Source organism: Pararge aegeria, chromosome 2, assembly GCF_905163445.1.
Source record: "Pararge aegeria chromosome 2, ilParAegt1.1, whole genome shotgun sequence".
Lineage (NCBI taxonomy): Eukaryota > Metazoa > Arthropoda > Insecta > Lepidoptera > Nymphalidae > Pararge > Pararge aegeria.
In genome coordinates this window covers 21,104,691-21,226,586 of record NC_053181.1, presented here as the reverse complement: position 1 = coordinate 21,226,586, position 121,896 = coordinate 21,104,691, and the positions used below count along the sequence as shown (strand labels likewise).

At 36.4% G+C, this 121,896-nt stretch overlaps 1 protein-coding gene across 1 annotated transcript; it reads right to left on the bottom strand.

The window, feature by feature from the left end:
• Positions 1–758: 758 nt before the first annotated feature.
• Positions 759–116,131, bottom strand: LOC120634593 (atrial natriuretic peptide-converting enzyme). Its single transcript, XM_039905324.1, has 16 exons — positions 116,047–116,131; positions 72,452–72,539; positions 63,417–63,621; positions 59,495–60,160; positions 50,140–50,280; positions 42,619–42,813; positions 38,546–38,678; positions 37,733–37,885; positions 36,807–37,025; positions 34,915–35,056; positions 34,231–34,451; positions 7,573–7,753; positions 6,723–6,876; positions 4,695–4,818; positions 3,169–3,317; positions 759–1,281 (listed from the first exon to the last, which is right to left on the bottom strand). The coding sequence occupies exons 1-16, from the start codon at positions 116,063–116,065 to the stop codon at positions 1,078–1,080; spliced, it is 2,994 nt and encodes a 997-aa protein (XP_039761258.1). The 5' UTR covers positions 116,066–116,131; the 3' UTR covers positions 759–1,077.
• Positions 116,132–121,896: the final 5,765 nt, after the last annotated feature.

The window sequence follows — 121,896 nt, the reverse complement described above, 5'->3', positions numbered from 1 at the left end:
TGGCCGTAGGAAGCTCCATGACATTAAACTTGTCAAACTTGACAACTCTTAAAACGCTCCCAAACTGGATGTTACAAGATTTCAATGTCACAGAGAATCAAGGCCCAGTTATAAGTAAATGCATTTTTTTTATATAATATAGAAATATTTATCGTCAGTAAAAGATTTTATTTTATTGTCCCTAGTAGAATAGAATCGTTATTTATTGTCACTATATTATATTATTTATTGTCGATAATATTTTTTATTGTCGATTTTACAAATTTATTGTCGCTATTTTCTATCGTCCTTATTATAATATTGTATTGTCACTAGTCATTTCTGCAACAAACTTCACAAAGTACTGTTCTACTAATAGTTTTTACCCACGTAACCACTTGAGAATCATTTCATAACCACGTAATGCTCTAAAAGTTAAACAATATTTTTCTGAAATATTTAAATTTCCCTCTTTTCGATCAAAATATTTCATATTTGCCCTACTAACTGATAATTATACGTATCTAACTATTATCATTAAAAATATTATTTTGAAGTAAATCTTAAATATAATTCTATATAATTGGTATAACGTTCGTTAATCGGCCGAATTATATGAATAAAACTCCTACCTATGGCATCGGCTGTCAAACGGAGAAGTACAGCGACGAGCCTTGTCGAAGTATTCTTCAAATACAAAAGTTGTATTAAAATAGCGATTTGTTTTGAAAGTTAACAAAATAAATTAATATTATATTTTAAAAATGCACAGATTACTATGTCCGATGTCGATAAAAATGTATATTCGCGCAAGAGCTAGTATATAATTATATAATTTTCTAAAACCTCACTTTAGGTTTTACCCTACTTTGTAAGAGGTAAATAATGTTCATCAAAATACTGTGGAATCAGGCCTTGTCCTTTTCTTCCCCAAATGAATACAAGTGGTTACGTTGGTACTTCCCTGCTATACACAGTCCTGCTACCCTACAGGTCGTCGGCCGGTGCCATGCACACCAACAGTGTGCTAGTAAAGTCCGTGAGTGGCGAGTACTTCCCCGTAGTACACAGTTCAGCTAGCCTTCAGAACGTCAGCGCTCACGCGTCTGCGTCCGATTTGGCATCCTCGTCGTTGTAGAGGCGGATCTGGCGTAGGATCCACGGCACGTAGCGCGGCACGTACGCGTACACGCCGGGCAGGCGCGGGTGCGCGCACTTGATGCCCCACGACACGATGCCGCCCACGTACCAGCGCGACGCGTCGTCCGGGTCCTTGCATAGCAGCGGCCCGCCGGAGTCACCCTGTAATGTTGACTTTACAATCACAGTTCCCATTTTCAAGCCACGCAGTTAAATGCTAAAAGCTGTGACGCGCGTTCTTTGCCCGCGTTTTTAGAAATCTCTTGGGAACCGTTTGTTTCCCTGGGATAAAATATAGCCTATACTACTCTCCGCCCTTTCAGTTAATTCTATGACAGCAATCATGTTGATTGGCAGCTTATTTAGGGCGTAAAGAAAGGACAAACAAACAAACTTTCGCATTTATAATATTGGTAATGTTTTAACTATTACGTAAGTTACAACTGCGGCAGCTGGGAATATTTCCAAAGGAAACAAAGATTGAAGTAATAAAATAAAAATAAGTCTTTTATTTCTTCATACATTTTGAAATTTACTATGAAAATATAATTTAATATTTATCCGTAATGTTAAGTATATAAAGTAATAAACAACTATAACAATAATTAAATAAAAACTGAGTTATGAAAACCCTTTTTCAAGGTCAAGGCCTCCTCCAAAGACAGTCAGCGTTGCCTGTATTTTGATCAAATTTGCCAAGTTTTTGATAACGTCATCCCACCGATAACGCGATCTGATTTTAGCGTATAGGCGTGGGCATCGGTTATTTTGGATTTTTTATGGATTGTTCTAATGTTCATAATACTTCGGTCTATTGCTCTATGACATAATATTATCACATAGGCAAAATTGGGCGGGTTGCCTGCAAAAACTGCATTTTAAATTAGTAAACAAATAAGGTATAACAACCGGGACAGACGGCTCAACATGCTCTCAGAGGCACGGATTGTAACCGTCAATTTACTATTTTAGCAATACGATATCAAAACTGTGGTGTTTGATATTAATGAACAGGTGTTAATGCAACTTTCTGCTGCGCAAAACAGTACAGACATACGCGTACAGTCGCTATGACTACTTAGTTGAAAACCGAGATTATTCTGTGACTTGCGGCTGATTCTGTAATGGCCGATCAGCGAAAAGAAATAAAGTAATAATTCTTGTGTAACAAATGAAATACGGACGTAGCGTTTTCCCAATACTTACAGGGGGCCAGTCGCATAACAATGGCTTGGCTGAATCGACTAAACGTCTCAAGAGGTCCCCGACTCCCGCGGCAGGATTTTAATCTTGTTTTAAAGAAATAATGGGACGATAAAAAGAAAAAAAGTAAAATGTAAAGGCATAGATGGATGCAAAATAAATAAATAAATAAAACATTGAAATATTCAAAATCCGAAATTTTGTTTGTTTCTTAAAACTTTGCAGGCGTAGTGGTGAGCGATGTTCTAAGTTAGATATCTCAGGTTGGGAATTCATAATTTCTGAATTTTATCTAGTTTGATCTTCTCGGAAGCTTCAGCCGTGGCTAGTTACCACAAAGCCGTGCCGCTAGCAATGTAGCGTTGTAGTTCGAAGTCGAGTAAAAACCGATTAGGTTTATGGGTTTATTGGGCGGTTATTTTTAACTGCCATATCAAAATACTACCAGGTTAGCCTGTTACCATCTTAGACTGCATCATAACTTTCTACCAGTTGATATTGTAGTCCAGGGATAAACTTGTATGCCAACAATGAGAAGGGGTTAAAACCGCAGCCCACCACGCTGGCCCAGTGCTTGGTGAACTCCACACGTCTTTGAGAACATTATGGACAACTCTCAGGCATGCCGGTTTCCTCACGATGTTTTTCTTCACCGTTAAAGCAAGTGATATTTTAATTACTTTAAGCACACGTAAGTTTTGGAAAGTTAAAAGTACGTGCTGCGATTCGAACTCGGCGTCCCGAAAATTAAGACGAACTCCCACCCGCTGGGCTATCACCGCTACAAGGCCTACACATATTACAGCCCAATCTAATGGAAATGAGATTGGGTAAACGGGAGCTCACCTGACAAGCGTCCTTGCCACCTTCCGGGTAGCCAGCGCAGAGCATGCCCTCTGTGACGTTCAGCTCGCGATGTTCGAGCCACTGGTTGCACAGATCTCGGTTCAGCACTGGTACCTCCACTTCGTTCACCGCCGGCTCGTATTCTGACACTGAGAATACCAAAAATGTAAAGAAACTTTGCTTCATGGACATAACTAGATATTAATATTGGAGGAAACTCCATGGTTTGTAAAATTGGAACGAGCACGACACAGGAAAGGCCAATACACATAATCCATTTTTTCTATACTGTCATAAGTTTCTAGGAAAAATCGTTTTGTAATTTTTAGTGTAATTTAGGCAAGTAACATTTTCTAAAAATGTAAAAGATACACAAAGAAAATTGCTTTTTATTTTATTTATATAAACACACAATCTTTTTCTATTTTGAAGACCTACTCTGCATTAGAAATTTGTTAAAATATTGTTTAAATTATGACACAGGTTTGAATGGTCCTGATTCTCTATAGAATTCTCAATCGGATTGCAGACTTGTAGCGCAAAAAAATGTTTTTGTGTCGAAAATGTTAAAATTTCTTATTAAATCTCCGTTAATTTTTACAAATTATATTATTTTTGTAGTGTAGTATATTGCAATTAGAATAAAAATAAAGAAAGCAGGTCATTTATACCGCACCGCTCCCGTGCAGCATCCGGTTGCGCCTCAAATAGCACTGATATGCTGTCCTTGCGTCATTTGCTATGCAACCATTTTAAAGTCCACAACATCCACAGAAAAAGAGCGTAAGATATTATTTGCATGCTAATTTTTTTCTGTGCGGGAGCGGTGTATTAAGTTTAAATAAAGTACTACCGCGTTGGTGGTCTCTGCAGTCAAGAAGCGTTGCTTTATAGAGGTGTTAAGGACGTGGTTGCCGATGTAATTACAGACACATGAAGCTGAACACCTCAGGTTGATGAACACAAGGCAGCACTATATAAGACCTGATCCTGGCATGCCCTGCGAAGTGTTGCTCTGTTTATAAGTGATGGTATTCTGCTTCTAGTGCACCGATTAAAAAAAAAACTGTTATTGCCATAGCTTTGCACCCCTTCCAATTAGTGTGTTGTGTAAGTATGTCCGTTTCTTGTCGTTTATCCACCAGAGTGCGGCTAGCGGCGTGCCATCAGCGGCGCGGCTAAGCAAATCGTGTGCGGCGTGGAGGCCTCACTGGGTAGACTGGCCCTTGTCTAGAGTCTTCCTCGGAGTCCCTAGTGGGGCTCGGGGTAACCGTTCAGGGCAATGGCCCTTTTCGGTGGTTGCAGCGCCGTCTGCAACTACAGACGGGTCACTGGGTGGGATCGTTGGGTCCGTGGTGTCGTATCCGGGTAGAGCCGCGGCAACGCGATCAAGCCTGCGATGTGTCGCGGCGATCAGCGGTGTTGCGGCTACTTGGTATGTCCGAGGCTTAGGCTTACGCCCGCCGCTTAGCGAGGTCGGCCCTTCGCCATACTGGCCTACCTTAAAGACAATCAAGGGTACATACTGTCCTTGTCGTCTCGCTTCCCCCAGCCTATGACAGTGCACAGGGTCCCGGGGGCGAGGGCACGCTGCGGGGGCGGCAGGCACACGGGGGACAGCTGCTCGTGGTAGCGCACGCGCACTGCCAGCTATGAAGAAATTAAGTAATTAATCATTGTACACCAAATTAATGATTTAATTTATTCAAAGCACCACCAGCAGAATCACATGTAACACATTGTTAAATGATAATAGCCCAAGGTACTCGATACACACACGATTCAATTTATAGGTAGCTGCAACAGAATAACTGTTCAAGTCACCGCTAAATAAAGATGGAAACTTTAATAACACACAAAAAGACAACGAATAAAATTAAAGAATTATACAAAAGGAAAAGAATTAAAATCAATAAAATATTAATATTCTTCAATAGCTTAATAATAATAATTAAATATAATAAAACAAGTAGTGCAGGAACGCTTCTTTAGCCGCCTGAAAAAAGTACTAAAGAGTCTTTTATCAGGTGGTAATAAGGTGCGTGCCTTTAATAGCTGGGTCATGCCCTTACTCATATACACTTTTGGCATTCTAAAGTGGACTCAAACTGAACTGGACACCCTGGACTGTAAAGTTCACAAACTGTTGACGGCTTACCGTATGCATCACCCACGTTCCTCTGTAATGAGGTTGTACATCCCACGCAAGTGTGGAGGACGTGGTCTTCTGAATGCCAAGAACCTTCATAATCGTGAGGTGTGCAATCTTAGAGATCATTTTCTTAGAATGAATATGGGTATGTGTAAGGATGTCGTCGCAGTAGATAAGGGTCTTACTCCACTATTCCTTGGCAAAGAGAACTGGCGCAAGCCAAAAGTACTTAGCAACTCAGATCGTGTGGCGGTATGGAAGAGTAAGGAGTTGCATGGCAGATTCTACAAGGCCCTGTTGGGACCAGATGTAGATCAAATCGCATCTGTATCCTGGTTACAGTTTGGTGACCTATTTGGGGAAACCGAGGGTTTTGTCTGTGCAATTATGGACGAAGTCATCAAGACGAGAAACTACCGGAAACACATTATGAAAGATGGCACTCTAGACATATGTCGAGCGTGTCATCGTCCTGGGGAGTCCCTCAGGCATATAGTTTCCGGGTGTTCTCATCTTGCTAACGGCGAATACTTGCACAGACATAATCAAGTAGCCAGGATAGTTCATCAACAACTTGCTCTTCAGTTTGGCCTTATCGATTTTGAGATGCCTTACTATAGGTACGACCCAGCGTCAGTTCTTGAAAATAGCAGTGCATTGCTCTACTGGGATCGAACGATTATCACTGACAGGTATATTACAGCTAATAGACCTGATATAGTGCTAGTCGATCGATCAGTGCGCCGTGCAATAATTGTTGACATAACTATTCCACATGACGATAATCTGGTGAAAGCTGAAAAGGAAAAAGTATCTAAATACTTGGACCTTGCTCACGAGATTACCGCCATGTGGAATGTTGAGTCGACCGTTGTTGTTCCGATAGTCGTTTCAGTCAATGGTCTTCTCGCGAAAAGCTTCGACCAACATCTCAAGAAGCTTTCGCTTGGTTGTTGGATCAAGGGTCGGATACAGAAGGCAGTAGTCCTTGAAACGGCGCGTATTGTGAGGAGGTTTCTCACTCTGGAGCCCGGTTGCTTGGGCATTCAAAAGCCCCGCAAGCGGAGGGTGGAAGTTTTTTTTTTTTTTTTTTTTTAAATTTTTAATAGTGTTTTTTAATTTATTCTTAAGCATTGTTAATAATTTAAAAAAAAAATAATAATAATTTAATAAATGATAGACAAGTAATAATTAATATCTCATCATGCTAACGGACTTCATGCTCGAAATGTAGAAGTTACAACTATGTAACTTGTGAACTGTATCGTGGAGATATTTGATTAATATTTAAATTTATTTTTAGTTCATAATAAAGTGTTTATGACGAAGGATAAAATCGTCAGAAAACCTTAGGTTTTACAAACCAAAAATAATTCAATAAAATAACAGTAGGTATACGTACTTGGAAAAGCGCGATGTCGTTGTCGTGCGCCACGCCCACGTTGTACAGCGGGTGTGGTACCACTCGCCGCACTTTCACCTTCTGGCCGTAGTAGGCGTGCGAGCGGCGCCGCGTGATGCCCAGCTGGATCGTCCAGCCGTTCACGTCCGAGTGGCTGCGAGGCAAAAGCTGTTAGCACTCGCTGGACGGGTGTGATGCAAGCCACACGCTTGGTTCATACGTCAATGGGAATAGACACAGACAGACAGACACACTCTCTAGCCCAAGTGACATAATATTTTAATAAAAATAAAATCATAACAAATCCTTATTAATACTATTAATGCAAAATTAAGTAACTAAGTAAGTAAGTAATAAATCCACTTGATTTTTGGCATGGAGTTAGTTAAGAGGAGGGAGAGTAGCTTTGACTACTTTTTATTACAGAAAAGCAAACGGCTAAAAAACAGTTTCTAAAAACAGCCACTCATTAATAAATTTAATGATAATTAGAAATAAAATACATTTTTGAATGAATCTGGCTTTAATACTATGTGTTTATGTATATACTAGTAGCTTTCAGTCGCAATAAAAATTAATACTGTTAAACCTGCCGAGTGTACACGCTGATGTTATGTTGTGCATTGTTGTGATTTGCTGACGTTTTTTAATAACTTATTTTCGTTAATAATTCATGAACAATATATTTTTATACTTATAATATGAAGATAAACAACCGTGACTGAAAAACATTGATCACACAAACGTTTTCCAGCCTTGACCGCAAAAAGCAGGGTCACCGCCCACTGCGCCAATTGGCTGTTAAACTAAACCACGCATCTCCAATGGACGTGCAAGCTGGTAGACTCACTTCCCCACGCAGTGCGAGGCGGTCAGCACCCACTGGTCTGCCACCAGCACGCCCGCGCAGTAGAACACCTCTTCGGGCCCGCCCAGGATGGCGGCGAGGAAGGGCCAGTCGCCCGGCGAAGCCTCCACTCCACCCACGATCCGTTTCGTCGCGCCGCCTATGGTACGCCGCTTGCCGCACTCTGGGAGACAAACTCATCACTTAACACTTACCTAACAGAATTGGAAGGGGCACAAAACTATTATAGTGTCTTTCTGCTTTGTGTTATTAATAAATAAATAAATAAATACTTATAATGTATAGATAAACACCCAGACACTGAAAAACATTCATGTTTTTTCACACAAATATTGTCCAGTTGTGGGAATCTCACCCACGAACTTGCGACTCAGAAAGCAGGGTCGCTGCCCACTGCGCCAATCGGCCGTCAAATATTGTTTACAGTTATAATTGACGGTCCAAGTAGATGGCCCACCGTCCAACCATCGCCTTTAAACAGAGCAAAACTTCGCAGGGCATGCAAGTAACACGTACAACGTGCCGTCCAATGTCCATAAACCTGTGGCGTAGGTATTAAGCCTCATGTGTCGTCCCTCAGACCGGAATACAGCATTGGGACAATGGTGTAAAAAATAAACCTTTGCACAGCGTGTTCGCCGGCGAAGACGAGGTCTCAGACTTCTGACGTCATTCGGTTGGTGGCTCGCACCACGGTCTTAGAGCCAGACTTATCGTCGCCTAAGCTAAGGTTCTCTTTTTCGAGCCCTAGGGATCAAAATATTTCTGGCAGAGCCTATTTCCGAAGCTTACGTTAAGCTGTTAAAACATTACGGTTAAAAAGCTACACACAATACGAAAAAAAGAACTTGGAGCCGAAATAAGCATGGTGGTACGTCTTCCCTGGAATAAAATAGAAAAACCTGCGACTACCCTTTTATACGATTTATATAAAAACTGTAGGTCGGACAGTGCTTTTGTGTATGTATGAAGTGCTTGCCGTCTGCAACTAACTCCTCATTGAGACCAATTTAATGGTCCAAAATACAGCATCCAATATGTATATTATTAGAATTTATTAGTAAGTAAGTAGTTAATTATATATATATATATATATATATATTTTAAACTTAAATTGCTGCACCAACCTGTTCGTCGTTCCTAACATCAAAGGTTGTCTGGAAGAGACTTGATGAAGAGATTGCTTTAGTGAAGAGACCGCTTTTCTTTACCAAGTTTCTTCTGTATATGTGTTTACTTTGTATATCATGTGTGTGTGCTTTCAAATAAACAAACAAACAAAGTTTTGGATTAAAATATTATTATATAGTAATAAATAATCTTCATTTTATACTAATCGATTATTCTAATTTTTACTTTAATTTTGTCGTATAAATTTGGATGAGCATCATAGGAAAACTCGCTGAAAATATTGTAAGTAATATAATAGTTAACATGAAAAATGGTGTACCTAATAAAATATTACAACGATCCATTTAATATTTTTCATAAACCATTTTATATTTCCCTTACAAGTGGGGAGCTACATTTAGCACTCAGTTGCCTGTCGGTCGACTTGAAAGTTGAAAGGCTTTTACAGAAACCCAAAACAAAAAACATGACTGGCGCACTCATTATGAAGCGAAAAAAAAGTTCGTTAAAGGGAACTTCTCCAAAAGTATTCCACTCAAAAGCGGTCGCCAAAACATAATTAATCCTTGCTGTTAGTCCGAAAGCTGGTGGAAGATATCAAAGACTTACATTGTATAAAACAATGTCGTTTTCCCCGTTTGCGTTTCTTTTCTAGCTCCTAATGCGGTGCGGTTTCTACCATCGTTTAGATAACTTTTTACAGATGGTTTATGTATATTATAAAAACTAATTAAGTTTTTTGGTAAGTAGAGAAAAATAATGATAACGACCAAGACAGACACCAGGATGTATCCATACGGCGTCTGCGTTTTTCATTAGGCAGAAATACCTATATTGCTAATGCTATTTAAACGGAATACTTTCTTGACACTGCCCACAACTTGTCAATAAATATTCGTGGTGAGTCAAATATTATCTAAATAATTTAAATTAGAATTACTATCGCATATTTCGCTTATCATTTTAGTTTAAGTATATAAGTTTGATTACCCACTTTACAAATAAAGGAATACTTCTACTCGTATTTCAACCAAGTCGCCATAATGTAAAACTTCCTTTTAGAGAGAAAGTCTGTGCCCAGTAGTATAACCTTAAAGGGTCAACCTTAAAGGGATGATACTGATTGATAGTGTAGCTTTTACTCAATAAAAACAGTTTTTCATCAGTTCTGTAATACTATAGGTTTCCAATACTTATGTAGGGTATATATAAACAAATTCTGCATATAGGCTCAGGTATTTTCTTAAAAGAGAAGAGGAATTTTAAACTTAGACCACCACGCTACTTGCTTAGCGAGCTTCAACGAATAATCTATACTTATAATAAATCTGTAACTGGAAGATTTCTGTACATTTAATATATTTTGAAAATTTTGACCGGGGGATGCTTTATAATCGATACTGAGTCCAAAACAGATTTTTATTGAACTTTTGCCTGTCTGTCTGTCTGTCTGTCCCGTGTCCGGGCATCACGTGAAAACTAATAAACGGATTTAAATAAAATTTTGTATAGTTGTTGCTGATATTCCGGATCAACATATAGGATACTTTTTATCCCGATAAACAGTAAGTTTCCTCAGGGAAATGGGATGAAATTTTTTATAAATTTTACTTCATATCTCCGTTAAATTTGAATCAATTTTAATAATTCTTTTTTATTTGAAAGTGTATACTATCAAGTATGTACTGTCTTATTTTAATAAGGATCTGATAAATACTGTCGGAGATAAAGGACATAACTCTTCACATATAACAGCATGTCGCAAGGCATATGTGACAACGATCGAATGCATGCGTACCATCCTGGAATAGCTCATAGGCTTCTGTTTAACCCGGAAAAGCCAACAGCTCCTACAGGCTAACATCGCTTTTTTTCCGCATTTGTCTTTCAAATTCCGCGCAACGGAGTTTTAGGTTGACGTGGTTTTTTTTAGATGGGCATAGTTGAAATATTATCAAGCTTTTGTGTTTGTTTGGTTGAACGCGCTAATCTCATAAAATGCTGTTTCGATTTCAATTTTATTTTGCATTGGTAGTATTAATTAAGGCTATAAAACATCACGCTACTAGTATAATACTGTATTGAGGGTGCCTGTTAAGCATTTAACAATACATACTACAACGGTTACTCGATTTTCACTGAAAAAACAACATCAAAAATTAAGAAATAAATAATTTTTGCATTTTGCATTTCTCAATAATTAATACAGTTTCCCTTACGCTATTTTTGTCATAATTTTATGAAGCGAGTCAGGAAATATTTCTTGTTTGCCTTCACAAGTTGACAGTACCAGGTTTCGGAAGTCCGGATTGGTGCTGGTACTTTCGGGGGACCAAGTGCGATCCCCGTCATGCACCTTTTACTTTTCGGAGTTATGTGCGCTTTAAGATATAAAATATCATGCTTTAACGGTAAAGGAAAACATCGTGACGTGCATACCTCAGGGTTTTCTACAATTTTCACAATGGCGTATGAAGTCCACCAGTCCGCACTCCAATAAGTTGGACTGGGGATCAAACTGGAAGCTGAAGTATTACAAAAACATAGTCTTGCATGTTTTTTACGGACACTTAAAATGTGTTGATCATAATTTTATTTTAGATGCGATTTCCCATTGCCGTTGTACCTATTAATTAATTATGCAAAATATTCCGCGAGCTCCCGGGCTAATTCCTTACGCTGCTGAGTAAGCACATTTTTACGAGGGTTGGAAATTAAAATCAGGCCATAATAACTTCTTTGTTTGTCTCACCTTGACGGGTGGTGGCCGGGCGGGTCCTAAATTGAAATTTAAGCAAAACCCTTTTCTCTGCAGAATAAACAAATATTATAATCGGTGGTACAAAGCAGAATAGTTTAGCGTTTAGCGAAAAGCATTGTGTTAGAAATTGCTTATTGACGTCCACAGCTGGGCATAGGTCTTTTGTAGAGTGTTTTGACGTCCACTGCTGGAAACGACCTTTCTTTTGTTAGCATTAACGATCATTTCAAAAGCATGAACGGGTTCGAATCTCTGGGTGATGGTTCCGGATGGTTCCGAAAGTAAATCCAGATCCTCGAGTTCAATGAGAAAGTGTGTCTCGACCGAAATTGCCTTGAGATAGCATAGCATCCTAATTATTTATTTCAAGATTGAAACCAGAAGCGGTGATAGCCCAGTGGACAGGACTTCGACTTCACTTTCGGGGGGCCGAGTTTAAAACTCAGCACGCACGCCTCTAACTTTTTTAAGTTATTTATGGTTCAAGGAATTAAAATATCGTGACGAAACCTGCATGCCTGAGAGTTCTCCATAACATTCTCAAAAGGTGTGTGGAGTTCACCAATCCGCACTGGGCCAGCGTGGTTGACCTTAACCCCTTCTCATTGTGGGAGGAGATGCGTGCCCGATAATGAGTTAATATGATAATGTAATGACATACTTTACACTTAAACACAGTCTGCCAATATGAATTACAGTTTTTCGGCAGTTAGCTAGCTTGTACTTAATTAGTTAGTTGGTTAATTCGAATCCCAGTAAAACGGATGGTTCCCATGGAATTTATTGTACGAACAAAGTCGTGGGTGAACAGCAAGTGGACTATTTACCTGTTGCTCCCCCAGTACCATTTCCATAAATAATAATGAAACAGACATTACACTGGCAGACAGCAATAATTAAAGAACGCCATTGCTTGCACCACGCGGGCACCACCTGGCGTACATTACGAGGGATAATTAAAGTTTTTGCAGGACCGCCCGCCGGCCCCGCCCGGGACAATAATTAAGAAAAACTGATTGCGACGCACAGCTGCCTTCATTCCTTGCCCCTGTCAGTCATCTTGATCTGGTTCTTTGAAGTTTTCATGTAAACTTCACATCCCCTTAACTATCGTAAATCTGTCATATTTGTGAAGCGTTCATACATTTAACATGCATTTGCATTCGTTAACTTAAAACTAAAGCTAGGGGGGTTCCAAGCGCGCCCTGGTCTAAGAAGAGCCCACAAAAAAACTTAGCCAGGTTTTTTTTTGTTATCACCATCTCACAGTCTTGTTAATGTTGAGCTATGAAGTTAGAGCAATTCATACACAAGCTTTTATCATACTAGTTTTTGTAATCCTTTATATTATAATAGGATTTTTCTATAAGCCTTTAAAGTTTTATATATAAACTCTGAACTTATTGAGAGACATCAGACAATATTGTTTCAGTATTTTATAATTGCCCTATTTTGAAGCACTGGATACATACACAAGTATGTAATGCTTCAGTATGCAAAGTCGAGTGTTTAAATGGGTTAGTTCTGGGTTATGTTAAAACTAGCTGTTATCTGCTTCGACCGCGTTTATAACGTTTTTTTTACAAATCTTGTGGTTTATTACAAATTTTCAGAATCAAAAGAAGTAAATAGAGTTACGTAGCCTACGTTACTCTTCGACCTTTTAACTAACTCTGCCCCATTCTGAGCCTCTGGATACACAACTATTTATGTATTATACCTAATATAACTGAGGCTTCATAAAATTATCAATATTTATTTAATTCAGGCTTAACCCCTAGGACTAGAAACATAATGTCTAAAATGGCAACGACGTAATAATCGATGCCAGGCGTTAGATCACCCTAGTGGACTCCTTGACGTTAAATCGTAAGTTAGACTTGCAACGGTGTTGGAACTGGAATCTGGATTGAGCTGATAAATGAGCGAGAGCCTTTACTTTACTCCAAAGCTAATTTCGTTTGATTAGTTAGACAAGGGGCTTTCAGCACTTCCGTGACAGTCTCTGTCATATGACAACTTGTCTATGCTCAATTTTTTCTGACCTGTGCTTTAACGTAAGCCATCCCATAAATTTCTTCCTCTTTCTTCTAGTTCTTCTTCGTAAATTATGGGACGAAAGGTAGTTATAGTCGAATAGTTTAAAACCAAGCATACTTTGATAAGATGACAACAAAAAAGTTACCGACCATGTTCCTAGTCGTAGAAGCGTTTGGCCTTTCGTAGCTTGAGTTTTAATTTTCATAACTCACTGGTATACCATTTATTAATCATTCCTTTACAACAACAGAAGCCATAATATTATTGCTTTTGAGCCTTTCTTAATATTGTAATTAATTTACAGATTCATTGGGTTCCAGGGACTTACGAATTTAAGATACCTATATTTATTAATTGGACGAATAAATATAACTTATTACGTAAATTGTTATTCGTTGCCTAGCCCATTAAAGGCAAAGGCGTGGAAAGGATCGATATATAGCGATCTTTTCCAGACAAAATGAATTTTCTGTGTGTGGTGTACACAACAAAAGTGTATTAATTCGTTCGTTCATATTTGCAGGTTTCCTCACGATGTTCTACTTCACCGAAGAAGCAAGTGGTATTTGAATTGGTTAAAACGCACATAACTTAGAAAAGTTAGAGCTGCATGCTGGGATTCGAACTTGGCCCCCTGAAAGTAAATATGAAGTCCTACCTACTGGGCTATCACCGCTTCGCTTTATTATTCAACATATTAATCATTTACGCGTAAGATTCCTATATATTACTCCACTGAACGCTTGCAATAAATAAGACAGTTGTTTATAATAATTAATCAACAGACAGTTGACCACCTGAGTCAGATAATCTGCATAATTGCGTCGCCACAAACTGTAACCGCATATGCCTACGTTACACGACACTAATGTACCATTGCAATACAATTGATATGTTACAGCCTCTAGACTCCAGAGGAATGATATACACAAAGAATTATAAGGATGTATATGTAGGAACAAGAAAAATCTTGCCGAACTTATGAAAAAGTTTTCATTATTAATCTCATCTCTTGTTTCAATATTGTTTTATTGTAAAATAGGCCGATGCCGAATTTAGTATTATGCCTATGTTTATGTTTTATATCAGTCTTATAGCGACTGTAGCGCGTAGAAGGAAAAATTTTAGATTCTATCATCTACTTTTCAAAGGCCCATATTACAATGAAACACTTTTGAAAGAATAGATGTGATTTTTGATGAAAACTTTTTAATAAGTTTGTCAACATTTTGCTTGTTGTTCATATTAATGCAACGCATTCATCAGAAAATGTTCTCCGTAGTTGTGTGTAATCTGCAAACCGTGCAATAGTTTAGTTAGCAATATTCGACCCCATATTATGCTCACACCAGGTGGATTGAAGCACTTATTTATTTTATCAAATGAAAGGAGTTCCTTACATTTGATAGAATTAATAACTGAGCAATTTAACTTGTCAGCAAGTCTTAACTAACCAGCAAGTTGGAAACTTTAGAGCATCGTACCGGTAAGACTTTAGTTCGCTTTTTGTTTAGTCTCTACAATGGGGAGCATTCTATGATCTTGTGGCCAAAAGTTAAGGGCTTCGAGGGGACTGTCTAATACCTGGCACGAACCTGCTTTTCGGATTTAGTTATTTAATCTAAGCAATTATAATAAGTATCACTTGAATTATGACAATTATGCTTAATTTGCTGTACTCCGCGAAAAGCAAGAGAATCTGGGTGGTGTAATAAATAATTTCTTCAATCTATTTACTTGGCACCGAACAGATCAACGGCAACGGCAATCCTCAGGAGATTGTCTTTACAATGAATAATAGTTAAGTGAAAAATTCAGTGACATTTATTCATTGTAAAGTCAACATCTCCTGAGGATGCTGCGGTTTCGGAGCGAAACGTGCTAAGTCGAAGATCTGTTTTTATGTGGAGTATAAAGATTGAAGGAATTATAAATAACACCGTACCGAATGATACCAGCATGGTGGAAAGCGATGTACACCCTTCTTATTCACAGTGGGCGCTGCTTTCTGAGTCGATTCCCACAACAGAAAAAGTTTGTATTTGTATACATGTTCAGTCATAATATATGACATGCAAATCTAAATTTAAACAAATTCATTTATGAAATATCTAAAAAAAACATCAAAATAAACAAAATCAAAATAGTCGGCTGAATATAATAAAATTTTATGCATATTATGGATAAAAATATTTATCAGTCATCTTGGTACGCATAACAGAAGCTACGCTAACTTTGGGGCTAAATTGCGATGTGTGTATTTTCTTATTTGATGTAGAATATCTATTTAGTAAATTCTCAGAGGAGATACTTTTAACCCTACTACATATTACCTATTCCAGATATTAATCTTCTGCATTCATATGCAAATTATGGAAACATATGTGTTTAAGTATTGGATTTTTTATATGTGCCTAGTTGCCTAAATAATATTAATAATATTTACTGTAGATTGTACGTTCGCCCGTTATTACATGACAAGTCAAAGTTAATAAAAACTTAAGTTCACATTGCGTAATCAAATTTATCATTAATTGTGAATAAAGGCGGCATACCTACGCATACAAGAAGATCGAGATATTAATTTGAATTTTATTTTCCGCCCAATAAAATTTAATTATTAAACGTATCTAATTACATTCCCGCTGTAGGTACTTTCTTGTCAAAAAATGTAACAAACTTTGGCAATAAGTTAAATTTGGATAATACCGGCGTACGAGAGTAAAAGCTCATATAGACGTGCAAACGTTCGATTTCAATTATTTGGACCGACTTTATCATAGTTTCTATGAATTAAAGTAGAACCTCTTTGTGTTTGGCAAATGCCCTGATTTCTCGAATTAACTACTAATTAGGAATAATGATTAGTTAATTTTCGTCAAATAAAGCACTATGCATTCTTAGGTTGGTTAGCTTGGTGATACTTAGCTTTTAAAAAATTTAAGAGGCATTTGTTCTCTCAACAGAAATGAGGAATTCGGACCAAAGGATGATAAGACCTGCGCTATGCTGATAGCCGTTGAGCAAGAAAGCTGAATTTTATTTGTTCTGTTATTTTTATTCGTCCTCCTTTTAAGCAACGTATAATAATTGAGCCGGAGATATAGGCTACATTTAATTTCAGAAAAATTTAAAGAAAGTTCTAAAGAGATAAACTATATATATCATATATAAGTATATATTTTACATATTATAAGTATATTCTATTATATTTTAATATTATATGTGTATCCCATATGAAGCAAGTATATTATTTAATTTATTATTATTTTTCGAATTATGTTTATTATTTGAATATTATTTTGTGTTCACCCTAACCCTTCTTCTTAACTTCATGTACTTTAATAGGTTGCCTGGTTGATATCGCATATAAGCGATAAGGCCGCCTATTGTACCTTTTCTTTCTTTCAATTGTGTTATTTTTATTTCTTTGTCTTTGGTGTATTCGATTTAAGATTTAAAAAAAATCTTCATTGGTTGTATAGGATTTAATTTAAGCATTAAGGTAGTAAATATCAACATAAAATAAGCATCTTAGTTTTAAGGATGATTTGAAAACCGATATATGAACCGTTGAACGGTAAATCTTAGTAAAGATCCCCACGCCGTTACAAGTGATAAAACCACGCCTAAAATGGCTTATATTTATTGTCAGAACCCTTTAAAAAATGATTGAAAAATGTTCATGCCGATTTAAAAAATGATTGAATGGTTCAAACGAGTCCGTTAGTTGGCATATCTGGAGATGCTTTACCACTAGGGGCGGCAGAGGTACGTGAGGCGGGGGGTGAGGTGAAACTCGCATAATTTATCTGGTAATTGAAACGGCAACGTCCAATTAATTTAGCCCTCAACTTTCTTGTAATGTTAAATTGAAAACTAAGTGTTTCTGGAAAACCACCAAGTAATTATTAATTTATGGAGACTACCCAATTAGTCCTTACGTGCGTCATAGAGCACGTTAAGCTGTCACTCCCGGTTATTATCACTAACATCATTATTCCAATAGGGCACGGGTCTGCTCTTAGAATGAGAAGAGTGTACGCAGTAGTCCACAACGCTGGCCAAGTGCGGGTTGATGCAGTTTTCCTCACGATGTTCTCCTTCATCGATAAAGCTTTATATTTAATTGGTTATAAAACACATAACACTTGAAAACTAGAGTGGCTTGCCAGGATAAAACTAGGCGACGAAGAGATACTCTTTACAACTCAATAGATATAATTTAATGGGAATTTTGTGCTTTATTTCAGTAAAGTTTTTGATAGTGATCGATTCGATCGCTCAATATCCTACTATCCTACTAATATCCTACTATATTCCTACTAAAATTATAAATGTGAAAGTGTGGATGTTTGTTACTCAATCACGCAAAAACGGCTGAACGGATTGGGATGAAATTTCGCATGCATGTAGCGTTTGACATGGAAAAAAACATAGGCTACCTTTTATCCGGATTTCTTATAAAGTTCCCGAGGGAAGATTTGAAAATTGTTTATGAGCTAAAACTCGGGCAGACAGATTTTGTATGCATGTCATCTATGCTATGGAATAGGACATGTACTTTGTTACAAAGATAGATTGTAGTCTGGTATAGCACAAATACTACTTTTTAGTCCGCCAGCACTTTCTTAGTAGAAATAAGAGAGTTCCCGCGGAAATAAAAAACCTTAATCCACGCGAACGAAGTCGCGGGTATCAGCTAGATAATAATAAATAATCAATGAAATCAAACCAAACTAGTACCACGACACTACTACAAAAATACCATATTAAATACCAATTCTTATTATGTGTTACAAATAGTATATCGTACCCTAGTGTAGATACTTTATGTCTATCTGTAACAACACTCCGCATTTCAATACAGTTGCATATGCCGTACATTAAAAATGCAAACAATACGTTGCATCCGAGTCTCAAGTGACGTTACGGTTGAAACAACTAAGAAAGAAAATCCAGCAAAATTAATTTTAGTGAATTTCGGCAATAAGAATGTACAACAGAGTTCTCAATAAGGTACACAAAATTTATTAATTAAACTAACAAATACAAAATTAATATACAGGGAATGCAATTTGCGCTAAAATTAATAAATTATTATTTAATCAATATGCTAAAAGCCTGGCACGGTTGATAATAGAATTTAATTTGCTTTCAGAAAGTAATGGCATTTCCTAAATAAATAAAATTAGACATTTCATTACCAATTCTAAGCGATAACTTTATCGTTATTCAGTAGAAAAACTTTTACATGCTTCTTATCTGCCTACATACTTTCAACGTGTCAAAGAAAAACTTCGCGGTAAAAGTAATCCCTTAAGCAAATACCCCCAAGCCTCAAAGCTGTTAAATAAATTCATACCTGATTCTTACGTTTGAAGTCTCCCACAAGGTAGAGAAATGTAAGGATATGACTTTTTTCTCAATTATCCCTTCACTTTCGTGGGGCCGAGTTCGAATCTCAACACGCAACTCTTACTTTTAAATAGTTATGTTTTAAGTAATTAGAATATCACCATTGAGTTAAAGGAAAACATCGTAAGAGAGTTCTCGATAATGTTCTCAAAGGTTTGTGGAATCCGCACTGGGCCATCGTGATGGACTACGGCCTTAACCCTTCTCACTGTGGGAGGAGACCCTTGCCCTGTACTGGGCCGGTTTATATGACGATGTAAAATCAGCAAAGTGAATGTAGCTGGTGCATACCACATTGTTTACGCGCTTTTCGGAAAAAATCTTGATTCTTGAAAAATAAACTAAACCTTACCTCACATTAAGCTGTCAGTTCAGCTTAAATGATAGTGAATTTCACATCGGCTCACATTAAGCTGTCCGTTCAGCTTAAATGATAGTGAATTTCACATCGGCTCACATTAAGCTGTCCGTTCAGCTTAAATGATAGTGAATTTCACATCGGCTCACATTAAGCTGTCCGTTCAGCTTAAATGATAGTGAATTTCACATCGGCTCACATTAAGCTGTCCGTTCAGCTTAAATGATAGTGAATTTCACATCGGCTCACATTAAGCTGTCCGTTCAGCTTAAATGATAGTGAATTTCACATCGGCTCACATTAAGCTGTCCGTTCAGCTTAAATGAAAGTGAATTTCTCATCGCGCCATAAAAATTCGGTTCGTTCAGACATCTCAATTCATTCAGTTATTTACTCAACCGATGCTGCGATCAGTTGTGCCATTGCTATACGTCATGTGATCTACTATATCTCATCTGACTTGACTGGCTTACGGCACTCTTTATTGGCAGTTTTTCTCCTAAGTCAATGATGTATTTGCAGCCCAGTAAGCTGTTTTATGCGGAGCGGTGATAGCCCAGTGGGTAGGACTTCGAATTATTTTTAGGTCGAGTCCGAATCCTAGCATCTCTAACTTTTCTCGGTTATTTGCGTTTCTAAGTAATTAAAACGTTTGGGACGTAGTTTTCAATGATCCTTCGCTGGATGAAAAGATCTCTATTTTCAATTGTCTTCTTATTGAACTCTTTGATACCCATGCACCTTTTCGACCGATTAAACTAAAGCATCTGCCTGCACCGTGGCTTACTCATGATATAAAGCTTGCCATGTCTAAGCGTAACGCGGCGAAATCAAGGTATAAGATCCAACCCTCTGATGCCAACTTGCTTAAGTATAAGCGGCTGCGGAATCGGTGTAACAAGATGTGCAGAGACGCTCAGCGCAATTATATCCACTCTTCAGTTGATGGAAAGAGTACCCTTAAGGTGTGGAAATTTTTGGAAACTTTGGGCATTGGTCGCCGGCAAAAAAGTGTTCCTGATAGTGTGGATATAGATGCTTTGAATCGTCATTTCAGTAATGTGACAACTAGTATTAGTCGCAAAACTGAAACTCTGGCTTCGATAAGCTCGCGTTCAAGGCCTCATTTTCCATTGTTCCAATTTAGCGTGGTCAGTCCTGGCGAAATAATAAAGCACATAAATGCAGTTAAATCAGATGCTTTGGGAAATGACGGTATCAGCCGTAAGATGATATTGTTAAGTTTAGATTACATCTTACACGTTCTGTGCTACTTATTTAATCTATCTCTCTCATCTAGTACCTTTCCTAGTGCCTGGCGTATAGCTGAGGTCATACCTATTCCTAAAAATTCTAACCCGTCTTTGTTTTCTCATTTCCGTCCTATTTCTATTCTTCCGTTCTTATCTAAAGTCCTGGAACGTATTGTTAATTCTCAATTATCTTTATTTCTAAAAATAATATCCTTAGCACTTTTCAATCTGGCTTTCGTCGTGGGCACAGCACTGTCACGGCTTTAACCAATGTCTGTGACGATATTCGTTTAGGTATTGATAATAAGCAGGTGACCATTTTGGCTTTGCTTGATTTCTCCAATGCATTCAACACTGTGGATTTTGAGATTCTCTTGGCCATACTAGATTCCATTAATATTTCTTCACCTGTAGTTAGATGGGTCCATTCTTATTTACATGATCGTACGCAATGTATCAGAGTCAAAGATTAATTCTCTTCTTACTGCCGCCTCCTTGCTGGTGTTCCACAGGGTGGTGTACTATCTCCTCTTCTATTCTCCATTTTCATAAATACCATGACTGATCTCCTTTCTTTACCTTATCATCTTTATGCGGATGATTTTCAAATATATGTGTCTGCTCTGGTTTCTGATATTCCTGAGGCTGTAAATAGACTCAACGCTGACCTTAGTGCTATCTGTGACTGGAGCAGATCTCATGGGTTATTGGTTAATGCCAGCAAGTCTCAGTCAATTATTTTGGGTAATTCTAGGCAAATTGCGAAAGTGAATTTTTCTGGTATTCCGCAAGTCACTTCTGATGGGTCTCTGCTGCCTTATAGCAAAACTGTGAAAAACCTAGGCATTCTCATGGACAGCAGTTTATCTTGGAGGCCGCAAGTAGCCCATGTAAGCCAGAAAGTTTTTAGTGCCTTTGGGTCCTTAAAAAGATGGAAAAATCTCTTGCCTATCAAGACTAAGATTTTATTAGCCAATACCCTTCTTCTTCCTATTTTAGATTATGCCGATGCCTGTTATTTAGACTTGACTGAGGACCTTCTGGATAAGCTGGAGCGACTACAAAACTTATGCATAAGATTCATATTTGGTCTCAGGAAATATGATCACATCTCTGAGTATCGCAAAAAATTGAAGTGGCTTCCTATTAGGCATCGGCGTAATCTGCATGTCCTTTCAATCCTGTATTCTACTCTTTTTCATCCTTGGACACCACTCTACCTTAAACAACGCTTTCATTTCCTTTGCCCGTGTCCATCTCAAGGATCTCAGCGTTCTGCTAGGGAGAATATTCTCCGAATGATGAAATGTAAGTCTCAAAGTTACTCGGAATCCTTCACAATAAAAGCTGCAACGCTGTGGAATGCACTCCCTGACGATATTCGTCGCTCTAAATCCCTAGCTATTTTCAAAAGCCGTGTTAGACATCACTATTTGTTATTATAATTTTGTTGTTCGTATATGTGTACTTATGTATCTATAGTAAATATATATAAATATTTGTTATATCTTATTTTATTTATATCTTTTAATAATTTATTATATTAGTTATTACTAGTATGTACTTAAGTGTGTAAATTTATGTATTGTTTATTTTAATTGCGATTTCCCGTCTCTCATGTTTTGTTGTGTACTATCGGTAAGGTTACCTGGCAGAGATCACTTTTAGTGATAAGGAAGCCTTTTGCTTTTAATTTTTTGTTTAACTATATTTGTAATTTCTCCTTTATTTCGCAATAAAGATGTTTAAATAAATAAATAAAATAAAATATCACTTTTTCCAACGGTAAAGGAAAACATCGTGAGGAAACCTGCATGCCTGAGAAGCGTCAATAATGTTCTCAAAGGTGTGTGGAGTCTATTAGCCCGCGCTGGGCCAGCGTAGTGGACTACGGCCTTAACCCTTTCTCATTCTGGGAGGAGACCAGTGCCTTGTATTGGGTAGGTAATTGGTTGATATCATGAAGCCGTTTTAAAATAACAGCATTCAGCTTGAATCCCATGATCTCAATTACAGACTTGACTTCTGTCTCGTTTGTATAGTGTTTAAGGGATCATAGGTTAATTTTCCGAGTAATGTCACAAATTGTTACGTTGGAAATTCGTAGTTTCCAACCCGGAGTCAACAAGTTGATTCCCCCATGATTCGCAGTATACGCTTATCCGTCAGTTCTAGTAATCTATCTCTACGACATCTCTATCCCATCTCTTACGAGATCTCTATCCTATCTCTTACGAGATCTCTATCCTATTTGCTTCGAGAGAAGACACCTATGCCCAGCCGTGGGGCAATGATAGGCTGACTTAGTAGAAGAGCGACTTGCCTAACTATTCATATAATCTCATACAAATATATAGGAGTTTGTTTACTTGAACGCGATGATTTCAGAGCAATTCCTGAGATCCTATTTAGCAAATGATTTCAGTGCAGGATAGCCCATTTACCGAATAAGCTATATATCATTCTACAAAGGCCAAGCATAGCACTAATGAAGAATGATACAAAATCGGGGGTTTTCCTTTTTTTTCTGAAACTTTCACTTCGTTGCAAAAACGGCTAAAGTTCCGATAAAATCATGTAGGTCAAAGTTGTTTCAACTTTAAAAGTTCTAAAAAAGTCCGAGAGCATATGTCTATCTTTTAAGGTTGACTTGTAAATAAATATAAATATAAATATAAATATACTACGACAATACACACATCGCCATCTAGTCCCAAAGTAAGCGTAGCTTGTGTTATGGGTACTAAGGTGACTGATGAATATTTTTATGAATAACATACATAAATACTTATTATATACATATAAACACCCAGAAACTGAAAAACATTCATGCTCAATCACACGGCCTTGGACTCAGAAAGCAGGGTCGCTGCCCACTGCGCCAATCGGCCGTCGAACTCATACGCGGACAAAGTCGCGAGGAAACGCAAGTTTTTAATAAATCTGGCACAGTTCTTATGTTTTGAGTTTGTCAGTGTAGCGAAAGTTAACTCGCGCCATGAATTTAAAAAAATTGTTGAAATACTTTTCCCAATTATAATATCCGTTGCTTACGCGAAAAATACTTCCACAAAGAAAGCTAATTAGACATTCCACTCAAACTTACTGCATCACTTAAATTTCTAAGGGCCTATAAATATTGAGGGCTGGTAGATCGTAACAAAAAGGACTCTGCGTCTCGGTAATAGGATTTTGTTTTGTTCGACGCGCTTATACCATTACCTGTAATGGCCGCCCTAAGGAGCAGTGATTCGATTTGATCGCCGCATCGGTCACGCGGACACTCGTAATTTTTACGAGCACCAGTAAAAAGTATTACAAAAATTGTATTTTGTATATAGGTCTGATTCTAAGTACCTTCTGAATACTATAATCTCTATATTAAAAAATATCTGTGTTTTAAAAACCTGCCACATAATACTCGTACCTGCTATTTCATAGATAGCATAATCCGAAAACATATTTAATACAGTTTTGATTGTCAACGTGCTGGAGCGTCGACCACGCACCCGAAAGTTCAGTGTTGGTAAACCCCCCAAGAGGTTAAGGGTATGGATTATTTTCTTTTTCTTTGTTGAGATGAAGCCTGTGAGAAACTTTTCTTTTGCAACATCAACATTATTTAAAGTAAAAACATCTTCAGGCGCGTCAAGCACTTTTTGGGGTAACAAAAACCATAGAACACACTATGCTATATGTATACTTTGTATATATGTACATAGAAATAGTTTTCACTTCTCACGGTCTACCACGCATGTTTTTTTTTTATAAGGAGCAAACTTCTGATTAAGAAGCTCAGTCTTAAATATCAGAGAAATAACATTGGCAAATCCTGACACTTTGCCTTATACGTACCTACGCGTTGAGTTTTACCACTCGGGTAAGAGGCAATCAAATTGAGTGCAATGTATTTGATGCCGTAGTGACTTAGTTTTCAGACTTAGTAACCAGATTTTATGTAAAACGCAATTGAATGAATACACTGAATTGAATGCTTCGGTCAGATCAGAAAAACCCACCCATGGCATTCTTTGAACGTTCTGCATCCGTTGCACTTCAGCGAAGCCGTATTGCTCCGGGTGAAGTAAGTTATTAGACATCAAGTGTAAGATTTTCAGACAATAAAGAGCATTTTGCATAATTAAAAATTATAAAAACCCCGAATTTCAATACATTATTCTAATGAATCCCTTTGATTTGATACCCATATTAAGGCAGTATTGAAAGAATATGTAATACGCCATTTTAATATGGCGGCCATCTTGGATTTGAAAATTTGTAATAGTGTAACCAAGCCCATTGATTTAATAACCATACTGCCCCCAGTAGTTGTGAAAAAAACATATGATTCTCCATTTTGTTTTGGCTGCCATCTTGGATTTGAAATTGTATAATATTATACTAGTAAGGCCCTTCCATTTGGTACATATATTTATCCCCGACTTCCTGAATATATAAGGTAGTGGTTGAAAAATATATAATCCGCCATTTTGTAGTTCCGGCCATCTTGGACCGATTTTCATCAAATATCTAAGAACACTCCCGACTTATTCGCCTCTCAAATAATAAAAAGTATATATAAATCGCTTCATCACACACACACGCAGCCACGTCAAACTTAAATTACACTATTACAAATTTTCAAATCCAAGATGGCCGCCATATTAAAATGGCGTATTACATATTCTTTCAATACTGCCTTAATATGGGTATCAAATCAAAGGGATTCATTAGAATAATGTATTGAAATTCGGGGTTTTTATAAGTTTTAATATTAGTTTTAATGTAATTAGTAATTAGTTTTCATTAGTTTACTTATGTGTGGAAGCTGAATAAAGTTTATTATTATTATTATTATTATAGCACCCTGTCGTTTTTGTGTTGGGAGTTAATAAACCAAAGTTTGGATAGAGTAGTTTGGTATAAAACAAGCCAAATTAGGGTGACCTCGGCTCACGAGTCACCTTTTATAGAGCTTTGAACTTTGAAAAAAAAAAATTTTAACAAATTGAAAACAAAAGTTTAATAAATAACTTTTATCATCTTGTGGACTGTTTGACAGACTGTACTGAAAGAGTCACCAATCGTAATTGTACAACTGGAAAGTTTTACTAATACTGAGCAATAATTGTACTAGCACAATATTGTCCCCACATGGGTTTGCCAGGCTTAGTTAGGACGACACAAATCAATCGATTAAGCCAATTGAGCCCTATTGATTCCAGTAGGGTAACTTGATGGAGGATTGACTTCGAAGATTCAAATTTGGCATGATAATATTTATTAACTAGAGTCGAACCATATCGTTGGCGTAGTGTTGACATGTTCAACTAAGGATCACAAGGTTACCTGACAAAATTTGCAGATAGGTGGGTTTTTTTCTGTTATTAATTCTTAGGTACCCTAACTTGGGAAGTCGGCGGTTGCTTATTAATCTTTCCGTGCCTCTAAGAGCACTAACATATGATTGTTATCGTTAAAGTACACCGGTTCCGATTGGTGCAGCATAGTGGGGCTATGCTCTAATTCCTACAACTCTAAAACATGCCTTCTTTCTGATACAAGCTACGTAAGCAGACATGACTTTTTTTTATTCCACTACAAGTTAATAAAAAATACAAGGTACCAAGTAGCCTCTTGGTTAACACTTCGACTTCACGTGCGTCACGTTATGTGCGTTTTAAGCAATTAAATATCACTTGCTTCAACGGTGAAGGAAAACATCGTGAGGTAGGGTTTCCTGAATGCCTATGAGTTCGCCATAATGTCCTAAAAGGTGTGTGAAGTCCGCCAATCCGCACAGGGCCAACGTGGTGAACTACGGCCTTAGCCCCTTCTCATTGTGGAAGAAGACCGGTGCTCTGTAGTGGGCCGGTATTGGGTTCACACGATGATGACAAGTTAGCCCTAGACTGTAATCTCAGCTGCCGTGAGGTTACCATTACTGTATTCTGATCGCCATCACCACGCGGCACCAAACTCATAAACATGTAAACATACTGTACAATTATAAATCGAAAGCGCAGTAAAAACAGCTAGTCAGTTCCTTCAATCGACGTACAAGTCTTTTAAATCCTGTACTCGAGCAAAGGATTAGTGATGTATCCAGTATCGTAGGCATTAGGGCGTTGAATGATGGCAAGCTGTGGGCTGCAGTAGCGATAACAATGGCCAGCTCCCGGGAACCGTCGCGCTCTCAGGTGGACAATAAGAGATTACCTCACAATGCTGACGCAATAATCTCTCTGAGCTCCCCCGTACGAGCCTTTCAATAGCCACGATACGACTGTAGGAAGACTCATTTTGGAGACCACCTGCGCCCCACGGTTTCACTCGCGTGAGTTGCTCGCGTGGGAATATCGGCAAAAAAGTGACAGCTATGAACCTATCAAGTTTCATCGCAATGTCTAATTCATTTTCTACTAGCTGTGCCCTGTAGACGGCCGCATTACCTACGGGACGCAACATTCAGTTTAAAAGTCTACAACAAGCTAACGCACGTAACGTACGCACGCACGAAACGTTTGTTATCCACGTTCCTGAATGCCCTCCCGGCAACTGTGTTTCCTGCCACGTATAACTTGAGTACCTTCAAGGCAAGAGTGAAGAGGCTTTTTGTAGGCAAGCGTGCTCAAACCTAGACCTCGTCATTGCTTTTTAACGGGCACGCTGGCCTATCGTTGATAAAAAAAACATAAAGTTGCTTAACAGATACATTAGTACAGATTTAGGCGGGTTGATCGAACGATCATCAATTTTAAATAATAACCAGTGACTTGAAAATAAATATAAATAAATATACTACGACAATACACACATCGCTATCTAGCCCCAAAGTAAGCGTTGCTTGTATTATGGGTACTAAGGTGACTGATGAATATTTTTATGAATAACATACATAAATACTTATTATATACATATAAACACCCAGGCACTGAAAAACATTCATGCTCATCACACAAACATTTTCCAGTTGTGGGAATCGAACCCACGGCCTTGGACTCAGAAAGCAGGGTCGCTGCCCACTGCGCCAATCGGCCGTCTAAAAACCATACACATCATAATAGAGTCAAAGTCAAAGTCAAAAATATATTTATGCCCACAGGTGGCACTTTTGATGCGTACAAAAGAATTACGCGGTAGTGAGATGATGGCGATAACCACATTCGTAAACTTAAAAGTAAAGCTACGAGGGTTCGAAACGCGTCCTGGTCTAAGAAGAAGCCCACAACAAACTTAGCCGGGTGTTTTTTTTTTGTTATCACCATCTCACAATGTCATTTAATATTATTAGAAGAGCTACCTGGTTAGAGCAATAATTCACACCCAAGCATTTTTATCGATTACGTAGTCCTTTATACTATAATAGGACTTTTCTATACTATTAATATTCTATTAAGACAGTCATTAGCAGTTTCTAGTAGTAGAGCTTTTTGTGTAAGAGCTATTTCTGTAAGAGCTACCGCCTTGCTTATTTCTGCCGCTAAGCGGCATTGTTGTCTATCAGCATCACCATCATGTGCTGTGTTATCGGCACAGCACATGAGGGTTAACACCCACCCCCCAGGTGGTTTCTTGCTTGCACTGCGAAGTGTTGCTTTGTGTGCCGATAGTTTTTCCAGAATTTATTCAAAGAGTTTTGATACTTTTGAGCTTTTCAATTGTACAGCTACAGTAGCTGTACAATCCGGTGATTTAATATAATGCAATGACCTTTGCGGTGTGAGGATTTCTTTTGGAGTCTTTAGTTCTTTGTGTACTTAAATGTAATTTTTGTAACGAAAAATCTGAGTGTCTAAGCGACTTTAATCGTATACAAAAAATAGCAGCGTCTTCGAGTTCGGTAATTTATACGCTGTCAAAACGTAACCCTCGCGGGGAATTTTAATAAAACTGTACATTAATCACGGCTAAGTAGTACACATTATTTGATATCCTTTGTCCCTCGTTTAATATGCTACAGGAATGTCGAAGGCAGACGATGTTTCAAATTTAATTGACAATAAAGCATTAAACGCACAGGAGACGGTCGGCGGCGAGAATAGGACGGGGTCAGGAATTTGCGTAGGTAAAGATTTTGTATGGAACATCGCACACAGAATAATATTGCTTATACTTACATACACATAAAATACCTTTATATATTTTGTTTAGTATTTGTTCACGGGCCGACGCCCCAACTTTCGTAAAGTAACCTAACCTAAAAGTAAGGAAAACCAGCGCCTGTAACCAAAGCAAATTGCTCGGCCCTGCGTCTTTGAAAACATCTTGAGGAAACCTGCATACCTGAGAGTTCCCCGTAATGTTCTCAAGGGTGTGTGGAGTCCACCAATCCGCACTGGGCCAGCGAGGTGGACTAAGGCCTTAACCCGTTCTCATTGTGGGAGGAGACCCGTGCCCTGTAGTTTGTCAATATGATGGAAACTAGCCAAACTAAAGAAAGTTAAGAAATTATAAATTGAGATTTTTCAAATCATTCAAATTTAAAATTTAGTATCCTAAAGATTTATGTGTACACAGTAGCATGAGTAGAATAAGAATAATAATAATTATTATTATTATTGTCTTTATTGTGTCTCATTTACAACGGATTCTTATAATCTAAGGAACGTTAAAAACTGTGTTAGTTAAAACTATGTTACAGCTCTTAACGCCCACCTCCGAGTTTGCTTAAATACAAAGAGACTAAAACAAGGAAAAATTCAAATATTACAACTAAAACAATAAAATTTTCAATTTTATAATGTACGTGTTCGTGTATGCGTACGTGTGCGACAGTGTGTTTGTGTATGTGTGTGTGTGAGTGTGCGTGTGTGTCTGTGTGTGTGCGTGCGTGCGTGCGTAAGTGCGTGTGAGTTGTGTGTACGAGTGTTCGTGCGTGTATGTACGTGTTAGTGCCTTTAATTTAAAGGGACGATATTTTCCGTATCAGTATAGGACAGCGGCTTAAGCCACTTAGTAGTTTAGTATTTACAATTGAATGTTATTGGATACAAAGTTGCCAAGAACCCATAACTTCGCAGTATGTAGTCCTCGGGAGTTAGAAAGAACTTTTTAACAACTTTTATAAATGACTTCCTGAATTAGCAAGTTGTTCGCAACCAAATTAGATTTTTGGTTATTTATCTGTGAGTAAGATATACATATGTATATATGTAGATAGTACTATGTAGACGTTACAACCTTTTAATCTAAAAGAGAAACATCTACCACCAACTTAAACAAAACCTGTTCAGGTATTTCAGCATGACATTAGGTATATAATTAAGGTTTTTAATCCCCTTTTTTCTGGAATAAAAATCTTTGTTACATTCCGCCCCGTAAGCTGTATCTGCTTAAAAAGGTTAAGACTTTTGCCTGTCTTAAGGGGCCATGGTGATGTGCTTCTTAAGCATTGAAATATTACTTGCTGAACTTAACGGTCAGTAGAAATCTTAATAACATTATTAAGAACGTATCACGGTGAATGAAAACATTGTGACGGAAACTTATGGTAACTCAACAGTCCTCCATAATATACTTTTTTACGGTGTAGTGTACTAATCAGCGGAGCGTGGTTGACTACGGCCTAAACCTTATCATTTTGAAGAAATCCCCGTGCCTAATAGTGGATAATGGTTGATGATGATACAAAAATCACGTCAATTTGTTGCTCTTGTTGCGTGAAATAAGGACAAGCCAATAAGAAAACATTTGGAATATGTGAACAGTCGCCAAACTACTGAATCTTGACGTTGTATAAGTACGTATGTCTGTATGCTGTAGGTATGCAATATAGGCGCGCTACGCTCTACCCTCGCTTCGGTAACGTGGCGGAAGTAACGACCTTCCTCTCACTCTGACTAGCAAATATCCGCGCGTCAAATAACCCCGGATTGTATTTTACCATAAAAGCCATAAACATAGACACTGAGCTTGTTCAAAACTACGTGATGACATTAATTTATACCTACATAGGTATGATTTTTTTGAAGTAAAACTTCTTTAGGCGCGACTAGGGAGTACCTCAGATTTGGGACTAGATGGCGATGTGTGTATTGTCGTAGTATATTAATATTTATTTATTTAAAATAAGAAAGGCTAACTTTTATCTCAATTCCTTAAGTAGTTCCCGAGGGAAAAAAGCTTGAGACCTGAAGACCCTGAAGAGATTCTGAAGTCCACGCAGACGAAGTCGCGGGCCGGAGCTAGTGAGTTCATAAGTTTTATCATCAGTAGCCATTACAGTCCACTGGTATACTAAAGGCCTCTCCGGGAGGGTTTACCCATAATCGCCACGTTGGGTAGACGGATTGCTGACAGCAGGTGGTAGTAGTAGCACAGAGGAGGCTGCTGCCCGTTATATTCCCTTAGTCGCCTCGTACGACACCCGCAGGAGGAGTGGGAATGGTGACAACTGTATTCTGATCAGCCGCATAAAAGGCTAAACAAGAGATATAATAAACTTGCCGAGATTATTCGAAATACCTACATAGTATCAGATGAATTAGCCAAAATTGGCGGCGAACAACTTGCTAATTGAGGAAGTCATTTATAAAAGTTGTTAAAAAGTTCTTTCTAAATCCCAAGGACTACATTCAGCGAAGTTGTGGGTTCTTGGCAACTTTTTATCCAATAACTTTCTAACCATGCTACTGTGTAAATATACATCTTTTGGATATAGAGGTCTTATGAGAGGCCGCTTGAAAATCAGTGCTGTACAGCATAACGCTGAGGCGATACTCTGTAGTGTAACAACACCACAGATATGTTAACGTAACATAGTATTATTTCACTTCCAAAATAGCATTTTATTTATTCGTTTTTAGTTTATATAATTTTATTTATTTACCTAATTTTAAAAGATTTTCTTTTTTTTTTTGCTTATGTTCTCATTGATATTTCTTTGTGTAGCGTGTATTTGATATGTTGTTTTTTGTGTTGTTTTTTTCTCAAATAAAAGATTTATTATCATTATTATTATTAATATGGAAAATCGATTGAATTCCAAGCGTTGAGTTTTTAACTTTGGTTGAGTACGTTTTTAAATTAGCTCCAAATATTTCTTGACTACAGTCACAACAGCATTACAGGCACAAACTTTTTAAGATCGTAGCTTATAAGTGTATTTCTCTGTTGATCCGATGTGTGTATTTATATTGATTCGATGTGAGCTTTATTATTACACATGTATGATAATTATCGGAAACGTTATATATCTTGGCATGCATTTCAAGGTACAGAGACGTGCAGCCAAGCGATTAAGTTTACAGTGCGATGCTGCGTAGAAACCAATTAGGTGTATTGCTTAAATTTAACTGCCTTACCCCTATAAGGTTAGCCAGCGTGTAGCTTCAACATTATACTCGTAAGTTACCACCACATTCAATAAATCGTTGTTACTTTACGATTGATGATTTTTTTAAGGACAAGGGTGTTTGGACGCCGGCTGCGCTCTCTTCTCACACAAGATTGCAAATAGTAAAATGATTTTGAATAAGAGCAATTTACTGAGTTTCTTGCCGGCTCTTCTCGGTGGAATCTGCCTACCGAACCGGTGGTAGTGTCACTACAAACAGACTGAATTGACTTTTCAAAAGTGCTTACATTTGGGCGTACTTGAAATTTTAATTTTGAATTTTGGTGCAAATTGCAGTCAAAAACTAAATCATAGTGGAATAAAAAACCCTTAATCTAATACTTAACAATGACAACAATGTTTTTCTACTCTAACTTTAAGATAAATTTGGTTTGTGATTATTTTTGCACGTTTTCTGACCAATTATGAATAAAATCGTGCAACGCTCCTGGAATAAAGGACATCGCAAAACATCTGGAAGCGCGGACGTCGTGGAGTATTTAGTTAGACCGCAAAACGGACGGCTGTGTGAAGATCCACTAGATAACAGGTATTAAGTAAAGTGTAATAATTCACGCGGACGCTTGAAAAATCTCATCAGCCATTTAGATACCTCGCCGAGCCTCGAGCGGCACGCCGCAATAAAATGCAAAGAATCTGCACAATGCGAAACAAAACCGCACGTAAACAAACCGTTGCTCTACTCATATCCGCGCCAAACATTCCGGCGAGATTGGACGGAAAATGGGGATGCAATTAAAAAGTATGAGCGGTCGTTGACCTCACTGCTTTATGAAAGTGTTTTTTTTACGATGTGCCAATGCCACCTCTACGCGCATTCTGACCAGCGTTTTTTCAACTCTTTTAGCTCGAATTAGAAAATATTCCGTTGTCAATTTTTCAACTATTATTTCTTATAATGTATTTTTAGTTACTCAATGTTGGTCTTCTAACGTATATACTATTCCAAAAACCCTTAACTTCTATTCCCATGTGAGCGTTTCTATTCTTTTTATTTATGTTCTATTTCTGAAAACTTGTACTCTACTACTTCTGTATTAACTATAAGTTTTCGTAACTAATAAAAAAGTACAGACATAGAACTAAAAGAGCAGGCATGATACTCGACGACGGTATCTGAACAAGACATGTTCAGCTGGATTTACCGTGGATTTATTCATCGTCTATTCACTTAACCAGTAGTCGAAGAGCTTTTTTTGGCAGAAATCCTCCGAAAAAGTACTACCGCCGTGCTTATTTAAGGGCTATCCTAAAAGTGATGACTAATAGACCTTTTCGGTATTCCACTACAGAATTATACAGAGATTATAAAGTTCTATCAGTTCGCCAACTTTTTATTCTTCAAACTATTATTCGTAAACATAATTCTACTACTTACGTAAAAAGCCAACATAAAAGAAGAGGGGACATAATCTTTCAAACAGAAAGGCACAAAAGTAAACTAGCTGGGAGGCAGTACTACATCATTAGCTCTAGAATTTACAATAAAATTAATAGAGATATAAATATATACCCCCTAAATAAAATTAACTGTAAAAAATGTGTAAAAAAGTGGCTACTGACAAAATCATATGCTAAAACTGAAATTCTTCTGGTAGTCTTAGGATCGAATTAATATATAAAACTCTAACTCACATATACACACACACACACACACACACACACGCACATACAAACACACACAAATATAAATACATACATACATACAAACACACACATACACCTGCAAAACAAATTTATATATGTATATATAACTTAATATAATAACTAACTTGTATAAGCAAACATATACGCGAGCACAATTACCTACGCGACGCAAACTCACATACGCACAATCATACACTCAATCATCGAAACAACAATTTAAGGAGAGCACTGTCGCCTGTAATACAGGTTTTTACTTAAATCAGGGACAGTAAATTTTAAATGGCACCATTACATACATTTATGACATACACACCAATATAATTTGTGAGGCACGCATTTGTTTGTATAAATATTATAATAACTACTTTACATTTTAAAAACTGTATGTACCTACATTCTTGTGAATAAATTATTATTATATTTTTTTATTTCGGCCGCAAGCAACATTGCAAGGTTCAGGTCTGAAGGGTACTCCGTTATATCCCTTTAGTCTCTAGTACTTTTGCTCGTCTCAGACACCCGCGGGAAGAAGAGCGGTGATGACAACTGTATTCTAATCCCTCATCAACACAGCACACAATACATAATTTTAATTAAAATATATATTATAGATATAATATACACCTCTTATTGTAATAATCATTATATTTTGAGAGGTCGCAAGTGTACTCACCGTAGTTGTTGCACACGAGGTGAACGCGCGAGGAGTCGTGCCGGCAGTCCTTGAGCTCCCGCAGCAGACCGCCCTCGCTGCGCACGAAGGCGCGGTACGACTGCGCCACGCCGAGCACGCGCTGCGCGTGCGCCGCCGCGCCCGCGTGCGCCAGTGCGGGCTTGTGCGTGCTGCCCGCGCGTGCGCCCGCGCCGCCCACCGCCGCGCTATGGTTCACCCAGCTGCGCGATTAAATGTATCTATTATATTATATTACTCGTTTTAGAGCTCCAAATCTCGTAATTTAGATTCTTGTTTAACAAACATTCAGTAGCATTTGTACATTATTTGCTCGCTCACAATCGAGGAGACGTTTTCAAGTATGGAATACTTCAATATCGAATTGAAATGGATATTATTTGCATTGTGTTAAAGCTCAAACTTATGTCAGTTTTTAGATTCGGCTAATTCAAATAAAATTTTAAATTAATATTTATAAAATTTAGTAGATAGTCGCAAAACAGATTTTATATTTAAAAAATAATTAGGTTACCACAATGTACGTTGGCGAGTTTACAACAAGTATCTCATATTAGTGATAATAGCCGGAACCGATAATAAAAATTACTCTCTACTTAGACTCTTTAAAGTACAGGGTAAGCAGAGGATTGTGTTGATTAATTTTAAATAATGAGTAAAACTAACGAGTATCCGAGCATGGAGCAGAGCTTGAGGGAGGTGGAGTCCTCCAGGGTGCTGATGCAGGCGGGGAACCACGACTGGTTGGCTGCTCGGTAGACTTGCAGCTCGCCTCGCCCGATGTCGCCGTTCGCCTCGCTCAGGCGCACTAAACAAACGTTCTGTTACATCCCTAAATACTAGCATACCTACTATTATTGATTTGCGCAACAATAAAGTCGAATCAGCAATGGGTATGTGTCTTTATAAAGCAGTCTAATTTCGATTACAAGTTAGTCGTTCTGGTATTAACCGCATCGCTGTACAATAACGGACCTGGTTTCCTGGCTCAACAATAAAACAACCTCCTCAGCATTGATTGCTAAAATAACTCTGGTCCGCGTCCAAACAACAGTATGGTTGAAGTGAAGTCAAAGTCATTGGGAATTGTTACAAAACAATAAAAAAATAAAACATTTCTTAGTGCTTTTTTATCTTAACCAAGTACTAGAGTTTAACAGTTTGTTTCAATTGCGGATGCTCATAACATGATCAGGTCTTACCATTGTCATACCTAGATGCTTTTGATTAAGAGCTAAATAAACTTGCTTGATGTAGCTTTAGGTTTAAGTTGGCGAATAAAGTTATCACCATCCTCTTATAATTATGTAAACATATATGTATGAACGCTTCATAAGTGTGATAGGCCTACATGAATAAAGTTTTGAATTTTAATTTGAATTTGAATGTTTCTATAGATAATCGCCTCTTTAAGACTTAAATTCTGGTATGTTATTTTTTTGATTATTACTACTTCGGCTAGAAATTCACGGTGATATTAGATGTAAGGAGATTCGTTAAAACTAGAGTTACTGATATACGATGCTACGCTCAAAGCGAAACGAAACTAAAGTGACTATTGTACAGCTAAAAGCTTGTAGAATCAAGCTTTTATTGTAGAAGGTGGCGAGAACTATTAAAGTCACCCTAAATATCGTTCAACGAAAGAATAAAATGTTATTTATACTGTGACAAGCTGAAGCTTGCAGAAAATCGGAAGTTTTTAAATCGCTCTATATTTACACAGTGATTTTTTCATCCAATCTACAGTAACTTTAAGCATTATAAATAAAAAGAAGACCAGTAATAAAAAATTAAAACATTAAATTCTGCATTTCGAAATATGGGGCAGCAAATCATATTAAATACCATTCGATTATCTTTGTCTGCTGTATGAAACGACCGCAGTTGATTGAATTAATACCCCGCTGCACCGCGCCGCTGACACTCAATATAGCATAATCATAATAAACTTGTCAATTTTTATTTTGTTCATTATAATTAGACATTTTTAAGATAAACTGGATCAATTTTGAAAGACGAAAATGTCACCACGCTCCGAAAAATTGTCTCGGCCAAGTCCAAACAATCCGGATCCATAAGATAGAACTGATGGACAGTCGGGGATAGACAATCCAACCCCGCAATTTCCCGAACCCTGAATGTCACAAATGAAAAACAAAAGTTCCCTAAATCTGGTTCAAGCGACAGCCACACGAATTGTTCAATCAAACCACCACCATTTTCTATTCAATCTTTGCAAGAATATTGAAGAAAACGTTCCCAAACCATACGGGGTACCAAGTTTAAAAAGTTGGTACCCAAACTGAAATACAAGCGCAGTGTATGCCGCGTACATATATGTTAACATACCCATGCAACCAACCAACAACCGTTGATGCGTTATTTACCCTGCGGTCACACAGAACGCGTTTCTCAAGCAAAGCACAGAGCCTATAGAAAAAAACGGGTCAGAGTATTGAATTGTGGGGTGTAGCCGTCATAAATGATATAGATTGATAGAGATTGATAAGTGGACTGTATTTTTAATGATAATAATAATAACGATAGTCACTCACAGCAGTTCCTCTCGTCTTGTCCCCAGGGGCAGTCGATCTTGCCGTCGCACAGGTGTGCTTGTGAGATGCAGCGCTGGTTGCCGCAGTGGACGTCACCGCTCCTCTTGCAGACGCGGCAGTTGAGCTCGTCGGAGCGGTCCGCGCAGTCCACGTGGCCATCGCAGCGCCAGTCGTGCGGAATGCATCGGTTCATATCGCATTGGAAACCGGTGGGGCACACTGTGGGAGAAAGGTACACAAAATGCTTCACATTCTACGTTTGAATATTGCATAATGCATATTGCTGGCTTTGCTTGCGAAAGAAAAAGATAACATAAGCTTATTTTGGAAATAAATGCTTTATACTATATGCTATGTATACATTGTAAATACAATTTTTATTTGTATTTTTATCGATTGTTTCAGGACCTAGACCCATATAAAACACATAAAATACTATAAATAAAAAAGACAATCTTATAAATACTACTTATACATCATTATTTAAATTAAGAATATACTAAGACTTAAATTAATTTTCTCGCTTGCTTATAGCCATCATTGGGAATGGCGTATCCACACCGTCGGTCTACCAACACTGCCTATTCCGGTGCGTAAATTTTACCTTTTTTTTGCGTGGCTGAAAAGTTTAATGGCTATTTTCGACCGATTGGGCAGCACGTAGGTTATGTGGGGTATAGCCACCCAAAACTACCATGGCTTGCCCCTATTGCTGGCTTCGTTAGACGCCCATGGAACCCGTTGTATACTCCCCAGGCGTCTACCAACCACAGTCAGTTTCCAGGGCTCCCGCACTAACGAGGAGAGAATCGGGACGGCTTGAACCTCCTTCCGACAGTACAGAGACTTGTATATTGTTTCTACCTCTAGATATTTACGCTTGCTGATTCCAGATCATAGTTATCTTATTTGAATCAACAGTTCACCTGGTTTTGCTGCTCGGAACCGTGCTTCTTTGACTTCTCTGTTTCCAAGACAGACGTCGGTGTCGGTTGACTCGGGGAAGATGTCACACTGCAAGTATTCCGGCATAGCGAGCCCGAACACCTCCAGGAAGAAGCCGCAGCGACGCATCGTCTCTGTTTCCAATTAATACATAATATTACTCATAAAAATTAAAAAAAAAAAGAATTACAACAATTGAATTGATACATTGCTTCTTTTTTAAAAGAAGTCGGTTAACAGATAAATTTTGAAACAAATAAAACCGTTTTCATTAATAAATTTTATACCAAAAAAAAAGTAAATCCGTTTTTGTATAAATCAAACTTGAAAAATATGTGCCACTTTTTCACCAAGTAGTTAATTACTTTAATTTAACGTCTGAATTCCCTTTCGAGTGAGTAGTCGTGATGTTATGTTGTGCGATTTCGTAAATAATGCATATTTATGCTATAGCAGCAATTCCGGTTTATATGTTTAACTTTCGAAGTGCCTATTTGTTTATCCTAAACATGTTAACATTGCATAAATCAACTTAACAGGAGACGTTTAGAGCAGGTCAGGGTTTTTTGTTGTTATCACCATCTCATATTTGTAGTATTTATGTTTGGCATAGAGTTAGATACACGGAGTATCTACTCTACTTTTTATCCCAGGAAAACGACCAGTTTCCACGGGATTTTTAAAAATTCTTAATAAATGCGGACGATGACCTATCTTGTGATAACATATCAGAGCATATAACCAAGACTCATGCTCGAGGCACGAGCGTGACGTCTGGTGTCCTCCGTACTCACCCTGGCACAAGCTCTTGCAGGGCCGCACCATGTGCCCCAGCGGGCCACACTTGGGCACGAACAGAGAGCATAGGAACAGCGCCGTGAGCTCGTAGCAGCGCACGTCCACCACGGCGTCGTAAATCTCCAGGTCCTGCGAAACCGACGGTGACGTCAGGTATATTTACATCGAACACTACTCATCATCGTCATCATCGTATCAACCTATTACCGGGCCACTAGTGGGTACGGGTCTGCTTAGTAGTCAACTACATTGGCAGAACATTATGAACAACTCTCAGGCATGCAGATTGCCGCACGATGTTTTCCTTTATCGTTGAAGCAAGTGATATTTTAACTGTGTAAAACGCACATAACTTTGAAAAGTTGAAGGTGAGAGCTGGGATTCGAACTCGGAACCCCGAAAGTGAAGCCGAAACCACTAAGCTATCACCGCTTCAAACCCTAATAAAACTTAGAATTATAAAAAAGTTTACCGTCTTAATATGGACATTTGAAAAGTAGATCGAAACTTTCTTACTAGATGCCTACAGTCGCTATGAGACTGATAAAAAAGGCATTATATACCAATTTCGGCATTGGTTGTATGAGAGCCGTAGCTTCGTCGTAAAGTGCTGACCGCGAGTGCCAGAGAGTAGCAAGTTGAAATCCTGTCGGTTCCGAAATTGGATGCATTTCAAAGTTTATAACATTGATATATCCTCGAATTGCAGGTAAAACACTTATAAAAATATTTATAACGTTCATGAATAATTTTATCTTCATTGTTGTGATATTGCGACTCAATAACTTTTGGTAACAGAATAATGAAAAAACAAAATTAAAAATTATAGTATCTTTAGATAAACATATATCAATTATCAACTGATAAGATCTGACCTGAAGTTGGAAAATATAATTTCTCAAACAAACCGAAATATTCCGAAGTTATATTATTTTAGGTACGAGGTATATTAATAATGTTTGTACTCACACTTTAATTCATTGAGGGCACTATAGTTACTATACAGATAAAACCCAGTCGTTAAACATTATGTTTACTACGTAGCCCACATTATAAAAAGTTCCAAATTGCAGATCGCGATGCTCAGGCGACAGTTTGTCCTTCATCAGATGATACTCAGTTGCATTCATCCATAAACCAAAAACTCTCTATACATTTTGTTTAAGTGACACGTGTAGCGTTATTTACTTAAGTGATTCGTTTAATGTTTGTGCAATTTATACTGCGTAGCGTTTAGCGAACAATGTTGGCAGCGGCTTTAAACATAAGGAAACATTGTTATAAATGGATTATGTCGTATACTCGTTTAAAAGCGAACGATATAAAGCAATATCAAAATTTGTCACTTCAGCCATTTGTTTATCCGTAATCTGTACTTAGAATAAAACTGTAACTGATTTTGATTCTTCCTTTAAGGGTTACTAATGGTTGTAAATTATAGGAGCTGAGACGGATAGATTCCAAATCATTTATAGACTTGGGTCAACGTTGCTTACCCACTGCTATCGACAAATATGTATTGCTGCGGCTAAGCCAAATATTATTATTGCAGTCCTTTTTTAAATAAGTCAAAAGGGGTAAATAGTAAATAGTACCCACTATTCAATCTTCTTCGATCTGACTAAAGCTCCAAGAGCAAGAACACTGAACACATATATTATTGGCCCCGTTTGTTTAAATATTTTGAAATACTATCTGTACTTTATATCATAGGTTTGTGTATTTTGCATTTCCACTACGATTCTAAAAACTATACGTTAGGTATCTGATTCATTGAGGTTGGTGTAGACTATGTAGCATTACGCTGCGTCCCGTAATTTACGTGAGTGAAGCCGCAGGGCACATCTAGTATTATATACGTTTTGCTACCAATGTCAGCCTCTCGCAAATAAATGAGCTATTTGGGATCTACTTCATTGATTAGTTTATATATTACCGTCTGCGTAAATGCGTTATTGTGTCTGTTTTATTTATTATGGACTCAATTGCTGCTTCTATCTTACTGTTATTTGGCGTAGATTCCATCCAGGATATGGATATATAATACTTTGTATCCCGGCAAAGCATAAGGTTACCGTTCTCGAGAGGCTATTAAAAATGGCACTTATAACTTATAATCGGGTTCAGAGCTGCAATCCTGGCAAAAGTTTTACATAGAAATGGCTTGCATTGGATACTTTGCTTCTAGTTTGCTAACTATATACTACTTTTTTATCCCAGCAAAACAAACGATTCTGCTATTTTTTTAATAATCTGCGTCCAACGCGGGCGAAGTCACGTGCTGTTGCTAGTAAAAAATATTTTTACAAGTAACATAAGTATAAAACTCGACAAGGTCGCATCACATTAGCCCATAAACACTATCTGCTGGTAGCATCGCACACAAAAAGCGCGCCTAATGGGCCATAGGACAATATTTCAGAGGATTTCAATATGGTGCCACGACATGACGCGTCGGTAATTAAGGCTCGGCTGAATCAATCATTGTCAGGTTGTCGGCGTGTTGTCGGCGAGCGCGACACAAAGCCCGCATCTTGGCGCTGTCGGCGGAACAAAGGGTTGTATATTGGCATCCGACGCAAGGAAATTAATACCCGTGATGAACATAGGGAATCGCAAGGTACTGCAGCCTACAGCCGTATACTATGCCTTTAAATTTTATATCACTATTATTCTATCACACAATAATTTTCCAGTTGTTGGAATCGAACTCACGGCCTTGGACTCATAAAGCAGGGATGACCACTGCGCCAATCGGACGTTAAAATAATAAAAAAAACATTACACACACTACCATGAATTTGACACGTATATATAGTACCTAGATAATAAATAATTTGTTTGAAAGAAATAGGCTAATTTAACAATGTAGTTGAAATCTGTGATTAAAGAAGTCTTTGCCAATAGAACATTCATAATGTTCAAATTCGAAATTCGAATTTTTAAGTATTTTTTTAATTCCATATCAAGTTAGCCCTCTACTGCAATCTCACCTGGTCGTGATGCAGTCTAATATGGTAGCGGGCTAAGGAGTATTTTAGTCACACCCCTAATAGGTGTAAACGCGACATCGCACCGGAACACTAAATCGCTTAGAGGCAATTCTTTGTCGGTAGGGTGGTAACTAGCGACGGCCTCCCACCAAGAGTTATGGTAAAAGAATTTGATACCTGAAGACTTCAGCAAATTCACTTACGCGGTATTGTGAGCTAAGCGGCTACATGGGAAATAAATAAACACACCCGAACAATCGCTGTCATTGTCAGTGTGCCAAACATAATGGACAGATAATTAATACGCACGTCGACCGCCGTCAAGGGTTCGTCGATAAGCTAGCATCGCGACTCGCGGGGGGTGGGGAGAGGTTTGATCCCGCCGAGCGGTGCGGCCTCACGATCCCATCGCCTCATTTTGATTGCGTGCTTACTGGTATCGGTGACGTCTTAAATAAAATTAATTAGGTAACTAGTTTGTAGCAACTATCCGCACGTCCACTAGCTTTCCTAGGTCGCGACTTTATCATGGGTTTTTTATCATCGCATACTATATAACAAGATGGCTCAGTCTTCGAAATGGATGCCGAAATCCTGACCACCAGGCATAGAAGTAAGAACATATAAGCCCAGACGAATAATTTCATGCAGTGCGTTGCGTCCAAAAACAGCGAAAACGCCCAGCGCACGTCTCACTTCACACCCGCAGAATGTTGCTAGGTCACAAACGTTTTCCATTTTCTCCATTTTATGGTAAACGTTAGAGGTACAGTAATACTGTAATCTGCTAAATGAAATGAAGTGACTAACCACCTCGAGACCACCGCTACTAAAGTGGAGTGGTTTTTGATGTTTCAATATTAGTCGTGAACACGGTTTCTGTATATTCATAATTCTGAGCTGCCAGGTTATCTTTTTATAATTTTATTTAAGTATTAACCTCCACACGAATGAAATATCAATTTTTTTAATTTTTAAAATGCAAACAAAAATTTGGGAGCCGATAAGATTGGAACCTACGACTCGAGAGTCGCAAGTAATCAACGTTTTTTAAACCGCTACGAGTACTTTCTTACCAGCTGCGCGTCGCGCTGCCCAAAATGTCCTATGTAGTTGGGGAAGACGGTGAAGTTGTACGAGATGCGGTGCTGGTGGCAGAACTTCACGATGACGGGTAGACACACGCCCGGCGCGGGGTTTCGCGCGCCCGGCGGATCCGTCGGCGTCGGCCACGTCGCTAGCGCGGAGCGGTTCACCACTTGCGACACGTACTGCACAGACAACCGACAAATTATAAAAATAATTATTATTTTATTTGGGACGCACAAAGTGTTATTTGTAGGTAACAAATGGGCCAGTCGTAAGCGCTGTTGTGCTTTATCAGTGGAGGGTTCAATTCCTGGCGGGGCAATTCGGGAATTTATATTATAGAATTTTTATTTGTCTACCATGGCAATATCAATAAAACTATTATGATGATCACAGCACAGAAGCTGCATCAAATACCCAACATGTTGCCTGAAAAGTTGAAAAGTATTGGAAAGAGCTATCTAGTAAATTACAAAGAAATATTCACATTATGAATGTGTATTGACCATTCAGAAGACTTTCAGTTCATAACTTGCAAACTATAAAAGTCTATAGTATCTTTCGTTCGCTCTACTCATTTACCATCTTTTTTTATATACTCGCATGACAACAAATTCGATTCATATTGAAAATTAAACTATGTAATAAAATATTTGTTTTTTCCATTACGTTTTAATTTCCCATACTGTAAGGTATCATATTTGCTGTCTGTGGATAGGCAAATGCCTAATTATTTAGTTAGTCGCTAATGGCTGCCTATTGTGGAATCCTTTCAAAGAAACTCCTCGCTAATGGAACGATTATCTAACGCACGGTTATATTGAATTTACCTCGTCTGTATTTTTTGGTGGAAAAGCTTTTGTACTCTATGTTAACGACATTGGTACATACCAATGTCGTGGGACTTATTATATCAATGCTAAAAGAATATTAAGTGACGCGAAGTTCATATAGTAAAACTGTTTGAGCGTGCTCATTCACTATTGAAGTGTCTATATTTCCTGCATAAAGTGGCATCACCAGCTCAATTGTTTTGTTGAAATTGTTTATTTCATTGTTTAGCAGAATTTAAAGAATGTTTTGTTTATAATGTTTCTAACCCCCGACGGTCTAGGTCCTTTAAATTTGACTTGTCTGCCTGTGGCATCGTAGTTCTCAAAAGCATGAAACGATTTGAGCACGGGTCTACTGCTACGATGAGAAGGGGTTAAGGCCGTAGTCCACCACTCTGGCTTAGTTCGGATTTTGAGAATATTATGAAAAACTCTCATGCCGTTTCCTCACTATGTTTTCCTTCACCGTTAAAGCAAGTGATATTTTAATTGCTTAAAATGCACATAACTTACAAAAGTGCAGAAGCGGTGATAGCCTAGTGGGAAGGATTTCGGCTTCACTTTCAGGGGGCTGAGTTCGAATCCCAGCCTCCAGCCGCCCCTAACTTGTAAAACTTAAGCGGAATAAATATAATTTCTTCTTAATAGTAGAAAAGTCCCAGGACTTAATGTGCCGGTGAATTAATTTATATGGATAAGAGGTCCGATTTCATAATGACAGGAAAACAACTGACAAAATAACAATCGGCCGGGTTAATTCGAATGTCGGTGTAATGTCTGTCTCACCACAAATTTACTTCTGAAACCCAAACTTGTCCCACTTTACGCATTACAAAATAAATATAGGGCCGGACAGGTAAGGCGTGGGTGAAAATAAACTTTTTCGTGTCCCCTACATTCCAGCCTGAGATTGCCTACAAAATTCCTGTACCGGTAATTAAAGTGAGGGCTTTTGTTCGGTAAACTATACCGAAACGCTCATATTTTACGATGGTGATATAAAATAGAATAATATAGAACATCGACTGTCGTAAAGCTTACCCTTCGGTAATATCGATAGTTTTATGGTGTCCAAACACTAAACGCTATAAAGGCGCATTTTCATTGGTTAGTAGGGCCCGCAGGATGGAGAAATTCTGCTACACTAGGCATGCTATAGAGCCGTGGTCTATAGAACTCGCTTGTGGCGTGCGGGAGATTTTCTGTTAAGCATGCCGTATGTTAAACCGTTTTTATAAGTTGACTGGTGTGATAGTCCCCGGACCAAGCAGGCTTTACACCCACCGGCAAATTTCAATTATTGTTATGGCCTGGCCGCTAAAGTCCACTAACGACCAGCACTCGCAGGCCGTGTGACGACGCATTGCTTTTTATCAGTTGTTTTACCCTATATGCGCGGATTTTTCGCATGTTGTATATCGACCAATGAAAAGGAGCCTTAACACAGACAGTGGTGTGATCTAGTGGCAACAGCATAAATGAGATCGTTGCTAGCTCAACAAACATATCCATGTTAGTAACTAGATATTCTGCCTTTAAGCTAACAAAGACATTGCAGCGAAATATTTTGTATCTAAGATAGAATTTACTGGTAAACAAAGTAACTCAAAAAAGACACTGCGATTATTTTGTGTAGTACCATTTGATCAAGTATCATGCGACGTGTATCAAGAATCAAGTATATTGTATCCAATTGTGACGCAGTCTGGTAAACACAATGACTGAAAACTGACACCGCGATTATTTAGTGTAATACCATTGGGTTAAGTAGCATGCGACATGTGTCAAGGATCAAGTATACTGTACACAATTGTGACGCAGTCTGGTAAACACAATAACTGAAAACAGACACCGCGATTATGTTGTGTAGTAACATTTGATCAAGTAGCATGCGACGTGTGTCAAGGATCACGTATACTGTGATCAGCGCGACACAGTCTGATAACACAATGACTGAAAAAAGACACCGCTATTATTTTGTGTAGTAACATATTTTTTCATCAAGTAGCATGCGACGTGTCCATCCTGGACACGTCGTATACTGTGACCAACTGAAGAAGTCTGGTAAGCACACTGACTGAAAAAAGCCACCTCGAATATAATATTTTTAATTTTGTTTTAAGTCCTAATATTTAATTTTTTTTGTTGTACCACCTACTTATTTCTTATAACATTTTCTTGTATGCCTTTGGTTGCCTGGAAGAGATCGCTATTTAGCGATAAGGCCGCCAAATTGTACGTTCTACCTTATTGTGCTGTTGTATTTGTATCTCTGTAAATTTTCTCTGTGGTGTACAATAAAAGTGTATTCATTCATTCATTCATTCAATATTTCATTACCCTGGATCCTAGTAGATAGTAGATGATAAAATTATTTTTATTATTAATATTAAAACTATTATTATGTAGTAGCATCATGCTTAGTATTACTTTTGTCTTAGATTGAGTTTACTATAATGTAATCTGGTATACAATGATTCAAACAACAATGACTGAAACAAATCACCTTGAATATAATATCATATTAAATTGGATCCTAGTAGAAACTGTGAGGTAATCTAATGTACCTACACAATGATTGAAACAAAGAAAGCGTGGAATTGTTTGTGTAGCAAACACAATGTCTGAAAGGAAATATCTATTTATGTAGTGGCGCTGGATCAAAAATCATACTTCATATTTATCTGTGATATAGACTGGTAAACACTGACTGAAAAAATGTACCGTAAATGTTGGATCAAGTCAAGTAGCATACGTCGTGTGTAGTACTGTGACGCAGTCTGGTAAACACAATGTCTGAAACAAAGAAACCGCGAAATATTTGGCAAACGCGTCTAATTTCCAGCCGAAACGTTTGAGAGCTTAACAAAACATGAGAAAATTACCGCGCGCCACGCTCTTTGTAAAAGTTGTCGTTTGAACAACAAAAACATGAAAACAATGAGCGAAACACCGCAAATAGGTATTTGTCAAGTACTCATTTTGTTTTGAGTCAAATGAAATTGTAGATTTTTCACGGTTAATAACAACATTAAAATAAACATTCAGTTAAGCTTTTGTTCAATTCAAATCTATTTTTGAAGTTATACTTCTTTAGCGGCGTTAGGAAAAAATCATGGGAGTGAAATTATACGATGTAACGAAATGCGCGCACATGGTTACACGATTTGAACAGGATAAAGGTAGATGCGAAACCGAGTGAGAGGTGAATACATCATCCGCCAGCTCACTTTTTATGATGCGCGCACCGTCACAAAAAAACTAAATCCTGAAGTAAGCTACTATAGTCGACATTCTAGTTTTTCAAATAAAGGTTTGACAGTATACACTTTCAATGGTCAAAGTCTTCGGGCTTATTCCGGTGAATTAATTGATTCAATTGTACAAAAATCTCAAATTTCAATGTTCAGCGAAACTTGGTGGCCCGATAATGAGATAACTAGATAATGAGTTATAATAAAACTTTTAATGTATTAAATACCTTTTTCTGTTGTTAGTGTCGTTTTCGGCAAAAGATAAATTTAAAAAGATGTTACTTAAAGAAGTATAACTTCTAACGCGTGTACGTAAGTACACACACGTTTTTTTTTATTTATTCTTCTGTTAGTTAGAGCTAGACTGCAATCTCACTAGTTGGTAAGTGATGATGCAGTTAACGATGGCATCGGGCTAACTAGCGTATGACAGTTAATTAAACCCACTCCGCTGACTCAAATTAATATTTTAGCGAAACTATGTTACTCCAGAAAGGTTTAGGCTCTGTTATTCCAGAAAGTAGATTGATGCAAACTCATTTGAACTTCACTTTAAATTGTAATAAAATATACATTTACTTAAAATATCACTGTTTCATTTCAAAGAAATTTGAGTGAAAAGCGAAGTTTAATACAACTTTGTCATAACAATAATTATATCATTAAATATATTTATGGTAGGATAAACGTCTTCAGTAAAATTGAATGTATTGCGATCAGAAGACTTATGTTCAGTTTATTAATGTTCAGTTTGTTAGTTAACATACAAATATCTATAATTTATAATTCAATTGTCTATGACATTATATTTTGTAGTTTATCTTTTATTTTTACGCAGTCCTCCCTGTATTATCTTTATCATACCATAACAACAGCCAATCGGGTATGAAAAAAGGGCGCGTGAATTGTTACTGCGGCCATTACAAGTTTAATATTAAGGATATATTAAGGATACAAGAACTACGGTGTGAGGGGAATATCTTCGTCACAAGTTTCAACACTTTAATTCTTGGCTTTATTAACCAAGAAAAGGCGAGCTTGTGAACAATTAATTCATAGATTAAAACCATTGGTGCGCTAAATTTATTATTATATTACCTACGCGTAAAAGCAAATTCGACGAAGGCTGGACAGGATTTTATATTGAGAAGGACATTTAACTGGCTTTTTACCTAAACATCCTACATCCTATCGTAAAGATAATTAACAGCAAATGCAAATACAGTTGTGCATCAACAACGGCAACAGTCCTAACTAATGTTTTAAATGCAACAGTGTGTTTGCCATTTTTTTTTGTTTGACCATTCAAAATTCAAAATTCATTTTTGAAGTATAACTTCTTTAGGCGCCTAGGGAGTAACTCAGATTTTTGTCTGACGGAAGTAACGCTTACGTCACATGTCGGTGTAGTTTCCGCTATTTAAAAATAATAATTTGGATTGGTCATAAGTATATGTCATATACTCCACGCTTCTTGACTTATACGCCAGCTAGTGACAAATATCATAATCAATTAGGATTATTTATTTGTGTGGATTAGTAAATAAAAATTCAACAGTTTAAAAAAAAAAATTTAAATTGCAACGTTTTTTTTAATCTCTAAGTATACTTGTTTATTTATTGTTTTGTAATAAATAAATTATTAATAAATCTTCTGACATTCTATAATATTCAATGACAAGGTTATATTGACATTGCTGATCTAACTCAATTATTCTATTTGACAAATGAAAATATTTATAAAATGTGAAAGTGATAGTAATGAATTTTAAATCCCCACCCTACTTAATATTATAAATGCCAATGTAAGTTTGTTTGTTACGCTTTCACGCAAAAACTACTAAACCGATCCTCATGAAACTTTGTACACATATTCTTGGAAGTGTTAGAAGTAATATAGGATCCCGACATTAAGCTCGGTTCTTTTGGGAGAGGGGATGAAATTGTTTGACAAATTATAACCGATTTAAATAATTATTTTTGTACTATATAGGTTATAATATGTGCTTAATTTTGCCTAAGCTTTGTGTAAATCTGATGAATGTGGTTGGAGATAGAGGACAGAACTCATCAGCGGACAGCAGCAAGCCCCTCATTTAAGCATTTAAGGCTTAGCGATATTGAATACTTTAAAAACAAAATCAAACGCAGACGAAGTCACGGGCAACAGCTAGTAGTATATAAAATGAAATAGTGAATATTAAACGAAATTGCGGAGTCCCAGGAACATTTTACTCTTTCATCAATAAATAATAATAAAAGTTTTACTTCCATCGCGCGTACAGGTTACACGCACACACTTTTTTTTCAAATAGGCCTACTTTTTATAAGCACTTTTGAAAAGTAAAGTCTGTTTTTAGTGACTCTAAGAATAGACATACTTTCAGAAACAGAAATTCACAGGAACTCGATAGGTCATTAACACCCTAACAAAACAACCAATTGACTTGAGTTTTGCTATTGAGATAGACAAAAGACGGAGAGTAAAATAGGCTACTTTTGATATTGGAAAAATATGTGATTCCCTGAGGTCTGAGGTCAGTCTGTACTACATTTTTTTTTTTTTATTGCAGTTACGTAAAGAGACTTATATACCACGCTTAATACCGCAAGCATCAGAATCTACTATAATAATGTGATTTAAAATCACTAAAGAAAACAAATATGTGCTTAGTGAGATAATTAAAGAAAGCTACACCGAGATCTTAATTAAGCGGAAGATAGCATCAATCTAACTCAGCAATAAAGATTAAAAGCCAACCGAAGTAAAAGTATTTTGTTTACACATTCGTATTCAAGTTGTGATATTCTTTGTACACTGTTGTTTAGCGGCGGCGACGTAATTGTTTAGAACAGCTTTGTGAAATTAAAAAAGGCATTTTTCACACTTACAAGCGCTGTGGTAAAACAGAATGACGGACAAATTGTCGAATGGAAGTTTTGCGGCTTCTTTATGTTTTGAACGATCTATGTACTTACTTTTGTTCAAATAATAATAATTATAAAAACCTGAATTGCCTGCCATAAGCATCATCATCAACACTTCAGCCGATTGAAGTCCACTGCTGGGCATAGGTCCTTTGTAGGGAGTTCCTAAATCCACGATCCTTGGCCGCTCCCAGCGACTCGTTTGATGTCGTCTGTCCACCTCGTTGGGGCGCACAACGCTGCGTTTACCTGTGACGCCATTCCAGGACATTGGAACCCCAACGTCTATCAGTTCTCTGAGCTATGTGCCCCTATGCTAGTATTATAATAATAATAATATAATAATAAAGTTTTTTATTAGAGGCATATAAACCCATATATCAGCTTTTATATACAAAAATCTATAATTAAATGTATACATTAAAACTTACATCTAACTGAAATAGTTATTAAACTTATTTCAGGTGGAAAAGTGAAGTGAAGTGAAGTGTACCTGCACGGCGGGGTTGGCGTGGAAGTAGGCGAATAGCGCGCCAGTGATGGCCAGTAGTGCCACCGCGTTGAGTGCCAGCTGCAGCAGTCGGAACTTATGCGCCGAGCCGCTTGCACCCGCGCCTCGCATGTCGCGCAGCATCTACGAAAAAAGCTACACTTGTACCGTCGGAATCGAACTTTATGGCTTTTCGAACTTCGTGATCAGTCTATCAGCGGGAGTACAGTTAAATACCCTGCGCAACACTCGCAGCGACTCTTCCGCGAAGACATAAAGTTTGAATCAGACTAGCGAACTTCAAAAACAGGTTTAGGACTAGCTGATGTTGCTTTTTTTTGTCTCCATTTTGGCGTAGTACGTTAGACGTACAGCGTCACATTTACAACACCAAAATTATACTCTATTATATTATACTCAAACTAAGGATTATTATTCTAAAACAAAACGTGAACAATAATAAAAAAGTAGTAGTTTAAGTGTTGGTAGATTTTTTTTTATGTATATAGCTGAAATCACACCTGTTGGTAAGTGATGATGCAGCCTAAGATGCCTAAAAAGATGACCATTAAAAGAATGACTATTGATTTGAAGTTACTCATATGTCAAGAACTGGGATAAATTAAAGCTGGAAGGACATTCCAGATCCTTGCGGTGCGAATCAGGAACCAAGATGCAATGCGCTCCGTACGCGTCTATGGTATATCGACCATATATATATATATAGTAAGGGGACAACACTCTCAGTTATAGTACTATTTTTAAATTGTTACAATAATTATGGGTACTTACTTACTCACTGGGTTGATCTATAATATTATCTTACAACAAAAAGATACCAAGTTTTATTACTTAACCAGTAATTCATGGGAGATGATGCCAAATTTTATGATAATTTGTTACCAGCAAAGCCCTCATCGTCATAAATTCTATTTTATGACGCCCTATTACATCTTCGGCGTATACGTTAGCTTATAGATTATTAACTAACGATTCAAAAATGGAGGTGGTAACTTTGGACGCTTTCTCTGTCTTTCTAACTGTCGGTTTTTCTGATATTGTAGTGTTCAAACCAGTCAAACTTTTAAATGCGTTTTTGTTGTCGTTGGTTTGTTGTTTGGTAAACCCGAGACTAAACCACTGACTTAGTGGTGGCTGACCATATCTAACTGCGAAAAGAGCATATAATTCTTAAACAAATGAATAAGATATTAAATATTATTTCCATAAGTTCAAAGTTTATATTAAAAGTAAGCATATAGAAAAGTCCCATCATAGTATCTTATTAATCTAACTAAATGCTGAAATAGATAATTTTAGGTGACAATATGAGATGGTGATAACAAAAAGATGACCTGGTTAAGTTGGTTGTCGGCCTTTTCATATACCAGTAGGATGTAATTACATATGCGATTCGAGATAATCATGTCTGCCATTTCTCGTCCTATTCCGATAAGATTAGACGAGACAAGAAGTCTTTAGTTTATAGTTTACAAATGAATTCGTTTTTAGTATTTTTTTCCACTAAAAGTTATCTCTATATTTCTTACCTACTAACCTGTAAATAAATAAATAAACATCGGCATTACAAACATCGCCATCTAGCCTCAAAGTAAGCGTAGCTTATGTTACGGGTACTCAGATGACTTATGAATATTTCTATGAATAAATACTTAAAATATACAAGATAAAGACCCAACTGGTTACAAGATAAAAACCCAACTCGTTAGGGGTATGGCATTTATATTTAGGCTATACCTCTAATTGGTTTCTAAAATCACGGTACATTTTTGTCAGTAGAACTAGCCACGGCCGAAGCCTCCCACCATACCTGATCAGAGAAAATTAAGAATATATAAAATTCCAAATTACTCTTGCTCCCCTGCCACTTAAAACCTTTGTCAATTTGACATATGAATACGAATAAGTATCTAACCTCTACCATCTATATCCCTTCTAATATTATAAATGTCAATGTAAGTTTGTTTGTTACGCTTTCACGCAAAAACCACTTAACCGATCCTCATGAAACTTTGTACACATATTTTTGGAAGTGTTAGAAGTAATACTGGTTACTTTTTACCCTAACATTAAGCTCGGTTCCTTTCGGAGAGGGGATGAGTGTTTGACGATTTTACACCATAACTTAAAACCGATTTCAATAATTATTTTTGTACTATAGAGGTTAAAATATGTGTTTAATTTTGCCCAAACTGTGGTTGGAGATAGAGGACAGAAGTCTTCAGCGGACAGCAGCAAACCCCTCATTGAATGCTTAGCGATACTGCATACTTTATTTTTTTTAGATCTACAACTAAATTTAATGCCACATCAAAAAACAAAATCAAACGCAGACGAAGTCGGGGGAAACAGCTAGCCGTATATAAATTTGTAGCCCTATTTTAAATATTTGACATTGACTTTGACTACAACAAATATCAGTTAACAGAACAATAATTTAATTTTAGTTTAAACCATCACACAGGGCTTAATCAACGCCTAGACTAGACTCAATTTTAGATATGTGATCTACATGCTGGCATTAATTACGGAGTCTTGTACAGTAATAATTTAGCTGAAGGTATTTGGACTCGTTAAAGTCTAAGCTGTGTTCCAATATAATAGCCTATACCAGTTTACTGTTGCTTTGTACCCAGGGGGTTTGCGCACAATCACTATCAGACGGTTTGGTGATCGCAGTAGAAGGTAGTAGTAAAGCAGAGGACGCTGCTGGCACTTCTCTGTTAGATAGTCGTCTTGGACGGCAGACGTACAAGTGGTCGTGACAACTGTATTCTGATCTGCCGACATGGCACATGGGCCTAATAAAACTCCACGCTCTGGAGTTTGCTAGGAGTATCTTTTTCCCCACTCAAAGAAAGAAGGCCTTTGCCTAACTGAGCGACTAAAAGCAATTATCAGCATCGTCAGATGCCTGCGGTCGACTGCCTTTAAGAAATTTACCGAGCAAGTGATATTTAATTGAGTGAATTAAAAACGTACATAGCTCTGATAAGTTAGAGGGACGTGTCCTCCGAGAGGAAGGCCGAAGTGGGAACCACCAGTCTATCACGGCTTCATATTTAGCCACAACCTCGCTCAACAGGCGTATGTTTTAGCTCTTCGTGCTACTAATCTATATATATATCTATCTATACTTATAATAAAACTGTAGCTGGAAGATTTCTGTACATTTAATATATTTTGAAAATTTTCACCGGGGGAAGCTATATAATCTAAACATATTTTTATTTCATTTTTGTTTGTTTGTCTGTCTATCTGTCTGTACGAACGGATTTATATAAAATGTTGTATAGTGATATATTCAGGGTCAACGTATAGGATACTTTTTATCCCGATAACAGTAAGTTTCTTCCGGCAAATGGTAAGAAAGTTCTTATCAATTTTACTTCATAGCTACGTTAAATTTGAACCTATTTTAAGAACATACAGAAACCATGTACACGACCTAATATTGAATCATCAAAAACCACTCCACTTTAGTAGTGTTTCTCGAACAGGCGGTTAGTCACTTTATTCCATTTAACAGTTATAAGTAATTATTTTAACTCTAATCTGACTTTTATTTACCATAAAATGGAGAAAAGTTTGTAAGCTAGTTACATTTCGCGGATGTGAAGTGAGACGTGCGCAGGGCGTTATTACTGTTTTTGGACGCAATAAACTGCATGCATTAATGGCTGATTGAGGGTTCTGTAGGTTCTTAATTCTGTGGAACAAGCATAGCCTCTTCTAAATTTCTTTTTACTCAAATATGTTAGCCCCGTCTATTTATAAAATGTCATAGCTTTAGGCTATCTGTTTTCGGCTTTTGCTACCTTGTTATGTGTACTTAGCCTAAAATAACAATCTACGAGAACGGTAAACGGACCACAATCATGCTCAGCGTAAACAGCAATATTACGACGTCGTTTGCGGAGGCTCTGGCACACTCTTATCGCATCAATTATAAGGTTTATTTTCCAATAGAAATGCTGAACGTATGTTTGGTTTAGCAGAACGGAGGACGTTGATTAGACGTGGTCTGAGAAGAAATGAGGTCGACCAGAATGAATGTTGAATTGAATTCTTTAGTAATGCTTTTTTTTTTTAGTACATTATAGAACGGCTCGAGGGCTTTTGTTGCTGATTGAAAAAGTTACTTCAGGGGTAAGTAATCATTTTTTTTTATTATAACAGTATTATAATAATTTGATATCTACAGAAATGTATGTTTTAAAATTTTTGTAGTAATTATGTGGTAGGTAGTGTAGGTTTTTTAAGCGGTGATAGTCTAGTGGGTAAGGCTTTGTATGCAAGTTCGAGCCCTGGCACGCACCACTGACTTTTCGGAGTTATGTGCGTATTTCATTTCAGCAATTTGAATATCATTTGCTTTAAACGTTGAACGAAAACATCGTGAGGAAACCTGCATGCCTGAGAGTTCACCACAATGTTCTCAACGGCATGTGAAGTCTACCAATCCGCACTTGGCCAGCTAGGTAGACTACGGCCTAAACCCTTCTCATTCTGAGGGGAGACCCGTGCCCTGTAGTGGGCCGGTAACGGGGCTGATGATGATGATGATGTCATCATCATAGCGGGGTGTTTTTTGTTATCACCATCTCACATTGCCATTTAAAATTATAACAAGAGCAACCTGGCTAGAGCAATAGCTTACACCCAAACTTTTTCCTTTCCTAAATCCTTAATAAATCTCCAGAAGTCTTTTAAATGGCTAGATGGGTGGATGGATAGGTTATTTTTATTGTAAAATTGTATGCAAATGCTCCTATCAAGAGAAGAGATTTGGTTATCAATGGGAGCTAGGATAGGTAATAGATAGGTTTCCAATCGGCAAAAAAGTTTTATTTTAACAAAATTCATACACTCAAAAACTAAATAACCGGAAAAAAGAAAATGGAAACAACATTTTAAGCCTTGTTAGAAAAAAAATGTTTACAACCGGTTACGACGAACAATATTCGACTGCAATTTTCTGAATGCGTTTCATTTCATGCAATATTTTTTCATAATTTTTTTAAGCAATGATTTACATATTGCCGTGATACTGGAAAAGGAGACTTTTTGTAACAGAGTTTCATACGTGACCTGCATCTGCAATAGGAGCCCTTCCTACGTATGTACTCGTTTTTTTCGGTCAGTCCGATTCCGCCTTTTGAAAAAAACAAGTAGCATACGTAGTTGAGCTTAATTTGCAGATGGAGTATGAAACTGAGTTTTAATAAAGTGTCATAAAGTCACCTTTTTCATTGTTACGACAGAATACCGAAGTTTTCGGGACTTTAATACAACACTAACTTGACTCCCTGTTATATTAAAGTCCCGAAAACTTATCCCCTTATTGTCCCAGTATTGCAAGTCTTTTGAGGTGACAATGTTGGGCACAAGCCTTCTCTCTCATAAGAAAGACCGTTTTAAGCCTAGGCCCACCACGCTGCTCCAGGGCTGGTTGGTGAGCTTTAACCACTATTGTCAAAAGTTGATGATAATAATAGGGACCGGCAAGTTTCCATGGCACGGGCGTTGATAACGTCAATTTAAAACTCCAGGCTGGTAATGAAATTTTTTTAAGAGATAAAACAGATACCTAACAATTTTGGTCCGACCCGGGATTCGAACCTATAAAGCACGTGATCGGTAGTTAAACATGCTAGCCACTAGACTAACGAGGCAGTCGGAATCCTCAATGATATTACGTAAAAATACAAACCTAGCAGCCAAGAAAGTGAGAAGCTTTAATCACTCTCAGCTTACACATTAATTAATTAATAGGCGCCTGTGACATCCAGCCGCCAGGATTTGCTTAATTCTCTGAGACAGAAGCACGCCAAGTGTTACTTTTCTATCCATTACTTTTTTTATTACATAAAAAAATTTGGTTCCAACGCATTACTTTAAGAAGCTATGCAGCGCTGTTTCACCCAAGGTAAATTTTAGAAATTATTCTATACTTTGCGGAATTCCATGATATATTATGAAAATTAAACTAAATTTGCTATACTCCACGACAAACGGAATCTGCATGGTGTTTGTAAGAAACTATAGATAGTTTCTTCAATCCTTAGGAGATGTTGACCTTACAATGAACAATAATTCATTGTAAAGTCTGAGGATGCTCCGGTTTCGGAGCGAAACGTGCGTAGGTACATTGCCGTAGATCTGTTTGGTGTGGAGTATAAGGATTGAAGAAATTATAAATAACACCATACAGTTCTCCTGCTTTTCGCGGAATGTAGCAAATTAAGCTTAATTTTCTCTGACACATAAATGTATAATGTTAAATTTTAATATAGTGCTATAAACACACAGCCACCAATACCAAACCAATATAATAATAAACTTTACTTAGGCTTAAAATAGTTTGTACGCAGAGTTCTATATTAAGTATATGAAAAATATTGCATTTATGATTTATAATAATAAAACTAATTAAAACATAAAACTTGGTTGCTGGTGCCTTTATCAGGTTTCACAGTTTTATAAGTACCAGCGACCGTCAATATAAGTAATGGTAGTATATTTGTTTACAACGAAATTGGTGAAAATAAAATTATGTGCAACAGTTTTCAGTTACTAAAATACAAGGCATATTTTTATGACACGTGTCGAAAGTAAATTTTACTCTGTCAAATGACGTCTGGCGTACCGGCCTTATGATAAAATGGAAACCGAGTTAAGTCCATTATAACATCCGATAAATCCACATTTTCAATTTCATTCTGTTTGAAATCGCGGCTTGCGATCAAATTAAGTGCAATTCACAGGAAGCGCTTTTGAGTGTAAAATAAAATGTTTTTGTTTGGTCTAAACTGTGAGATAGAGCGGTGCGAGATACTTTAAGACTGACTGAATTTTTTTTTTAACTTTCTATACTTATAATAAAACTGTAACTGGAAGACTTCTGTACATTTGATATACGAATAGTTAGAAAATTTTGACCGGGGGATGCTTTATAATTAATACTGAGTCCAAAGCAAATTTTTGATTTAATTTTTGTCTGTCTGTCTGTCTATCCGGGCATCACGTGAAAACTGCTGAACGGACTTAAATCAAATTTGGTATGGTGGAAGCTGATACTCCGGGTCAACATATAGGAGGAAACTTTTTTTCCCGATAAACAATAATTTTCAAATTTTATAAAAAAAATGGATACAATCGAAAGATGGTGACAACGCTATCATCATATGAATCCTTATCCAAATAAATAGTTTTATAAATATTAAGTTTGATTATATACCTGCAAATTCCCTATCGCTTAGAAGGTGCCACGGCTATAGATATGCAAAGTGCAAGAAAAAAGGCCTCGAATAATTTAGTTATGAAATATAACTTAACCTGGTGGCGCTGCAATTAGTTTCTAGGTTTTTTTAAGATATTAAAACCTGTAATAACCGCTGTGCTGCAGACAAAGTTATGCGGGTCAGCTAGTTTATATATTAAGGTAGAGAAACGAAGTTAGTAAGTAAATCCTTACACACTGTCCAAATTTCAGTTTTCTGCGATTAGTAATTTTTTTCAATCAGTAAGTTATATAACTAAATCGATGACCGTAACTAAGTATGCGGTCGCAATTGTTTTATAGGTACAAAAGATAAGTTGCAATTGTATTTGCAGTCCAATTTACTCTTAATTCGTTCGTCTTTTAGTTGTAGTTGGGCTTTTTGTGACAGACCTAATCCGGCTTACCATGCTTATATCTGCCACCAAGCTGCGTTGCAGGCAGATGAAGGCTTAACACCTACGCCTCAGGTTTATGGATATCGAGCGGCAAGTTACAGGACTTGTTCCTTTCATGTGCTTGCTATTGCTCTGTTTATACGCGATGCTTTTCCATCAGAAGGGCCATCAGCTTAGTCCGTCAAATATTACTATGGAAAACAAATGTTCGCTTGTGCCTTGGTCCACGCGCCATGCCCAGCGCGTTTAGCGCAGCTTGCCGCTAAATATCGCACTATATTTTAATTGCGCCGCCCGTGCTGCGTGTGACAGTAAATTTTACGGCGGATTCAGGAGCACTTCGCTCTCTCTGCAAATGGCTGCCAATAAATGTTGCTGTTAATGTTTCCATTAAACCTATTATACGTTATTGCCATTGATGACTTTTGACGATCTGAGTAGTGAGCGCTGTGGTCTTTATGTGAGAGGTGCCGAGGTTCGTTTCTAGTTACCACCCTAACGACAAAGACCTTCCTCAATATATGGGCTAACCAACACTGAAATAATTTCTTGTACCGGACCGGCTGTTTCTTTGATCATCGCGTTCAAGTAAAAAAACAAACAAATAAACAAACTCAGAGTTTAAATGCTAGTATAAGATGACTCATTGTTTATAGTTTTGACACTACGCCGAAAAATGCCTTAAATTTACATAATATTCTATGTACGTCAAAAAAACCCTGTTTGTGATAACGCAGGGCCACCAACTACGTAAGTTCACTATCCTTTTAAAGTAAGTATATCTTATATTTTTGGTGTGGAAATGCAATAAATAGATTATAATATAAGGGATTCTAAGCCATCTATGAAAAAAAAATGTCTAGGTTCCAACATTAACCCTGTATATATGCGATCTACTTTATTCTATTAACCGGATATTTAGTTCTACGACGAATGTTTTAAAACTACGAACCTAGTTCTGCATATAAAAGTTGTGTGAATCGCCGGACGCATTAAAAGTTTTGTCTGCAAATCATTAGGTTCTGAGGAAACTCTAATGAGTTGAATAGAAGTTTAAAACCGCATATAGTTTGAGTTCTCAGTTTTGAGAAGCTTTCAAATTATTAAATGTTAGAGGATTCTGATGTGATTTGTAGCTGTGCCGTTCCGCTGTGCTGGCATGCAAGGAACACGTCCTGCAACGTCACGCCTTGTGTTCATCAGCTTGAGCCGTAAGTGCTTAGCCTCATGTGTCTGTAATTACACCGGCAACCACACCGTTCAGACAGGAACACAGTTTTACAATAATGCTGCTTTGTGTCATAAATTAGTATGGCGCTATTACTTCACTGGTCGAGCTCTGTCACAAAAAGCTCTACTAAGACTAAAGAAGAAAAAAGAAGTTACCAAAGTAAAAAAAAAACTCTTCATTTGGAATGAGTAAGGGTACTTCGAATGACGTACAACTTTTTCTGTTATATTATATTTAGCGGGCTACTGGTGATAACTACATTCGTAAACTTTAAGCTAAACCGTCAAGCAATCTAGCCTACGAAGAAACCGATAATAAAAAAGGCTGGGTATTAATTTTGTTATCACTATCTTATAGTGTAAAAATAATAATATTTATTAAGTGATTAGTTTGCCAATCGTGTATTAGAAAATAATAATTGCTTACCCTATGATGTAGTGACATGTTGCTTCCATTTTGAAACCTCACGATGGTCTGCAAAGACGCTGGCGTCGACATACTTTTAGTTATGGAAGAGTTTCCTGTTTCTTTCTCCTGCTGCTCTTTCAACAGCAAGCCTCGAGCTATCTTAGCGTTCAGGCTTTTATTCGCATGCTGATGAGGTAGTAACGGAGTTTCCATCGTCTTTGTGGTGTATGATGGGGAAGATGTTTGGCTGAAGGAGTCCGAGGAAACGTTAGAGTCTTGTCGGACGCTGATGTTCGACCCTGAACTAGGCGAACGTTTAATTGGGTTGTTCTGTGGTAACTGTGTCGGGGGAAATGATGAAGTAGTGTCTGGTATTTTTTGCGGCGGACGTCTCGGGACGTTTGGCTGCGGATTCCTATTACAGTCTAGTTTTGGGGGATTTATATTTGGGGTGGGATTTTGTGGTAAAGGAGGCGGAATGTGTTTTTTATTTCCATTCGGATCTGTTGTCGCTGGTGCCGGTAGTGGTCTCGGAGGAGTGGGCGGCGGGATTCTTCGAGGTGGTAGCGGAGAGGTGCGCCGTGGCGGCGCCGGAGGTGGAACTGGTAGCGGTGCCACCACTGGCGCTGTTCTCTGTGGTACCGGTGGTGGCTGTGGCGGCGTTTTTATTTGTGGTGGGGGTAACTGCAACAAAGGAAATAAATAAATAAGAAAAACCTTTGATTATGTTATAGCATAAAGCTATGTATATTTCGTAAACTTTTTGTTCTATAAAAGTATAACCCGCCCTATTTTTTCTTTTTTATTCCACTACAAGTTAGCCCTTGACTGCAATCTCACCTGGTGGTAATTGGTGATGCAGTCTAAGATGGTAGCAAGACAACCTGTTAAAAAGTATGGTAGTCATACCCCTAATTAGTTTCTACGCACCGTAACACTAAATCGCTTAGCGGCACGTCTTTGTCGGTAGTGTTGTAATTAGCCACGGCCAAAGCCTTCCACCAAACTAGACCAGAGAAAATTCAGAAATTATAAATTCCCAAGTTGGTCCGGCTGGCAAACGAACCCGGGACCTTCTACTTAAATACATAGCGCTCACCGTTGCGCCAAGGAGGTCATCAAAAGTACAGTGACGTGCCATGAAATAATAGATTTGTTAAAGATTGGCGATGCCACACCATCGCCATCATCTCACTACCGTGTAATTCTTATGTACGCATCAAAAGTGCCACCTATGGGCCTACTTGAATAAAGGTATTTTTGACTTTGACTTTGACTTTGACATCTCTTTCGCTCGATGCGCACAATGTACGTGCGAATATTGTGCAAATGAGATCGGTTGTCTTTTATAAATACATTTTTAATGGTTCCTCGCTGTTCTAAGCTCACGGTTGATCAGCTCTGGGTCGTACCTACAGACACGCTTTTATGTGGGAGGATGATATATTTGGTATCACAGTTTTCTATAACAGAGACAAATAAAAGTGTAACATTATTTTCAAATACAACAGTATTTTACACGCCTGATAAGCGAAGCGTTGAGACGATGCTCTACTCCCGCTATATGAAAGTAAAGGACTTTTCGAAACTAAAAATTACTGTGTTTTTCTCACATTGCACTTATAGGATAATATTACCATATATATATCAAGAAAAAACATTCGTTTAAACGTATTCGATATTTTTAAATAACAATTATTTTGTTTAAAAAAAATCCGTAACGGTCCGTATGGATCTGGCACTCTCAAGACCGTAAAAATTAACGAATCCAAGTTTTTTTTTTAAAAAGCTTAATAATTGTAGTGCGCTGTTTGCTATTTAAAATCTCTGTGTAATTCGTTGTCGTTTAATAACAATTAATAAAAATATTGGTTTAATAATTATTCATTATAAAGTCAACATCTCCTGAGGATGCTCCGGTTTCGGAGTGAAACGTGCGTAGAGGGTACATTGCCGAAGATCTGTTTGGTGTGGAGTATACGGATTGTAGAAATTATAAATTACACCATACAGATTCTCCTGCAGTTCGAGGAGTATAGCAAATTAAGCTTAATTTTTATAATAAATTAATAAAAAGCTAAAAAATTTATTAGTATTTACTGTGTCTCTTTTGAAAATTGGGTTCGTTCACAATTCTTGCGAGCTATTGTGTTGCTTTACGTCAAGAATGGCGCAAAATGTCGAAAGCATTTTTTTTTATTGCATCCGTCATTGACTGGTGAATGATAATAATAATTAAAAAAAAAAAAACAGATGACGCTCCAGCAACAGTACTTTTTTTTAGTGAAAAATGAGATTATGAGGCGTTCACTTTTGGATTTTTCAAAGTATGTTATAATATTTTGTTTCCCGTGCATGTGAGCTCATGTTACTTAAATTTGACAGATAGCATCCTTAAAATTAAATGAAGCAAGAGGTTCACATAATATTTGTTATCATAAACAAGTTCAGATTCACCAAAAGTAAATAGATTCTGTTGATAATCTTACACTTTGCAAGTTGACAAATAAAAATAAGTTGGTTTATGTTGTGTTGCTATGCTATTACAGTAAAAGCCACCAAATATGTACCTCTATTAATATAATGTTTCGCCCACCATTTAAATACATGAAAAAAATATTCCCTTGATAGTATACTTATCAAATATACGAAACCTATGAAATATACGTTAATTAAATTGTGGTTGGAACGGTTTGGTTATTTAGGCCGTAATAAAACGTCCAATTACTGTGATGAAATTTAAAAGGAACAAAATTTGAGTTTCCAAATTGTAATAAAACGTACTTCAGAAAACAATTTGGGAATTTAATATACACGTCGGTTACTCGCATATTGATTACGCCCTCGAGACGACGGGAGCTAAGCAAACATTGTTGAACCAACAGACGGGCATATTCTTTATAATTACGTCCATGGAGGCTCATCGATCTGTCAAACTTTTGCGGCGTCTAAAGTATTTTATACGCTGGAGCTAGTCAAAGAGTTACTCAACATTTTATATTCCGGCTTAAATAATAAATTAATATTTTCGGTTTTCAAACCACTGATCGAAGATGATATTCCAATTAAAAATATTACTAACTTTCTTAAACTAAATCTGATTAATGAGTGACACAGCCGCTCGCACTTGCTATAGTATGTTTCCTACATTGATTTATTGTTACTATACAGGTTTCTTAATACACCGATTATATCAATAAGATAAAATTAACATTCTTCACACACAAATAAATTGCCATTGTCATTTATACCTTCGCACATAAGATACATCTGAAACTAAAGCATTGGAATGTGAGCTATTGTGTGACGTACACGTGTAAAAATGAAGGACTAGCTCATCGTAAGTCCACGGACCTTACATTCCCCCCTCTCATAATTAGACATGTTTAGGCCATAGTCGACCATGCTGACCAAATGCGGATTTATATCCTTGACATGCTCAAAATGTCCCGCTTCACCGTTAAAGCAAGTGATATTAAAACAATTGCTTAAAACGTGCGTTAAACGTGAAGTGCGAGCGGCATGATGTGATACTTAAACAGGTAACTTGCTCTTACACAATCGTGCTTCTAACGAGGTAAGAGAATAGGTACACAAAGAAAAGGGCTTGGGTAATATTGCCAAAGAATAGAAATATTGGCTTTGTTTGTGAAAGTTACTTCTTGTAATTGAATCTGCCCAGTAACGGATACTATTCAATTGAAATTCAACCAACAATTGTTGTAAGAATATAACATTTTTATGTTTGTTTAAATCCATATTAGGTTTTGCTTTTATTTAAGGCTTGTGTATACTGAATTTACATAGGCAATAAAAATAAGTTGAATTTTTGAATTCATTACATAATACCTAAGTCTAACAGAGGACGTCTAAAGGTTGTAGTGCTTATGATGATAAAGCTATGTGTGCAAGTATTTTTGGGATGTAAAAGGACGCTCACCTTTATAACTGTCCTGGGAGGCGCGAACCTCGACGGAGGGCAGTATGGCAGCGCGTCTGAGGGACAGTACACGAAACCTGAGGTTCGCGGCTGCGCGGGCGCACACGCAGCTGTGGAGTGTCTCCGCGGAGTGCCCACGTTGGGTCGCAGGAGCTCCATGATCTTCTCGCCCGGAGTCACGGCCAGGCTGCCGGCACGTCCGTACCTGGAGTTTCCCAAAACTTCAGTATCTTCCAAAGAATCCTTTCATAGTATTGCTATTTAGTCTATGCAGTTGAAATTTCTAGAAGTTAAACCTTGTTTGCAATCTCACCTTACCTGGTGATGCAGTCTAAGATGGTAGCGGGCTAACCTATTACGGCAGTTATATTAAACCTATATCTTTGATCGGTGACTACGCGACGTCGTACCTGAACGCTTAATAGCTTGGCGGCATGTCTTTATCGGCTGGGTGGTAAACAGATAATTTGAGATAAATTAAATTATTTTTAAATTAAAAAAAAACAACTTTGACATACGCCCAGGAACTTAAAAGCAAAAAACAATTTGTATTATGTTTGTTGTACAGGCTACACAACTTTCACAAATGTTTATACTCGTGATAACTTTGAAATTAAAGGTCCGATTGGAATGAATTAAAAAGTTTTTTAATTGTACTATATAAGTACCTTTAAACTCTACTACTCTTGATGGTAAAATTATTTATTTGAATATATATAAGAAATCATACTTCGGTACGAGTGACCACCTGAAAAGTATGTCCGTTAAAACAATAGAGAATTTTTCAAATCAGTTCAGGCGTTTTCGAGTAATCGGGTAACATAAATAAAAAAAAAGATTCCGACGAATTGAGAACCTCCTCCTTATTGAAGTCAGTTAAAAATAGTGACAAATGCATTTTAAAACCCTACCAAATTCGATCCCAGCAGGAGAATTTTTTTTTTTTTTTTTTTATATTTATAGACGAGCGCTTGACTGCAATCACACCTGATGGTAACTGATGATGCAGCCTAAGGTGGAGCGCGCTTGCCTAGAAGATGCCTATTCGATCTTGATTTGAAGGTACTAATGTTGTAGGAACTGGGGAAAATGGAAGCTGGAAGAGCATTCCAGATCCTAGCGGTGCGGATCAGAAACGAAGATGCGAAGCGCTTCGTACGCGTCCGCGGTATATCGACCACGTAGGGATGCAGATCCTTACGGGGAGAAATATTAAATGAAAAGAAGCATATTTATTTTCCATACATTAATGAGTGAGCATCAGTTTAACATTATTGCCATTGAAATGAAATAAAATGAAATGTTATGAAATGTAATTATTTGTATGAATATGTGATAAAATGTTCTTAGCAAAATAAAAATCCGCAACATATCCGGTCAGGCAACCCCAACATACAATATTTGGTCAATTATATATAAACAATCTAGTTCTGAGGTTTAAATTGCATACATTCAACAATTGAATAAAATACATTGCTCAATAGCCACTTTTTCAATGTATTTATAAACTTTGGATGCGGCAATACGGCTATATATTTTTTTTATTATTCAGTATGTTCGTTATTTATAAACCAACGAAAAATATATTTTTCTAGGCAAATAATAATAACAAACTAAAATTAATATTTACAATAAATATAAGCCGTCTATTGTTCACCTATGGACATATTACCCAAAATACTGCTGGCTTTATTTATATACGGCTATTGGTTTTGGAATTGCATTAAATATTTTTACACACATGGCACTACAGTTTTTCGCGTTTTTCAAATACATAGCTGTCCTAATACACCTATTGAATATAAATCTTTGTTTGGAGTGCGCCCTGGAACGCATTATGTTCGTCCAATGATCCTGTCTGTAATATAATAAGTCTATGAATATTAGCGGTCTTGTTTCCCAGAGCACGTTGATTCGGTAATTGAAGGCAAAATACGCGCAGGGTTCTTCATTCACGTCCCGCCGACGCCTTACAGGAGGGCTCGTCATTAGCAGCCTTTCACTGCTGACAGCTCATTAACACCGCTGATTTGTTGCTTACATTCACCTTAATCCACCCTACCTTTAGTTACATCGAACTCTTAAAAGGAAATTTTGAATATAAACTCAATCAACAGACTTAGTACTGTTTTCATATTCGATGTTTCATTTATTCATCAATAACAATATTATAAATGCGAAACTGTGTTTGGATAGAAGCAGGCGTTACTTTGCGGAATTCCATGATACGAGTATATTTCTTATTTGCTACTAGCTGACCCGCGCAACTTCGTCTGCATCGATGATTATCTGTTGTATTATCTTAAAAAAACTAACCTTATTGCAGCGCCACCTACTGGGTCCAGTTTTATTTCCAAACTATATAATACGCGGCCGGGCGTCCCTCTGCATTTTTCTCGCTTTTGGCATTTTTATACCCGACGTAACTTCTAAACATAGGTCTAATTTAAATAATATAATATCCCATATGCCTTGCGAAGTTGCGACTTGCTGTTATCAGTTAAGAGTTATGCGCTTTACCTCCCAGAATATTTATAAGATCTTTCTTAAAATTAGACCAAACATGCTTGATAGTATATACTTTCAAATAAAAAAAAATATTATATCGGTTCAAATTTAACGGAGCTATGAAGTAAAATTGATAAAAACTTTCATCCCATTTCCCGGTAGACACTTTTTGTTAAACGGGATAAAAAGTAGCCACCAAATTACATTTAAATCCGTTCAGTAGTTTCACGTGATGCCCGGACTGACAGACAGACAAAAATTAAATAAAAATCTGTTTTGGACTCAGTATCGATTATAAAGCATCTCCCGGTCAAAATTTTCAAAATATATTAAATGTACAGAAATCTTCCAGTTTCAGTTTTATTATAAGTAAAGATTTGGCGTACGCTGAAAAAAATATTGTTGATACAAAAACTTTATGTACTACTAAATCCGCAGGGCTATATAATAAACCTCCATAGCGAAGTCAATACTAGCTTTTGTATTCGATAATTTAATTAGATCACCGGTACAAACAAAAGTTGGTTACATTCGTAGTGCAGTATTAAGTACCTAATCCTTATTCAAATAAATAGTTTTATCGTCAAGAGTATTTATGTAGCAGTAAAATACATTTAATTAATTCGAATCGGACATTTAATTTCAAAGTTATCACGAGTATTAAAATGCAATGCGCGTTCGCTTATTTAATCTAACTACTGTTATAATGAGAATGTTTGAATAGATGTTGAATAACGCTCAATCAAGCAGACTGGACCGATTTGGATGTAAATTGGAATAGAGATACATTATACTTTCTCAAAGCACATAGGCTAGTTTTTATCCCAAGAAACTGGCGGTTGATGCGGGATTTGCAGAAAACCGTTATTAACACAGACGAAGTCGCGGCCAACTTAAAAGTGGTATTACATATATAAAACAAATTGAGTTACGACATTAGTTATGTGTAGGTTAAACTCCGTTAATTATTGATATAGCCCACCGACCCACATCAGAGCAGCGTAGTGGTCCAATGATTTCCAGAAATCTGTCCCATGCGAGGCATGTTCTAGTAATACTAAAGGATTTTGTGACAGTGTTCGTTTGGGGAAGTACTCGTAGCAACAACCGTCATGCTTTTGTTAATGCCGCCAAATAGCATTGCTCTGCAGTGTTAATAGCTTGAGTGTTTAAAAACGCTTTCCATAAGTGCAAAGCGGTTAAAAATAATGTTACCGATATCTGATTGCTTGAAAGCCTCTTTTTTATTTTCGTCTTTAGGCCCTGACAGCTGGACAAAGTGGCAGGATCGCTACATTTCTGTGGATTCATGTCCCTCATAAATTTTTACGCCGCTATTCAAGAGCTAGGGGAATTCCTAGATTGTATTCTTAGTAAGAAAGCTCATGATGTATTGCGCATCGATCTTACAATACTCTTATATAAAGAAGACATAAATGTCCGTTTGTACATGTATGTTTCATCCGCTTCAACTATAAACATTATTTCTACTTAAACAATAATAGAATTAGCTCGTTGGTCTAGTGGTTAGAAGTTTCAACTACGGATCGCAAGGTTGGGTTCGAATCTCGGAGTTAAATTAAACAAGTTTCACAGTGTCAAACCCCGTGCCGTCGGCAACGGTTATTAAATGATTAAATAAACAACGACAATATACACAACGCCATCTAGCCCCAAAGTAAGCGTAGTTTGTGTTATGGGTACTGAGATGACTGATGAATATTATTAAGAATATTATATAAATCATCATCATATCATCAGTAGCGTGCATAGAGGGAATGCACAGGTTATACTAGAATGGGACTAGGACAGGGAATGCACAGGTAGAATCACTACAAACAGACGGACTTGACGTTTCAAAAGTGCTTATATTAGGCCTACTTGAAATAAATGAATTTTGAATTTTGAATTTTGAATTTTATACAGATTATATAAAATGATAAAAATCTCCATGACAAGTTATAAAAACTTAAGGGTAGCCTTGATGGACTCCACACACCTTTGAGAACATTATGGAGAAATCTCAGGCAAACAGATTTTCTGACGATGTTTTCCAACTTACTATTACTTAAAACGCACTTAATATAGAAAATTTAGAGGGGCGTGCTGGAATTTGAACCGCGTATCTTTCACGTTGGGATTTTATAATTTTTGAATGAACTCAGGTCCGGTCTGGTATGAGGATTCGGTTGTGGCAAGTTACCGCTCAACCGACAAAGAAATCTGCTAAGAGAATTAACGTTCCGGTTAAATAAATTAACCCTTCACCATCTTAGACTGCATCATGACTTACCATCGGTTTAGATTGCAGCCAAGGGCTAACTTGTATTGGATGAAATAATAATTCACTCAGTTAAAGCCTTCATAACAAATCGTTCAAGAAATCTGTCAGTGTATTATTGAATTTGTCTTTCCTTCTGTTCTTAGTCATTTGTTAAAAGAGCGGCTCATCAAAGGAGACGCGAGGGAGGAAGAAAATTGATTAATAAACTGTCACTCACTCACCCACCCCGCGTGTGACGCAAGGACAAAGACAGATAAAATCCTAATTCGTCAAGAAGTGTTATTTTTAAACCGCGACGCACAAACGACGTATGTATGACACACAACACATACTTAATAGATTGCGCGTGTGCGAGTTGTTTTACAGCCTTTTTTATGAATACATTCATGTTCGACATACCAAAATTTTGCAGTTGCTGGAATCGAACCCACAGCCTTGGACTCAGAAAAAGGGATGCTGGCCACAAGCCAATAGGCCTTCAATTTTTTTTTTTTTTTTTTATTTCTTAATAAGATACATACATTCAAACATCCACTGATCTTGCGGGACTTTTGAATGCCCTAGCAACTATCGTAAAAATAATTATTACAGGAGCAAAACCCCTCCACTGAGAATTATTATAAAAAACTGCGATTGTAAACGAACAAAGAAACAAACGGTGGATTGATTATACAATGTATAAATCAAAACCGATATAATACTTCCAAAGCTTTAGAGGTACATTATGTACTGTCTATGAGACTTATCTGTGAAATCGAAAATCTAATAGTTTTTAAGTAAACCACTGCCATACTATATATTGAACGAAATCAGATACAGCCCTAACTTCATATGCAAAATAAAATCATGTGTCTCCTGTCACTTTATTAGGTGCGCGTCACATAGCGTAGGTACTATGCGCGTGTCGGTATTTCATCTTCAATAGGGTTGTCACAAGTAAACACTTTGAATGTTTTGAATTCGTTTGTATGGAAAAATAAATATACTTCATTTGATTTGATTTAATATTTTTGCAAGGTAACTTCTTATGAAATATACTTATGCAGTACCTAATCAATATTATTTATAGTATACTTAGTTATACTGATGTCTTGGCTTTATCGTCTGCAGTGGATATGAATAGCGTAGCCAAATTTAGTGTTAAAGATTCGATTGCACGACCCGCAGTAAAGTTGTCTGTCGTTATTATAATAATATGTATAGGAAGGCTTCGGCCTAATGTTTTTGTTGTGGCGCTTTGAGTCAAGGTGTTCTAGACGTCTCTTTTCAAAAGTCTTATATTTGTCACTTACTGCGTTTCTGTGGTATATTATATAAGTTGTGATAATGATTGTAATAGAGCGTACCGACTATTAAAACGAAACATCACAATATCTTCTTGCTGTTATCCAAATAAGGGTGCAAAAGCTGAAATTCATGGTAAATATTTACTTGATTTTAAAAATCTCATTTCCACATAAAGGCAAGCTAATAAGATAAGAGCGTCCTTTGTACTCGCAGCGATACCTTTGTAAAGAATTAATTAGGGAATGTGTAAAGCTATTTATTTTGGAAAAAATCCCCGCCTTATCTGCCCTACCGCCGGGTGGGAATATCAAATCTTTTTTATTCAAATAGGGCCTATTACATTCGCTTTTTGAAGCGTTCAAACATATTGTTTGCACTGTTATGCTAATAACTATGTTATATTGGCTGAATATTTTTTTGCTTCACAAACTTCAGAGAAATGTATATATGGCATAATATATATATATATCAAAGTGAATCGGGTTAGTTATATCTTTTTATGATTTCCTCACGATGTTTTCCTTCACCGTCAAAGCAAGTCATATTTTTAATTACTTAAAACGCACATAACTTAGAAAAGTAAGAGGTGCTTGCTGGGATTCGAACTCGGCCCCCGAAAGTGAAGTCAAGCTCCTACCCACTGCTCTATCACCGCTTCTAAGAAAAGGACAATCCCGTTAAAATAGTTTTATGGTGTTTCGAAAAATGATCTTTAAAATCATTAAGTTTTGTTAGGAAAAGGAAACATGTTTTAGCATTTTGTTTGTATACGTATGAATTTAAACCAGAGGCTCCTTGTAGAAGTTTGTGCAAAATGCATTAAATCGCTATGCCCAAACGCGCAAGGCAGCGCGAAATTGTACTTTAAAAGCACTAATTTGTCACAAAGCGGGTGATACGCGAAGATTAATCACCAAACTTGCGTGAGAAATATTGTTAAGTTGTTAAGTTTCAGGCAACTGCAGTTACTAAGTTTTGCATATTCTGCCAGTACTTGCATTAAGTTATGGTATTTTAATGGTATGCCTTAACAACATTGTAATACCCTCCTGCCTTCATAATAACTAATAATATTAATTGTGACGTTATATTTCTTAAATATGTACCCGACATACCACGATAATATTTCTCGTCGTGACCACGATCCATGCAACTGGGTAGTAATATCGACAAATCCCATATTATCGTGGTATGAACTATGTTTAAGAAATGTAGATTAACCACGAAAGTCGTAGTTTAAAATTTTTGGCTATACTTCTTTCGGTTTGTTATGAAAATCAGATGAGAATGTTTTCTGTTCTGAATGTAACACATAATCGGCCCACTACAGGGAACGGGTCTCCTTCCACAGTGAGAAGGGGTTAAGACCGTAGTCCACCACGCTAGCCCAGCGCGGATTGGTGGACTCCACACACCTTAGAGCACATTATGTAGATCTCTCAGGCATGCTGGTTTCTTTCTCCTTTTCTTTCACCGTTGAAGCAAGTGATATTTTAATTACTTAAAACGCACATAACTTAGAAAAGTTGCAGGGATTCGAACTCGGCCCCCCGAAAGTGAACTCGTGCTCCTACCTAATGAGCTTTCACCGCTTCCCATTATATGTATATAGTTTATTAATTCCATAGAAATTGAATCTTACAATATAATATTTGATACTAAGTTTTACGTCCTAAACGATTTCCGAGGACATTAATCCTCTTTGGGTCGCAGCCGAGGATCTTCAAACATAACGAACGTTATATAACAGATAATACAAAATAACAGCCATAGTCCAAAAATTGGCCATTTAGCTAGTACCCTCTAATGCCACGTAGATGCAATCTTTCGAGAAGAATCTCGTCCGAAACTCTTTTTTTTTAAATCGATATTAATTTTTACATATAATGCGATAATTCATGAAGCGGTGATAGCTCAGTGGGTAGGAATTCGATTTCGAATGCCTGAGAGTTCTCCAAAGTGTACTCATAGGTGTGTGGAGTCCACCAATACGCACTTGGCCAGCGTGGTGGACTATGGCCTTAAGCCCTTCTCACTGTGGAAGGAGAACCTTGCCCTGTAGTGGGCCGGAAATAAATAATAATAAATAACTATTTAGATACTCTTTAGGGTATACCTTAAGAGTATCTAAATAGTTTATCTAATTACCAACCTACTTAGTCTCATGCCGATCTGAATTTCCGAAACCGTAAGGTAGACTGAATTCATTTAGCAATAGCAACTCTACCAATCAGTAAGTTGATATCTATGTTCTGAACATAATGGTCTCGTATTACAAGATATTAATTGATTCATTTGCTTGTTCCAATGTTAATAATATAATTCCTGCCTTTAATGAACTAATGTATAACTGACCGAATAAATATGTTTTTTGTAACCTCACTCTTGATTTGATTATACATAGTGACATATAGATATCGGGGGAGATAAATAAACAAATAAATAAATATACTACGCCAATACACACTTCGCGATCTAGTCCCAAAGTAAGCGTAGCTTGTGTTATGGGTACTAAGATGACTGAAGCAGGATCACACATTGCAAAACAGCTAACAAATGAGAATTTTCAATTAGAATTTCTAAGATATCCACGGTACAACAGACCTTGCTCCAACAGATGAAAGTTCGAAATTTGAATCACTTATTGCAAGGGAAAAAGTTCCTATGGGGCAGTCCAAAGAGCCTTCAAAGATTTTATTGATTCCGAATTTTTTTTAAGTAAATCTTTAGGATCAATAAACTACTTATGGGATGGAAAATGTGCATAGATAGCAATGGTACTTGCTTTGATCAATTAAATATATTATATTTAAAAAAAAAAACTTTTTTTCTTCTCATACATAACACCAATTTCCTATGTAAGGATCTTATATATCTCGTTGAATGCTGAAAGGCGGACTTTGTGTCGCTGGTCCGAAATTTATAGTATTTTGATGGTGATAGCAAAAGAGATTACCGGCCCCTGACAGAGTCCCCGTCGTCGTCGGCGGCGGGCTCTGGTTGTAGATGCATCCCGCCGTGCGACCACGTCACTGAGAGCCAGTCTGCAACAACAAAACCATAAACAAATTAAATTAATAAATAATAATAAATATACTACAACAATACACACATCGCAATCTCGCCCCAAAGTAAGCGTAGATTGTGTTATGGGTACTAAGATGACTGTTGAATATTTTTATGAATATAAATACTTCTAAAATACAGATAAACACACAGACACTGAAAAACATTAATGTTCATCACACAAATTCTTCGATTTTTCGAATCGAACCCACGGCCTTGAACGCAGAAAGCAGGGTTGCTGCAAAATGCGCCAAACGGCTGGCAAATTACAGCGTATTTTTTTTTATAACAAAAAATTTTGACCTTACCTGATGGTAAGTTATTATGCAGTCAAATGTTCATTAGACTGCATAATAACTTACCATCAGAACTTACAATTCTGAATTTATATTTTCCCAAATTGCTCTTGCTTAGAATCATACCCCAGACCACTTACTTAAAACCTCCTGTATACAGCATACTAAATTGCACCGACTCATTGCAGCTAAACTTTGTAAGACTGCCAGATCGCACCTTGTATGGACAGAACGACTGCACTGGTGGATTCAGTACCATTATACATAGATACATTATGTACGAGTAAGTAAAAAACCTCGACTACGTTTGAGGTATTTTTTTTAAATTTATTTCTTTGCGAGTTTGGGTTAGTATATAGGTCTTAAATCATTTAATAGTCAGTAATAATGCCTCATTATACGGTATTTGTGGTTAAAGCCCTAAGCGATTATGCCGTATTAGACCAACCAACCAACATCGAAAGTTTTGTTTAGAAAGGAATAGTGTTGAGGCCAAAAAAGACAAGAAAAAAGAATGATGGTGAGGCGTTTTTTTTAGTGCTTCAAGTATTTTTTCCTCTTTTTATTGTTTATCAAAATTCAAAACTCATTTGTTTCGGGTAGGCCTAATTTATAAGCGCTTTTGGAACATAGTAACTCTACCACCGGTTTGCAAGGCAGATTTTACCGAGAGATTTGTCAATGGGGACTTCAGTACCAAGATTGTTCCAATATATGAAGACACCATTCGGAAGCAAACAAGTTACCAATTACCAAACCGTAGCTTAGTGCACTATAAAGTTATTTCATTGCGTATGTATAAAAGTCTGCTCCGTAGTTTTGAGGGAAATGGTAACATACAAACGCACACACCCACAAATTTCCAAACGTTAAACACTAACTACATCACATGGACGTAATATGCCCGTTTTCACTAACGACAAACCAGTCAATGTACAAATAGGTAACGCCTTTTCTAAGGAGATTCATATTCATACATCAACAGTTCACCAATAGTTATCACCTAAGAGTTGGTGAAGCGTTTTTTCTATAGATATCGCTTAAATCATTAGGCATTCGATTAAAGCTATGCCTAGGTTAATGAAAACAGACATAAGGTTCAGATAATTAGCCGTCGATTAGCTATGGCTAGAGCCAAGGAATTGCTTAGCATCTGTTCTAAGCATTACATTCCCTGAAAAAGACAGAACTTTAGCATCTACTTTTGTTGAAAGTCAATCTAATACTAAGCCAATACTTAACTTGGCCACAGTACAGAGTTTTATAACTTAGCACCCAGAAAAATCACTTTAATACGATAACATGCTTGTTTATTTATGCAACTACTCCGGTGATGTCTGAATTTAAGAAAAAAACACAAAACCAAAAAAATAATGTGTGTGCGTGTAACTTTTACGCGCGATTGAAGTAAAACTTTTATTATTATGTAATGATGAAAGAGTAAAATGTTCCTGGGACTCCGCCGTTTCATTTAATATTCACTATTTCATTTTATATTGTATTTAAAATTCATTAATATCACTTTCACATTTTATAAATATTTTCATTTGTTAAATAGAATAATTGAGAGTAGAAAATTGAAGGTTAGATAAGCACATGTCAATATTACCTTGCCATTGAATATTATAGAATGTTGAAATCGTCAGAAATTTTTATAAATTATTTATTTATTTCAAAAGTAATAAATAAACAAGTATGTTTAGTGATTTTATAATCTTTGCAATTTAATATATATATTTTTAAACTGTTGATTTTTATTCACAATTCATCCGTTTGAAAATATTGCAAATTAATAATCCTAATTGATTATGATATTTGCCACTTGCCATATACTCACGACCAATCCAAATTTCAATTTCATAAAGCGGAAACTACACAGACATCTAACGTGAGCGTCACTTCCATCAGTAAAAAAAACTGAGTTACTACTAGAAGAGTCAGAAGTTTTACTTGAAAAATAATCATTGAAAAATAAACAATAATAATCTAAACTCCCAACAACAACACACGCAAACATTCATTGATCTGACTGCACAAGAAGAGCATACAATAATTGAGGCATGTCAAATTTGTTGAAGTCATGTCATAGGTAGCGTTAAGAAATGACTATTTATCTGGGTCTAAACCTTTTACTGAATACTAAACCGTTTTGTTTCTTTCGTCCCTGGACTACGTATTGCATTGGCAGGTCTTATTAAAACAAAATCCATTTATTCCTTTGTCGAGTTACCGGATTCAAAATTATTTACTACGCAACAAAGCTCTTTGTAAACTGGCGGCGGAACTTTGCTAATCAATTATATACACCTGGAGTATGTTCACGACTTTAAAAATTTACCGCTATTAAAAGTTCAGCGTTTGAGCTTCTGTCTCAACTAAATTCTCAACTTTACTTGGTAAAGCTCGCGTTTCTACTTTATATATCTGAGAATATTTCGACTTTATTCACCCTTTGTGGTTTTACGACATTTTTAAAGATTCCATGTTAATTAGACTGATACGAAAAATTCATTTATTTTAAATAGTCCTAGTTTATAAGCACCGTCAAGTCAGTTAGTTTGACTCTACCACTAGTTCGGAAGGCAGATTTTACCGAGCAGAAGCCGACAAGAAACTCAGCATGTTGCTCGTTTTCAACGTCATTAAACTGTGAGTTTAACAACCGTTAGAATTTTTCTGTGTTGTGAGAGATGAAAGAGGAGCAGCAACTTTGTCGCTTAGGAATTCATCAATCGTGTAGTAATGCATAAAATATACATACAATATATATGTTTAATAATGTTATATTAGTTTTTATTCATAGTAACTTTATTATTTTGATGGATCTTGTTACATTAGCGTAAAATTAGCGAAGTGGATGGCAGTGATTTGGCTGATTTCCAACATAAGTCGCAAAGAAAAATGCATGAAACTTTTAATTCGTTCTACAAATAAATTTTCATAGCCCATTTAATCCTATACATGAAGTCTTTTTGTTGCTCTTTATTCTTCCTTTATTTTCCTTACCGTGTAGTGGTGTACAAATAATGAGCTTAAATAAATAAAAACCCCCTTGGCAGTTGGAGTTTTTCATAATCCTCAAAGGGTTAGTTTATTCGCTAGAGAATGTCTGCTGGTTGTCCCTGGCCAGCTCGTGAAGTGCGCCAAACCTCGCCTCGCTGCTCCGGTAAATCTGGAGTAAAGATCACTGGTGTACTGAGGTCTTAAGTTGGAGAACTCAGGAGGAATGGCAGCGGAAGAACCAAGCGGAGGTCACCGGCGTCACCCAAGCCTCCAGGAGGATTATGACTTTAGCGGCAGTCAGCTATAAAACTACATAGCCTAGCTAAAAGAATATTTAACCGCAGTTGCTTCACTTCGTTCTCAGAGCAGCCCGACTGGACTTCTAAGCTCTAGAAATTTGTGAACGAGTAAATGCTACAAGAGGAATGATCTTTGATTTTAGGGTTTCGTACTCAAAGGGTCAAGTGATATCCTATGGATCCTATTACTGAGACTCCGTTCTGTCCGTTCGTCTTTTTGTCTGTACGTTTGTCACCAGGCTGTATCTCACTGTATCAGTGTTTCCGTGATAGTTATATAGTTGAAATTTTCACAGAATATATACTTCTGTTGATGCTTTAACAAAAGATACTTTAAAAAAGAATAAAATAAATATAAGATAATGTTACGGAGCCCTTCGTGCGGGAGTCCGTCTCGAACTCGGCTCGTTTTTTGTTTTATTCGTTATACCTGTGTTGTAGGTATTGAAACTCTACATTGTCATGCGAGATTATGAACACTAATTTCTAGAAGTAGGTTTGTTTATTGTTATTAGGTACACAAAACAGGTAATAACTAAAAGAAGATCTAAATATAGGAAAAAACAAGTTTTGTTCTAAGCTACAACGCAAAGTATGTGTACACAACTTAGAAATAAATGAAACAAAAAGTAAAGATAAAATTAAAGTTGAAACAAAAAAGAACACTTAAAAAATAGATTTCCCTAAAGATTATTTATATTACTGGTAGTTTACTGATGAATATTTTTATGAATTATATACATAAATACTTATAATATACAGATAAACACCACACACTATTATATATATACACAATGAGTATAATACCTGTGCCACTGATGCACACAACCAACAAACCCACCGTTATGTTAGGTCGGGAGCACATGGAGTCATTATAATGGCCGGTTTCTGATTTCAATCACAGGCACTGAAAAACGTTCATGTTCATCGCACGAACATTTTCCAGTTCTGGGAATCGAACCCACGGCCGCTGCTCATTGCGCCAGTCGGCCTTCAGCTGATAAAACTGACTATCATCATCATCATCATTCGCAGCCTATTAAAGTCCCAATGCTGGGCACAGACATAGTCTCAAATAGGGGAGACGGTTTCAGAGCATAGACCGAACGATTATTATCAATGGTTATAATAACCAGGACCGACAGCCGGTACTGATGATTCTTTTACACAATACCTAACATTTTTTTTCCCGGCCCGGGATCGATCCCTGGACCTGTAGTTTAACATTGAACGTGCTAACCACTAGACCAATGAGACAGTCTGAAACGAACTGTCATTTATAAACAATGAGTATAATAACTATGGCACTGATGAACACAACAAACAAATCCACCGATATGTAAGGTCGGAAGCCGATGTAGTACAATGGGGTAGTCATTGTAATGGCCGGTTTCGGATTTCAATCACAGGTAGGATATTACGTGGTCGGCCGGAGCTCACTGTAATGTATTATGTAACATGCTTTTGTTTCCGGCTTCACATGCGTAATCTATTGAGGATTGTGTCTGCACTGCACTTGTGGAGCGTAAAATCAGAGTGTAAATTTGCAGAGATTGTGTCTCGAAGTGGTGGATTTCAGAGTAAAACTAACACTTTCCCAACACTGCGAGATGGTCGTTATAAATAGAGGCTATATTAATTTCTAAGATAAAGGAGCTTTTGGAACTTAAAGTTGCTTTTGGAAAGTATATGTTTTATAAGTTATTTATTAGAATAAATACGTTTACACAATGTGTAAAAACAAATTTATTACAGCAAGTTTATAATAAAATTCATAAATTTCCCAAATACAAGGGAGCTTGGAAACACCGTTCCACTGCCATCTCTTGCAGAAGACAGAATAATTATGTTAAAAATGATGATGTTGAAAGGCAAGCAACACCTGAATTTCTTGCCGGCTTCTTCACAACCAACATACAGACTTGACGATCCAAAATGTTTATTAGTTACTACTTGGAATATGTATTTGTTTTTTTTTTCGAAACAATAAATAACGTCAAACTGTGGCTATAAAAATAATGTAATAACCAGCAGTCTCCCTTGGCTTCGTCCGCGTATAACTTCTGACCGGTTCAAATTTTAATTCCACGACCCACCGCCTTGCATTGCTCGCCTTTGCGATTTTCCTTTTCATTCATTCATTCATTTAGATAATTTTTCACATATGATTAGATAACTTATGTAGATAATAAAGTCAGTTCTTATTGCAACCAAGTCGCTGAAAAATAAATTTACATGGCAGTAACTTCACCATATTTTTCTTATGCTCGCGCAAAGCCGGGGCCAGTTAATAGTATAGAAGTGTAGATAGAAGAAGAAGAAACACTTTATAGCGCGTATAACATACAGGAAAATAAACATTAAGGAGTATACACTAAGCAATGTAGACATGCAAAGGCGGCCTTATTGCTGCGAGAAATCTCTTACAGGCAACCTTTGTTGAAAGGACTTACCGCAAGTGAACGGGATAGTGCCAAGAGTGTTATAATATATACATAAATACCAAAATGTATAGATACTAATACATAGATAATTTAGATAAATATACGTAATATATAACAAACATAATATATAAAAGTCGATCAATACCTATACATTTAAGTAATATGGTAATGTAATATAAAATTAAATTCGATCCTTTGGTCCCCATAAATAATGCGGCTCGGGGTGGCAAAAGCGGGTTTCGATCTCACCTAGGATATCATGCGGTTAACGGAAACGATGTACCGGCTAAGTATGGGTGGGGCAGTTTATACGATATAGCGTTTATTTGTTTATTTACAAGTGTAAACAAATAAACATTTCAACTTTCTTTGAGGGTGGACCTTACTTCTCAGAGTTCCAATTAAATATCACTTTCACAAATCAAACGGTGAAATTCAATTCAATATCAATTCATTGACGACCAAGTGGCGCAGTGGGCAGTGCTTTCGGCAGTGCTTATATTATAAGTATTTATGTATTTTATTCATAAAAATATTCAACAGTCATCTTAGTACCCATGACACAAGCTACGCTTACTTTGGGGCTAGATGGCGATGTGTGTATTGTCGTAGTAGTATAATATATTATTTAAATTTTGAATTTAGAATTAGCCGAGAATTAGTCTAGACTAGTCATGTTTGGGGGCGTGATCTACTCGGACGGAAGCGGACTTGGAGGGGCGCGCGGGACACGAGTCTCCGCGCACGTTCTGCTTCAGCACCCGAGATAGACGGACGTATACTTAATTGCTGTCCATTTGCATAATCATTTCATAAAGTGTTTCGTAAGTTTATAATTATAAGATTTTTTCTTTAGTTTTTTTTATTAATTGTTTTTTTTAGTTAAAATAAATCATAATTGCTTACTGTATAGTATAAATGATCTCAAAGACATGTGAAGTCTACCAATCTGATAGGTGATGGGTTTGTAATATTGAGTAACATAGTTACATTTATTTCTTAAATCTATAAGTAGTTCACCATCATATAAAATAGAAAAAATATTTATCAAAGCTTCATAGGTAACTGTGATGGCCTACTTGATTAAAGCTTTTTTAAATTTCTGAAACGCTTAACTGGGTACCACGAACAGGTAAGGTTGGCCGTTGGAGTATTGAAATGAAAGGCATTACCTTACATTCATGCAAAACACGTGGCATGTCTTTCTCAGTGTCAGGGTGGAAACAAGAAACAAGTCAAGACCAGAGAATATAAAGAAATTATAATTTTTCGATAACCGCCACCGGGGCTTGAACCTGGGACCTCCACTCACCATACCGCAGCGCTCACCACTGCGGAGGTTCGAACAAACTGATAAGATTTTTTTAACAGATCCCAACCATATGCGGGTTAAAACAAAAACCAATTTGAATTTTATCTTAAGAAACACTTTGTCTAGTGGGATGCTCCGGCCGTGACTAATTACCACCAGCCTACCGCCAAAAACTTGCCTATTTTCAAATGACGATTGACCTGAACCGTATGCGGGTTTTCATATATACTTATACAAATGTTACTAAAAGACACGGTTTGTCTGGTGAGAGGCTTTGGCCGTGACTAATTATCGACAGAAACAAGCCTCCAAGCGATTCAGCGTTCCGGTACGATGTCGCGTTGAAACTTGGTTTAATGCAACTATCATACTCCCTATCAGGTTAGCTTGTTACCACCTTAGTCTGCATTATTACTTGCCAAGTGAGATTGCAGCCAAGGGGTAAGTTGTAGCGTAATAAAAAAAAGCATTACAGCGTGGGCTTGGACCAAACCCTTGGCGCATTGTGAACTATCATGCAGCGATCGTTAGGCCACCGTTTTAACCTTTACGCAGCCATGGGCAGGTAGGGTTTGCTGAAGTGTGTAACGCTGTGATGACCGGCAAGTCTTATTGACCCTTCCCAACCCCACTTCGTCTGTGTCTTGCAATATGAATCGCCAAGCACTTCTAGATAACAGGCTAACATTAATCTTCTTCGAGCATACTAGGGTGGATACATCGTTAGGGAGTCGTAGACATCATCATCATCTTTTAAAAAAAAGTGTTAAAGTATTTTAACCTACACTAGAAGGATGAAAATATTTCAGAACCCTGCTGAAGAAAATTATAAAATGATTATCGAGAAGGTTTTATAAATAAATAATTAACATTAATAAATATACGTTCACAGTACACAAATCGCCATCTAGCCCTAAAGTAAGCGTAGCTTGTGTTTTGAGTACTAAGATAACTGATGAATACTTTAATGAATAATACACATAAATATTTATAATAAACATATAAACACCCAGACACTGAAAAACATTCATGTTTGTCACACAAACGTTTTAAAGTCATGGGAATTGAACACACGGCCTTGGACTCGGAAAGCAGAGTGGCTGCTCACTGCGCCAATCTGCCGTCAAAGCATAGACTGAGCACGCTGCACCAATGCGAGTTGGTGATTTAGCGACTATAACCTGGGAGTTGAAACCGCCAATTGGCTGGTACTGCTGGTACTGAAAATTCTTTAACAGAAAATACACAATACCTTAACCACAAGACCGATCTGTAGTTGAACATGCTTACAGCCGGAGATCTACCAACGCTACGTTACCAGCAACACCAACATGGTGCGGACAAAAGCAAATCATTCGGTTTCAACGCTTTTGCACTATACAAAAGACATGACAGGTCAAGATGCGGCAGTGACAATATAGTATATTATCATTAAATGTGTGAAGTCCACGGAAAAAAAACTGTTATTCTTGATAATATTTGTCATTAAAAGGCACCACATTCATACACATATAGGATTATACATATTATTGATTATTTTATTTAAGTTAAGTTAAATTTGATTTGGGCAGCTAAAAAATTAAAAAGTTTAAAATGGTAAAGTGCACGAAGCGGCGTTCTGAAATCGAAACCGGTCATATCACGCTCTAAAGGGATATCAGTCTGCCTTCAAAACTTATTTTACTTAATAACATCTGCCAACGTACTTAGGTATTTAAAATCCCCTTTCCTCAGTCCGTAATTTCAGTTTTACGACCGACACGCCTCGTCTATAAAAACTTCGCCACTATTGTTACAAAGTTGCAGAGACAAATTGCGAAATTAATAAAACTAATATCAGGACTGTCCCTCAACCGCGGCGAGTTTGGACGCCCCGTCGACCCTTGTCAAACAGCATATGTCCGCCGTGAGCGCTTTGCATATTTTAATCATATATGACGTGAATACGCAAAAAGCTTGTAAATAACCCAAAGTTACCTCCCCCTCCTCGTATATTTCTTATGGCCAATTCACACTATTGCAACTTGCGGTCAAAGTCTATGTGATTTTTTATTTATATTCTTACTAGCTGTCGTCCGCGTCCTTGTTAGTTACGGTTTTTAACAAATCCCGTGGGAACCATTTCTTCTTCGGATAAAAGTAGCTTATGTTATTCTCCGTCCGACCGTGCTTTTAACTAACTCCATGCAAAAAATTACTTTGATTGGTTGCTTATTTAGTACGGTTAGGCGTTACGGAAAGGTAGACAAACACCCGAACAAATAAACAAACAGACTTACTATGTATCGTGAAAAATATGTTTGTATAAATTAGCATTTATAACATTATTAAGGATGCGCATCAAACATATTTTTCACAATACATGTTGCTACATACGCGTTATATGAGAGTATCGTGGTACCATGATCAGTATCACAGAATACTGGTCATAGCTACGCTGTTACACTACGTTCTGTTTCGCACAAAGTAGTTAACATTTTCTTCCATAATGACACATTTATAAAATAAAAATAAAATGTATGTCGTCTGACGGTAACGGTATTTTTCTGAAAAGAATCACAGAGTTCAAGTATCAGATGTGAAGTATATTAAAAGGGAGCGCAGGGCGTTGGCGGTCCGATGCAATATGTTAGCTCTAAGGTTCTTACGTTGCAATAAGGAGGTAAAACTTATTTTTTTTAAGGCTTATTGTCAAACTTTTTACGCGTGAAGCCAGTTTGAGACATAAACGCGAAGGGCGTGCCTGGCCTGTTCGAACCAGACTTCAATGGTATTATGAAAAAAAAGAGCAGCATCAACGATGAGCAGAATGGGCGAAAGCTCCAACAGTATTCTGATGAAAACCTTTTTATGCAGCACTGGGTGGGCATGCATGTTTTCTCAGTTCTCTGTAAATGGTAGGTTTGCCAAAAGCATACTGACATAGCTTATAGGTCTTTTTTAAGTAATGCAATTTTTATTTTATATTATTTTTATAGCAATCGATGTCTGTCAATAGATATTATTAACAGACATTAAAATGAAAACGGGACATAGATCTCAACTGTGTCAACTGACATATGTCGTTTTATATATCATGTTGACAAGACTATTGCAATTATAATCCCTATCCCTATCCGTATATTATTATTACTAATATTATAAATGTGAATGTAAGTTTGTTTGTTACGCTTTCACGCAAAAACTGCTTTACCGATCCTCACGAAATTTTGTACATATATTCTTGGGAGTGTTAGAAGTAATATAGGATACTTTTTATCCCGACATTAAGCTCGGTTCCTTTGGGAAAGGTGATAAAAGTGTTAACCGATTTAAATAATTATTTTTAATTAGTGGTTATCATAAGTGTTTAATTTTGTCCAAACTGTGGTTAGTGATAGAGGACAGAACTCCTCAGCCGACAGCAGCAAACCCCTCATTCAAGGCTTAGCGATACAGAGTACTTTAAATTTTTTTAGAACTACAATTAAATTTAATGCCACATCAAAAAACAAAATCAAACGCTGACAAAGTCGCGGGCGACAGCTAGTAACAAATAAATACCCATAAAATATATTAAATCAATGCCTATAACAGTCTTCCACTGTACTAAAGGCAAACGAGTGTTTTGAACTGGCACCACATGGCACGATTGCATTTAAGGTTGCTACTATATTAAAAACTGTCCAGCCTTGATTTGAACCCACTGGATCTATCCACTGTAATAATATGAATCGGCCAATATATATTACGACGTGAATTCTGAGATGAGATGAGAGATTGTAAATAACCCGGACAAACCGACCCCTCTCCGATTTCTTATACTGAACTAGGTTTCGCGATCGCGACTTGAATATTGAATAGGTTTTAGTGAAATGTTACGTTTGAATAATGTTATAGAAAGAGGTATCGTATGATATTTATAATCAAACTTAACTATACTTAATATTATGAATAGGTAACGTTTGTGAGTTTGTGACGTTTTAAGGGGTAATCTCTGGATCTACTGAACCGATTTTCAAAATTATTTCACTTACAAAAAGTTACATTATTGTAGAGTATCATAGGTTATATATTTACCTGAAAAATGAAAAGAACTTTTCGTGCGAGCTGGATTCGATTCTTACGATCGCTGCCTTAACGATGAGAGATATATGATTGGGTTCTATAGAAAAGTTGTAGGGCTTGATAATGCCTCCAAAAAGTCCGCGATAGCATAACTATTATAATTACTTAAGTAACAAAAAGTAGTTTTTTATTTTTAAATAATAATTTAAAATCCTTAAGTGATGTTTATTGGTCATATTATAAAAAAATATGAATTCTTATCAAAATAAGCAAACTTATCGTTTTTTTTAAGGTTGACTCATACGCGGACGAAGTCGCAAGGGTCCGCTAGTTTTTCATAAGATTTATTATGATACGACCCCAATAATTCTAGCTAGTAAGTTAGCTGTAATCCGAAAGGTCATAAGTTCAAATTCTACCTGTGTATCTCTAACAACAATAAAAATAAAAAAGCAACCCAAGTTTTTGATGATACGCGGTATCATGTGTGAGTGTGGTGACTAACTTCAGTAGTCTTTCCATTGCCCTTTCCGAGAATCGAACCTATGATCTCTTATATGGCTCAACAACGAGCTCTCTTGCTCGTCGAAATTTACGAGTACCTATGTATTTCTAGTGATAAATAAGTCAAACAAATGAGATACTCACTATAATTTTCAGCATAATATTTTTATAAGAATATTTAATGGCAGACCATTAGAGTGCCGACTTTGAGGCAGTGTTTATTTCACAACAATGTGGTATCTCGCGATCTCCGCAGATGCCTTTCGCAGCGACTGTGTTGGAACTTTTCCAAATTCTGCTTTTGATATGCGGAAAATTGTTTAAAATACCAAAAGTACTTACCCGAATAAAGCCAAAAGTCAAAAGTTATGAAAAAAAATTAGTGAGCTCTTCATATAGCAATGGGTTAATAGAGTTCTGGATAAAAATCGTATAAAATAACTCTTAGGTAGGGTATGAATTTGGCCATCCTTCTGTCATTCATCAGGAGCGCTGGCCCCATAGACTGCTTGATTCCAAATTTTTATTTTAGTTATTAGGTACTAAAGCTATTATTATTTTTCAGCATTTTCAGCGTTATAACTAGCAGTTTCAATCGAAAGCGACTGTTTTTTTTAAAGTCTGCTAAACACGCTTTGTGTTAAAGGGCTTAAATATTGTCTCTGTCCACCTTAAAAATGCAAAGTGATAGGTCAAGCTGTTATTCCGTATATAGAAGTTTTATGGAAATAATTCACTTATCAGAAGTTGTACGCGATTAAAGTCACAAGTAAGCACTAAATATAATAATAGCGAATGCCCGTGACATCGTCTGCGTAGAATTACTGATTTAAGATAAAAGATAAAATAGCTTTCCCACGGTGACTTTTGCCTGTACTCTTACAACACCCATTTTAACCATCCGTTTTTATGTAAAGCCGGGATTCAAGTACCAAATCCAAATTCAAATCCAAAATTCTTTATTGATGTGCCTATAACAGGCACTTATGAAGCGTTAACACATATCTGTTTACATAATTGCAAGGGGGTGGTGATAACTTCGATACTTAAACCTAAAGCTACGAGGTAAGAGCCCACACCAAACTTACCCGGGTATTTATTTTTGTTATCACCATCTCACAGTAGATTATATAAGTATATGATAGAAGTTAGAGCAATTCACACCCAACCTTATGTAAGTAGTAATCTAGGATACAATCGTTCTCCACGCCAAATTTCACTCAAATCCGTGCCGCAATTTTATAAACTTTCACATTTATCTTACCCTATGTATATCTATAATAAAGATAGGTTAAGATATAGATTTTTTTATAGATAATTGTAAAAGGTTGGTGAAAATAAAAGATGCTCTTAAAAAGTAAAAGTATCTTCCCACTCGAGCGTCAGCGGCGAACCACTACTTGAAAACATTCTCAGCTACCGCATAATTTAATTTTGTAGTAGCACCAAAGGAGAATACTCGTATTAACATATCTGTTATTCTTTGTCACTGTGCAGTGCATGTGAAAAATTTCCATTTATCATTCGCCGAAAGTGGTCTCGTCTCGGGCAATTAAAACCAACATTTCTATTAATGGCGGTCTAGTACAGTCCAGACTGAACTACAGTAAAGTACAGAGCGATGAACTTAGCTGCATTTAATGGCTGACCGTTTGCATGGAGTAAGTATTGATTAAATTGAATAATTAATTGGACTGCGTTATGGAACATTACATTAAGCGCCACATACGGTAAACTGAGAAAGTTAGCTTCTACTTTTTTTATTCCATGACGACGGTTAGGTATGATGCAGTGTAAGATGGAAGCGGGCTAAACGGTTATACGTTTGACAGTTATATTAAACCCCTATAGTTTCTACGTGGCATCGTACCTGAACGCTCTATCGCTTGGCACCTCTTTGTCGAATCAACTAGCCATGCCCGAAGCCTCCCACCAGAGAAGAGAAAATTAGGAAAATTACTCCCTCAGGAATCAAACCCAAGAACTCATAAAACCACAGCGGTCAACACTGCACCAAGAAGTTTATAAGAAGCTAAGAAAGATTTTAAAGTTAAAAGTGTACGAGATTTTTTATGGTTAGAAGTGAATTTTTTGAAGCCTTAGAACTTTGAAGCTTTAGACTAGTTAAAAAATAAATATAGCATATAAAAATTCACAAATTATAGGTATTTTTCTACTTACTTCTCTTATGTATCCGATTATGTAATTTGATAATGCTATTTTTGAATTTAGCACAGTCAGATTATTAATGGCATTAAGAATGAATCGGGAACCGGACTTTTGTGAACGGATATTTGTGAAACTCACACGTGATTTTTTTTAAACCGTAATCAACGCGGTGGAATATGAATGCAAAAATGTGTCGGTTTGTTGGTTATTTTGTTACCTATGTTTGGTTCCACCATCGCACCGATCTTGATGAAATTTGGCACCCATGTAGGTTGCATAATACTTATCCCAAAAAAGCTGATTGTAATAGTTACCTGTAGAAAAAAATAGCGTTTCTTACTTATGTACGATGGACCGCTAAACTTATTTTCTTGAAGTTTTTCGTTTAAATCGCGGAGATGGTCATAGAAAAATGTTATTACGGAAAAAAAAATCTGAGAAATTTTCAAAAACCATAAATAAACGCTGATGAAGTCGTTCCAACTAGTCAGCTTCTAAATTTAGAACAGGAGCAACATATGAACGAAACAAGTCAAATAAAAGGGAAAGGTAAACTCAACTCAACATAATATGAATATTTGTGTTAATAATACTCCAACTCTAAACGGATAATTCTCAATTCTGTTTTTTTGTTTGGTTAGAACTCAATGAAAAATATTTTTGTTACTTGAAATGAAAATATACTTACTGAATTGTATGGGACCACAAACATTTTAGTAATTTGGTTCTTAAATCATAATAAGTGGGTAAATATATATACTTAAATGCAAGTAAACGAAATTGATTTTTTTTAATAAAAGTTTATGCTACCTTGTTATTAAAAGTAAAAAAGGGTTTTAAATCGGTCCAGTAGCTTGGCAGCCAATTGGGAACAAAAAAGTGTGTGTGTGTAACCTTTACGCGCGATTGAAGTAAAACTTTTAATATTATTTCTTGATGAAAGAGTAAAATGTTCCTGGGACTCCGCCATTTCATTTAATATTCACTATTTCATAATATATTCGATTTAAAATTCATTAATATCACTTTCACATTTTATAAATATTTTCTATATTAGTCAGTTAAATAGAATAATTGCGAGTAGATCAGCACATGTCAATATAACCTTGTCATTGAATATTATAGAATGTCGTAATAGTCAGAAAATTTACTAATAATTTATTTATTACAAAAGTAATAAATAAACAAGTATATTTAGAGATGTTCAAAATACTCTGCAATTTAAAATAATTAAAACAGTGGAATTTTTATTTACGTCGCTATTCACAATTGATCCGTTTGAAAATATTGTAAATAAATAATCCTAATCGATTATGATATTTGCCACTAGCTGGCGTATAAGTCAAGAAGCGTGGAGTATATGACATATGCTTACGACCAATTCAAATTATTATTTTTAATTGCAGAAACTACACAGACGTCTCACTTAAGCGTTACTTCCGTCAGAAAAAGAATCTGAGTTATTTCCTAGTCGCGCCTAAAGAAGATTTACGTCAAAAAAACAAAAAAATCTTTCCTCTTTATTGTATTATTATAAATAAATAAAGATGAATTCGAAAAAGCGTAGCCATGCATGTTTGAGTCAGTTCTTTTGAAAAGTGTACATTTAGAATTATCCTACTTTTCAGAATACATGTATATAAAACTGTGACTTGTTTAAGCCAGAAGCATGAATTTTTATCTTAAAAAGGATACATTTTTAGCCTTTTTCGCATGTACGGAACTGCGGGTGTCTTATCGCAAACACGGTAGATTTTAAATTCAATTTTCAGTGAAATTTTCTGGGTGCGTTAAATAATTCCACTGGGGTTCTGTTCTAAAGTGAAAAACCGCATACCATCACCATTCCCCAGGATTCATTACCAGAGTAGGCTGAAAAGCAGGAAGATCGTATAAAATGGGAACTGCTCGCAAAGGCATTGCTCTGTGTCATATTAAAAATTTAGAGTAGGCAATACTTGAAGTGTACGCCACTGGTTAATTTTCTTAGTGAGTACCACACCCGAGGCAAGAGCAGGGATTGTGACAACTGTATTCTGATCCGATATTCATAATTAACATAATCCCCACCTACTACACTACATTTGACGGCTAGCTCAGTGGGCAGCGACCCGCTTTTGCATTGTAGGCCGTGGGTTCGATTACCACAACTGGCAAAATGTTTTTTTTTTAATCTTTTAAAGAGCTTTGTCGTCAATGGTATGCCGCTGTGTTAAAGCCACTATATTATACTTAACTTACGACTACATTTTATAAATCAATTAAATTTCTTGATGCCTTGGTTTCCTAAAACTATATTTATACCGCCAGTAGATTGGTAGATACAATTTGTATTAAAAATGGCACGTCTCATAGACTCACTTCAAACACATTCCATCAAAATATGGAATATGTCTGATTTTGTATGAAGTGTTCCTTGATCGACGACCGATTGGCACAGTGGGCAGTCTGCATTTCAGGTCCTGGGTTGATTACCAAATTGGCAAAAGGTTTGTGCGATGAACATGAATATTTTTCAGTGTCTGGGTGCTTATCTGTAGGTACATTATAAGTTTTTATGTGTTTTATATTCATAAAAATGTTCATCAGCTATCTTTGTACCCACAACACAAGCTACGCATACTTTTGGTCTAGATAGCGGCGATGTTTGTTTTGTCGTAGTAGTATATTTACTTGTTGTATATTGGTAACCGTAATTTGCGATGAAGCAGCTTAATCAACATATCGACCCATTACCGGCCTACTATAGAGCACGGGTCTCCAGTCACAATGAGAAGGGGTTAAGGCCGTAGTCCACCACGCTGGCCCAGTGCGGATTGGTGACTCCACATACCTATGAGAACAATATGTAGAACTCTCAGGCATGCAGGCTTCCTCACGATGTTTCCTTCACCGTTGAGGCAAGTGATATTTTAATTGCTTAAAACGCACATAACTTCGAAAAGTTAGAGGTGCGTTGGGATTCCGAAAGTGAAGTCGAGCTCCTACCCACTGTGCTATCACCACTTCTAAAAAGGCTTAATAAACATTGTCAAATGAAGTACAATGAAATATTACCTGAAATGTAACCTTTGTGTTTCTGCATTGACAAAAACCCAATGGTATTATATCATGTCATCTTTCAATAATCTGATTGTTGGAACCCACACTAATATTCTCTGCCAAATGTATTGGATTCAATAATATTGATATCTGTAAGGGCTCTTAATTTGTTAGGATCTCAAACTATTTCTTCGCTTATGAAAGTTTTTGGAAGTGAACATACTTGTAAACTGCCTACACTAATAAACTGTTATAACGTAATCTATATATTACTGGGTTATTGAAGGCTTGATTCTGGGAAATGTTCCATAACAAGATAGAAACTTTTTAAAGAAAAAAAATCGACATCGATAATAAATACTATCTATATTGGAGAATGTGGAGATAGGACTTAGAATAATAATAGTTTTCACTTTTTACATTTCAGATATAATCGAGCAGAGAAGCAATTGTAGGGGGAAACTACAATTGCTTCATATAGAATGAATGCTTGAGAAAGTAATGCTTCTACTTTTATACGGCTGAGGTACCGTTTGCAATATCGACAAAAAACTAAGCAATATATTTTATGCTATCAATTTCCGGTAAGTTATTTTACATACTACATTATTAATCTATTTGGAAAAACATTAAATATTAATATTAGAATTATTACGAATTATATAAAGCAAGTTATATGTATTTAAGCAAATCTATATTAATGAATGTTCTAGTGACAGCATGTAATATGGCGTAGCGTAGTAACAGTTCAATTGCTATCACCTACTAAAAAGTAAATTATTTTTTGTATACCACCCTTGACGATTTCGGTCACGGTGGCCAGTCTTCAGAGCGATTTTCCAACCACGCGGGAGATATTATACTGCACAGCGTGCGCTGAGAAAACTATTGGTATAATAATTTACAATTGTTCCCTCAAACCAAGTCGAAACCCTTACGACAATTATTCATTGCAAAGTTAACATCACAAAGAAGTGACAGCCCAGTGGATAGGACTTGGACTTCACTTTCGGGGGACCGAGTTCGAATCCCAGAACGCACCTCTAACTTTACTAAGTTATGTGCGTTATTTACAGCATTTGAAATATCAAGTGAAGGAAAACATCATGAGGATACCTGCATGCCTGAGAGTTTTACATAATGTTCTCAAAGGTGTGTGGAGTCCACCAGTTCGCATTGGGCCAGTGTGGTGGACTACGGCTTTAACTCCGTCTCATAGTGGGAGAAGACCCGCGCAGTAAGCCAGTAATGGGCTGATATGATGATGATGATGATGAATGCTAACATCTCCTGAGGATGCTTCGGTGTCGGAGCGAAACATGCGTAGAGGATTCTTTGCCATAAAACCGTTTGGTGTGGAGTAAAGTTTCAAGAAATTAAACATTACACCATACATCTTCTCCTGCTTTTCGCGGAGTATAGCAAATGAAGCTTAATTTTCATAGAATATCGATATTGACTTTACATAAATTAAACTGTAAGTACGTTTTATAAATTATGAAAGCTAAAATTTAATAACTTTCCTTTAAGCTCCAACTTTTCATCGGTTGTAGGTTTTTAACCGACTGGTGAATTTGGAGCTGAAGTGTCATCAAAAAACATGATGATGCTTATGGGTTTTATTGCTATGGCAATAGAGTTCAAATTTGTTTGCTGTGAATCTTGTTTTCCATCACACTTAGGTAAGTAGGTCAAGTTTATGAACATATTACTTGGAACTGTTTACAAAAATGATCTTTATAACTGGGCATCAAGAGTTACTTTAGTTTCCTACCACCGAGTTAGGTTACAAATTTTTGCGTAAAATTTGGATATGTAATTTTTTTATGAGCCAAAAACTATACTTACATTTACTTTATGAAACCAGTTTTGGCATGTTCAAATGAAATTCTATAATTTCATTTCCAATTGAATTATTAACCGTTATTTAACAGTTCAGTGCACTCATGTTTGCGACGTAAGCAAGAATTGTAAAATAATGTAATACAGATTTCTAACCACTGATAATTTCATTTGTCCACTTTTCAATCTTAAAATTCATCTTTTTTAATTTATTTATAGTGTTTATTATAGGAGTAATTCCACTTTGGTCTTTTAAGTGGGAGGTCTCGGGTACGATCCCCAGCTGAGGCAATTTTGGAATTTATAATTTCAGACTTTTCTGTGTGCTCTAGTAGGAGGCTAGTGGGCCGTGGCTAGTTACCACCGTACTGATTAAGACGTGCCGCGGAAAGATTAAGCGTTCCAGTACGCTGCCACGTAGGAACCAATTAAGAAAATGGTTACCCCCTAACCATATAATAAAATTAAACAGCTGTGTTGTAAAAACAACCTGACTTTCAATATAGTTTCATTTGATAGCCATATTGAGTTGTAAAAAATATGTATTGTGCTGAATAAATTGGAATTGAAATTATTGAAATTTGTAAGCCAGCATTTTGTGGCGACATCATGGAGTTCATCAAACATAGCTAAGTACACTAGACTAATTCACCTTTCAGAAAATAAACACAAAATCAAAATCTGTACATCCGTATGAGATATACGATGCCACACACACCCACACCCACACCCACACACAAACACAGACAAACAGATATGTCAAACCCATACGTATAACACATCGTTGTAGTGACGTCGAAGGTTAAAATAATTATTATGTTGGAAAAATATGAAATGTAAATTAAGCTCTATTTGCAGTAAAAAGCAGGAGAATCTGGATTGTTAAGTAACCTTAACAATTATTCATTTTAAAGTCAACATCTTTTGAGGATGCTCCGGTTTCGGAGCGAAACGTGCGTAGAGGGTACATTGCCGAAGATCTGTTTGGTGTGGAGTATCTTCTTTTCGCGCCTAATTTTCAATAATATATCATGGAATTCCGCAAAGTTACGCCTGCTTCTATCCAATATGGTGAGCGTTAATTTATTTTGTTAAAATAAATTCAGATAAACTAGTTAATTTGGTCACGAAATTATAGCTATTTAATAGAATACCATATGTCGCTGGATACAGCTAGTACAACATAAGTGTGTTACGAAAATATATTCGTTCAGCGAAAAGTTTTGAAAGACATTTCCATTATGTTTCATATTTCACGACATGGGCACGCGTCCAAGTCGCAGGCTCCATCGTTCCATCATTGCGTCGCGTCGCTCCATCGCTCCATCGTCGCGTAGCAGTCGCTCCATGGGCCACACAAAAGAGTTTTCAACATTTCGGTGCATTTGAATACCAAATGAAATATCATATCTTAAGTGAGCACTATGATGTTACCACAGACGAACGGAAAAAATAGATATCACCTATCTCATATTTAAAATGGGACCCACCAACATTCAAAATGTATTAACCAATCATATACAAAACTTAATTCTGTCGTTTACTCCTTAAAAATCGATTTTCATATATAAGGCGCCCGGTATGAGAAAAATGTGAGAAGTAAAATCTACTGATGAATGACCTACTTACGTTTTCGCTTTGCGACGTTGCATGCCCGGCAACTGTTATGCGCGAACATGCAACGTCGCTTTCTTTTAATTAACTTTTAATTAATTTAAAAGTTACCAAGAAAACCGAATAGTATCTAGATAAAGAAAAACACACATAAATGTATAGGACGAGGAAAATATTATACATTTTTTTACCTATTCTAGTTACCATGGAAACTAAATAATAAACTTAACATTTATCCTAATAGTTCTGATACTCTACATCCACCTCAATCAGAAGTTACACTTCCGCCATGTGTGAATAAATTACAATTATATTTCGCAAAAGTGAACTGAAAGTATTTTGAAATAATTATAGCAGAAAGGGGAGGTTTAGTTAATATTTCCGGAACATCTAACAAACACGTGGGTGCAAGATATATTATAATTCATGTATTATATGCATGAGCATGTGCTATTTGTATTTATTAAATATTGCATAATTATCGATGTAGTGTGATGTATAAATACATATTTGAGAACAACACATAAAATTAGATATTTAACCCAATATGAATTATCAAGCGCATCCACGTAAAATAGACAATTTCTAACCTAACCAAAAATATTTTTTTGTTTTCGATGTCTATAAATTCCTCCAGGTTATTATCATTTATTTTATGAATAATTTATAAATATTAATAATTCAAGTCATTAATTCGATAATATTATCTGAAAAATCAACAATATTTTTTGATTATCATTATGTTTTTATCAAATTTTCTTTCTAAAAGTTTTTATTTAGCATAGTTAAATAATTTTTTATGTACTATTTATTATTGTACATACAAGATTTTGTGACATAATCATCTTTTTACAACCATATTTTGTTAGTTATTTTCATTAATTTGTTAATTTACCCTTTCATATGGTATTAATATTTTTTCAGTTAAATAAACTCTTATATTAATCTTTATATGACAATCGTAATTGAGGAGTAAACTCCAGTCGTGCGTCGGAGCTGACACACATACTTTTTATTTAAGAGTACAGTTAGTAGAGCTTTGTAATTTTTTTATCGAAAGGTTTTGGATTTTATTATATATATACTTCTGTCATATGTGTAGACTCTTGCACTCATCAGCTACACATTTCGTTGAATTAATGTATGTATATAATGAATGAATGAATTAAATACATTTTTTCTAATGCTTGTTAGAATTAGAACAAAAAGGAGAATAGGCACAATCGGCGGCCTTATAGCTTAAAAGCGATCTCTACCAGGCAACCTAAGAAGAAGGGTTAGGGTGTACACAAAATAATACTTAAATAATTAATAAACATAAATTACAAAAAATACATACTTCATAAAAAAAAATATAATAGAATATTTATATACAATAAATATAATTAAAATAATTAAAATATCATTAAAATATCATTATTATTAAGATTGCCTCATTGAAGAATTTGCTCGTTGTATTTTAACTCAACTTTTGTACGAGCCCCATCTTTTACGATAAAAAAAAACCAAAGGTATCTTATTTTATAATACTTAGTGGGTACTTGATAACGCGAAAGAACCACCAGTACTTTAAGGAAACTCCTGTAAAAGTAAATTACAGTAAACAAATATTACCACTTGAATTCAAAGTTTAGGTAACTCTTACTGTGTAATTGTTAATTAAGGCGATACTCAATCTCAATCGGTGATTAAAATGTTAATTGCCTGTGACCTCATTTCACGTCGCGTTATTTACAAAACAGACAGCTGACTTCCATTTTAAAACTAACAACGTTGGTTATTGACGGCCGTCTAGCGCAATGGACAGCAAATCTGCTTCCTGAATACAAGGCCGTGGGTTCGATTTCCATAACTGGAAGATGTTTGTGCGATGAACATGAATGTTTTTCAGTGTATGTGTGTTTATTTGTATATTATAAGTATTTATATATTATTCATAAAAATATTCATCAGTCATCTTAGTACCCATTACACAAGCAACGCTTACTTTGGGGCTATATGGCGAGGTGTAGTATATTTATTTATTTACATAAAATCCTAATGAATTCCTATTTTTATCAAGCATGTTATTTACGTTCTTTCTGCCCTGCCTTTCGCACAACGATGTTGAATACTATAATACAACTAACAGTATTTGGCGAATCATAAGGAATCTGATGAACTAAAACTTGAACAAACAAACGTATACTACATATTAATTTTATACCGTTACCGTAGTCAAGTAAAATTACCATATCATTATTTTTAAGTACCATATCAAATAATCACATGCGCGACGAAAGGTTATACACAAGTCACGAGGAATAACAAAAGTGTTCGCCGTGCCACCTGTCCTTTTTTTTTAGTTGAAAGGGCATAGAGGAACATAGGCTACTTTTTTTTTCACGAATACAAACCGTTCCCACAGGATTTGTAAAAACTTTGGAAGATCCAATTTAAATCCAAATACGTCGCGGCAAATGGAAGTGGATTGGTCACACCCTGCGGAGGAACCAGAGCCACATTCCCGGACAGGCTCTTGAGTGGAACCCACAGGGGAAGCTAAAAAGGGAAAGACCAAAACAAACCTGGCGATCGACCAAAGCGTAGGCGCAGAAGATTGAAGTTAAGCGCGTGGCCACAGACAGGTCGCAATGGAGGTGTTGTGTCTGCCCTTTGCCCTAAAAGGGGGACGTAGGACACAAATAAGAAGAAGAAGAATAAACGCGGACGACGAAAGGGGGCAACAACTAGTGCTTTATTTAATTTTCATAGTGTTATTGCCAACACTTTGTAACGAATCTACCCTATTTGCTAAACAATATTTTTAAAGAACGTAATACCGAGAGAAAGTCGGACCTCATAATTTTATTTCGTAACCAAATCCGATCAAACCTGGCTCAATAATTAAGTTTAGACACGTACTAAAACATGGCATTATAAAATAAATACATTTTAACACTTTAATTTTTCATATATGCATTAGGCTCGCCTCGCCCTGCGACTACTATAAGGGGCGTGCTAGTATTTTGTCTCTATGAAATGTAGTGCGAATGATGTGCGAAGGCATTGTGGAGGCAAACGTTTGAGAGATAAAATACGTACTACTAATAATTTGAACTTTTAAAGAAGTGGAATATGGAAATTACGATTAAGGGATAAATCCTTTTTCTCTTTACGTAGGGTTGTGAACGGAGTGTTATTTGAAATAATGCAGCAGAGCGATACTCTAATAGTTGAGTCAGAGTACTGCATCACACAGTGATGCTATGACGTGATGCAATAACGTGGGAAGCCTAATATGATACTTAACGTGGTAAACCTTCTATGATTCTATAACGTGGTAAACATAATATGATTCTAATCTGTTGTTTTATGTTTGGCTGGGTTTTAGGCCTATGGCATACTAGTCCCCGCGGGGGGGGCACTCACAGTCGACTTGTTTCTAGTCCGAGATCGGGTAGGAGTCCACCGTTGCGCTGCGTGAGTTGGGGCTCGCAACTACCATTATTTCAATAAGAGATATTAGTACCATAAAGAGTTCTTCATGTACTAAGAGGAAGGAGTGATAGATAGTGAATCCACTATGTCGTTTAACGGAGATGTGAATGCCTGGAGTAGGGAGATGAAGTTAAATATGCTATGAAGTATTGAACTATGAGGAGATGGAGACATTATGTTGATAATGTGATCTAGTGGTTATCTATATCCTATTTTTATGCTATTTAAGGAAATCTAGTCTTGTGAACTCTTTGCTTCTGACGCTCTAAAAGTCTTGAGTTATTATGGAACAACAAGGTTGGGGTCTTAGCCTCTGGATGATCATGTGCCAGTATTATTTAAGAAATTATGAAACCATACGGCGAGATCTTTGATAGGACACAATTGGTTTAGTTACAACTTGGAGGAAATATAAAATTTATAAATTTTTAAAACACCTACAAAAATTTCGGATTTGACATTATTTGAACTGGTGACTCTCTGGCAATCGCAGCCCGAGCACTTTACGACTAAGCTACGGCTCTCACTCCACCAGTGACCAAAATTAATATATGCTCTCTTTATCAGTCTTAACAGTGATTTATATGTTGTTGGTATGATTACAAGTCCTTGTGCAAATTACACCGACAACTAGTACGTACACAATAACATAATGTTTAGCCTCGGCTTGCGGTATCTTCGCCTCGTTAGCAACTCCGCGCGTTAATTGTCTGTAATCTTGGCGATGTGTTGTCAGCTCCGTGCTATAATCTCCCATCGACACAGTGTAGTAAACGTACAGTTAATTATAGGCACATAAAGTTAAACAACAACGCTATGTTTTGCAGGTCGTGTTTCTTGCATGCCTTAGAAGTGTATGTAATGCGCTGTACATAGGCGATGGTCCTTCAATTATAACTGTAAAAAAAATATTGGATAGAAGCAGGAGAATCTGTATGGCGTTATTTATAATTTCTTCAACCTTATACTCCACACAAATTAGATCTTCGGCAATGTACACACATACATAATTGTTAAGTCAATTGAGCTTAATTTTCATAATATTTCATACTGTAAAAAAAGTTAGGTAGGAAGAAAGCAGGACACTCCAGACTGGCTGTTTTTTTTAATTATGAAAGTGAATCATATGAGAATGATTTTTTTTCAAATGTGCCAAAAGATATGCAACTTAAGGTAACTTAATTAGAGCAATACTATGACAATATTGTAAGACTTTACATTTGTGTATAGTTTAAAGCTGGAAAACAACGTTACTGCGATGCTGAATTGACACTTATATTTCCAATTATATTTAATATGGACGGACTTCTCGTGATGAAAAATTATTAATTGTAGAAGAAACCACAAAACCTATGCTTGAGTAAAATTGATTTACATAGCTGGTATTTCGAAATATAATCTTGTTTTAGTCAGTCTTAAGGCATTTTTATTCGCAGTACCTGATGTTTTCTTTTGATTAACGCAAAAGAATAATAACTTCTACGTGCGCAAGTATAACTTTTTAATTGATTTCATAAAACACTTAAGTGTTAATCCACCCTCAAATTGATTGTTTGTATCTACTAAACGACGTGCTATTCAATGATATCATACTATGAAAATACCACTATGTATTTTCATTATTCTCCGTTCAACTTATCAACAGAAGTCCTACACGAATGAAGTAATGAGCGGAAAGTTGAATTTTTAATAACAACGTGCCCAACTGTATGATTGCTACACCGAGGCATCATGATGCTAATCGGATGCCGTATTTTCCTCAAATCCTTTGAAGTGTTACCCGCATATTATATTGGATTATCTTTCCTTGTAAATATTACTGTGAATAAACATTTCTTGCCCTATTTTTGTAACTCATGATTGTAATCAATGAGTCGTTCGTTTTTCCGGCTTTTCCACCGGTTTTTCACACGGTAAATATGCTGCGAATAATGCAAAGAAGTAAAAAATAAAGTTAAGGTAACTTTATTTTGTCGGTTCAGTCGTTTTTTTTCTAGTTGCCAATTTTAATTTTATTTTTCGAATGTGCGTTAAGAAACTTCGCTACAAAAAATAACCGACATCGTAAAACAACTAAAAAGCGAGGAATAAATATTTGCTGTATCATTTTTAAGTCAGTTCCAAGTAAAATGTTGTAAGAAAAGTATCTAGTTATTTTCTAGGTTTCACTTGGCACCCTTAAATATTTATTTTTATGCTTTTTGGAGTAAAACTTCTGTTACTAGGGAGTAACTCTGAGATTTTTTTCAGAGTAGTAACGCTTTGAATTTTAAATCGAGTATAAAATGAAATAGTGAAAATTAAATGAAATGGCGGAGTCCCAGGAACATTTTACTCTCTCATCAATAAATAATGATAAAAGTTTTACTTTAATCGCGGGTATAGGTTACACGCACACACTTTTTTTTAGTATTTGTTGTAACAGGGGCAAAATCATCTGTGACAATATATACTGTCTAACTATTATGGTTCTTGAGATACAGTCTTTTGATAGATGGACGGAAGCCGGGGTCTTAGAAATACCCTTTGAGTACGGAACCCTAAAAATTGCCACACAACTTAATGTCTCACGACAAATCTGTAGTATGATCGCCTGCTGAAGGCAAAGTTAAAGGAACTAAGGAGGTGTACCCATGAGAGTACCGAACGCCCAAACTTCCTCAGCTCAGTTCCACAAGTACATTCAACATGAATGTTTAAGTTCGTAAACTGACTCAATTAAGACAGTTCCGACTTGCTACTTGTTTTTGGGTCTGTGGCAGTTTAGTGTGCTCACAGTGCAGAACTGCACTTATGTCACGATTGGTTTTATGCCCGTTTCCACTTAACCTAGGCATCAACTTAATGCCTAATGATTTAGGCGATGTCTAAAGAAAAAACTTTTCACCAACTCTTAGGTGATAACTTATGGTGAAAGGATTATGTCATCTTTATCATCACATAAATCCATTACCGGCCCGGCTAAAGTCCGGCTTCATACTTTAATGTTATAAATGCGTGTGTTTGGGTGGTAGTTTGTCCCTTTCTACTTCCTTAACGCCCTATCTCAGCAACAAATCGACTTAATTTTTAACAAGAAGCTAGTTTAAAGGACGGGAAGTAATATAGGCTACATTTACGGCCGAGTGGCGCAGTGGGCAGCCACCCTGTTTTCTGAGTCCAAGGCCGTGAGTTCGATTCCCACAACTGGAGTGTTTGTGTGATGAACATGAATGGTTTTCAGTGTCAGGGTGTTTATCTGTATATTATAAGTATTTATGTGTATTATATTCATAAAAAAAATATTCATCAGCTATCTCAGTACCCATAACACAAGCTACGCTTACTTTGGGGCTAGATGGCGATGTGTGTATTGTCGTAGTATATTTATTTGATCCTAGAATAGCATCAAATATCCACGCGTTATTTACTGGAATTTGATTACCAAATGTCGTCCTTATTTCGCGTCCTAACAAAGCAACAAACGACTACTTTGCAGGGCTCTGCTGAAACAAGACCTTTGTAATATTTAAATAATACTTCTTTAATTAATTGTAGTAAACACCCTGCGCTATAAACAAATAAAATGATTATAACGCGATATTTTTAATATATTAGTATAATTTCAATTTCAATTTATTATGTAATATCCATATTGATACTCGTATATTTTGTGATAATAAATTTAGTTTGGCCGTCGGAGTTCAAAAATATCTAGACGTAATAAAGAAAAATGATTAATTATATGGTACTGTTTGGGATTAAATAACACCACAGATAGGTATGTCTACGTAACTTGTTTATTTATTATTTATTTTCAGAACTTCCTGATCTTAATCTAGTTATTGTAAGTTATTTTAATTCAACTGGCTGTTTTTACTTTGTAGTTGTAATATTATCTGAATTATATTATTTTTTGTACAGTGAAAGTGTTCCCAAATAGAAGAGTTTTTAGTATATGATTAAAAAATTACTACTTATACAATAGTATGTTTTGTAATATTCATCGGTGAGTTTTCTATTTGCTTTGCGAACCAACTTAGGTGATAAGAGATAGTGCGTCCCGGTGTCTTTTTAAACCCTGGGAAACTAACGGTGCCCGGGATATATTAAAAGGAATGAACGCGGATAAATTCGCTATGTTTGGAATTTACACAACGTGTTATCTCGTTTACTCAAAAAACAAGGTGCGAAAACGCTGAGGGATCTCGTAACTAATATTAATTCCCGACAGGAGCTTAGCGAAATACTATATTCCTAATTAGCAGAGCAGAATAACGATGGAAAGACTAAGTCTGTTATCAGCTGCGTGCAGAGCCGGCAGCTCTACGGCGTGAAGTAGATTGCTGTTCTTAGCTTACGTTTTGTTTATAAAAGGTGTTTTTGCCTATTTTTCTTATCGTCTCGTCGTCAGTCTATTAACGCCAGTGCAAGGCTAGCATTAGCAGGAGATATTTTCCCCAGAAGGAAAGGAAAATATGTATATCCCTTCTCATAGTTTCCACTCCACGAGCATAGAGTGCATAGCTACTGGAGAGTGTAATGAACATGTATGTTTTTCAGTATCTGGGGGTTTATTTGTATGTTATAAGTATTTATGTATATTATTCATTAACATATCATTAGTCGTCTTAGTACCCATAACACAAGCTACGATTACTTTGGGGCGAGATGGCGATGTGTGTGTTGTCGTAGTACCTATATATAGTATAGGTGCACGGGTGGAATTAATATGCAAATAATATATTTAAAAAAAAGTGTGTGTCAGCTCCGACGTACGACTGGAGTTTACTCCTTAAGTACGATTGTCGAAACATACACAAAAAGAGTTTATTTGGCTGAATAAAGTCAATTAAAAATCCTGTGCAATTTATTCACACACGGCGGAAGTGTTACTTCTTAAAAGTAGCCTACGGGAGATTGAGGTGGATGAAGATTATCAGAACTATTAGGATAAATGTAATGTTTATTATTTAGTTTCCATGGTAACAAGAATAGGAAAAAAATGTATAATGTTGTCTATCTCACTCTGTCACATATATTTATGCGTTTGTTTCTTTACCTAGATAATATTCGGTTTCCTTGGTAACTTAAATAGGAAAAATAAGTTAATTAAACGAAAGCGACGTTGCATGTTTGCGCATCACAGTTGCCGGGCATACAACGTTGCAAAGCGAAAACGTAACGAGTTCATTCAACAGTAGATTTTACTCACATTTTTCTGATACCGGGCGCCTTATATATGAAAATCGATTCTTAAGGAGTAAACTCCAAGTAAAAAAAATAAGAGTGGTTATAACCTATATATAGTTATGTGCGTTTTTAATTTAATCTTTTTTTTATTTGAAGGAAACATCGTGTCAAAACCTGCCTGCCAGAGAGTTCTGCGTAACGTTTTCAAAGGCGTCTGAAGTCTAACAATCCGCATTTGACCAGCGTGGTGGACTACGGCCTAAACCCTTCTCATCAAATGGGGGTAAACTTATCCATTCCCTTAGAGCCGTTCTTTATTTATTTATTTCGGAAAATCAACAGCTAATATATTTCTTCTTGTCCATGTGTCTTCCTTTGGGCGCTATAGTAAAAGTACAGCTTATTACAGGCTTTCACAACGATCACAAATAGTTTCAAATAAATATAAGTCTTAATAACATTTGTTTGAGTGTATGTACCTAAAGATTAATACAACTGCATCATAAATTTTATATGTTTTTAGGAGTTATTATTATAAATAAATCAAATAAATTGACTCAAATACTTAATGAATGTTGTAGCAATCATGCTTTGGCTTAGAACAATTCAAAAGTTATTTCAGCCAAAGCCTTAGAAAATGAAAAACCACTGAAGCTTAAAGTCGTTAAAACAATTATAGGGTTTCGGTGCCGCGGGAATTCGCTGCTAATCTTGTTTTAATCCAGTTTGTTGTTGAGTCACCTTGTTGACCAAAATCCCCACACCTTCAGCTTCCTGCTGACATAATTAATATTATGGACGTCGGAATCTCTTATAAATTATCAAGAGATGGCAGCGCTGACGTGGCAATTCACGCGAATTAGGGAAGAAAACAGCGACAATGCCGTCGAAGAGATAATAAATACGAGCGAATAAACTTATTCTGATTTTGAAAAGAGCGTGAATGCCATGTGAAGATCTTGTATACGTAGACAAATTTGGTGTAGTAGTGCTGCCCGCGACTTCATCTACGTTTATTTCAGTTTTTTAATAAATAATATATTAGTTAGTCACAACATTTCTCTAATAGGGCTCACATCATCGCAATTTTCAGGGTCTCTATTTTTTTTTATTTACCTTTGTTACTTTCTGAATATTTAGATTTCTATTTCTAGACGCGCCTAAAGAAGTTTTACTTAAAAAATTTCTTTATAATATTAGTGTAGTTATAAGATATATTGTATTGATATTGATATATAGGATATATTGTCTATATTTCCGACAATAACTTGGAAACTGCTAATGTAAATGTATAGGTATTTTTTTTCAATAAAACATGTCTATCAAACAATTATTCTTATAAGTCTTCAAAGGAACAGCAATTATGTGAGTTAATACATGCAATAAAATGAATTTTTCAAAATTACTGTGACATACCGGTTCACTTAGTTCTGGGTTAGACAGTTAAATACAGGAAACATGTAGGAGCACGGACGCAAGTGGGGCAAACGTACAAGTTACAGATCTGGGCGCTCGTTGCGGGTGCACAAACATTCACTGTATGCAACGGAGCGCGCGCTTCCGACCGCCGGCAAACATCGGTCGCTTTGAGCTGGCGGGAGTTTATCGTGAGCCGCATACTTTGAACGCGCGAGCACACTGCACACAAAATACATGTCGTAGGACAGAATGTTATCCGTGGTCTTAAAAGTGACTGACCCCGGGTCCGATCTCCGGCAAAGGCAATAGATCACTTGTTTGTTAATTCTGGGGCTATGGTCAATTGTTAATGTCAGTTGTGACAGCTAACGTAAAGGCAAGAAAACTCAACAAACAAAGTCTTTATGTAACTTAGATATTAACTCATAAAGGAGAAGCAAAAAATCTGCTACTTATTTAAATGCGTCAAGATTAATATTTGGTCTTCCTCATATTTCACCGATCATTCTCAAAAGCGTGACTCCTCCATACCACGTGACGTTGGCGAAGTAAATCGTACCCAATTGGTACAAACGCAAGCCATTAAAAAAAAAATAACTTAGATAACTAAACAATTACCATATTGTCTTTTTCATTATGTTGGCCTTAACGGGATTATTGGAGTACAAAGGGCTATAGATGGCGGGATTATTGCAATACCAATTACTATAGATGGCGGGATTATTGCAGTACAAAGGGCTATAGATGGTGAGATTATTGCAGTACAAAGGGCTATATATGACGGGATTATTGCAGTTCAAAACGCTATAGATGTTAGGTTTATTGTTGTAGAAAAGGCTATAGATGGCGGGATTATTGCAGTACAAAGGGCTATAGATGGCGGGGTTATTGCCGTACAAATTGCTATAGATGGTGGGATTATTGCAGTAAAAGTTGCTATAGATGGCGGAATCATTCCATTACAAAGGGCTATAGGTAAAGAAAGAAGATGAACTCTATCACATCATATAAATGTGTCAATGTGTAGAGACTTCAAAAACTCCGAGATACGGTCGGTTAGGTTAAGAGCGTTGCCACTCGTGAAATTAGTTTTCGGAGTTTTACACTAAACATAAACTATACGGTGGTGAAGGTAAACAAAGAAACAAAAGAAACTCAGACCCGGCGACGACAGCGGCACCCGATTCCATGTAACACCACATTCCACCTTTGGGTTCTCTTACTTTGTTGTAAGATATTCCCGCTCCCTCTGAGCGGGAATATCTTACAACAAAGTAAGTTTTTTTTTTTGCCAAATTGCCGAAGCCAAAGTTTAGTATTTAAATTAACTGTGATGCGGTCTGCAAGGCTTTGTTCGTGGCTAGTAACCAGCCTGCTAAGAACGAATGTTTAGAGCATTTTGTAACAGAGCTCTTCCGGGAAAGTAATATTGCGTTGCTTATTTCTGCCGCTAAGCAGCATTGTTGCAATGCTGTGTCCGGTTTGAAGGACGTAGTTGTCGGTATAAATAAACTCTGATGTGGTCTGGAAGGCTTGGGTGGCGGCTTGTTACCAGCCTAATGAGAAGTAACTCGATTCCCAGCAGAAAGCCAAAGTCAAAGTCGTGGCTAGCTAGCTGTTAGCACTCTAAAAACAAAGACGTGCAGCTAGGCGATTTACGACGACCATCTAAGACTATATCATCACTTTTCAGGCGTTCAGATCACAAGGAATAACTCGTAGCAGGTCCAAGGTTTGATACCTGGCAGGGACAATATGGGAATTCAAAATTTATCCGGCCTAGTCTGCCGGATGGCACGGTCATATCTCCATACTGACAAAGGCACGGCGCCAAGCATTTTGGCCTTTATACCGTTTAACAGGTTAGCCCTCTACCATCACTTATTATAATTATAATTATGTAAAACCGGCCAAGTGGGAGTCTGACTCGCGCACGAAGTGTTCCGCAACATTAATCTTTAAAAACAGCAAAAATAATAACTGTTGTATTGGATTTATTTAATTTTAATATTTGTTGCTGTTACGGTACAGTAGTACAACTTCAGTAAAAAGATCAGGGTTCATGAGATGTATTTCAACGAGCAAGGCTCATGAGATACAGCCTGGTGAAAGACGGATAGACAGACGGGCAGCGGAGTCGTAGTAATAGGGTCCCGTTTAAATCTTTGGGTAAGGAAGCCTAAAAACAGTCGCCTTACATCAAAAACTTATCACACACCCCCTCCCCCCTTTTGGAAGAGGTTACAAATCTGAACAACGCTATTTATTAATCTTAGTGGAACATTAAATAAAAAAACAAAGGACTTAACGAAGTCCGCTTTTTTTAAATAAATAGTTGTAATAAATTGTTTCTGAAAAGTAGCATCTGTGCCGCGACCTATTTAATATTTTATGTCCCATATACAATGGAAAATCTTTTGAAGCAATTGATATCTTTTACCTCCTGAGCACAACGACTGTCAAATCATTTTCCATTTTCAGAAGTTAGATAACAGTTTGAAATGCTAAGAAAATTTAAATCAAAATTTATACTTTTACACAGTTGAGTCTCATTTAAATTAATTTGGAACAATAGTAGCTTGTGATTTTATTATGGTAATTTTATGATATTAGGTATAGTGGATCCATCTCCGACTCGGGCACGGTGTATTGTATTTTTCTGTTATGGAACTTCTGAGCTCTAATCCGCTCGTTAGAGTAATTTTTTAAAGTGGGGTGGGTGGGATTTTTAAACATATTTCAGATTCATATTTGCCAGGTAATTTATTAAATTGATTAGGACATCCATCAATAATTATTATTTAATTGATTAATATTTTTAACAAACAATTGAAATTATATTTGATTAAGAACTTATGTTCATGACGTTGAATTGGTGGGTATTGTGATAAATACGACTCCGTTATTGATACAGTTCAATTCTGTGTGGACTCGAATGATGCAAAGATACCTGCCAGTTCTTAGTCGTTATCACGACGATAGGAATATTATGTAATCTACCCTATTATCTGGACGAAGAATGTGAAGAAGAGAAGTAGAAAAAGATCAAAGAGATGGATAGATGGTATTAAAGAGAATAGATGTGCTAGTAGATTTCTATTCCAATATTAGTTAACCCTTTACTGCAATTTTACCTTGTTTTAAGTTTTGATTCAGTCTTAGATCGTAACGGGCTAACCTGTTAGGGGTATGGCAGGTAAATTAAACCTATACACCTAATCGGTTTCAGTACATATTTGAAAATATAATGTACGTTCATAAAAACATTTCTAAATTTATGTTACTGCAATAATTTAAACATTAGAAGTAAGAATAAACTTACAGTATTCTAGGTTACATAAAATTCATAATTCGTTTAAAGGAAATTGCATACAATTCTACAATTAACTACCAATTGATCTTGGAGATGTCTCTTAAAAAGTTCAAAGTTTGTATTAAACTTAAGCTTATAGAAAAGTCCTATTATAGTATAAAGGACTACGTAATCGATAAAAAAGCTTGGGTGTAAATAGTTGCTCTTCTAATAATTTAAAATGACATATGGTGATAACAAAAAAAAAACACCCGGCTAAGTTTGTTGTGGGCTTCTTCTTAGACCAGGACGCGTTTGGAACCCTCGTAGCTTTAGTTTTAAGTTTACGAATGTGGTTATCGCCATCATCTCACTACCGTGTAATTCTTATGTACGCATCAAAAGTGCCACCTATGGGCCTACTTGAATAAAGATATTTTTGACTTTGACTTTGACTTTGGTTTATACGCGATGTCGTAAATCGCTTAGCGGCAGGTCTTCGTCGGTAGGATTTTAACTGGCCACACGTAGCCTTCCACGAGACCAGACCAGAGAAAATTCAGAGATTATAAATTATCAAATTGCCCCTGCCGGAAATTGCACCCGGGATCTCCAACTTGAAACCCGAGCCAGAACAGAAATCAGCAAAAATGTTGTGCAGACCACATTTAGAGTGTGAAAAGGTAAAATGAAGATACATAAACTGCGTAGTACCTACCTGCTAATTCCTTAGGTGTCGAATTTCAGAATGCCCATTGGTAATAGCATTGGCTTTGCTAGAATATTCCATTACAAAATGATCTGTTTCAGCTCGTTTAGAAATTGCAGCTCATGCAAATAACTAGCAGTCAACTGGGATGCCAATCTAAGGCGCTAGTCTCACCGCCGACCAGGAAGATATAACCTACATTCTCGCTCGAAATTGTATCCTATAATTTATAGCTGGTAGGTATAATTTCTATTGTATTGCCCACGGCTTCTTTTGCATTTTTTTCGTCCTTCTCTAATCAGTGAAAAAATTATATGATGTAACGAAATGCGCGCGCACATCTTTTACACGATTTTTAAAAGATGAAGGTAGTTGCTCATTCCAGTGTTTTGATTGATTTAATTGTACAAATATCTCAAATTTTAGTGTTGTTATATGTTCAGTAAAACTTGGTGGTCAAATAGTGGGATAAGTAGATAATGCATTATAATAAAACTTTCAATGTATTAAATATATATTCTATGGTTCTACAAACGTAGAATAAGGTGTAAGCGGCTCCGAGCGATTCGCCTGATGTCGATTGGCGAACGAAGTTATCACCATCCCCTTTCAATTATGTAAACATATATGTATAAACGCTTCATAAGTGTCTGTGATAGGTCTACATGAATAAAGAAATTTGAATATGCCGGTAACTCTGGTTTTTCTACGTATCTCCTCATTTCTGTTTTGATTACGTAGAGATACTCCCAACATTGCTCTCTCCATCGCTCGCTAGCAGGCTTTGAGCCATCTTATTCTGATCATCTTGAAGCCCATGGGAAGTATAACTATTACTACGGACCTCAAAATAATGGACAAAAATAACAAAAGTTCCATAGGTGCTTGTGATAGTCCACCATTAATAAAGAATTATCGAATTTTGAATTTAATTATCCTTCATAACAAAGCATAAAAAGGCGATAGTTTTAGTTCTATTTTAGTCTCGCTAATCGTCGACCGTGAGGCTAGTACCTAAATGGATTACATGTATTAGTTTGGTAAACTCGAGTGGCTTCAAAGCCTCGGGTGTAAATACGTGAGTAAACTAAACTAGTAACTAGGATAATCTACGTTTGTATTGCGAAGTAGTTTTCTATTTGACTACTATGGTTACTGATTTCAGAATAACTAGTGCACACTGAAAAACAGTGAGGTGTATTACGATACAGATACATATAAAAGCAGATATCGGATAGAAGCTGGCGTTACTTTCCAGAGTTCAGAATAAGAAAGAAGATAATTACTTCAATAAATTCATTGTAAAGTGAACATCTCCTGAGAATCCTCTAGTTTCGGAGTTAAACGTGCGGAGAGGGTACATATTCGAATATCTGTTCTGTGTGGAGTATAAGGATTGAAGAAATTTTAAATTACACCATACAGATTCTCCTACTTTTCGCAAATGAAGCTTGATTTTCACAAATGCTGATATGGTAAAATATTACTTGCAGCTTATTTTTATATAGTCTTCTTTATCTTCCTGGCTTCTTTGTGACATATATATTGTATATATTATGAAAATTCGATTATATATATTTTTTATGCTATATTTTTTGTAATTTATGTTTATTATTTAAGTATTATTTTTTGTACACCCTGACCCTTCTTCTTAACTTTATTGCTTTGGTAGGTTGCCTGTTAGAGATCGCTTTAAGGCGATAAGGCCGCCGATTGTACCTTTTCTTTCTTTATTTCAAATGTGATTGTTTATTTATTTGTATTTGGCGTACAATAAAGTCTATTTGATTTGATTTGATTTTTGAAATTTGAAAGTGTGTTTGTTTGTTTGTTTATTTGTCCCTTTATATGTTTCTATACGCCCTTACTTATCAACAAATCAACTTGATTTTTGGCATCGAGTTAATTAATAGGACCGAAAGTAATATTGGGTTCTTTTTATCACAGAAAAACATACGGGTTTTGTAAAAACCCCATAAAAACACGAAAAAGAACGCGGGCAACAGTTAATATCTTATATTTTCGACGGGAAAATGAAAAGCTTCAAAAACAGAAACAAAATAGACTAAAGTCGCGGGCCAAAGCTACACTTATAAGTTTGGTGAAAAGTTAAATGAATTGAGACAACGCGGAATTTCCGGCCATAACTATAATCTATAACAAAATATATAATAACCATAACAAAAAATATATATAATCGATACAAAAACCAGTTATAATTAAGTAGTACTAAAAGCAGTTCAACATTGGCCAATAGAAACAAGTTTAGCTGTAAAATATACCAAAGTAGAAAAACTTTTGATGTATGAATGAATGAATGAAGACACTTTTATTGTACACCAAAGAAAAAAAGTAGTTACAGAGATATAAATACATATCAAGAGAGATGTAATGAAATAAAACTGTAACCTGTTGGCTCCTCACTACAACTTCACAAGTAAACTTGTGCGCGAACCATTTCCCAAGCGCAGTAGCTCGGCTATACTATAGTTGAAAATTATGTTGCCTTTATAAAACAACCCGTTAGAAGTTAGTATAGTAAAACTAGAGTATTTTATTATTTACCCGAGTGGTTCTGCAACCATCTGCTAAATCTGCTATAGTTTGGAACGCTCTTTCGGCTTCGGTGTTTCCAGATTCATACAACTTGAATGCTTCCAACGCAAGAGTGAATAGGCATTTTGTAGGCAAGCGCGCCCCAACTTAGACCGCCTCATTGCTTTACTTCAGGCATGATAGTTGTCAAGCGCAGGTCTATAAAGTATAAAAAAAAAACAAAATCTTCATCAATTGGCTGTAATCGTATGAAAATGTGGCCTTTGAGCTTCATAAAAAATTAAGTTAAAACTTATTATGGATTACTTAAACGATAAAGTCATAGCTTAATATTAATTTACTGTGAGAAGGTTATAAGTTTGTTGTTGGCTCTTCTTAGACCAGGGCGCGTTTGGGTATAAGTTGGCGAGAGAAGTTATCATCATACCCTTACATTATGTAGCGTTCACACATATATGTTATGTGTGAACGCTACATAAGTGCCTGTGATAGGCCTACATGAATAAAAAAAATTGAATTTGAATTCGAATAAAGCAAGGTTAATTGACCAAAATCCTCTTTTATTTATCTTGTACTCTGCCGATATAATTAACTGTATGGAAAACTGTCAATATCATTCATACGCTGATGACCTTTACTTTACTGTTTATGTTCCTGTTAATTACCAAGACGTTAATAACGCAGTCGGGCAATTGAATAAAGTCATTGATAAAATTTCACTGTGGTGTCAACATAATGCTCTTATTCTTAACCCTATCAAGTCTAAATTTATGGTAATAGGATCCAAAAAGCAAGTTAGTAAAATTTTAACCTACCAGCCAAAGTCTGCTAATAGGTACTCTTCTTTTTGGTGTTGTTAATACAAAAGAACCACCATACCTGTATAAGAAATTGGTTTGGCGCGACTCTAGCTACGGTAAAAGAACTACAGCGCCACCACTATCGATGCCACGCCACAGGTCTGCAGCATTTCGTGGCAGTGTTAAATATCTTGCCACCAAATGCTGGAACGACATCCTATCGCCTTTTAGAAATGCCAAATCAAAGTTTTGCTTTAAAAAATTATATCGCTATTATCTAATGAACATTCAAAAATCTAATAATAACTACTAAAAACAAAAAAATATTATCTGACTAACATACTTTAAAAACGAATTTTCATCTCCTTTCCATTATGAAGTTTACTTTCTTTCATAAAGTTTATATTTTTGTTTTTATATGTGATTTCATACCTGGACTTCCCTCAACTAAATAGGTACTGACAGAATACCAGCGTTGTGTGTACATTAGTATCCGAAACATTAAGCTGAGTCAGAACCTTTTTATTGGCTCGACACATCATAGACTTAAGCTATTAATAATTAAGTACAAAATTTTAAGTTACTCCGTATGTAAGTCTGTTTGTGTCGTTCTGGTAAATAAACAAATTCTATTCTATTCTATTCTATTCAAAATGATGCAAGTTTCGCTGTAGTCTAGAACAAAATATAGCCTGGCTTCATAAAAAACGAAACGTTAAATCTAGAAATGAATTGATAATACAAGTATAATGGAAGCTTACACATTCCGGTCCGCTGCGCTGATTCCATTTGACGGGCTTTATTAAATTGATTCGATTCGATTCAACCCGAGCCGGCTGATGTTTAATGGTTGCGAATAATCGTGTAATGTGTTTAATACGAGTACCTACGTGAGACATAATATTTTTCTGTCCATATTCAATTGAGTTTTTCTTTTCATTAATTTACATATTGGCTTATTTGGATATGTCACATGTTTGTAGCTGCAGCAGGGCTAGCACGGGCAGGAGATATAAATTATATCCCCCGATTATGTCCACTAACAAGGGATATAATTAATATGTTTACTTGCTAAAACACCGAGAAGTTTACCCCCGTTTATTATCCATACTTTTAATAAAACTGTAACTGGAAGAGTCCAAAGCAAATTTTTATTTAATTTTTGTCTGTCTGTCCGGGCATCACGTGAAAACTATTGAACGGATTAAAATAAAACTCGGTATAATGGTAGTTGATATTCCGGGTCAATATATAGGCTACTTTTTATCCCGATAAACAATAAGTTTCCTCCGGGACATGGGATTAATTTTTTTTCAATTTTACTTAATAGCTCCGTTGATTTTAACCCGTTTTTTATAATTCTTTTTTGAAGTGAAACTTCTTTATCGGGGTTGGAAAAATATTTAGTGTAACATTTTTCAGTTACGCGTCACATTTTTTCGTTACGCCCCGTCTTTTTCTTGTCCCAACCACGGTTGATTCGAGTTTATTCGAACTTCAAATGCATTGCAAAATTTAAACGGCTGAAGACGTAAGCATATATCATAATACTAATGATGTTGTTAACATTGTAACTTCATCGATAGATTTTTCTGTTCTTTCTCCTGACTTATGTATGGCTCAATGCCAAATGGAAAATAGGATGAATATTTTGATTGTTTCACTTTATATATCACCAAAACTGAAGTTGGATGATATTATTAATTTTTTTCTTCCTTCTCCCTGTTCGTGCCTCGTTACTCGGTTGCAATAATGATAAAAAACCGATCTGCATCAGAAAAATCTTTGAAGCTAGTTGAATTTTTGAAAGATTATTTGAATTTTATATATTATTAAAAAAAAATCCAGTTGTAGGAATCGAACCCATTGCCTTGGACTCAGAAAGCAGAGTCGCTGTCCACTGCACCAATCGGCCGTCTGATCCTAGCAAATTCTTCCATCTTGGAGACGGATAAAGAAAACTGTTATCCCGGGAAAACAAACGTTTCCAGGTAAATTAAAAAAAAACGAAAACCACGTGGTTGAAGCCGCTAGCAACAGCTAGTATTTTATAAAACATTTCTCGTTTAATACGAGAAAATTCTGTGCCCTCACAACTGTTTTATGAGATTAATAATGCAACGTCATAAAGTAAGATGGCCGCTCTAACAACGACGTAAGTAACGGCTGCAATGTAGCTCAACCTCTTTCTTTTTCATTGCCACACTAAAGGTTTCCTTGCACTTACTATTTTAATTTATGATTCCAAAATGCATATAAAATTTTCAGAACTGGAACGAAATTTGAACTTGCCACTCTCTGGTAATCGCGGCCTGAGTGCTAATTGAGCCACGGTCTTCATTCCGCTGGTTTTTATAAGTGACTTGTAGCGTCATCTAGTAGGACATATTACAGTCGCGGTCTACTTTTCAAAGGTCCATTTTACTGTGAGACTCTTTACATGAGACATGACTATATTGTTTCTTTATTTCGATTTTAATTCGATGATTTATTACCAACGTGCGATTTACAGTTTAATAGGGTTTTTACGAATCCCGTGGTCCTTTCTCAATTTATGCCAAAAATCAAATTGATTAGTTCCATAATTAGGACATGAAGAACAAAGTATCAACAAACAAACACACTTTCATCACCACATTTAAAAATTTGGAAACTGGTGAGATTTAAACCAGCATCTCTATGGCAATCATAGATAAATAAAACTGAGTGCCAATTAAGCTGATCTATTACAAACCATACAATCACATACCTATGTGTACATATCACCGATGCTGAAATAATTATATGCTTTGTTATCTGCCTCTAGCAGTAGCTACATAGAACATTTCATTTTCGATATACGTTTCAAACTGCCATTAAGTGACTTTCGACGAGAGATGAAATAGTTTTAATCTGTTATTCGGTAGTAAATACATGGTAAATTGCAGAATAATTCATCATACTTTACGCAATTAACTCCGTATCAAGTCTAAAAATCATGACTAAGGTAAATTAACTTCACTTCGTGATTAACAGAAAACATCTCTCCGTCTTGGCGGTTGTCTACTTTGAGAAATTTATTTTAATTTTGAATTGTTAGCTCTGTTCTCCATCCGTCTGTTTTATTTATAAGACTGGTAATATATATATATTACTAGCTGTTACTTTTCACACGACTGCCTCATTGGTCTAGCGGCTTGCATATTCTGATAAGATTCATGATGTTGGGGGTACAATTAACAGGTCATACCAACAAAATCTGTTCTAGAATCGAGAAAGGAATTAGTTTTGATCTCAAAAACAAACCCCATTGATTTGATAAATAAAATTATTATGAATGCGAAAGTGTGTATGTATGTTTGTTTGTTTTCCTTCTAAAACGGACGAAAAAAGTGGGCAAAAGCTAGTTTTAAAAAACTCAGGCCTTCATATGATATAAAAATATAACAACAATATAATATTCTGAACTAGTGAAATTGTAGTTTCATACCAAGCGCTCACACTGTATCTCCGTTTCTGTCTAAAGAATTAGTACATGGCGATGAAGACTAAGACACCAGGAGGTATCTTCGCGCCGTCTGAGTCTCAAACATGACGGAAGTCCCGTCCCGTGAGTCGCGTCGTGACCACGATCCATGCAACTGGGTCGAAATATCGACAAATCCCATAAAATTATTTGACGGTCGACTGCCGCAGTGAGCAGCGACCCTGCATTCTGAGTCCATGGCCGTGGGTTCGATTCCCACAACTGAAACATGTTTGTGTGATGAACATAAATGTGTTCAAGTGTCTCGTTGTTTATCTGTATTTTATAAGTATTTAAGTATATTGTTCATAAAAATATTCATCAGTCATCTTAGTACCCATAACACAAGCTACGCTTACTTTAGGGTCAGATCTTGATATGTGTATTGTCATAGTTTATTTATTTATTCATCTTGGTATGTACCCGTTGAACTATATTTAAGAAATGACGGAAGTATCCTGACTAGTATTTATACCAAAATACTTGACGACACACTTCCATGAAAATTTTACAGTAAATCTATGTAGTTTCAATTATTTTTTGAAATTAATTTAATATATTTAATAAGAATTAGGTAAAAATGTATATCTATGCTATAAAATAATCACGTAACGAGAGTTAGTGGACGCGTACCTTAGCGTTTAATCCCCCACATGTACAACAAGAGAGAATGCCATGTTCAAATTACTTTTCTCAGACATACTTCTTTCCATATTAACCGGGGCAACAAACCCGTAACTAAATCTTACGTCGCTACAGAGTGTTTCAGTGTCTAAAATAACTTAGAAAAAGCAATTAATAATCAAAACTCAAGGTTTGTTTATTAAAATTGGCCTTAGTTTTTTTTTTAGTCAACACACAATCGGGTTGTAGGAAATTTTAAAAAGGTTTACCATGCTTTTCGGAACCACATTTATAAGCTGTTAAGAAACTCATTTGAGAATTGATTTAAGAATAACTATAAGCCAAATTCATAGATAGCATAGTGATTATAATCTCTATGTGTGTTTTTGGTTTATCATAGGAGCTCTATTTCGGAACACAAATTATTATATTATAATAACAATTAATAAGAATTAAAAGTTATCTGAATTTAAAGAATGAGTTTGACTATAAAATGTTTTTGGCATTACAATAAAAACAATATTGTTTATTTTATTGTAACACTTTAAAAACAAATATAAGTATTACAAAAACTAACTTAAAAGCAAGTGCAAAATTAAAACATAATTGTAACTAAAGATATTAAACTAAGATTGTCGTGGTTAATCAACATTTCTTAAATATAGTTCAACGAAATATCGACAAATCCAAAATATTATCGTGGTATGTACCCGTTGAACTTAGAGAAATAATTGTAACTATTGTTATTATTTACGTTTAGACACTTATTGCATAGATTTCCTTTTGAGTGCTGGCTATAAGCAGTTTCTATGTTAGGTATCTTATGCCGCTGTTATATACTATGTGATGTTACACGTGTGATGTTATATTTCCGGCTAGACTACTTTGTCTCTATAAATGGGCACTGTCAACATCATCCGCAGCTCTCGCACCCGCACTAATATAGGAGAGACGCTTGTAGAGCACAGACCAATCGCGCTGCTCCAATTCGGGTTGGTGGGCTACTATTAGCACAAATTAGTGATAAAAACCGGGATAAAACGGCTTAACGTCTTCTCCGTCCGAGGCACGGGGTTCACACCGCCAATTTCCTACTTCCCTGGTAAATTGAAGACAACACAGAAGAAAAATAACAAGTTTTGACCCGATCCGGGATAAGAACCCAGGACTTCGTGATCCGTAGCTAAAAAAGGCTTAAGAGGCAGTTAATGGGCACTATGCAAAGTGCTCTCAGTGGAATCTGCCTTTTGAACCGGTTTTAGGGTCACTACAAACAGACTGACTTGACGTTTCAAAAGTGTTTATAAACTAGACCTACTTGAAGTAAATGTTTTTTTATTTGGTAAATGCACGTACCTTTGAAGGTGGCCATCATGTCGTGGCCCCGATGCTCGCATCGATTGCGGGGTTGCAGCTCTCTGATTACTCGCGTGCAGTGAACATCGCGTTATGTGTTTACCTGTGAATAGAGTCAACATGAGATAGTTAATTACGATATATGCATTTTTTTAAAGTGAAACCTTCTTTAGACGCACCGCACACAGATTTTTGCGTGGGTAGTAAGTTAGACCGTCATACTCTGAGGGAAAACGCTCGATCGAACGCGATAAAGATGCTCTTCACAGTTGTATCGCTGTATTTCGTATGATAAATTCCTACTTCTTTATTAAATTAATAGTTATAAGGGGTTAAAATAATAACTATCATAACGTTTGATTCGTTAACTGTTTTACATTGTGAGGTAAGTGTGTGTATGTATTTAGCGGTCTGGTAATATTGATATTATAAATAATAACCATTACACAAATCATAATAATTGTTATTGATATTATATAAAGGGATTAAATCGTATATGTAGTCACCTCATGTTTATATTATTATATATGAATAAATGTATGTGTAATATATTTGAAAATTAACCTAACTTCCATTTTCTGTGAACTTATTCAAAAATAAATATGATTAAAACTCAAGTTATTTTCATAAATATAAAAATATTATTTATTATATGTATATAAATTGATTGGGATTGGCCAATTAAGTTTTCAATTCTGCCGTGCAGTCTTAAGCGCACACTCTTTTTTTTTTTAATTTTTTCACAACTTAGGTCTCAACTGCAATCTCAAAAATGGTTGGTGATGATGCAGTCTAATACGGCGTATGGCACGCCCAATTGGTGTCTAAGCGGCATCGTCCTGGATGCTCACATCGCTTGGCAGCACGTGTTTTTCATAAGGGTATTAACTGGCCACGGTAAGAGTAAATTTTTGAGTTATAACGATTCTTATAAATCGAGATGTTTAAAAAGAAAAAGCTTAGTTTTAGGAATAAATGTTTAAAGCAAATCGATATTTTCAGATTATTAGTATTGCGAAAAATTACTATATACTTTTTATACATCTATGTACAATAACGTAATAATGATAGTAAGTAAGTTAACGCAGAACTCGCTCGACAATACCTTATGATATAGCTTGGTATAGAAAGGTCAAGTACGTCAATACCGTTAGCTTAGCGGGCAAGTAATGTTGTACCTAGTGACTTTTTTGATTTGAATACGTAACATCGCGAACGGCTAGTCAGAATAAAATTTGTTCATTCTAATATTGCTATCTCACTCTCACGTAGGATGGCGTGAAGCTCTCACTGGAGCCCGTGAAGCGCTAACCATAGAGATTATAATATAAAACCTGATTGATTGCACTGTGTCGCGAGGTGTGAAATGTGGAGTATTCAACTCAGAGTTAAAGCTGCCTTCGTTCTGGGCGCCCCTAAAACCCTTGCTACACTCAGGATCCTAGAAGAAAAGCCCTCGCTACGCTTGGAAGTTTCTCTAAAATACCGCCGTAACGTAAGACATTACTTAACCCCCATAAACAACAATCTATATAACAATATACTTGGGGCCGACAAACAAATGTTGAAGAAAATATTTATTACCTCCTTCTTAGAGGGCATTAATTTATTATAAAAGTTAGTTACTTTTGTTTTTTATTTTTATCATTGTGATATAGTTCCTAAAAATACGTTTGAAATATTGTATAACAAAATATTCAAAAGTGACAAAAGAGTTCATTATCTTAGGCGCGTTTCTCCGATGGGAACCTCTTGTAGTAAAAAGGACAAGGACGTTGTTCCACAATAATATTGTTTATTTCAAGGCCTGCAAAGACTATTTTAGCGTGAACGACTGTGCCTTTGTGATGTAGACTATTCGAAGTATGCAGCTGCGTCGATTAGCTAGCTTAGATGGTATTAAAGCATTGTTTGAGTTGCTAAATGGAAGCTTAGATTGGAAATTAATAGATATTTTATATTAGTAAGTTTGAGAAATTGTTCTACCACTACTTTGAAAGGTTAGAGTTACAATTCGAATACAAGGTACCAAATCTAACTTAATACTTGAGAACATGAAAATAAATTAATAATGGACTAATTTCAAGATTTACGCTTTACGCGAAGTTTTAAATACGTAATACTTATTTTTGCTTAATATTATACAGATATATTTATTAGAGAGAGTTTTTTATAAATCTTCACTCTTTTTTTTCAAGATTTTTAGTGGGTAGGTTTGCAATCATATCTAAGTTATAATAGCCGAATGTCAACTTCTCATAACCTTCTTCAAAATATTGCTTTTCTCAATGCCGGGGCGTTAGCGGTTGAGGAGTTCTCCTGGCACTTCATCATCACCTCCTTTATTGCAACAAGCATGAATTTCTAACCTAATGTACCATAATCGAAACTCAACCAGTGTAATTGTTCTCATTGTGTGGTGGCCATCCGTTGTCATCATCTTCCGTTTTACTGGACCAAATGGTGCTTTTCAACAGAAAATATTTAACTTACTTAAAAAAAATACTCAAATCGTTGGAGGTGTCCCTATAATATTTGATGGGTTCCCTCTAGTTCTCCAGAATCCCTTCATCAGATCTTGACCTGATGACAATGGGACTTATACTCGGAAATTATAAATAAATAAACTACGATAATAGACACATCGCCGTCTAAACCCAAAGTAAGCGTAGCTTGTGTTATGGATACTAAGATAGCTGATGATTTTTTTATGAATATAATATACCTAAATACTTACAATATACAGATAAACACCCAGACACTGAAAAACATTCATGTTCATAAAACAAGCATTTTCCAGTTGTAAGAATCGAACTCACGGCCTTGGACTCTGAAAGCAGAGTCGCTGCCCACTGCGCCAATCGGCTGTCAATTATACAGTCTCAAACAAAAAAAAATTCAAGCCGGTTTATAAATGACAGAATTCTGAGCTAACAAACAATAAAATAAAAATTAATAAAATAATACAACCGAATTTAGAACCTAAATAAATAAATAATAGGTATTACATAATAAGTCAAAATGATAGTTTAAGTGTACTTGAGAAAAGAAATTTAATAAAAACAAACATTTTATTCACTACTATAATTTCGCTCCATTGGCGTAGCAATGAGCTACGACGCTACGACATATTCTACATGAGATATATTTTCCCACTGAACGGCTTACTACCATTACTAAAAGCAGTATTATTTTAATAATAAATTTTAATTGTATTTCGTTTCAGCATACGATATTACTCGAAGGTATGAGAAATAAACTGTTTTAATATTAAATGGTTTCAAGCGATGGTAAGTTATATAAAGTTCATAACCTCGTAAGAGCACAATATTATTTTCCTACTAATATTATAAATGCGAAAGATTGTATGGATGGATGGATGTCTGGATGTTTGTAATTCTTTAACGTAAAAACTACTGAACTAATTTGACTGAATTTTGGAATGGAGACTGATTATACCCTAAATTAACACATAAGCTGCTTTTTATACCAGAAAATTGTACGATACCCGCAGGATTCATGAAAAACTAAAAAAACCGCGTACGAAGCAGCGGGCAACAGCTCGTAAGTTCATATTTTAAGTTAGGTAGTATTCCAAACAATCCAAATAAAAAACAATACATTTTCTTAGCGCAAATTAAACGCCACTCCATAAGATCCTTTTAACGTACCTCTCTGAATGAAAACAAACCCTCAATCTTAAATAATTAAAAACTAAAATAAATCTCAAATATATGTAAATAATTCAAAAGGAAATAGCAAGTGAAAAGATAAAGAGGAAAACTCGAAAGCTGCTTATCAAAGTAGGCTTTTACCTATAAGCTTCTTTAAATGGACGGCGAAAGAGGAAGTCTGCAACTTCATCCTTTTGCAAAGTGTTTAAGAACACTAGCCCACTACGGCCTGCCACTTATATATATGCCGTCGATAAATTTATATATTCTTGTTCCTCTCGTTGCAGAGACTCTTCTTATTCAAAAAGTTACTTAAAAATAGCCTCCGTTCTGATTTTTAAGCTTAGATTCAACATTATAAATAGCCTATAACAGACCGTTGCTGGACTTTCCGAATGGGAGGGTTTTTCCGTAATGATAATAAGCTGCGTAGACGAGTTGTTAATCGCAGTAGATACGCCGTAGCACAAATGACGTTGCCCACTCGCCATTTTATTCTCTTAGATACTTCGTACGATGCAGAGGCAAGAGTAGGGGTGGTGAAAACTGTATTCCGATCTGTCGCAGCAAGCTCCGATTAATACTTATAAAGTCTGCTTTCTACATGCGAAAGTCCCTCTTACAAATCTTATCAAAAGTCGTGTAAAATAAACAATGCCGATTATTTCAGAAAAGCTTAGAAGTGCTACCGTTCAAATATAATTATAATTAAGAACTATAAGAAGCACTTATCCGTTTTATTTTTTTGTAAATAAAAATTAGATATTAATTTTCGATTTTTATCTAATGACACCATTGTCGAAAATTGAAATAAATTATCGAAAGACTACTAGGTTTGTATTAATGAGGTATTAGTAATCTAAAATTGAGCTTACATTATTTCCAAATAAAGGAACCGATTCTCAGGTTCGTTAATAAGCAACCTGTTCGAGAAACTGTACTTAGTGCTATGTCGGTTTTTAATTCGGGTTTAAGTTTTACCAAGACTGAGAAAATTGACCTTCCTTGCCCTGGATCACAAGTTCTTTTTACCCTTATCCCAAACTATGTAAGGTAGGCACGAAATAATATCTTATTTTTTTTAAATCTGTAGACTAAAACCCGAAAACAAATGATGATGCGGTCTCGGTATCGTTAAAGACGGAAGGGCATTCCAGATCTATGCAATCCGAAGTAGGAAAGAGGAAGCAAAACGCTTTGCACGAGTCCATGGGACATAAACTACGTAACGGTGCAGATCCTTACGATACCTTTCAGTTCGATGGTAGAAAGGTGAAGATGGAACCAACTTAAATATTTCCTGAGCACACTCTCCAAAATGTATCTTGTACCGAAAGACAACTTTTCGACGGTGTTCTTCAAACTTAAAGGTCTTTCTTTTTATTGTGCATTTTTTTCTCAGTTATTATTCTACCTACATGTTTACATTTTAGTTACATTTGAGCAAAGCGTCTGAGTGCTTGATCCTCCTTTACTATGAGAGGAACCCTACTACAAGAGGCTTATTACGCTTACGCTTACAGCAGTTTTTAAATATTCATAAAATTCTTTATTAAGAATTAATAGTCTTCATTATAGGGACTTTTGTGAACTGTCAGAAAACAGATATTTTAAATTGATGCCTGGAGATTATGAAGAATTTACTTTATTTTATTTGATTACAGAAGATTAATTCTGTAATCAAAAGATTATCGTAGAAAAATAACCTAATCCATTTAAATCAACTGAGCGGACGTTAATAATTGTCTTAAAGTAACAGCGAGCGGTGAACTTCCCAGGTGGAAAAACCAATAAAACTTGCTCTGGCACAAATCGCAATTTGCCACAACTTTCCCGCTGAGTGTCGCCTCTTCTCTCATCTTTCGCGATATAATTGCTTTATTACTGTGGAGGAGGAAGGGGCAACTACCACTCCAGTAGGCTGAGGGTGGTATGGCCTAGTTGAGACACTGGTAATCAGGGTATAGAGTGGTTTAAACCATCACTGACTACTACAGCTACAGCTACAGTCAGTGTAATATATCATGCTACTAGATGAAACTAGGAATTCCGAGCCATCGACATCTATTGAAATTAAAAAGGAAAAGATTTTTTGAAGTTATACTTCTTTTGGCAAGCTAGGGAAATATGATCAGAGTAAATTTTTACGATGCCCGCGCACACCGTCCCAAAAAAC

Excerpts from the sequence above, each read along its gene's own strand:
- LOC120634593 (XM_039905324.1), bottom strand. Across the intron at positions 42,814-50,139 it reads ACGCCAACCCCGCCGTGCAG|TACGTGTCGCAAGTGGTGAA; the intron begins GTACACTTCACT and ends TTGTCTGTGCAG. Across the intron at positions 3,318-4,694 it reads GAAGCGAGACGACAAGGACA|TGTCAGAATACGAGCCGGCG; the intron begins GTATGTACCCTT and ends TGGTATTCTCAG.